We start from the raw sequence: 144179 nt of genomic DNA on the forward strand, positions 1-144179 counted from the left end.
CGATTTTGGCTTATCAAACAGAATTTATTGCGAGGTTCCCTCTCTTTATTGTTTCCAGAGCCCTCAGACTCCTGTATTGATTATCTTGCATAGCAGCTAGTCTCTGTTCCTGTTCTCTCCTGGATCTTTGCAACCTGTTTGCTCTGTACCATTGATACAGCCTCACTAATCCCCACAATATGAGTATGCAGATTACAATTATGAGGATAGGTTTTAATATGTACCAAACAAAACTCCTCCCTATGTTGGCAAACCAACCTCCAACTTTACCCATTCCATGACCCACTTTTTCCCACGCATTCATCTTTGTCAGATCTTCAATTTCTTGATGTATCTCAGTAATATTCTGTATACCTTTCTCGAGAGGTCTTGAATTGTCTGGAATGTAAATGCAACATTCCTGGACCTTCAAAGCCTTACAGACTCCGCCCTCTTTGGCTAACAGAACGTCTAAAGCAAGACGGTTCTGAAGAACCATTGCCCTTATCGATTGCATCTCTCCTTCCACCAGCATTAATGATCTTGCAGTACTTGCAGACAATCTGTCTACAACTGTTGCCAATCTCCTGATCTTAACATCATTAAGTATCAATCCTAAAAGAGGGAACATAGCGCCAAATACATCTCCAACTACCTCAGCATCACCTACATCTCTTCTCCCTCTTGCTGAGGCTTTTCCCTCTATCATCTCTAAATCTTTTGCATGATATATTTTGGGGAAGACAATTGCCAAATAACATGAACCGTACCAGTTGTCAGGTAGCTTCACATAGGCATTTCTTCCACATACAAAATATACATTAGGAATCACTTGCATTCCCTTTAAGAAATCCTTCGTGTAGTATTCTAATCGAAAGGCATGTTCACAACTGACTTCACCTACAAACACATTCTCATTGTAAGTTTTACTCCTGTGTAGACATAACTTCCCTTTCTGTGTTCGATCTAAAGCTATTGGACCATTACTACCCTTCTTTTTGTGTGCCTTCTCCTCCTCGGTCCAATCTGTTTTCCACTGTCCTGACATTTTCAGAATCTTTTGCCTTCTGTAATGGTCATCAACTTGCCCTATAAACTTTTTCTCAATCTCTGACACCTTGCAAGTCAGATTGTTTCTACGTGCATATGAAGTATCTAGAGTATCCCAAGGAATGAAGAATTTCGCCAATCTATCTTCCTTCTTGTAATAGTCCCATTTGTTCATTTGCTTGTACTTCGAGACTTCTGGTAATACTGAATCATAATTTGAAAAGTAATATTCAAAGCTATCTCGTCCGTAAAATATGCTAAGCAATAAACTACATGTAATGCCATAAGTCAATGGAAGATGATGATATCTAATGCCTTCATCCACAGACGCAGCAAGTTGCATGCAGACGTAGCAATCCTTAGCCTCCATGACATCGATGTACTCATATAACAGTTTGGCATAAGCGTTGGTTTTAAAGTTGCCCTGCGACTCGTCTACATGTAACCTACGGGCCTCTGCTGCTAGCAACGCTTTCTCCTGAATTGCATTGTCCTCCTTTTTACTAGCAGCAGCAGGTTTCAATGTCACTACAGGCTTTGCATCTGCTGCTTTTGTAACACTCACATGTCCCACTATATATGATACGGTAGCTACTATAACTATAAGAAGAATCACTCCTGCTAACAATGTGCCTACTATGCATTTTGCTTTGCGGTTCGGGTTACCGGCCTCCATGTTCTCAAATAGTATTGTTTCTTCTGAAAAGTCTCTTTTCGTTTATTTTCAATCAGTTCTCTTTGCTCACTCAGTCAGTTCTTACGCTTGGAAGCTGATAAACCCCATTTGCAACATAGTCTTTTATTTTTCAGCAACAGGCAGCCCTAGCCCTTCTCCGTCAGCTAAATGAAACGTCCCTAAGTTTTTTCTTCTTCCACTAGGCGCTAGGTTATCTTCTCTCTCTGGCTTATTTACAAAGTCTTTAGCAGTCCACTACAATACGCGTTCCAGCGGCTCTAATGGCGTACTCTAGTATTTCCATGCGAAGTATGAACTCTTCGTGTTCTGTTACTACTGTGCCAAACGTTGGAAATTCCACTTCATTTAAGACCATGTCCTTTATTCTGCTTAGGTAGGGAGGGTTGGGAATATTGAGTGTCAGTAACCCTTCGGCTTCGACTCCAGGCACCAACAACTGTACTTCCACTTTGATGATGGGGTCAGTGCTGACCACTATCACTGCCCTCACCCTCCCGGATCTCTGTCCCCAAGACATCTGCTGCCAGGTAGGTCCACTCAGGAGTAGCGTATCTTCTGCAGGGCACACGCACCCTCCTAGACCTTCTTAGACTCTCTGCTTCTGAGTCCAATGTACCTTCGTCCAAGTCTGAGTCTTCGGATATCGGAGCGAGGGTACTCTCTGAAGCTGATCTTAGGCTTGGCCTCCTCCTTCTCTCCGGCCAGCTAGCCTCTCCACGCCTTTCCCTCCTGCTCCTTGTCCTTGCGCTTGACTCTTAATCACTTACAGCTTGATCAGTGTCTGTTTCGTATTCACAGCTATTTTCTCCTTCTGTGGCGACGTCAGTTTCCCTGGTGTACTGTCCGTCTTCGGCTTGTTCAGACACACTCCCAGTTTCCTCTGGCACCCCCACAGCTTGGCTAGTCCCCTCTATGGCTTCTTCGTCCACAGCTGGATTCTCGTCCGAGAGAGGAGCTGTTTCTTCCAGGGGTGCTGGAACCCTCCGAGTGTGTGAGGCGTGTATCCAATTGGGCAGACCTCCACACTTGACTGCAGTGTTAGTTACCAGTATGACCTGGTAGGGTCCACGCCAGCGCACGTCTAAGCAATTCTTCCTGACGTGCTTCTTCACCACGACCCAATCCCGAGGGCACAGGTCGTGGCACAAGTCTTGAGACAATGGAATTTCCGCAGCCTGCACCTGAAGAGACACAGAATGAATGGCGTCAGATAGTCCTTTACAATAGTCCAGGATCAGATCATCTGTGATATTTAACAGTGCGGCAGTAGGAACTGATGGCAGTCTCATTGCCCTCCCCATTAGTACTTCGTGCGGGGAGAGTCCTGTCCTTCTGTCTGGTGTACTACGTATGCTCATCAGGACTAGTGGCAAGGCATCAGGCCAACTCAAGGATGTTGATGAACAAACTTTAGCAATCCGGGATTTTATTGTGCCATTGATCTGTTCCACAATTCCCGAAGCTTGTGGTCGATAGCTACAGTGCAACTTCTGGTCTATATCCAGAGCTGAGCAAAGCATTTTCACAATTTCGCTGTTGAAATGTGTTCCCCTATCTGATTCCAAAGAGGTCGGTACCCCGAAACGCGGTATTAACTCCCTAAGCAATAACTTTGCTACTGTGAGTGTGTCACACCTGAGTGTAGGGTAAGCCTCGACCCATCTGGAAAATATGCAAACAACCACTAAAACATATCAAAGCCGATTGCATCTTGGCATCTCAATGAAGTCTAACTGCATCCTATTGAAAGGGCCACCGGACCTTCCGATGTGACTCAGTGTAACTGGTGTTCTCTTCCCTATGTTCAAATGCTGACAGGTGATGCATCGTTGGCACACTGCTTCTGCGGCCACTCTAAACTTAGGGTTATACCACGTTTGTCTGAATATCCGCAACATAGCTTCTCTACCTAGATGTGCTGGACTGTGTATTCTCCTTGCCATTGGACTAACTAATTCATTTGGCAGCACTGCTCTCCCATCTGCGGAAACCCAAAAACCCATTTCACTTTTCACACAACCTGCAGCTTCCCATGTCTGTCTCTCAATCTCTGGTGCGTTTTCTTGCATGCCTTTTAGCTCATCCCAGGTGTCTACAGTTTCTAATACCATAGTTAATTCTGTCCTTTCCTGTATCCCACTCACTTCCACCTCTGTGAAGGAATATCCTTGCTCTGCACAGTAGCCTGCAACTTCGTCAGCATACCTATTACCATGTGACACAAAATCCGTATTTTTGGTATGAGCTGTACATTTGACAACGGCAATTGCTGCCGGACCCTGTAATGCTTCCAACAACAAACGTACAAATTCCCCATTTCGGATTGGTGAGCCTGAAGAAGTCATATAACCTCTTTGAGACCACAATTGCCCGTAGTCGTGAACTACCCCGAAACCATATTGGCTATCGGTGTAAATGGTGACTCGAATTTTGCTACCTGCTAAACAGGCGCGTGTCAATGCAATTATTTCGGCTACCTGAGCGGAGTGTACTCCTTCCAGGCAAGCGGCTTCCACAACTCCAGTAATTGTACAGACAGCATAAGCTGCTCTCAACTGACCAACATCGTCCCTTACACATGAGCCATCAACAAAGAAAATTTCATCGGGTCAGTCAATGGCTCATCCACGATAGCTGGTCTTGGTTTGGTGCATAGTTCAGTCACATCAAGGCAATCGTGATCTTCACATCCATTATCTTCTATATCATTTGGAAGTGGCATCAAAGTGGCAGGATTCAAAACAGAGCATCTCTTAAGGGTCACGTTCTCTGCAGCAAGAATGACTTGCTCATAGCGCGTGAGCCTGCTATTCGTCAGATGCTGTGTCTTGGTCCTGGTCATTAACAATTCAACAGAATGCGGTACATACACCACTAATTGGTGTCCCATTACAATATTCTCGCACCTCTCAATGCTGACACCCGTTGCAGCAACGGATTTGAGACATCCGGGCAACGCTGCGGCTACTGGGTCTAAAGTAGCCGAAAAGTATGCGACTGGTCTACGGGCATTTCCATGTATTTGGACCAGAACTGACGAAGCACAACCTTCTCTTTCACAACAGTACAGTAAGAATGGCTTTTCGTAATCCGGCATTCCTAGAGCAGGGGCACGACATAAGTCCTCCCTCAACTGCAAGAATGCCATCAAACAATCCTTGTCCCATGGTACCGGATCACTCACCTCCTTGTGCGTCAGTTTTTGTAACGGGTTTGCTTTCAGTGAAAAGTTAGCTATCCACTGTCGGCAATAACCAACCATTCCTAAAAACATCCTAAATTCTCTCTGTGTCGTGGGCGGATTCATTTTCATGATCGCCTCTATCCTGTCTGGCGACACCTTCCGCTTCCCTTTTTCAATTCGGTGACCCAAGTACTGCACTTCTGTCAAACAGTACTGTAACTTGCTCGGGGACACCTTGTGCCCGTTCTCGGCTAAGTGATTCAATAAGGTGATGGTGTCTATTTTGCAATCTTCTTCAGTTTCTGACGCAACAAGTAGGTCGTCTATATACTGGACTAGAACCGAGTTCCGTGGCAGTACTAGACTTTCGAGATTTTTCTTCAACAGCTGGTTAAAAATCGATGGGCTTTCTGTATACCCCTGTGGGATACGACACCATGTTAATACGCGATTTTCTATTTTAAAAGCGAAAAGAAATTGGCTCTCCTCATCTAATGGGATCGAAAAGAAGGCCTGGCAAAGGTCTATCACTGTGAACCACTCGGCTTGGAATGGTATCTGAAACAATATCACGGATGGATTCGGTACCACTGGACAACATGAAACAACTATGTTATTAATCTTTCGAAGGTCCTGCACTATTCTGAATTTCCCACTAGGTTTCTGCAAACCCATAATCGGGGAGTTACATGGACTACCCACGATTTCTTTCAGTATTCCCTGCTTAATCATGGATTCGATCACAGGTTTAATTCCTGCAATGGTCTCCGGGGTCAATTTGTATTGTGGCGTTCTTGGATATTCGACATTTGGTTTCACCATGATTTTCACTGGTTCTACTCCTTTGATCAGTCCTATCTCTTCCCCAGTGAAATCCCACACTTCAGATGACACCGCACCTCTCAAGTCCCATGGAAGCTCCTCCACCGTCAAGGTAGGATACAGCTCCACGCATACTTGTGAGTTTGCAACCTTAAAATCGGCATCATCATCGTTAGTCTGCACTTCCACTCCCTGAGGCGTGCAATATTTAGTACAATTCAGTTTGCATAACAAGTCTCTTCCCAACAGACACACAGGGCTGGAGTCACAGACCACAAACTGATGCTCATCTCTGTATTTCCCTATTTTCACTGATACTGGCTCTGTCAAAGAACTGGTAATTCTTCTGTTTGCGACTCCTACCACTTGAATGGTTTCCCCTGACATGGGCAAATCCGGGACTACTGCTGATCTTATAGTGGATCGAGTGGCTCCTGTGTCTACCAGGAAGGTCGTAGGACACCCTGCAACTTCAGCCTCTACATACGGTCCCCTTTGGTCCACCTCCAGAACTGCCCCAAGGGTACAGTCCTCCATGTTACTCACACGCCGTCCAGTCAATGGATCAACGTAATAGCATTCCTCTCCTCCTACGAAAAGTGGCATTTGTCTATAGGTTTTTCCTCCTGTCGCTATTCTGGGTGGTTGAGGGAACTGGGCTCGAGGAGCTGGGGTCCCCCCTTTGACCACCTTTCCATTTTGCATCGCTGTCCCCTTTACCAAACTGCTCTGGTCTTCTTCCCCCGGTCCTAGTTCTCCAATTTCAATATTATAGGGACACTTGCGTTTCCAATGCCCCACCTCGTTACACTGGTGGCACCTGGTCGTCTTTTTCAATGTCGCAATGTCTACCCTAGGTCTCGAATTAGGATTTTCCTCACTGCCTTTATTCTGGTTATTTTGTCTCTGACCCACAGTCCCTGTTCCCTGTTGCTGCTGTCCACCCTTCCCAGCTGTCTGCATCTGTACCAACATTAGCTTCTCCTTAAGCTTTTTTGCTTTGGAATCTTTCTCATCACTACAATACCTTGCATATCTCAAAATCTCATCTAATGGTTTGTTTTTGCCAACAAATCAAATGTTGCTGAATCATCATGCAAATATCAGGTCTCAATCCCAAGACAAATTTCGATACAAACTGTCCTATGTCTTTTGGATCCATTACATCTAATCCGCTGTACTGTTTGAACGCTTTCAGCAATCTCTCATAATATTCATGAACTGTCTCTTTAGGTTCCTGTCTGGTCCGATCTATTTTGACCCAATCTATATCCTGCAATGGCTCCTTCGCTTTCAGCCATGTCATTACCCTTTCGTACTTTTCCATAACCTTTGGTGATGGTCCGTTTGTATGAGTATCCCTCTCTGGTTCAGACGTGGGCCATTCGACACTAACCTTACATGCTGTCCACAAGTCCCCTGGTACTACAATGTCAAACAGGGTGTTCAGGTCAACCCACAGTACCTTAGAGATCTTTACGAACCTTTCTACCTGCTTGTACCACTCCACTGGATTCTCCCTCAGTTTAGGAAAAGAATTGGTAAATGCTGCTAAGTCTCCCCTACTCTAGGGTATGTGTACATAGCTCCCATTCGCGATTTCTTGCAAAGGGTATGCTTCCATCCTCTGTAGCCTTCCCTCAGGGGACATCCCTATTGTGCTCCGCCTGACGGTCCCTTTCTTGGACCATCTTTCTTCCCACTTATCCAGATCTCTCCATGTCCTTATCCCTGTTATCAGTTCTCTGATGTGCGTTTTTAATCCTATTGTTCTCCTCTCTTCGAGGTCCTGATCTGAATAATGCAACCTATGGTTCCCCTGTAATGCCTTTGTTCTCGACAGGTCTACCATGTACTTGTCTGCTAATTCCGATAGTTTCTCATGTACTGCTCTCGCTTTCCGAGTAATATCCTTAGCTATAAACAGTACCTCATCTTGTTCATACATGTCAATCCTCTCTAATGGCAGAGTACCATCTATTATTTCATCTAAATCCGATTTTAGACTGGTCACATCAAGTCTCCTTGCTTTTATGTCAGCTCTCAATGCATCATTCCTAAAGGGTCCATTGACCTCTCTCCCGTCCCAGCTCCGAGTCCTACGCCTCGGCTCGGGTGAGTTATGGGGAGTCTTCCCATGTTCCCATCTTTCTAGGTCCCATGCCTTTCCATCTTCCCTCGGCGTGTGGTGAAACAATGCTCTATTTCCCACCGTCTCGTACTGTCTATTCTGTTTGATTTCTCTAGACACATGGTAGGGCCCTTCACCATTTCCCATGATTTCACGGTTCCCTTGCTGTCTGGAGTCGCTCAGCACATGATAAGATCCTTCACAGCTCCCCATGTTCCCGCGATCCCGTTCCTGTCCGTGATCACTGGACACATGGCGAGACACCTCGCGGCTCTCCATACTCCCACGACTCCAGTGTGGCCTACTGTCGCCAGGTGCATGGTGAGTGCACTTAAAGCTATCCCTGTACTCCTGCGTTCTTCGATCTCCTTCGCTGTGAATGGGGCGAGGCACCCCTCCACATCCTGTATTCCTATCTTCCTGCACTCGTCTACTTCTACCACTGGTATGGCGGGTATCTCCTTTACCTTCCTAACTCTTCCCGTCCCACTCTGGACCACTTTCGCCAGCCCCACAGTGAGACAAGGTTCTGCTGTCTTGGCTTCCCCATTCGGCTTCCGCTCCTATCCTGTTATTCTGAATCTCTACGGCAGCATCCCATTCCTTCAAATATTCTCTTAACTCTTTAAAGGATTTCGGTCGTGGTCCTCTTAGATCCGTCAGCCCTCTCTGGCCCTCTTGGTCTATTATGGGATCCCCTGCTTGGTTTAACGGAGTGCTCCACTCTCTTGGACCTGACAACTGCCTTTGGGAATTAATCGTGTTGTTCCTATTCTCCATTTCTGCTCTCTCCCTGTCTAATCGCACCTGTTCCTCCTCTCGTGCTCTCTCTGGGTTGTAAATCGATACTACAGGACCTATGGTAAAAGGTACTTGGAGAGCGTCCGGCAGTTGGTAGGACTTGGCACGCTCTGTTTCTGGCACTTTTTGTACCACAAACCTTCCGACCACTGTCTGTACTGGACTAGGCTGAGGTATTTCCTCACTGTTGGCGCATCCTTTTTCTATTATAGGAGGTGGTCTATTTTCTCCTGTACCAGTCCCGCCCCCCTTTTGGAGCTCGGGACCTTCCATCTCTCTATTGTACGGAGGGGGTCTATCCAGCAATAACCTATTTATCAGGCTGTCCTCTGTGTCACTCTCCTCGTCCTCCACTAGTGGTTTCTTTTCTCCTGTGACTTCTATTACTGGGTACAGTTTATCTACTTCAATTCTCTGTATTCTCCACCTATGTGCTTCTTCATCCCATTTAGCATCCTGCACTGCTCTTACCGATCGTTTTACTCTTTCCTGGCGCCTGTTCAAGCTCCGGTCGTACGCCGCCCTAAACCATGCATTAAGGGCTTCAAACTGTGTTGGTCTGGGTAGAGGTCTCGTCGCGAGCATTACTGCTTTCAACTGGTTCAATGCTTCTAACTTAAATGTTCCGTATTTCGGAAACGCCAATTCCTCGTTCCCTTCTGTCCTTTTACTCCACTCAGAGATCCACAGTATAGTATGCAACCCAACATTTGTAGCCATGTAATGAGCTGGTGTACCCTCCGGCGGGGCCTCTTCCCCGTCTACCGATTCTCTATCGTCTCTCTTACAGGCCGCTCTCAAGCGCCTAAAGCATTTCATGATCAATTCACAATTTCTCCTACTTCGTTACGTTTGTTTACTTCCTGATGACAATCTATCAATCCTAGCGCGGTTCTTGCTAGCTGACCTATCACAGCGCGGCTCTTGACAACCGGCCTATCCCAGCCCGGTCTTACACCAACCGGCCAATCCCAGCGCGGCTCTCGTCGTCACTCGTCTCCCTTTCGCAGCGGTTCCCCTCCTTTCTCAGCTCGTATCCCGGTCATGCATGCGTCCCATTCATACTCTGAAAAATGATCACTTCCGACCAAGCGATCACTTTCCTTGACTGTACGCCCACAGTCTAACTGTAATTGTCACCTCAACTGACGAAACGTCTTCCGTAAAACGTTCAGACGATCGCCTTAACTGATAGGTTACTTACACACAGTAAACGTCCGTCCAGCGTCCGTTACTCATACACTCACTCTTACGTTCCCCCTATCACGGTCCTGCGGGCGATCAATGGTACCTCATGACCCCCTTGACAACGGTTGACAATTACTCTGGATGTCCGATACACCCGAACCACTTAAGCTCTTCTCTGAACTTAAGATTTTCACCAGGTTGCGCGCGCTCACAACCGTCTCACAATCACACTACAGGCATTCAACTCCGCTTGACATTACAACACAGGTACAACACAAAACACCGCAATCTGACAACGCATGACCCTTTATACTCACTCTCGACCGTCTCTGCTGCTTTTTCTCTCTTGCACCGTCAGCACCTTCTTCGGCAGGCGATTCTTCTGATGGTCATCTCTCGATCTCTAGGGGCCTCGGGGTAATCTTAACCTAGTCTAGATCACCTTCCTCAAGAAGGCAACCATCCGATATTGCTACCAACTGGGAAGGCGGGATTTTTGATCTCTTATCTAATCACTCTAGATCTAAATCCCTGATCAGGTCGACTGAATCTTTGATGCCTGTCATTGAGTAAAACAGGTAATCTACTACTAGGTTAATCAAACCAATAATTGGCACGACTCAGAAGAACCACTTACCACAGATCAGTTCTAAAGTTTTATTGTAAAGCCAAGGTTAACTGAAGATACAAACATCTCAATATCAGATTCATAAGGTACACCGGTATCAACAGAAACATGAATTCTCTGAATGATCTTAAACAACAGAAAAATACTACAATGGCCAATTCAAAAATTAATAGATTTGCCAATATAGACACAAGCTGGAGCTTGCGAGACATTTACAGAATGAAGAAAATATCAGGTTAGACTGTCCCTACACTAGACTAAGTGACATCCCTACTTAGCAGAATCTTAACCTAAAAAGGTGTCAGCCGTGGTGACTTCCAAAGAAGTTCACGCACTTCTCTTAGTCTTAGATGAAAACCTATGCATTGTAGTCATGCCCTCTCTGCCTACCCATCCGCTCTCTTAGGGTCCTCAGGCCATCTGCTCTAACTCCACCCCAGGGTGCTGTCCCTAATACAAAATCACAATCGAAATTCGGAACGCCCCTCTGAGACGCCCCTCACGTGGTTTCAGTTCTGGTTTCTTCCATGATGGCACTCCTCTGGGCCTCTCGTTAGCGTTGACCTTGCTTCCCAGGCTCTTTCTCCAGCTCGCCGGTACCCCCCAGAACATTCCAATACCCTCCTCCAGGCCTGTGCCTGGCTCCCCAGACAGAGCTCCATTCATCACCCTCTTGATTGGGACCCCCTCGCACCTGCAAACAGACACCCATGAATAGGGCCCCAAATTCCACTCTTCGGTTATCTATCTCCGGCCATAAACTTTACAAAGGAATGACAATTTATGCTCTAACGAGACTCGATTCTAACTAACACGTGCAGATCAAAGAAGTCACTTTATCTTTCCAGGCCTACTAAATTATCTTGCAAGCGGCCTGTACTCTACGAACCTTTATTTCTAAAACTAAAACAATTCTTGTTAATACACTCTGATTATATAAGACACTTCTATGAAACATGAATATAAAAACACTTCTATAAAACATGATTCTTAACATGTGGGCATCAATTACTGAATAATGGTAAATCCATGTCATGTCAAAATGTAAGTACACGTTGTCGATCTTCATACCTTGCCATGAGGCCTGCACATTTCTACGTTTTGCAGCATTACATATACTTCAGTAGCAGCTACTTAACATGGATTTCGATGAACACTTCTAATCAATTTAATAATTACACACATCTCTACATTAGTTTCACACTCTATATATGATTCTCTATATTAACCAAACATTCAGATACATATATGAATATATGATTTAATACTTTTAAATGCTTTAGATGAGTTCGTGCAGCAGGGTTGTGAATATGGTGCACTTATACGTTTTCTCAGATTTACGCTCTCTCAAAGCCAATAGCAAGCCACAGGCGAAATGCATTCCCAGATTAACTTTATGAAAGTCCCCAATATGTCTTTTGCATAGCCACACAGCTTTGCTGTCTGGTAGGCTGCGATCTAAAAATGAGAATACAGACTGAGGCCAGGATCTTATAGGCTGTAATCAGTAGGGTGATAACTTGTTTAGGTAACTCTGGAGAAAACAAAAAACAATCCAGAAAAAACGTTAACAGAAACCATAAATACAAAACAAAAATGTCTTTCAAAAGACGAACAAAATTAAGGCCGCCACAAAATCAATATGCAAAACATAGCAATATGAAAGCAAAGGTGTATGGTTGTACACATCCGATGCTGACATTCATTACAGACGCATTTCTATACAAGATAAAGGGGCAGATTTAAAAGACCCTTGCACCAATTTTGCGCTACTTTTAACATGCGAAAAGTTACGCAAAAGTGGCGCAAGGGGCTCGTAAATCTGCCCCTAAGTGTCCTTTAGAGTCGTATGCATGGTTCATAGAGCTCTGCACAGGCTCCCACCCAACCCTTGTGCAGACGTGTCTATTCTTTGCAATCCTAATAGATTTTGTAAACAAGCTGGTGATCCATCTATTTAAGAAACTCAGACCTAAAGAAAAATCAATTTTCATTCTTAGGCCTTTCATGTGGAATTTGCTTCCCGTGAAACCAAGAATGATTTCCATCCTATCCCTTTTCTAAAACAAAATAACTCGTCTGAGGCAGAAATTTTGGATTAATTCTTCCTGAATTTCGTTGGTGACCTTTTCGTTCTTTAGCTGAGAGACGCTAGGAGCATGTTGTATTCTTTCTACATGTGCTTTAATGTCTGAATTAAAAAATGTACAGGTGACACACATCTGCCAGGTAAATCAAGATATATAAGCGGAAACCTTCGAGGTGTCAATGCCTTCTCAAGCAACATCAGTGGACAGAGACAGACGCCACCATCAAGATATCCCTAGGGACGCCTAGCATCAGGAGAAGAGAGATGGGTAAAAATAAATACATTGAACGACCCACAAAAACCTATTCATATAACATCCAACCTCCTACACAAAGTGCTCAGAGCATCGGGTGAGTGGTCGTCGTGACAAAATACACCCGTATGCAGCCAAGCAAGGTGCAGCGAGAGGTCATCTTATTTATAGAATCGAAAGTGCATCTTCCCATGACCGGCTATGACTTCACCACTTTTAGTTCTATACATGAGGAATCTTGTCTACAGAGTCCCAAATCTCAATAAGGATTGCCAGCCATGAACGAGTCCTAGTTCTCAAAGACCTCAACAGGTTTCAGCAGAGGGCTAATGGGTCACCAACTGGTCTAGAGGAAATAGGCAGACCTACTCAACAACCAAAGCTGAGACCTCAACCCACATTCGTACCAGATGACTGGATGAGCCAGGTGCATATCAATGGCAAGAGTGATACCCTGGCAGTCAGGCGATACCTAAAACAGACCCAGCGCAGTAACTGTGCCTAATGCAGACAACAAGCAGCTATGCAATCACACAGAAACCAAATCTTACTGAGAGAAAAACCATACATGAAGCAATGTATACAACATAACTAAAGTCAAGAGGCTTGGCCTGAAGCTTCCATAATAGTATCAGGTGAAAGGGGAACACTCCAGTGTGCTGATAAAAGACATGTGATGCCAAGATGGTATCCACATCAAGGAAAACGTTTTAAAAGCCAAACCTAGACAACCTGATGACAGTGTTGAACCTATCACATAGTAGACTTGGAAAAATATTGACAATTGATTTCATACCTGATATTCCCACTCAATTTCTCCTTGAGCAACATTCATTTATCTAGCAAATATCTCTACAATACCCATGATTTGATTATTGGGATTGTTGGGTGCCACATGCTGGGCCGAATAGAAATATGGTTCAGCGGATATTATAGCTCTTTCATTGGTTAGCAGGTCCTGAAAAGATACAAATTCATCTGCAGATAGAGAAGTAGGAAGATAAGATGGAGCAGTAGTAGTATTGGATAATGATTTGTCATGTGCTGAGATTCAGGCCTTACTTTTTAGTTGTTTGAATGTGTGGTTGTGCAGTGCATTGTCATCTATAACTCATTCAAACTGATGATTGTGTTACATGACACACTAAGAGACAGGTCATTTGTGAATAGTAACCCAATGTATCCTAGTATTACTGGACGTCTGTTTGTGGGTGGCCATACCATGAATAAACAAGCACTTGGAATTCACAGGGGAGATGGCAGCACTAGAGATGAGCTGGCTTTTGAAATGCCCTGTTCCCAAGGCTGGCTACCTACTGGACCTGGCTGCGGCACACAACATTGTTAATAATATGTCAGTACAAACTTAGCTATGTTCAGTCAGCTAATCACGGATCACAATCCACCTTCTGGACATGCTGCTCTGCCACCACCCCATTACAACACACTAGGCAGCTATGTCAGGAAGACAGACCATGAATGAAAACTAAAGAAGTACACAGCAGTTCAGCAAATTTCCAATAGCACAGACAGACCCGATAGTCTCCCTAGAAGCACTCCATAGCAATGTCATGATGGCATTTGCCGTCATCATCCCTACCAAAACAAGGCTGGAAAGCCACCAACAAGGGGAGAAACCTGGAGTGGCAAATGCTGAAAAGGGCAAATAGGAAACTGTAATGCTTGTGGTGGCAATCTAAGGGTAAGGTGGAGAAAGTGCTATAGAATATCCACATTCATAACAAAAGCTACTAATAAAAAGCAACAATGAGAGCGAAAACAGCGTCCTATACTAACTGCATCAACATAGCTAGTGATCAATCTAATATGTATTGCAAATGCCCCATGAAATAAGGAAAGAGAAACTATGGAAAAACATCCATTCTTCACTTTACAGCACTGCAAAGACCGTCTTACCTTTTGATAGTAAAAATCATAAAAAAGTAAGAGACTATAGCAACCAACCTTGGCCAATCTCCCTCTCATTCATTGGACCGACTCACAGCTGCTTTTATCTATTCTACCTTCAAGCGCACGAAAAAGAAAGAGAGTAGTAAGCTGGCCAACATCGAAGCCTCCACTGTGATTCGTGCTACGCGACCAGACCCAAAGAGGTCATATCACTTTTTGCATGAAATAATGAAATAAATGAAAATGAAATGCCGGCATTTATAAAGCGCACAGCTACCTCCGGAGAGGTGTTCCGGTGCTGGGGGCCGTCGCGAAGATTAAGCCAGCTATTACCCAGAGTCACATGGTGCTGGGCTAACCTGCCACCGGCAATTGAACGGTGAACCCTGTTGTCCGGAGTCAGGCACCCTGGCCGATGCGCCACACCACTTCCATGAACATTCTTTTCAATTCTCTATAAAGAAATAGGCCCCACATGTAAGAAAGAAACAGTAATCACTACACTCCTGAGAAGAACACAGCTGACTCATGGAATCTAGCTAAATACAGATGCGGTGTCAACCGTTGCCCACCTGAGACGAATTGTGGAGCAACAACTTACAAAACACTGTAAAATCATGGCCAACTAAAGGTGTAGCACGTTGTAACAGAAACTGTATATGGATAAGTATTATCATCAATATCTAACAAATGGCAAGCTTCAACATAAAGCAGTACCAAAAAGCAGCAACTTATCCAACTCACAGCATGCCATGCAGCTGCTGAAGCAGTAGTTGTGTGCGATACCAAAGTAAATGCAATCAAAACAGAAAGTTTGACATTCTCTACCTTGCACCACAGCTGTAGCAAAAGAACCTACTCAACACCTGCACTACTGAAACACTGTTAGACAAAAAACGAAATTATCCCTTACTGACCTCAACAGCTTCCAGTGAGGTAAGTCAAACGCACTATGTTTTATTTCATATTTGCTCAAGTGAAGAAAGTTACCTAAGTGATAGAATTGGAGCACACCTGCTTCGTCATCCAACACACCGCCATATTGTAGAAGTCATCTTCACTGATGATTTTTGTGGGTGGTTCTTCACTTGAAATCAAAGCAGCTCTACCAGCTTCTCAGTAATGTAACGCGAAATGAGGGGACGCCCCTGCAGAATGTGACCAAGGGCCCTTCAGTCTCCCACTTATCACAAATATTCATTGACCTAGGGCTGATTGGGACCCCCGAAGGGTTGCTACCCCCTCCCCCCTCTCTCTCTTGCACTGCCGCAGCTGCAGGGGCCTTGGTTGCGCTCCTGTGAATACCATGACTTATTTTTTATTGGTAGAAGGAAGTATTCGCCATTAGGGAGCATCATTGCGCGCTGACAGAAACATTTGCTTCAAGTGCTGCTTAACCAAAATGTTTGCCCCAATAGAGTCTGCTGCAACGTATAACTTTTTGCCAGTTTACTCTTAACTGTAGTCTGAAGGTGAGACACTGGCCTGGATCATGAGGGATGCGCAGCATCGCCCCCAGCTCCCAGCTACTGCTGTCACTGATCCGCTCTGACTGCGAGATGGGACGCCCTACAATGCGTTACTGTCATAGAGGTACACAACAGCTGGCGACCATTGTCACGGGAACGGAATTTGACTAGACAAATACCATGGCAACTGTGATCCAGAGATATACACGAGGATGAGCGTTTCGATACCTCTTGTGTTTTGATCGTTTGTTGCATTTTACATTCCACGTTGCCAGTGCTTAAAATGGGCCTGTACTCACCTGTACTGAGTACCGGCACTTCTTAAATTTATCGCTCTGAGTACCGGCACTTCTCCACTGCCGGTACTCACGAAAAGTTAGGCTTAGTGGCTGTGAGTGCCGGCGCAGTGGCGAGCAGGAGTGGGACGTGTCTCTGGGACCAAAGGCGCCGCTTCTGTCTCCCGATCTGAGCGCCTGCTGAGCTATTCAGCAGGGCTCATCTGAATAATGTCCGGTGCTCGCCGTCACGCTGTGCTGGACAGAGCAGGGTTGAGATTTGTTTTACAGTGTGCGCGTGTGATTTTCAAAGCGTAGCACTTCAGGTAGGGAAAATTCTGTGCAGGGTAACACTTTATACATAGTTAGACATGTTATCAGGAGCGGATTCTCACACTTCCCGTACTGTCTCTGGATCAGAGGGTTAATGCCCAGAGGATGCCCAGAGGTGACCTTTTCATAGGACACCCCCACGCCGCACGGCCACCAGCTGTCGCGTGTGCCCCCGCCTGCCGCTCTCTCAGCCTCGCTGAGCCTCCCGCCTTGGGGCCACGACCCCGCCGCCGATCTTCGCACCAGCATCCCTGCTTTGCGCTCCTTCCATTAGACTGTGCTGTAATTGTACTTTGCTTAATTTAAGTTGCTCTGTAATTTCATTTTTGTATTTACTTTCCTGTCTGCCTGTGTTTGCCTCTCTGTCCCCCCCCCTGTGCTGCTGTCCCCTTCGCGCCTGCTCTCCGCCTCCCGCTTCCCGCCGCCGGAAGTACTGACACGCCCCCTTCCTCCCCGCTCCCGCCTCCCAGCTGCTCCGCTCTCCCTGCACTTGGCCATAAATGGCGACCGTGCGACGCAGGTGAGTGTGACCTTTTCATAGGACACCCCCGTGCCACACGGCCACCAGCTGTCGAGTGTGCCCCTGCCTGCCGCTCTCTCAGCCTCGCTGAGCCTCCCACCTTGGGGCCACGCCCCCCGCTGCCGATCTTCGCACCCACATCCCTGCTTTGAGCTACTTCCATTAGACTGTGCTGTAATTGTACTTTGCTTAATTTAAGTTGCTCTGTAATTTCATTTTTGTATTTACTTTCCTGTCTGCCTGTGTTTGCCTCTCTGTCCCCCCCTGTGCTGCTGTCCCCTTCGCGCCTGCTCCCCGCCTTCCGCTTCCCGCCGCCGGAAGTACTGACACGCCCCCTTCCTCCCTGCTCCCGCCTCCCAGCTGCTCCGCCCTCCCTGCACTTCGCCATAAATGGTGACCGTGCGTACGCGCAGCGGGCGCGCCGAAGGCGCGCCAAAGGTAAGCCCGTCTACGCCCGTCCGTGCCTGGACCGTGCCCAGTGCCAGGACCCCTGGCCCCCGCAGACTCCGGCCCACCCGCCGGACGTACGATGCCGCCACCCTCAACGCACTCAACGCCGGCCGAATCCCGGGATGCTATTGAGCCACCCCGAGACGCACTCACGGACCCTTCTGCTGCCACTCCTGCAAGTTCACCTGCATCCGGACCAGCACCACTCCAGCACCAACCAAGAACATGACGAGCAACAGCAGCAGCCACCTGAAATGCATCCTGCTCAACACCCGCTCCGTCCACAGACACGCCATCGCGCTCTGGAGTCACCAGACGTCGCCTTCCTCGCGGAAACCTGGATGAACGCCTCTTCAGCGCCCGACATCGCCATCGCCATCCCAGACGGCTACAAGATCATCCGGAGGGACCGCATCAACCAGACCGGAGGAGGCATCGCCATCATCCACAGGAACACCATCCGCATCACGACCAACACCGACGACACCCTCCTACCCGCCGAACACCTGCACTTCCAGGTCCACATCAACCCCAAGACAACCCTCAGAGGCACCCTCATCTACAGACCCCCGGGACCACGCACACAATTCAGCGATGACATCGCCGACTTCATCAGCCCGCACGCCCTCCTCTCCGCTGACTACATCCTCCTCGGGGACCTCAACCTCCACCTGGAGAACAACAACGACCGCAACACCACCACCCTGCTGGACAACCTCGCAAACCTGGGACTCAAGCAGATGGTCACCACCCCCACCCACTACGCCGGACACACACTTGACCCCGTCTTCTCATCCAGCAAGGACATCACCTTCAGCCACGCCACCAGACTCCACTGGATGGACCACAGCTGCGTCCACTTCAGCTTCAGAAGGACCACAATCCACCACCACCAGTAACAGGTCGCACGCAGAAGCTGGAACAAGATCACAGCCGACCAGCTCGCGACCTCCCTGAGCATGAACCCTCCCACCAGCGCAACGAACCCAAGCCAGGCAGCCACCAACCTCGCGAAGTGAATCAGCAACTGCGCAGAGGACCTCGCCCCTCTGAAGACCCCGCCTAGCAGACCCGGCAGCAAGAAAGCCCCATGGTTCACCGACGAACTCAAGAGCTCCAAGAAGAACTGCCGAGCCCTCAAGAGAACATGGCGCAGAGACCCAACACGGACAACATGACTGCCCTCAAGCTCGCCACTCGAAAACACCACCAACTCATCCGCGCCACCAAGAAAACCGCATTCAAGGAACGACTGGACAACAACGCACAAAACAGCAAGGAACTCTTCCACATCGTCAAAGAGCTCTCCAACCCCAACGCCGGAAACAACGACATCACCCCTTCGCAAGACCTCTGCAACTCCCTCGCCTCCTACTTCCACAACAAGATCGCGGACATACACAACAGCTTCAGCACTCAACCGACGCACGCCACGACTGAACCACCACCCCCACCACCACCCTCCGCGCCTGGACCCCGATCAGCACCGAAGACACCGTCCGCACGATGAACTCCATCCACTCCGGATCTCCTACCGACCCCTGCCCTCAACACGTCTTCAACAAGGCCGACGTTGTCATCGCACCCCACCTGCGGGACATCATCAACACCTCCTTCGACACCGCTACCTTCCCGGAGAGCTGGAAGCACGCCGAACTCAGCGCTCTACTAAAGAAGCCATCAGCTGACCCCACCGACCTCAAGAACTACCGCCCCATCTCGCTGCTCCCGTTTCCTGCTAAAGTCATCGAGAAGACCGTCAACAAGCAGCTGGCCGCCTTCCTCGAGACGAACGGATCCCTCGACCTCTCGCAGTCTGGCTTCCGGGCCAACCACAGCACCGAGACCGCCCTGATCGCAGCCACCGATGACATCCGAGCACTGCTCGACAACGGAGAAACAGAAGCCCTCATCCTCCTAGACCTCTCCGCGGCCTTCGACACTGTCTGCCACCGTACACTAGTGCAGCGACTCAGCAACGTCGGAATCCAGGAGAAGGCACTGGAGTGGATCATCTCCTTCCTCGCCGGAAGGACACAGAGAGTCCGCCTCCCCCTGTTCAGATCTGAAGCTACCGAAGTCATCTGCGGCGTTCCTCAAGGCTCCTCGCTCAGCCCAACCCTCTTCAACGTCTACATGAGCCCCCTCGCAAACATCGCACGCCAGCACAACCTCAACATCATTTCCTACGCCGACGACACCCAGCTGATCCTCTCCCTCACCAACGACCCCGCCACCGCCAGAGCCAACCTTCACGAAGGGATGAAAGAGGTAGCCGAATGGATGAAGAACAGCCGCCTGAAACTGAACTCGGACAAGACGGAAGTCCTCCTCCTGGGATCCTCACCCTCCGCCTGGGACAACTCCTGGTGGCCCTCGGCCCTGGGCACCGCTCCCAAACCAACAGACCACGCACGCAACCTGGGCTTCATCCTGGACTCCTCCCTCTCCATGACCAGACAAGTCAACGCCGTCTCTTCGTCGTGCTTCAACATCCTGCGCATGCTACGTAAGATCTTCCGGTGGATCCCCACCGAGACCAGGAAGACGGTCACCCAGGCCCTCGTCACCAGCCGGCTGGACTACGGCAACTCCCTCTACGCCGGAACCACCGCCAAACTCCAGAAGAGACTCCAGCGGATCCAGAACGCCTCAGCACGACTCATCCTGGACATCCCCCGCCGCAGCCACATCTCCGGACACCTGAGAGACCTGAACTGGCTCCCGGTCAACAAGAGAATCGCCTTCCGACTCCTCACCCACGCACACAAAGCCCTACACAACCAAGGCCCAGGATACCTCAACAGCCGCCTCAACTTCTACGCTCCCAAACGCCAGCTTCGATCGACCGGCCACGCCCTCGCCGCCGTCCCCCGCATCCGCAGAGCCACCACAGGGGGACGTTCCTTCTCCTACCTCGCCGCCAAGACATGGAACTCCCTCCCGACCTACCTCCGCCTGACCCAGGACCACCTCGCCTTCAGGAAGCAACTCAAGACCTGGCTGTTCGAGCAGTAGCGGACCCCCCTCCCCCAGCGCCTTGAGACCCTCTGGGTGAGTAGTGCGCTATATAAATGCTTTGATTGATTGATTGATTGATTGATTGATTGATTGATTGATGCGATCGAAGTGGCCCCTCGAGCGCTAATCTAACTGCTTTCTGCACTGAGGCACCTACCTTCCTAACGCCACATGCCTCAATTACCCGGTCTGTTCATAGAAGGCTTTCTTATATGCCAAGCAAGCTCAAAACTAGTGCCGCCAGCCCATTGTTTCCACACATTCCTAACACTCTCTTAAATCTCTCAGATGTGCCTGGTTCCCTTCTTGCTCTGTCACACTGTGGTCGCCGCCCATGCAGGGTGTTTCATTTTCTGCCTGCCAGCCGGGCCCCAGAGCACCCAGGAATCCCCCTGCTACATGGACTTGAAGGAGGAAGCCTGTGTTCGAGACTCGATCACCTGCTCACTGTGGAAAAAGGTAGGGCTGATGACCTTTTTCAGAGTTGCCCGGCGTTAACCGCCTCTATACCCACTCAAGTTACCAAATAAAGAGGCAGGCGCTGGGGACTGGAAGGCAGGAAACAGAAGTTTTATTCCGACGGAGCAGAACACATCAAATCAGACAACAGGGTATCTTCTCGGGGTGCTCTAACTGCATCTCTGAGGCCTGGCCTCTTATACACAAGTTTATTGCTTTATTGTGTGAAACACATCTCTGTCAATACTTTGATGTACGGAAAGACATCCTCGGAATCCCCCCTTCAGGCCCGTTCCCACACACATTTACAGTTGGAGTCCCCACCCCGGTCACAACAGGTGATGATTATCGCGCAGCTGGAAATTCCGCCGATTCACGGAATGTATGAGGTTGATTGGATCTCATAGGGTGGGGGCTTTGATCAACTCGAGGATCCTTTGATGGGGGAAGCTTCCTACTGTACAGGGGGGCAATAAACAGTATCCGCAGGGCCAGGTGGTGGCCTGGGAACGAGTAAGACAAACGGGCACACAGGAAAGGGGGGTTTTATCAAAGGACCCGGGACCATGAAAGGAATGAAGGGAGGTGTCGCGCTGGGAACAGGATGGGGTTCCGAGGCAGAGCTGCGCTGAAGAGGGGTTTATGACCCAAGGCATGTGAGAGCGGGGGCTGTCAGCGTGCGGGGGATGCTTGCGAGGTCAGGAGAGAGAGAGAGAGACGCGCTGGCTATCAGCGATGGGCAGAGAGGCCATGGTACTCAAAATGGCTGCCGCTTACGCGCACGAATGGGCTCGAAAAGGGGGCAAGATGGCGCCGATAATGTTGACGCTGCAGCCTAAGTTTTAACAGTCCTCCCTTTTCAACATATCTAGCCAGCTTGTCTACTCAATGTCGATCTTCATTAAATTCCTAACCTCAGCATCATATAATGCTCCCATGCGTTCATTTCCAAAGTCCACAATGTTAGGGCAAATACAATTCGTACATAATGAACACAGAGGCGGCAGGCATTGAATTCCTAAGCATAATCCACATATTACAACTACAGGAATCAGGATAATGGTAAACAGTCTCCAGCCACAGTTCTTAACAGTATTCCAGAACCATCCACCAAGCGACCATTCTTCCTGCTCCTGGTGGACTTCTGAAGAGAGTCTGTGGAGGTGTTCGATGGCCTTGTACACTGAGGGTGAATTGTCCGGTATATATGTACAGCAGCTGGACCCAATAATGCGGCATGCTCCACCACGGTCCGCAAGAACCACATCTAGAACAAGGCGGTTCTGGAGAGCCACCAGGCGGACCGCTTGAAGCTCGGCTGTGTTGTTAGCAAGGATACCAGCTGTGATGTTCATTGTTGTCTCGACTGCCTGAGTCAGATGTCGGATGGCACGGCTGTTTGCCATCGGGCCCCAGAGTGGAACAAGTCCCTTCATAGCGTCGAGGAACTGTGCTCCTGTTGAGTCGGCTTGTTCAATGTCCTTGGCTCGCTTTTGTCTATGGTGATTTGCTGGGGCCACATAGGTCGGAGGAAGGGTGAAGGAGATGAAACACGTGCCCCCCCAGCCTTTGGGGAGCCAGGTGTAAGCCTTTGTACCGCAAATGAAGTACATGTTTGGAGAGGATACAAAGGAAGGTGGATCGGTAGAGTCCAAAGTTCTGGTGAAACGGCAAGCACTGCGGCCTACCAGCTGTGTCCCAAGCCCTTCTATGCACATGTGGCCTGTGACGTTGATGACAGATAGAGCCACAGTCAGAGTGGCAGCTGTTCGTTTCCGTAGGTAGGAGAAGGTGGGTCTGGTTGGATTGTTGAACACCTGCATCTCAATTCGTTCTTTAGCAGGGATGTCCATGTGGATAGAGTCGTTGGAGGTCTGCGGGTAGAAATATGTCTTTGTTTTGTTTCGCCAGACCTCATGAAAGAAATGCGTCATAGTTTTGCTGGAGGTGGCATTGTCCTTATAGCTCTCTTGCAAGAGGATCAGCCAAGCAAGGCAGGAGCCGTGGATTGAGAAGGGTGAAGGGATGAAAGGTATCGAATGTCCAGTGGCGTGGGGTAGCAACCCACAGATCCAGCAGTTGGTGGCATTGGTGGCGAGATTGTGCTGGTACAGTAGCTGCACAAAGGAGTTGTTCCAGAACTCCTTTCGCCTTTCTCTGAGTTGAGGAGAGAGCGAGATAAAATAATGTTCCTTCACCGTAGTAGGCTGCGCAGTGGTTAGCAATATCTGATGAGCAGGTGTGCTTTCCTCCAAGATCCAGAAGGAAGTCATGAGGAGGAGGCAAAAGAGGAAGACAATGAAGAAGGCGATTGTCTTTGATTTGTGCATATTGTCAGTCTTTGGGTTCCTGTAGTGGGTATTTCCAGTTGCTTCCATCATCTTCTTATTTGGCGCTTCCATCACCTTCTTATCTGGTGCTTCCATCATCTTCAAGGTGCTCGGTAGCGGGCAGAACCACAGACTTCGTTTAGCTTCTCTCCGGGTAACCCTTGGTGGTGTTTAGGTCACCGTTCTGAGATTTAACTTAGTCCGTGGTCTACTTAGCCGAAGCTCCCTCCTTTCGACGCAGGAAATACCCTTCTCTGGATGGCACAGTGGGATCAGAGAATTTTGCAAGTTCAAGTGCCTCGGTATCAGGATAGCAGTTTAGTGATGGTCGATCCTTGTTCAGGAGCTCTTCCTGGTTGTTGATGTTTTCTGTTGTGGCCAGGGTCGAGGAGACCTTCTTACAGTGGTGCACGTGCAGCCAGTCCCGTTTCCCCTCCACTCGAAGCGCCGTCCGGGTGGTGATCAGTACTTGCCAGGGGCCCGTCCACCGGGGTTCCAAACTCTTCGCCCGTTGAAAATTCCGGACTAACACATAGTCCCCCGGTTGGATGTCGTGGCCCGGACCCCTGGAAGCATCGGGGATGGCCTGCTGCACCTGCTGATGAATGACAGACAGAGTTTCAGTCAACTTATACAAATAATCAGACATTAGGACGTCCGGGACGTCATTAATAGAGGTCGGTTTTGGTGCAGACCAGACGCTCATGGGTCGGCCGAAAACGACCTCGTAAGGTGTCAAGTGGTGTTTGGTGGGAGTGGAACGCATCGATAGCAATGCCAGTGGGAGAGCGTCTGGCCATTTCAGTCCTGTGGTAGCCACTATCTTGGCTAGTTTTAGCTTTAGTGTGGCATTGTGTCGCTCGACAAGTCCAGCAGACTGGGGGTGGAAGACTGCGTGGAACTTTTGCTTGATATCCAGCCCCTTTAAGATGAGCTGGATGACTTCGGCTATGAAGTGGGGGCCATTGTCGCTCCATAAAATTCGACAAAGGCCGTAGCGAGGGAAGAATTCTTTTAACAGTACTTTTGCAGTGGCCATAGCAGTGTTATCACGGGTTGGGTATGCTTCCACCCACTTGCTAAATGCACACACCACTACAAGCACATATTTCAGGCCTTGGCATCTGTCTAGTTGGATGTAGTCCATCTGCAGGACTTCAAACGGGTGATTGGGAACCCCAAACCCGCCCCGGGGGTACCACAGTTCCTTTCTCAGGGTTATGCTGCAGGCATATCAAGCATTGTTGAACCAGACGTTTGGCGGAGTCTGTGATTTTGTCATTGTGCCAAACTCTGGAGACAAGTTCAATCATGGGGGCTGATCCTATGTGAGCAGGGGAGTGGGCCATAGTCAGTATGGGAATCAGGTATGAGTCAGGTAGCAACCATTTGTTCGTGTCTTTGGTCCGCCAGCAGCCTTCGTCGTCTTTCAATCCCACCCGTGCCCATTCAGTCAATTCGTGTTGTGTGCTAGCCATTTGAATGTCCCTAATAGTGTCCCTAGCGTCGGTCCATTTCTCTGCTTGTGACCTGGTCACGTACATGCGTGTCGTCGTCCTATTTTCAGCTGTGGTTCGAGCAGTGATGTCGGCTAGTGCATTTCCCTGTCCAATAATGTCTGTCACTTTCTTGTGTGCCTGGCATTTGATGACCGCAAGTCTTTTGGGGAGAAGGACAGCTTCGATCAAGGCGGAGACTAAATCTCCATGTAAGATAGGGGTGCCGTGCGAGGTCAAGAATCCCCTTTCCTTCCAAAGGAGCCCAAAATGGTGAACCACCCCGAAGGCATACTGGCTGTCGGTGTAAATGTTCGCTGTGGTTCCTGCTGCTAGGATGCATGCTCGTGTCAGGGCAATCAGTTCCGCTTCCTGAGCAGATCGTTGTGTGATGCGGGCTGTCTCGACTACAGTTCGAGCCGTGGTGACTGCATAGGCAGCTGAAGTGGTGCCATCGGGGAGTTTGATGCAAGAGCCGTCCACCCACAGCTCTCCGTCAGGGTCAGGAAAAGCCGTGTCTCTGAGGTCAACCCTACTTCTAGTCTGTTCGTCCGTGAGGGTCACACAGTCGTGTACAGGGGGCACATTGGGATCGTTCTCTGGTAGGGGTAACAAAGTTGCCGGGTTCAGTGTGGTGCATCTTTTCAGGGTGATATGGGGTGCAAGCAGAGTCAGTTCGTATCCAGTCAGTCGTGCACTCGTCAGGTGTTGCGTCTTGGTTTGGTTCAGGAGGGTGTCAACTGCATGGGGTACTAGTACCGTGAGGGAATTCGAGAGCACGATCCCCTCACTCTGTCGGATAGAGATAGCAGCGGCAGCTACAGCTCGAAGGCAGGCAGGCAAGGCTCTGGCTACGGGGTCAAGAGTGGCAGAGAAGTAAGCGCACGGTCTTTGCTTTGGGCCAATGGACTGGGTCAGGACAGATAAAGCGCACCCCTCCCTTTCGTGAGTGTAGAGGGAGAAGGGCTTTGTGTAATCGGGGGTACCTAGGACAGGGGCCGAACAAAGGGCATCTCGTAGTTCCGTGAAGGAGGATTGGCATTCAGTGGTCCAAGGGAGGGGGAAAGGGACATCTTTAGCTAGCAGAGAAAGCAGCGGTTTCACAATGAGGCTGAAGTTTGGTAACGACTGTCGGCAGAAGGAGGTGAGGCCTAGTAGGGAGCGGACCTGTTTCTGAGTCTTAGGGACAGGGGTGTCAAGAATGGTTTGGATCCGGTCGGGAGTAAGTTTCCTTCCGTCTTTGGACAGGAGGTGGCCTAAGTAAGTGACCTGGGGTTGGCAGAATTGCAACTTCTTTTTGGAGACCTTGTGGCCATTTTCCGCAAGGAAGTGCAGGAGTTGAATGGTGGCGGTGACTGCTAGTGGAGTGGTGTCGGCCGCCAAAAGGATGTCATCGACGTATTGTACTAACACCACTCCATCGGGTAACTAGACTTGATCCAGCTGTCTCTTGAGGGCCTGACTGTAGATACTGGGGCTTTCTGTGTAGCCTTGGGGTGCTCGGCAGAACCTATATGAGCGGGCCTTTAGAGTGAAGCCTAAGAGATATCGGCTGTCTGGGTGGATGGGGATAGAGAAAAATGCGTTTTTAAGGTCAATGACAGTGAAGGTGGTGGCAGTAGAAGGAATCAAAGTCAGGATAGTGGTGATGTCTGAGACCACGGGGTACTGGGGTACAACCACTTTGTTGATCTCTCGAAGGTCAATGATGAAGCAGTATGCTTTCTCATCTCCCTCTCCTTGTTTCTTGATGATGGGCAAGATAGGGCTGTTGCAAACGTTGCTAACCACTTCCTCTACCACTCCTGCGTCTATCAGTGACTGAATAATCTTTACCAATGCCTTCTCGCCCTCGGGCGATATCCGATATTGTGGGAGTTTTGGGAGTATTGCGTCCGGTCGAACAGTAATGTGCACTGGGTCAATCATCATGCGCCCTACGTCTGAATCTGTCTTGGCCCACAGATACGGAGGCAGAGTGTCGAGCAGGGACGTGTCAGCGTCATTGATAGAAAACATGCGTTGGGAAGGGCAATGTCTAAGCAGAATGGGGTTGTCGTACAGGAAAACTCGAACTCCGTCTTGGGAACATCTAATAGTCGCTCGGAAATGCTTCAGTAAGTCAAGTCCCATAATGGCGTCAGTAGTATTGACAGAAAGCAAAAACGTCGTGTCAGTGGTATTGTTCTCTAAGTCGAAGGGGATCGGAGTGGACAAAGGGTTAGTGGAGGGCGTTCCATCGAAACCTATCGATGTCACGAGTGAGCCAGACAAGGGTGCCCTTGGAATCAGTCGTTTAGATAACGCACTACGTGTTGCGCCAGTGTCTACCAGAAATGGAGACTTTGTACCCAGGACCTTAGCAGTGACATAAGGGCCTTGTTGGTCCACATAGAGCTCGACTGGATCCCTCCCTTGCCCTTGGCAATCCTATGCGAAGTTGTGGGCATCGTCACAGTCAGACTGTTGGTACTGATTCTGTCTGGGTTTTGGTAAAATGTATTTGGTCTGTTTGATCTATCGTTAGTCATGTCATTTGTGGGCCCCCGTTGCTGTCCTCTATTTCTTGGTCCACCCGCTACGTCCTTGGGGTCCCTATTTCTGTTCATCTCCAAAAGAACCGGGCACTGGGATTTCCAATGGCCGAATCCTTTACAGAAGGCGCACTGATCCTCTCTAATGTCTGTACGTCCAATGTGGGGTGTCGAGGTGCGGTCTTTAGGAGGTGCGTTCTTAGGGACATTCGTCTGATAGTTTCCTTTGTATTGCTCTCGTCCTATAGTCACCCCTTGCAATTGTGCAATCATCACCCTTTCTTTTAAGTCTTTCTTCTTTTTCTCTGTTGCCCTGTCATTTTCATTTTTCTGGTGTTCGTAATATTGGGCCATCTGAAGGATAGCCGCAGGTTTGGAGGCCGCCCAACTACTCTCGATGGCCTGTAGTTTCTGGGAGACCTCCGGTGACAAACCCTTAACATAATTCTGGACAAACAGATGGTGTCCGGTTGCAGTGGTCATGTCCTGGCCGCTGTAATCGGAGAACACCGTTTCAAACCGGGAGAAGTATTCCGATACGTCTTCCTGGGGTTTCTGACGACAAGCTGTTACAATCGACCAGTCCACTTTCTTTTCTGGAATCAGGGTTTTCAGTTTCTGTACGATTTTATCTGGGAGGTCTAAAATGGATTTCAAAGGCTTCTGTCCAGGTTCTCGTTGCCTATCTATGCCATCGAGTTGTGACCAGGTATGTCCAAACAGCTCAAGGTGGTCGACTTTCCGGATTTGCTTCCACACATCAGCTGGCAGACATAACCCGAAAAACAAGTCGATGTCGGCCAGGGTCATAATCGTTGAACCTAGGGCTGTACCTAATTCAGTATAGAAGGCAGTGGGGTTTTTACGTAAATCAGGCAGAGATTTCTGGAACTTCAGAATATCTTGCCGATCCCATGGCTGGTAGACCCAGTTGTACACTACCCTCCCTCTTGCATCTTTGTTGACGTCATCGTGAGTTCCTAGACCTCGTGGAGGAACCCAGTAAGGGGCAGCCTCTCTTATTGGCATCATGGCGCTAGCTCGCTCAGTTTGGGGTTCGGTTGCTACAGGTGTCGTGGGTTTAGCTTCCGATTCCTGTTCAGTGAGGTGGCGGAAAACCTCAAGCGTACGCGTAAGGAGGTCTGTCACGTCACACTCGCCCTCATCCCCGATATCGACCTTCCTATACAGAGTCGTTAGGCTCTCAGGACCTTTGTCTCGATATCGGTCCTCGTACGCATTCAAGACATGGTAACACAGTCGTACGGCAAAATGTCGTCTGTGGCTCCCTGTATACGTGTTGAACATGTCCGTGACGTGCTCTTCACTTTCCTTTCTTTCTACCAATGTTCTCACTACCTTGTCAATCCCTGCTCGCTCATCCTTGCTTAATCTGTTCGTTCTTATGGAATCTGCCTTCCGGGTCTCTGGGTTATCTAACACGGTCGCTTGTGCTGTATCTAATACAAGGGGTTCTGCCGGTACAGAGGCCACGGGGCCGATGCTCTGGTACTACTCTTGTCTGTGCTTGGGGGTGGTGGGTGCTGTGCTAAGGGTTGGGAAGGGGCATATGGAGGGGGCATGTAGATGATCGGAGGACCTAACAACAGATCATCGTTGGCTCGCTGTTTCAAGGGCAATTCAGGATAGAGCGTAGAGGGCGTTCTAACCGGACACTGGCTTGATGGTTCTACCTCTAGTTTCTGTTTGGCTTCCTCTCTTTCCTTAATCTCTTCTTCTAGTTTCTTAGCAGCTAGGTGGGCTGCCTTTTGCAGCTCTTTTCCCAACCTACTCTCATTTCTCTTTTTACGCTGTTCGGTTTCTTTGCGCCACATGCCGAGACTATCAAGCATAGTGGGCGTTGTCTTGTGTTTACCAAGGGCTGTTTCTAGCACGCTTATTTTATCCTCATCGAAGGACCCTATCAGTGGCCACTGACTTTCTCGATCCTTTTTCGTATAATTATGCCACAGCTTGCTATAAGCTATAGCGATCACTCCATGCTTCATGAACATGTCCTTATTAGGGGTGCCTTCCAGTGGAGCCAGATGGTTCGTCTCTAATAAGCGGTCCGGGCTAAACAGGCTACCAATAAGTGGGGAGAAGACAGGCATGATGGATTACAACGGGGACAAAGGTCTGCACTACCTATCTTATCACTGCGTGCAAAGACTAGACAGAATATTTCTATTCTTCGTTGTTTGCAGGCGGTGAATACCTCAAAAGAACCAATATCGAACAGTCAATGTTCGGTCAATCAAACAATCAATGGGGAGAATAAGTAGGCACGACGGGTTACAACGGGGACAAAAGTCTGCGTTACCTACCCTTTCACTACCTGCAAAGAGAGAACCTGTTCTTCCCTGTTTGCAGACAGAGAATCTCCAGAGAACAATCCGCAAACAACAGTTCGGGCCAAACAATCAATCAGTGGGGGAGGAAGATAGGCACGACGGATAACAACGGGGACAAAAGTCTGCGTTACCTATCCTTCACTGCTTGAAAAGAGAGAGCCTGTTGTTTCTCTGTTTGCAGACAGTGAATCTCCAAACAAATCAACAAAAGAGTAATACTAGTATTTTCCAAACAATCAAACAACCATTTCGCAATTCGTCGTGTTTACACGACCATACCCGGACCGCATGGACAGTTTCTTGTCTTCCGAATCCAGCGCCCGATCGTCCTCTATTCTTCGTGATCCTCGCGGCACTCCTGATGGTTCCCAGTCAGGACCGTAGATCACTCGAGAGAGGTCTGTTAAGAACCAGTGAAGTTCGGATGATCGGCTGTCAGACGAGGGTCTATCGGACAGGAGCTCTCCCGATCGTTGCAGTCGTTCACTCTGTCGTCGGGACCTCTCCCACTGGATCCACAGGTCGCTGATGGGCCCCACGTTTGGGACGCCAATTGTGGAAAAAGGTAGGGCCGATGACCTTTTTCAGAGTTGCCCGGCGTTAACCGCCTCTATACCCACTCAAGTTACCAAATAAAGAGGCAGGCGCTGGAGACTGGAAGGCAGGAAACAGAAGTTTTATTCCGACGGAGCAGAACACATCAAATCAGACAAAAGGGTATCTTCTCGAGGTGCTCTAACTGCATCTCTGAGGCCTAGCCTCTTATACACAAGTTTATTGCTTTATTGTGTGAAACAAATCTCTGTCAATACTTTGATGTACGGAAAGACATCCTCGGAATCCCCCCTTCAGGCCCGTTCCCACACACATTTACAGTTGGAGTCCCCACCCCGGTCACAACAGGTGATGATTATCGCGCAGCTGGACATTCTGCCGATTCACGGAATGTATGAGGTTGATTGGATCTCATAGGGTGGGGGCTTTGATCAACTCGAGGATCCTTTGATGGGGGAAGCTTCCTACTGTACAGGGGGCAATAAACAGTATCCCCAGGGCCAGGTGGTGGCCTGGGAACGAGTAAGACAAACGGGCACACAGGAAAGGGGGGTTTTATCAAAGGACCCGGGACCATGAAAGGAATGAAGGGAGGTGTCACGCTGGGAACAGGATGGGGTTCCGAGGCAGAGCTGCGCTGAAGAGGGGTTTATGACCCAAGGCATGTGAGAGCGGGGGCTGTCAGCGTGCGGGGGATGCTTGCGAGGTCAGGAGAGAGAGAGAGAGAGACGCACTGGCTATCAGCGATGGGCAGAGAGGCCATGGTACTCAAAATGGCTGCCGCTTACGCGCACGAATGGGCTCGAAAAGGGGGCAAGATGGCGCCGATAATGTTGACGCTGCAGCCTAAGTTTTAACACACCTCCTCCTGACCTCGATATGATGGGCTATTGCTGTGCCCAGCCCCAAGCCCAACTTCTGCCCCACACTCACCACGCCAGCCCAGTGCTACCTTTTCTCTAAACTAGCAGCTTTGCTGATTTATTAGTAGTGCCAAGTGTTTAACATCCCTGCTTGACAGTGACACTACGAAGCAGCACCCTTTATTTTCTCAGCATAGTTAGACTTGATAAGTCAGGTGATTATTGTTCCTGCTGGAGTGAGATCAGAGTTTTCTCCACTGGCACTTTTCACTCTGACCATTAAGAAGCGTAGAGGGTTAATATGCCTCCTTCAAAAAAAAGCATATTGTATTGTACTTGATTGTATGTGGATAGCTCAGTGGGTTGCAGCTTTTGTCACAGAGATCCCTTTGTTACATGTGGTTTGGCCACACCTGAAGCTGAAGTTGGGGTGGAGGGTGCTGATTTTTTTTAGAATTTGAATAGCTTCAAAAGCACCTACTGCAGAGTTTGACTTCCTTGTTGCTTAAACGAGTGTGATTGCTGATATTTGTCTATTTCTATTGACTTCAGACCATGATTATGCTCGCAAGAAAGTGGCACTCTAAATGTTGCACATCTAGTTGTTGCCTGACTCTCGTAAATCCACTGAAACTATGAAAATGTCACACATAAGCAATCTGAAACATTAGCAGCTATACTCAAATGGATGTTTTTTTTTATATTTATATGATTCCCTCGTCTTCCTTGCTTAATTTTGCTAGCGAGAAAGTGTCACTCATAGTCGTTGAAATGGCACTCACAATTACAATGAAAATATGAAAATGTCACACATAGCAATCTGAAACCTTGGCAGCTACTGGGTCCATTCAGGCCCTGTGCTGTCCCCCACATTCACACTATCCTCTTCATTTGCACAAACATAGGAATCATGGCAGTCCCCTGGTAGTGGCAATTAAAAAAGCCATGATGAAGAGTATGACATGGCTTTTAACATTCCGAAGTCTTTAGTGTGTCTGCTTATGTTTGTGTATTTGCCTGCATTTGTATGCTTGTTTTTTGTAAGAAAAATGGGTGGCACTTTGTGTGTACATGTCTGCTCGGTGACAAAGGTTCATAAATAACGTAGTAGGGAGGGTTGGTGGGTGAGTGAGTGGTTGAGTGAGTGGATAGATGAGTAAGCAAGGGTGGATGTATGAATGGATGGATGGATGAGTGGATAGATGGGTGAAAGAGGGTGGATGATTGGATAAAAGGGTGGATATAGGTGGATAAGAGAAAGATTGGATGGGTGAATGAAAGGGAGGGGGATGGATGAAAAGGTGGATGATGGATGAATAAAAGGAGGGATTGGGTGAAAGGGTGGATGGAATGAAAGGGTGGATAGAATGAAAGGGTGGATGGTATAATGGAGTGAAAGGGTTGATGGATAGATGAGAGAAAGGATTGATGGATGAGTGAAAGGGTGGATAAAGAGATGGAAGAGTGAAAGGATGAATGGATAGGTTTAAAGATGGATGGATAGGTTTGGATATGAAGGGTGGACAGACAGAATGGTGAAAAACTGAATGATGGATGAAAAACTGAAAAGACGACAGAATGTAAAGGGTAAATGGTGGACATCAGCAGGTAAATGGTAGGATGAATGGATAGATCGATGGAAGAGACAAGAAATATCTTCTGGGGAGGGTCATGATGATTTGCTTCATTTGCTTGGTGCCATAAGAGCTTTGGTTCGTAGTGGAGGTATTTTCAGTTTCTTCCTACTCACATGCTCAAAAATATATACTATTGTGCCAAACAACAGCATTTAACAGTATGGCATTAAGAAGGTGTAACTTTTGCAAAAAAGGAAATGTTAACATATTATCGCATTTCTCTTTCATTTTGTGTAATGTTAACCTGCTTTGTTTATATACACACATTTATCATGTGTTTTGTTATGTGGTGCAACTGTTATAGAAGTCGTTAAGTATCATCATGTCTTGCCCTTAGCCCCGCCCACTAACTACACCGCTAGCTCATGTTAATGAGTACCTGCACTTATTTTTTCCCATTTAAAGCACTGCACATTGCAAGTTATGTTTCTGATTCTCGTACTACTTGTAGTTTTTTTTAAAAACGTTAACAACAATACAGGCTATATATAGTAAATGGTAGTGTAGTCCTTGTATTGGTCAATTAAAATAATATTAAATATGATCATAGAAAGTAAGCATCACTGATAGGCTGTTTTTTATTTAGATACCTAGGGGGTTCAACATCAAAAGGTACTGAATGCCCTTTTCCCAGCGCGGTTTGTTGCATTCCTAACTAATAGGGACAACAGCAAGGACCCTAAACCCTGACGTAGGGATTAAAGATAGTAACTCAGACTGGGGTAGTGGACCCCAAACAAAGTAGCCCTCAAGGCTTGATGAAGATGAAATGACATTTTTCATCTTGAATGACTTTACAAATGGAGCCATGTCTGCCCTGATTAATCAGGGTCCCACCCACACGTACCAGTAGCTCTTGGGGTGAGCCTTGCGTTGTTCAGGTTCAGCATTTGGGTAGGGTGTAATCAGGAATGTGGAAACATTAGGAAAAAGAACCGAAGTGAAAGAACAGAACAATACAGATCTGGAAATCTGTCTGGAAATCTGGTACTCAAATGTCTTGGGCGCTGAGTATACCTGTAAAGCAGAGAGCTACCAGGAAGCTTTTCATGTTGAGAGAAGTCTTTAAGAGATCCTCTCTGGGTGAAATATAAATGTCACTCACACACTCATCCACATAAAACAAAAGCATGAGGGATTTGCAGGGGGATATGGCCTTTACAGCATGGGCTGAGCCTTGCGTGCCATTTCCCCGCAAGTGGAACCATGCTTGCCTTTAACCCCGCTTATGCCTTAACCACGTATATGCACTGTGCAGTCTAGATGTGCGGATGGGCGGGCGCAGGAAAGGGAATGATCGGGAGGCATGGACGTGGAGGTGGCCTTGTAAGTGGGGCTGGGTTTTGGGATTTGAGGGTGTAGATTTTAAGGGTGGGGTAGTTGTGAGGGCCTAGGGGGTATGTTTTTTTAAGGGCTCAGAGGGGTTGGGCTGTTTTAGGGTTTGGTGGGTTGGGTTATTTTTAGGGCTCGCGAGGTCGGACTTGTTTTTAGGGTTTGGGGTTATTTTGTAGGGCTCGTGGGGGGCCAGAGTTGATTTTAGGGGTAGGCGTTGTTTTTAGGGCTCGAGGGGAGGGGTCAGGTTTGTTTTTAGGGCTCACGTTTTTAGAGCTCGGGGCAGGGGGCTGGAGTGTGATCTTTACCACGCGTACCCCTTTACCAGTCCTTCCTTTACTGCGAAATTGCATGGTAATGGTAAGCATGGTAAAGGAATGCGTTCTTATGACTCAATCGTTGTTTGGGCAGCGTTTTAGAGGCGTACATGGGTTAGCCATGCATGCCTCTGTCATACAACTATTCGCAGGTACTCTCCTCAATCACATATATCACCAGCCAATCCTCATGCTTCATAACATCAAACCGAAGATGATGGCACTTTCAGATTCCTTTTCTGGTAGTGTCAAACTCCCTACACATGCATGCATCTTCCACCATGTTGTGCTCAAGGGCTGTTTCCCTAAATACCAGGAATTTACTAGCTTTTTCCCTTTGACAATTTAACCAAATGTGCCCCCTCCCCTCCCCCGGAAACTACGTAAAAGAACCTCCCGAATGGATGACACACCATTGAAACTTACCTGAAAAGCAAAAATATATTCCTTCACATTCACTATCTCGTAGCTAGGTTAAAAAACAGACAGAAGAAAATAAACACAAGCAATCTCGCATCTTGTGAGGCAACTCACGTCCCACGAAAGTCACAATACAGTGTAAACTTCTTTATAATACAATTTAAATTAATATAACTAATTGACCGACCATTGTAACAACCCTATAACGACTTCAGACACGATATTTGGGCTAATGTGAAATCCAAGGTATGTAATTTGTAAAGTGCATCTTCAAATACCACAAACAATTTGCTGTTTATCTGCCCAACAGAAAATATAATTTTTGAAATTCAATCTAAATATGTATTCATAAGCAGGGAGATAAGTGCCAGCAGTGCATTAGGTATTTGAATCCAGATATAAAAAAGAGTTGCATACATTTTAAATGTGGACATATGAAACATGACAGTGGCCATGGACCGATTGACTGCATGTTAAAAAAAAATACTCCATGCTTTGGATTAATTTCAGTTTGTTTATTGCACACGTTATATACTACTCTAGCCTTAGCTTAAAATAAAATTAATAATCAGTCTGAAATACATTACAAGATGTGCAAGACGAATTAAATTACAATAAAAAAAGCCTGCCTTGCAAAATCTTTCCATTATTTACACAGCTCAATTAAAATAATTTTATTAGTGAGACAAAGGTTGTGTAATCGCAAATTGTAATTTGCTGAACTGTGTGCACATGTATCTCCATTGTTTACTTGAAAGTCATTCGCACAAAACTCCCACCAGATCAAACATCTGGATTCTCGCCTTGTTGCAGAAGACTTCTTCCTTTGTAGCCAACGCAGATTTCTCATATTCTTTTGTAAGCAAATAAACTGTATTCACTCCAAATTATGTTGTGTCTTTCATTACTGCAATGAAGGAAACTCGTAGCACAAAGCACCCACTTTTCCCCTCTAACCATATTTTGCAAATAATTCACAGGGAAATCAACAATGAACAGCTGCTCTTCCTTGCACAGTTGAATTCGCGCAGAACATTCATTCATTTCTGTTTATAGAAGAGGCCATATGGAGGTACATTAACCAGAACGAAATTAATCGCACAAACAAAGCCAGATGCTTTTGGGAATCCAAATATGGGGAATGGGGTAAGCAGAACTGCAAAGAGTATCCGAACTAAAACATCAACTGTGTTTAATTGCAGAGTCTTACATGAAAAAATACATTGGCAAGCTTGTCAACCCACCTCCCCGAAATCTCAATCTTAACCATATGAACAATAAGATAAAGTTAATAGCAATAGTAAATAACGTTGGCAGAAGCTTCCCCTTACCTCTCCTCCTCACATAATACATATGAAAGCAAATAAATAAATTCATAGGGCCCGATTCACAGAATGAACTTAAGACTCAATCCTAAATTTACTACTGTTTTGGTATTCACAGAATGCACTTACTACTTTTGGCATTCACAGAAGTTAGGATTTTGTCTTAAATTTGTCTTAAGACAAACTTAAGACAGACTTAAGGCAGACTTAAGACAGACTTAAGACAAAATCCTAACTTCTGTGAATACCAAAAGTAGTAAGTTCATTCTGTGAATACCAAAAGTAGTAAGTGCATTCTGTGAATGCCAAAAGTAGTAAGTGCATTCTGTGAATGCCAAAAGTAGTAAGTGCATTCTGTGAATACCAAAATAGTAGTACGTTTAGGATTGAGTCTTAAATCCATTCTGTGAATCGGGGCCTCTGACTACTTTTCATCGATAATCCGTCACTCCTATTCCCCCTTTCTCAGCACAAGCCTTAGCGTGTGAAAAGGCTCTGCCCTGGACTGCCCATTCTGGAGCATACACAAAATGGGTGGGTGGGAAATATATGGCTGCAAAGAGAACGGAGAGGAATGGGAGTAATTGTATTACTGGTAAGTAATCTAGGCATTACCTCCTCATCGTTCCTTCTTTCCCCCATTTGAAATAAGGAAGAACATACGCAAGTGGCCTAAGTAGCTTTGGCACAGCAAGAGGCCCAGGCACAGCAGACAGTTGTGACCCACTGTACTAAAATAAAACTACATAACACAGAAGAGGAAATGGACCAGCAGAACTGAAGAGCAGAACTGTAGCCCCCACCTACAAATACGCAGTGGTGATTGAGCAGAAGTAAAGCCCATATCCATAAGGTGAACAGCAGCCCCAGCAGCTCCAACTGCTCAACAGAGTCTAACTCAGATCAAAATTGGCATAGCCCAGGCATGAAAAGGGCAGACTCAGACAGAGCACTGCTCAATGATTCAGAGCCCTAAAAAGGACCAGGAATATCAGAGACTAGCGATACATGGTTCCAACCAGGAGCCGAGTACCAGGGAAAAGGTCCAAAATTGCCACAGCCAGGCAACATCCAGCAAGGCACACCGAAGACACAGAAGACCGGAAGAAGAGTCACAAGCATCACCAGAAGAAAACCAAGGCTAGATCAGGGAGTTGAGGGAGCATGAATATCTCCTTTAAAATTTAGCATCACTAACGGAAAACCTGCATTGAGCCTCAGAAATGAAACTGTCTTTGATAGTCACAGGCTTTAGTCAGACGCTTTTCATTAAGCAATTCATGTAAAACATTGCACAATAAATTCGCAGCTTGATTTAAATGTGTTTAGTTTAGATTTTTGTCCTCAATATGAAAATGTGATTTCAACTTGTAAAAATGTTAAATGTGCATTAGTAGAATACAACTTGTATTAGAATTACCACAGCATTTTATAATGTAGAAAAACAGAAACAGCTTGCGATTCAGCTCTTGCTCTGAAAGCTTCTGTTGGCCTTTGAGATAAGCAAAGGACTTTTTCTCTCCATGTGAAGAGAGAATAGTGGCATAATTTACAGCTGTAATCTTGAAGCCTTATCTATGTAGTTGCTAGACATGTTTAAATATTAAACAGAGCCTCATTTCATTCTTTTCTTTAGAGAGAATAGAAAACACAAGTATTTTAAAATTGCATTACCATGGTATGTTTAATGCTTATTGTTAATTAAACAGTTCTTTTTCAGCTCATGTTATGAGTTTAATTAGAAATAAAATGTTCTTTAAAGAAAGGTTAGGAGATGAAGTTGTATTAAATAAGATGCAGAATATGCTGTGGGAAGGATCTTCGCCTGTCTGATAAGATGGCCTATGCAATCTACCGAGGGGCGGAGTTGTCCTTTTGGAAAATGCTGGATTCTAGTTGGATGAAGACAAAGTCCTGCTACATGCTTTGTAACATTATTCTTTGATAAACACTTTCAGAACGCTTGCAGACAGCCCCAGGGACAGAAGGCTGCAGAGGATTTTCAGACTTCGATGCAAAAATGAAGGGGGAGAACAGATGTGATTTGCAGATGCAGGGAAGTAGAGGTCCAGCCTTGATGGATAGCAGAACTGGGGCAGACGTGGGCAGACTAGATACAGGTTTTGTCCATTCTGGCTTTTATTAAAATCCCCAGGCTTTATGCTTTGACTAACTGGCTATGCCAAGGCATATTTGCCCTATGCTTTATTTCTCTTCATGAGAGATTCTGCAATTATTAATTATTGATTTAGCTTCATGCTAAGCTCTCTCTTGCTTATATTCTTGAACTTTTCATGAGTTGTGACTGACATCATTTGTGCCTCATTGTCTTTGATTATGCATTCTTTTTTTATGGAATGTGCGGTATGCAATTTATGATATGCTCTGTAAAAACTTAATTTTTCTATCATCATTTCTGTAACCTGATTGATACCTGACTAATGAATGAAGAGTCAGAAAATCTTAAATAATAATTAGAAAATAAATGCCTTTAAAACTATTCACAACTCTCCTTATTGGCTAAACATCTTTATTTGCATTTGATTATTGCCCATATGTTTGTAGTTCCCAACAAACATGAAAATAGCAAAATCAGTTAGCCCAAGAATACGACTTGCCACCACACAACTTGCCTGAACCAGCTTCTGAGCAGCCACACCAGAGAGCAACAGCTCCGTAATGCACAAAAGCCAGCCCAGGGATAATTAATGGGTGTTTCATTGCCAAGATAGACAACAAAAGGCATTCGCTTTAAGGGAGCAGTAAAGCCCAAATCTCAAATGGCACTTGAAGATGTAGGTGATACATGGTATGCTTCAGTTAATCTCAGCTCATGATTGGATACCTTGCACACTTCAGTGAATTGCTTTTCTCAGTGGTTTAAACAGTAGTTTTCCCCCTAGCTAGGCACAGCCCAGTACAATGAACATCCAACACCTGTGGTAAATGTTACGAGTTTAAACAAGAAGTTCTTCATAATTGAACGGTCACTGAAGGCTTAACACATGATGCTTACTTTGCTGTGATTTTGCTTTGTTTTTCTTTGTTGCTTTCATACTTCCAACCACCATCAGTATCTGTGTTTAGGGCATTGAAGTTTTCAGAAATTTCTTTCTGAAGTCAAGGAAGGAGTACCCTTCCATAATTCTGAGGTACACCACATCTATGCCACTGAATTTATGCAAAATGCAGTGTACAACCGGGATTCTCAACCTCATGGCAAAGCTATTCATTGATTCATTATTCGGCTAAAACACCAGACTGAAAGTATGTCACTCTGTTACCAAGTGGTCCATTAATGCACATCAGCAGCCCTTTACAGTTGACAATCTAATTGTATTTTTTTGATATTTTGTATTTGTTATTCAATACTATACACTTTACAACCGTTATTATCATTATCATGACCCATCTTACAAGAAGTATCAGGATGAATCATCAATAGCTTTGTGTAAACATTTCCCCAACTCCTACCACGCCCCTAGCATCTCAAGTAAAGTTGCAGACAAAGATCTTTACTCCTATTAAATGAGGAGATGTGGCAATGTTAGAATCGTACTTCGTATCATGCGTATAACTTAACATGTTAGTTATGCTCTTATTCATGTCTGCAATAACCCTTTGCAACCAGGTGTCCCAGTATTCAAATCAGTCACATCACCCTCTCTTCATGCATCCCCAATATGGACATCGCACTCAGTCTCATCCCCATGTAGGCTCCTTAGCCTCTGTCTACACACTACCAGATCTTCTTCCAGTCATTCATCCGTTCATATGTGTTTCATCTTGACCCCCTCAGCCACTGCCCACTCAGACATATCTCACAGCCATTTCTTACACCAGATCAGTTGGGCATGCCTCCATTTAATGGCTATCCACCTCTTTGCTCACACCAATCCTAGCTTTAAAAAATGTGAGGCAATATATTTGTTTGCAGGGTTGGGAGCAGTCCCAGTAAAACTTCATGTGGTGTGCCTCAACAATTTCCCATCAAGTTGCCACCTTTAGAGTCTGCAGAACGTCTCTCCAGAAGGGTGCTATAACTGCACATTTCCACACCACATGCAGAAAGTCTGTTTCTAGCACGCCACAGCTCGGGTATCTGTCTGATTGAGAAGGGTAGACAGCATGCAGGGCTTTTGGGGTGAGATACAACTGGTGAGCAAACTTATACTGTATGAGTTGAAAGTGTAAATTTAAACTCACTGGGCACATCTCCACATGTATTTTGCACTAGTCACGTGGCGTCAGCTTCTCTTCCAATCCCTCTTCCCACCTGTTGTGTGCCTTTGGGGTTATTTCCGGTAAAACCTCTTGTAGAGTTGTGCTGTAAGTCTCAGTCCACCAGCTAGATCTAGTAGCCTGCTCAGGGTTTGTGAAGGTATGGGCTTGTCTGGGCCAAATCTTGCATGCTGTAGACAGTATTCTGTTGTACTGTAAGTATTGTCCATGACCTAACGTGAATTAATCTATTGCATTGTCTCATGTAATAAACTGTCCCCAAGGTATAAATCCCCCAGGACATCACCCCCATCGCCATTTCCATATTGACATTACCTTCGCTATGTCCGCATTGTTTAAGAAACCAAATCGGCATGCCTCGTGCATAAGTGGCCTGACCCAGGATCCTTGTAACCACCCACTACTAGATCCGTCTCATCTGTCTGATCAAAAATGGATACTACTTTGGGATCTGTGCACCACACAGGAGGAGCTCTGTAACATTATAACTCCTGCTTGAGTCTCCCAACAACCTCTTCTCCCAATTGTCCTCCTAGTCGAACCAATGGACTGCGTATTAAAAGATGGGGTGCCATGTAATACAGCTCTAGGTTGGGAAGTTTGATGCCCCCGTTCCTCGGTTTGCTTTAACATAGTCACCCCTATTCTCTTCCGTTTCGTGGTCCATAGTAGACCTATTATTATACTAACAAGCAGCGACGGCTCGTGGAGGGAGTTACGGTGGGGCAGGAGGGTGGGGAGGGGGAGGGGCAGGGTGGAGGTTGCTAAAAACCGGCATATGGATAATTGCAGGTAAGTAAACAATTTAATTAATAAAACGAATTTCGTAGCTCGCACTGCATTGCATTTTGCGATGCAAGGCGCACTACGAAATTCGTTTTATTAATTAAATTGTTTACTTACCTGCAATTATCCATATGCCGGTTTTTAGCAACCTCCACCCTGCCCCTCCCCCTCCCCACCCTCCTGCCCCACCGTAACTCCCTCCATGAGCCGTCGCTGCTAACAAGTTCCCTAAAGTAACATCAGGTATCTCATAGAGTGCGCCCTGCAAGGTATAGAGGCATAGAGGTAGCACCACCACCAGGGAGAGGTGTGGCGCCGCGGCCAGGGTGACTGACTCCGGAATCTGGGGATCACGATTCGATCCCCGGGGCCAGTGGCAGATTAGCCCAGCACCATGTGACTCTGGGCAATAGCTTGCTTAATCTTCCCGACGGCCCCCAGCACCTAGAGACCCTAACGGGTGATGGTTCGCGCTTTGCAAATGTGGATTATCATTAATATTTTAATCAGGGCCGTTCTTCCCATCAATGTAGGGGGGATCTCTCCAGAACTGAACCAAGATGCGGAGCTCGGCGATCACTCTGCCAATAGTCATGTCTAGGAATCGCTGTTTCCAGTAGCTATCCTGATCCTCAGATAATTTACAGCCTCTGAACTCCATGGCAGTACAAGCACCAGGAGCGTTGCAGGGTACGGCGCTGCCAGACCGCCAAGTGGCAACAACTGAGACTACTGGGCATTAACTGAGAGTCCAGATGTCCCTGCAAACTCTGATAAGGCCGCCAACAGTACTGGGTCAGCCCCAGATGGGTCACGCAGGTACACCAGGTCATCAGCAGTATATGACAAGATCTTATGTGTGGTATCTCCCACCTGGATCCCCCAGGGATCTAGTCTCTGTCTCAGCATTGCCAGCGCAAATAGCATCAGTGACAGAGGGAAGCCCTGCCTCGTGCCACAGTGTAATGAAAAGGCGGCTGAAACAAAGCCACTGTCCGTACTCTGGCTCTTGGATTGCTGTACTGTAACTTGAGCCACAAAATGTACTTTGGCCCAAAGCCCATTCCTTCTAAGACCTGCCACATATACCCACACGCAATCAAATCAAATGCCCTCTCTATGTCATGGAATGCTAATGCATACGGACCCTCCGAATACGGGGTCTGGAGAACCTGGAGCAGTCTGCGTAGATTATATATGGTTTTCTCTAAGGGCTGAACCGGCGCTGGTCCTCGTGCATGAGGCTGGCTAGGTATGGGAGCAACTGAGAGACCAGCTGGCCACTCAGTATCTTAATATCTATATTTAACATGGAAAGTGGTCTATAAGTCGTTGTTCCTCCATTGCCTTGCCTGGTTTCGGTACTTGTACCATGAGCGCCTCACGCAGGATGTCCGGGAGGTGTCCAAATTGATACGCTTCTTGGTAAACCTCTAGCAGCTTATCAACCACCAGATTAGCTTTTGTTGTCTGAACATTAGTTAGGGGAAAAGGGTATAGCCTGAGAGCGTGCTGTCTTTGTCAGCAGGGGATAGAGCAGGACAAGCTTAGGTATCATTTTGCTCGGGAGACTCAGGGGAACGCTGTAGGGTAGGACATTTGTGCCGGCACGGTGACTCCACACAAAAATATGTGGAAATGTGGGTTTTTCAGCTAAATTTGAGGTTTACAGGGAATTCTGGGTAGGAAAACATTGGGGGATCCACGCAAGCCAAGAATCCCCTGTTTGTCTAGTTCTCAGAAATGTTTGGGTAATTTTGAAGTCTCCACAGTGCGATTTGTGCTATTTCCTGTTGCAGCCACTATGCCTACCCTCACAAGTGAGGTACCATTTTTATTGGGAGAACTGGGGGAATGCTGGGTGGGAAGATCCACGCAGATTCCAGAACTTTCCCACACAGAAATTTGAGAAAAAGTGTTTTTTTCAGCAAAATTTGATTTGAGAAAATATCCTGCCCCACAGCGTTCCCCTCAGTCTCCCAAGTAAAATGATACCTCACTTGTGTGGATGGGGTTAGGGCCTGTGACTGGGTAGAGCCCCAAACATAGGGAATAAGCCTATAGCACAGAGAATTCTAAGCGCTACCTTTTTAAAAAAAATATTTTTAGCCAATTCTGCATTGGACACCCACACAGGTGAGGTATCATTTTACTCGGGACCCTAAGGAGAAAGCTATGTGGTAGGACATTTGTGCCGCCACGGTTATTGCACATAAAAATATGTGGAAAATGTGTTTTTTTCAGCTAAATTTGAGGTTTTCATAGCATTCTGGTTAGGAAAACTTTGGGCATCCACACAAGCCATACCTCATTGGACTCCCCCGGGTGTCTAGTTTTCAGAAATGTTTGGGGTTGGTAGTTTCCCAAGATGGGCCAAAACCCCAGGTGCCCCCCAAAAACCAGGTAGATTTGTTATAGGTAATTTTGAAGTCTCCACAGTGCGATTTGGCCATTTCCTGTTGCAGTCACTATGCCTAACCACACAAGTGAGGTACCATTTTTATCGGGAGACCTTGGGGAACACTGGGTTGGAGGAAATTTGTGGATCCACGCAGATTCCAGAACTTTTACACATAGAAATTTGAGAAAAAAGTGATTTTATTCAGTTAAATTTGAGGTTTGCAGGGGATTCTGGACAGGAGAATGCTGGGGGACCCACGCAACCATACCTCGCTGGACTCACCCGGTTGTCTTATTTTCAGAAATGTGTGGGTTTGGTAGGTTTCCCTAGGTGGTCGCCGAGCCCGGGGCCAAAAACTCATGGGACCCCCCCTTGCAAAACCAAGTTGCCTCAATAGGTTTTTTGACCCTTGCCTGTCGCGGGTACTTGACCCGCCCACACAAGTGTGGTACCATTTTTTTTGGAAGACTTCGGGGAATGGAGGCTGGGTGGAATTTTGTGAATTGACACAGATTTCGGAACTTTCCACCACAGAAATGTGAGGAAAATGTGTTTTTTGGGCAAATTTTGAGGGATTCTGGGTAACAGAACTTGGTGAGAGCCAGACAAGTCACCCCATCCTGGATTCCCCTGGGTGTATAGTTTTCAAAAATGTACAGGTTTGCTAGGTCTCTCTAGGTGCCGACAGAGCTAGGGTTCAAAAACTACAGCTAGGCACTTTGCAAAAGTGTCAGTTTTCACTGTAAAATGTGGTGTGTCCACGTTGGGTTTTGGGCCGTTTCCTGTCATGGGCACTAGGCCTACCCACACAAGTGATATTATATTTTTCTTGGAAGACTTTAGAGAAAGCAGGGTGGCTGGAATTTTGTGGATCCACGCAGATTCCAGAACTTTCCACCACACAAATGTGTGGAAAATGTAGTTTTTGGACACATTTTTAGGTTTGCAAGGGATTCTGTGTAACAGAACCTGTGAGAGCCAGACAAGTCACCCCATCCTTGATTCCCCTGGGTGTCTAGTTTTCAAAAATATATAGGTTTGCTAGGTTTCCTTAGGTGCTGGCAGAGCTAGGGGTCAGAATCTACAGCTAGGCACTTTGCCAGACATACAAAAAACCAGCATAATTGCTGGCGCCTAGTGGGCTTTCTGCCCCCCCCGGGGGACAGATCAGGGGCCACTGCCCTGATCTGACCCCCCAGGGGGCAGAAAGACTGGTATTTCTCTCGGGAGGGTGGGGGTATTGCCATGCCCATTTTGGCCAGCCCCCAACCCTACATGAATAAAAAAGAATCCCTGGTTTATAGTGGGCATCCTGCCACCTGGGGGGCTGATTGGGGCTACTGCCCTCATATGCCCCCCAGGTGGGGCAGAAAGACTGGATTTTTTGCAGGCAGGGGTGGGGGCATTGGCATGTCTGTTTTGGGCAGACCCCGCCCCTGATTCAAATTGACAATAAAAATCGCTGGCATCTGGGGACCTTTTGCCCCTTGGGGGACAGATTGGGGGCTACCACCCTAATTAGAATTGCTTCATAAAAATCTGTGGTGTCTAGGGAGCTTTCTGCCCCCCCAAGGGGGCAGATTGTTGGCTACTGCCCCATCTGCCCTCCTGGGGGCAGAAAGGCTGTAATTGTGGCAAGGGGGGTGGGGGCATTGGCTTGCCTGTTTTGGGCAGCCCCCACCCAATTAAAATTACCCCTCAAAAAATCCCTGGTGTCTAGTGAGCTTTCTTACCCCCGGGGGGGGGGGCAGAAAGGCTGTAGTTGTGGTGGAGGTGGGGGCATTGGCATGGACTTTTTGGGTAGCCCCCACCCTCATTGAAAGTGCCCAAAATAATCCCTGGGGTCCATTGGGCTTTCCTGCCCCCCCGGGTGGTCAGATTGGGGGCTACTGCCCCATCTGCCCCCCAGGGGTGGGGCAGAAAGACTGAATTTGGCCAATTTTTGTTTTGGGGGAGCAAAGGCCCTTGCCCATGGGGCTGCTCCCCCCTGCTTGGGGATCGCCCTCCTGGGGCTCATTACAGTTTCTATGGCATGACATCACTGTGACATGCGCGCTGAGCGTCATTTCATGGAAACTACGGGGCCTCAGGAGCTGGGAAAGCTCTCTCCCAGCTCCTGAGGCTATGGGGATGAAAAAGAAATCCCTCTGGTGTCTGCACCAGAGGGGTTTCTGTTGCCATGTGCCAGGATGGCCGGGAGCCGTCCTGCGCACTCGAGCACCGTTGCACACGACTGCTCCCGGCTGTCATGCGCACTGAAAGGGTTAACCATTCTGTGTGCCTCTGCTGTTTGTGTATTGAGTGTATTGAGTGTCTGGTTTTGAGGTGACTTTAGCTGGGGGTGTGCATTCACTGTAGACAGTCACAGGGGCTTTGAGGTGTGTCTTGCCTTTCCTGGGTGACATATGGCTGGGCTGCATTTAGAGTGGTGGGAGGAGTTTCACTTGTACCTGAATAGACTGTTTCTCCTTTGCGCAAAGCTGTGTCCATCTGCTTTGGTCATGCTGCACCAGGGAGGACAGAACTTGTTTGGACTGGGCTCTGATACCCTTGCCACAAAAAGAACAAAGAGAAAATGAGGTATAAGTGTTGGACCTTAAACCCAGAGATTTAGATCACTTCTGAACTCAAGAGGAACCTCCGCCAAGGAAAATAGCTGAAGAGCTGTAAGGAGGAAAACATCCTCTCTGCTGTATTGATTTGCTGAGCTGGGCTGGCCTCCCGTTGCTGCTTCTGCCAAAGAGAGGACACAGACTGGAACTTTGCTGTGAACCTGCTTGAAGAAGACTCTCCAAGTGCTTGTGAGCATACAGTTAATGAAAATAATTTGAAGCTCCTCACAATTACCTTAAAATAGTGTAGTTTACTTCAGTGGGATTTGATGTAACTGTTCTTTGTACTGCACGATGATTGTTGTCAGTAAAATCTTGTGTAAAGGTTATTGTAATATAACCATGCATAACTATGAGCTCCAGCTGGTATCTGTCTAAGAAACAGTCATGTTTATATTTTTATTTGAAAAGATAAGAACATTCACTTTCATCATAGAGTTTGTAGATGTTTGCCTAACAATACAATATCAACTTGTCTACTATTTGTCCTCTTTCCTATTGATGGCAGCATGATAATTGCCAATCAGAATATTTGTTGTACACTGCTGAAGGGATATCATTTGTGGTTTATTATGTTGTGGTATTAACCTCTTTGTTTCTAATGCCATCATTATGAGTGGGCTTTTAAAATCCATCATGTGTGGCAACTCCTGTTACTGCACATAGTAATTATGAGTTTAGCGCTTAACACTACACCCTCGCTATTTTCCAGGATACATTTTTGAAGGTCAAAGCAGCAGCAATTTAATGGGGAAACAGGTGGTGGTGGTGGGACCTTATAATGCCAGGTAATGAATGGAACATGTGGGTCTTGGTGCAGTAAGCACAAAAAATTGCATAATATTTTCCAAAAGATCATATTAATTAAAGGTGTTACATATCGCATCTAATAAATTCTGAAAACGCTGGTGTTATGCTTTATTGGGTGTGATAATTATCGCATCCAATAATGGGTCACTCGTAATGAGAGTCTCAGAGATGTACACCCACACTGCTAATCCTTTTTTTTTTTACATTTGTGCATGTTTAGATACTCTTTACTTTATAAAATATGCTAAGAGCCATAACATTGACATTGCACAATCGGTATTTGAAGACTGTTTTCTCTATATCTTGTCAATTTAGTATTACGAAAGGAGGCAAAGATGGATGTAAAGCTTTGCATGTGCAAAGTTAGCAGTCACAATGAAAGTAGGTTCCTTAATCAGCATAGCACTATGCAAAAGAGTTAGTACCTATGGTTGGGGCCTTATTACAGACTCACTTGTAATAATACAAAGGTCATGCAATAACATAGTAAATGTGCATGACCCAAGCGGTGGAGCAGACTTAAACCCCTTTTCCTTAAGGTGATATTGGGAAGCAGAGTGTCCAGACACCATACATGCATTTTGCAGGATGTCGGGAGAGCAATTATTTACCAGACCCCCTGTGGGTACTATCGTGGTCCTCATCCAAGGGAGGTTGAGGGTGTCACTGCAGAAAGAAACTTGACGGTGAAGCAGGGGCAACATTGTCAGTATTTGTGCCTTAGTATACTTTGTAGTTGGTACAGTAAGTGACTACTCACTAACAAAAGAGCCTATACAGCCACAATCATTATTACAAGTATACAGTTATCCATACAGTCACTCACACAATCATTGAGTTCTTATATATACTTATTTATATACAACAATTGACACATACACTGCGTTTTATTTTTCTAGTTTGTTGGACATGTACCATTGAGAAATATATTTGCTCATCACCACTCCCATAAAGAGATTCACTCACCCAAACAACTGTTAAAACATGTAGTTTTAACTTCATATATCTACTGAATCAACTATTCACACATCTTTGGAAACCACATTCACTGGATGATGTCATCAGTGATGTCATTTGAGATGTCATCAGTGATGTCACTGACCATGACATGAATGATGTAATATGTGACATCATCAGCAGTGGATTGCGGGTGTGGGAAATATATTTAGTGCAACTAACTACATATGAGCAATTTCAATGGTTTTGTATGAGTGAAATGTGCAGCTAACCATAACACCCCTAAAACCTATAGTTTTTTGAATGAATTTCAAAGGTTTTTTAAATGCTAATTCCTAACTATATAAGGCCTGAAACGAATGTTTTTTTCAGTGAATATATATACATATATATATATATTCCATCAACTTCCCCCCACAAGGGGAAAAACGGGTCGCACAACCAGTTGTAGTTTTCAGCAATCTCCTTTTATTTCTTTTATTTCACAGGCAATAGCGCAATAGATCTACGTGTTTCGGTGTGTCGCCACCTTGCTCACGATCAACGGGTTTGCCCCACCCTTGTGAATTTTAAAGGTTTTTTTTCTTTTTTTCTCCATTTCCTGTCACATGTTTCCAAGGATTCTGGTCCTTGTAGTTCAATGTTGTTTGACTGCAGTAAAAAAATTTGTGCACAAGATGGTGTCAACCTGACATGTTCTTTTCTATTTTCGACACAATCCTTTCATTTATTTAGTTCGTAATGGTTCTGCCTTCCAATAGGCTTAGGTATTCATAGTTGTTCTGCCTTCCAATAGGCTTTGATCATTGTTTTACTTTTAGGTATAAACTTTATCTCATTTTTGTATGCCTACATTGTCCATGTCAATTGTTGTTTATAAGTGCACATATAATTCCTCCGACTGATTTAGTCCATTCGGATGCAGCGTCCTCAGGTTCAGAATAAATCTCGATTCCACTTGCCTCCGTTTTCTCTCACAGGCACCCCCGCGTTCTCCTTTTGGGATTGTTTGTATGCCATAAAATTTCAGTTTTTGCCAATCTCCTTGATGGAATTGTTCCATATGTTTGGCTATGGCATTGGAGCGGTCCTTGTGAATTGTTGCCCGCATACGTTGCAGGATTCGATTTTTCAATTCCACTGTTGTACTGCCCACATACAACATTGGGCACGGACACTCCACTATATAGACTGTAAATGGAATTTTGCAGGTGATACACTGTCTGATCTGCCACTTCTTTTTATTTGCCAGTGTTATCTCTTTTGTTGGTTTCGCTATTTGCACATTTTACATCCGTGGCACTTTACGAATCCCTTAGTTTTTAGCCAATCATCTTGTCTTTTCTTTTGAAAGTGACTATGAATTAAATGGTCCTTCAGATTTCTTGCACGTCTATATGTTATAATTGAATGATTTCCCACAATTTCCTTCACTGTATTATCCAATTGTAACAATTTCCAATTCTTTCTTAGGATTTTTTCATTTTTTTCACTTTCTTGAGAGAAATCCATGATCAACCGGATTTTTCCCTTTTCTATGTCCTCTTAAGGATTTTTTCTTTTTAGACATTCCTCCCGTGTCTTTTTCCTAGTTCTAGTGAGGCTTTTTCTTACAACTTTTGCTGGATATTTTCTTTTTATAAATCTCTCCATGGTATTTTTGCTGTTTTTATCCCATTGATCTTGTTCACTGCATATCCAACAGACTCTCAAGAATTCTCCGTACGGTATGCTGTTCAATAAAGTTTTTGGGTGGAAACTGGTCGCTTCAAGAGTGGTATTGGTAGAGGTTGATTTTCTGTGGAGAGTTGTATGGATTTGCGGGTCATTAATGTAAATTTCAGTATCCAGGAAGGTGATTCTTTCTTTAATCATGGTATAAGTAAATTTCAAATTTTTGACACTGGTAGGTATTCATTATTTGAAAATACTCCTGGAATTCTGCTTCTGTACCATCCCATATTATTAGTAAATCATCAATGAACCTCTTCCAGCTCACAATTTTGTTGACTGATGATTCATGTGTCGAGTCCCATGCTATTTCTTGCTCCCACTATCCCATTGTGAGACAGGCGTGGGAGGGACTAAAGGAAAATCACATCGCTGTCCCGCTTCATTGTTTAAAGATTTCTCCTCCAAATGTGAAAATGTTCTCTTCCAGACAAGTTGTGATCATTTCCAGTAGCATCATGTTATGGCTACTGAATTCCAGACTTCTCTCCTTTAAGAAAAAATTGCATGCTTTTTTTCCCATATCATTGTCAATGTTAGTATATAACCCGATTACATCCATTGCAATCAGGTAATAAGATTCTTGCCAAGGTGTATCAAGTAGGATTCGCAACAGATCACTCGTATCCTGAATGTATGAATTCAGATTTGCAACAAATGGTCTTAAAAAATGGTCTATATATTCCGCCATCGGTTCCGATAATGATCCTTTGGCGGATACGATAGGTCTACCCCGGGTTTTTTTTTTATCTTTATGTATCTTCAGCAAGAAGTACATGGTTGCCATTATTGGGTGTGTCACAGTAAGAAATTTTCTCTCAGTTTCATCAATGAGTCCTTTTGTTGTTCATACACTTAGTTTGTCATCGATTTTGTTTTTTATTTCCACTACTGGATTTTGTTTGAGTTTTTCATAGTATTTATTGTCTCTTAATTGCCGATGAGCTTCTATCATGTATGCACTTCGATCCATGATTATCACATTTCCGCCCTTGTCGGCAACTTTTATTTCTATCCTGTCATCCTCTGCTAGATTTTTTAATGCCATACGTTCTTCCTTTGTTAAATTGTCCTGATCATAATTCCATTTAAGTTTGTAAAGGTTTTGGATTACAGATTCTTGAAATAGATCCCCTTTGTTTCCCGGACTCAACTGAGGGTAAAATTTTGATTTTGTTTTTTTTCCACTTAGGCCAGCCCCACATTGAGTTACAGCTTGTGATAATGATAATTCATCCGTCGGATCTTGGTCAATGTTCATTAGAGTCAGAAAGCCTTCTGCATCTTTTAGTTGTAGATTTTCTTCAATTGTATCCATTTGAATCGATGATTTTTCCTTTAACGTTCTCTCCTTAAAGGCTTTAGCCAATTTGATTTTCCTGATATACAGGTACAGATCAATCCTGACCTGAGCTAAATTCATGTGACTTTTCGGGCAGAAGTTTATACCTCTTTTGAGTAAGGATGTTTCCGTTTTTGTTAATTGTCTGTTTGATAAGTTTACTACTTGTAACTCATCAGATGTTATTTCCGCCTCTGTCGCATGTTCCTCGTTTCCACCCCTGTTCTCTCTGTTCCACCACTTGCTCCTTTTTCCTCTTCTGTTATATTACTTACTGGCCATTGCCTTCCCCTTCTTCTTCCTCTCCATGGTTGGAATTGTGGGGTTGGGCGATTCTGTTCCCAGTATCGTTGTTGCAACATGAGGCGCATATCCCCTAAAAAAGGAATTCTTCTGTTTACGTCAATTTCATTGCCTTGTATCTGTTCGTTGGATACCAATGAGGATGCCGAGCTAGACATGCTCGACATGCTTGCCCAGGCCATTTGTTCTTTAGGACCATCACATTTTCTCGCAAAAGAGAAGATGCGTCCTTCCGCATAATCATTTGTATCTCTAATGAATTTTGAATGTTTACGATCCATCACAATTTCTTCGTGTTTGTCTATTCCTACCTCCAAATCTTCTTTAAATTTTGTCAGTTCTGATGTTAATTTTAATGTGGCCAGATCTTTCTCCACTTCCTTCAATTCCTCTTTTAACTTCTCAAGTGCTACCTCAATGTGTTTTATTAAGATTTCTATTAATCCAAGTGAGGAGTGTAATATAAACTCACCCCATTCTTGTAACAATTCATTAGATGCATCTTGATTATTTGACATAAGTAGGATCCTAAGTCCTCTAGGAACCATCTTTGCCTCCAGGTATTTTTTTAAGTGATAATCTCCCACGATTTTTTGATTTCTTTTCGGCTCAGTTTTTCCCAAGTTTTCAATTTAGTTCTGGCATCTGATTTTCCTGATGTTGCCGCTGCACCCGTCTTTTCTTGAGGGTTACTTTTGTCAAACAACTCATTCACTCGTGCTGTACGTTTAGCTTCACGTTTCTCCATGTTTGCGCTATTTTTTCAAACTTGCCCTTTAGTTTGGATCGAAGAGGAAGGGGAAGGCAATGGCCAGGAAGAAATATAACAGAAGAGGAAAAAGGAGCAAGTGGTGGAACAGAGAGAACAGGGGTGGAAACGAGGAACATGCGACAGAGGCAGAAATAACATCTGATGAGTTACAAGTAGTAAACTTATCAAACAGACAATTAACAACTACGGAAACATCCTTACTCAAAAGAGGTATAAACTTCTGCCTGAAAAGTCACATGAATTTAGCTCAGGTCAGGATTGATCTGTACCTGTATATCAGGAAAATCAAATTGGCAAAAGCCTTTAAGGAGAGAACGTTAAAGGAAAAATCATCGAATCAAATGGATACAATTGAAGAAAATCTACAACTAAAAGATGCAGAAGGCTTTCTGACTCTAATGAACATTGACCAAGATCTGACTGATGAATTATCATTATCACAAGCTGTAACTCAATGTGGGGCTGGCCTAAGTGGAAAAAAAACAAAATCAAAATTTTGCCCTCTGTTGAGTCCGGGAAACAAAGTGGATCTATTTCAAGAATCTGTAATCCAAGACCTTCACAAACTTAAATGGAATTATGATCAGGACAATTTAACAAAGGAAGAACGTATGGCATTAAAAAATCTAGCAGAGGATGACAGGATAGAAATAAAAGTTGCCGACAAGGGCGGAAATGTGATAATCTTGGATCGAAGTGCATACATGATAAAAGCTCATCGGCAATTAAGAGACAATAAATACTATGAAAAACTCAAACAAAATCCAGTAGTGGAAATAAAAAACAAAATCGATGACAAACTAAGTGTATGGACAACAAAAGGACTCATTGATGAAACCGAGAGAAAATTTCTTACTGTGACACACCCAATAATGGCAACCATGTACTTCTTGCAGAAGACACATAAAGATAAAAAAACCCCGGGTAGACCTATCGTATCTGCCAAAGGATCATTATTGGAAACGATGGCGAAATATATAAACCATTTTTTACGACCATTTGTTGCAAATCTGAATTCATACATTCAGGATACGAGTGATCTGTTACGAATCCTACTTGATACACCTTGGCAAGAATCTTATTACCTGATTGCAATGGATGTAATCGGGTTATATACTAACATTGACAATGATATGGGAAAAAAAGCATGCCATTTTTTCTTAAAGGAGAGAAGTCTGGAATTCAGTAGCCATAACATGATGCTACTGGAAATTATCACAACTTGTCTGGAAGAGAAAATTTTCACATTTGGAGGAGAAATCTTTAAACAACGAAGCGGGACAGCGATGGGATTTTCCTTTAGTCCCTCCCACGCATGTCTCACAATGGGATGGTGGGAGCAAGAAATAGCATAGGACTCGACACATGAATCATCAGTCAACAAAATTGTGAGCTGGAAGAGGTTCATTGACGATTTACTAATAATATGGGATGGTACAGAAGCAGAATTCCAGGAGTATTTTCAAATATTGAATCACCTTCCTGGATGCTGAAATTTACATTAAGGACCAGCAAATCCATACAACTCTCCATAGAAAATCAACCTCTACCAATGCCACTCTTGAAGCGACCAGTTTCCACCCAAAAACTTTATTGAACAGCATACTGTACGGAGAATTCTTGAGAGTCCGTCGGATATGCAGTGAACAAGATCAATGGGATAAAAACAGCAAAAATACCATGGAGAGATTTATAAAAAGAAAATATCCAGCAAAAGTTGTAAGAAAAAGCCTCACTAGAACTAGGAAAAAGACACGGGAGGAATGTCTAAAAAGAAAAAATCCTGAAGAGGACATAGAAAAGGGAAAAATCCGGTTGATCATGGATTTCTCTCAAGAAAGTGAAACAATTGGAAAAATCCTAAGAAAGAATTGGAAATTGTTACAATTGGATAATACAGTGAAGGAAATTGTGGGAAGTCCTTCAATTATAACATATAGACGTGCAAGAAATCTGAAGGACCATTTAATTCATAGTCACTTTCAAAAGAAAAGACAAGATGATTGGCTAAAAACTAAGGGATTCGTAAAGTGCCACGGATGCAAAATGTGCCAAATAGCGAAACCAATAAAAGAGATAACACTGGCAAATAAAAAGAAGTGACAGATCAGACAGTGTATCACCTGCAAAACTCCATTTACAGTCTATATAGTGGAGTGTCCGTGCCCAATGTTGTATGTGGGCAGTACAACAGTGAAATTGAAAAATCGAATCCTGCAACATATGCGGGCAACAATTCACAAGGACCGCTCCAATGCCATAGCCAAACATATGGAACAATTCCATCAAGGAGATTGGCAAAAACTGAAATTTTATGGCATACAAACAATCCCAAAAGGAGAACGCGGGGGTGACCGTGAGAGAAAACTGAGGCAAGTGGAATCGAGATTTATTCTGAACCTGAGGACGCTGCATCCGAATGGACTAAATCAGTCGGAGGAATTATATGTGCACTTATAAAACAACAATTGACATGGACAATGTAGGCATACAAAAATTAGATAAAGTTTATACCTAAAAGTAAAACAATGATCAAAGCCTCTTGGAAGGCAGAACAACTATGAATACCTAAGCCTATTGGAAGGCAGAACCATTACGAACTAAATAAATGAAAGGATTTTGTCGAAAATAGAAAAGGACATGTCAGGTTGACACCATCATGTGCACGAATTTGTTTACTGCAGTCAAACAACATTGAACCACAAGGACCAGAATCCTTGGAAACATGTGACAGGAAATGGAGAAAAAAAGAAAAAAGACCTTTAAAATTCACAAGGGTGGGGCAAACCCGTTGATTGTGAGCAAGGTGGCGACACACCGAAACGCGTAGATCTATTGCGCTATTGCCCTGTGAAATTAAAGAAATAAAAGGAGATTGCTGAAAACTACAACTGGTTGTGCGACCCGTTTTTCCCCTTGTTGGGGGAAGTTGATGGAATATTAAGCGCCGTGGGTTCAGCCGCAGGATAACGCACATGCATGAGCGCTGCAGAATCCCGAATCGTGAACCAAAGTGGAGGTGATATATATATATATATATATATATATATATATATATATATATATATATATATATATATATATCTATACTACTATTATAAAGAGAGAACTGTGTCCTTTGAGCCAGGTAAACTCGAAAAGTACACCACCAATCCAAACACCCAAGACATCTTTGAAAACCTCAGGGCAAACAGAAGGACATAGGCTATATAAAAATAAAAAATATACGTTCTTTAAAAAATTTAGGAATAAAAAAAAGTAGTCCCTTGCAAGTAGCGCTGGCCGCAACGTGCGTGATGACATCGGGAGCGCGGGGAGGAGCGGCGTTCAGGAGCAAGAGAAAGAGCGGCGGACATGAGCGTGGGGAGAAGCTGCCGACAGGCGGGGAGGAGCGGCGAGTGACGGACAAGCGGTGAGGAGCGGCGAGAAGCGGAGAAGCAGTGGAGCGGTAAACTCAGCAGCGCGGGGAGGAGCGGCGGCTGAGGTAAGTGAAGGAGCCGCGGGTGCGCACCGAGGCTCGGGCGGAGGGACGGGCAGGGGCCATGAGTGCTCGGAAGCCTTTTACTCAAAGTCGGGACGTCGGGGGAAACAGCGGACACGAGCGTCGGCAGAAGAGGTCAGGACCAACAAAACCGGAGCAAGGAAACACTGTAAGTATGCTCTGCTGCTCCCGGCCGCTCTGCTGCGCCTCTCCTGCTGCCCCCAGGCCCTTCTGCCGTGGGCAACGCCTGGGCGGGCTGCTAGTATATATATATATGTATATATATTCACTGAAAAAACCATAGGTTTCAAGCAGGTTATAGTTAGGAATTATCATTTAAAAAACCATTGAAATTCACTCAAAAAACCATAGGTTTCAAGCCGGTTATATTTAGGAATTATTATTTAAAAAACCATTGAAATTCAATTTTCATGGACCATGAAAAGGCAGTCTGAAAGGGACATCCTAATCCCTACAGCGGTGCCTGAACAGGCACCTCCTCCATGGTAGAGATAAGCTTCTGATTGCCGCCCCATCCTACCACACTGACCTCTGCGGTCCGACTGGCTGCATCAAAATAAGCGGTGGTACCTATGCCCTGGATGTCGGATGGACCCCCACCGATGGCCTGCTGGTGGCGGTCCACCCGCCGTCGCAATTTGGGCATTCATGTAGTACAAAGAAACCCATTCGATGCAAAGCTTTGGTGGCATCTAACTAGGGGTGTGCAACATTTCACATAATTACTGGAAATGTCAGAAATATTATGGAATATTACACAAAGTGGAAAGTTTGGTGCGCTGTTTTGTTCTATCAAATGAAAAGATCCCTTTTGTTGTCTTCTTTCTTGCCTCCCACGTCTGCAAAGCTAAGTTCTTATGTGATCTCTTGGAGTATTAGGTCTATTGTATGGAGTAGAAAAGGAGCAATTTAGAGTTTCATTCAAAATTATATTCAAGTACTCACTAAAATACCAAGGTATAGAAAATGTCTCAGTTTGATGTAAAATCTATGGAAGGATTTCAGATCATCCTGAGCAATGGCTCAACTCCCATATTGACCCATTATCAAACAACCTTGGTCCGAAAAGCTGCTGTGGTCCCTTACCATTGCAGAATTTGGTGGAACAAATAAACTACTTGATTTATCTGCCAGATATAGATTTCTGACTCTTGAGGGAAGATTATATCTAGACTTTCAAATTACAAGTATCCTAGTTGTAATTAATTTTTTGATCGTACCTGCAACCCATTAGCAGTCACAGACCTACAAATAGCATGCATGACTCATAAGGCCTTACACCTCAAAGCACCCAGCTACCTCGCACAGAAGTTGAAGATCTTGGGTGGGACAAGAGCCTCAAGAAACTCTGAAAACCTGCTACTGAAACCCCAAAGATTCAACCGGAAGAAAACATATAACCAAACCTTCTCTGGGATGGTGCCCAGGATTTGGAACTCACTTGCCACAGAAACCAGACTAAATGCCTCTACCGTTTCATTCTAAAAGGAAGTGAAAGCGTTCTTCATGGCAAAACTCCCCTACCCATAGTCCAAGATATTGCTGGGACCAAGCACCCCCTTACCATTAAGACCTACATCGATAAGGGGCCTTTCAGACTTTCTAGATATGCACGCTGACCGTGACCTAACTCAACGATTTTATGTTGTTCCTGTACCCTAATGCCTCACTTTGCATTATGTGTTTTGTATTCTTGATGTGCCTTCAGTTATTCGTTTGTATACCCAGCCTGATTGAATGTAAAGCGCTCTGATATACGCAAGGATCTTGTTCGCGCTATATAAGACCTTCAAAATAAATAAATAAATATACATATTAAAGCTATTAATGATCTACCCCCATGGACCTATCTCTAATGCTAACAATGCATTGCCTTCTCGTAACTTTCCCTCGCATACCCTAACTCTTCTTGTCGGCCCAGAATCTTCTTCTACTGCTTCATGTGCCACTCATTCTGACTGATCAGTCCATCATACTGGAATCGACTCCGCCCCCTCGTTTCCCGCCTTCAAGACTCACACACTTGTGCGTGGAAGTAGCCACCATTAACTATTTCTAACCCATACTAGCAGTCACTTGTAAATGTAAAATGTAAATTGATACTTGTATAGTGCACTACTCACCCACAAGGGTCTCAAGGCGCTTGTACGAATACCGCTGTGGAACCCATCCTGGCTTTCCCTGTGAGGCGACCACTCCTGGGCACCCCCAAGGTGGAGGCCAGGCATCCTTAGCGTTGTGCACCATGTACCTTTTAATGTCAAATGTTGGTATGTTTATATACCAAGTGGTCTAGACAGGGTATTGCTAATTTTTGTCTTGTCAGGATTTCGCCCCTACTCAACGACCATCATGGATCTAACACAAAATAAACGCACACATTGTTACCACCTAAACTTTGTGTACACTGGTACTGTTGTTTGTTGAAATGCGTATCGATTGCAAAATAAGTAAATATATGCCATGCATAAATAAATAACAACGTTTCTCAAAGGAGGTTATTTTACCACTGCTGATTGACTCCAAGCTGACATTTTTTTATGTCATTAGGACTATTGCCATGGTGGCGCTGAACACACACAACAATTGCATTGCTACTGTCATATTATCTTCACTTCAAAGCGGGCCTTCGTTTCCACTGACTGCGCACTGGTAACCACCCCTGCAAGATTTATTAAAACCCTGCAGGCCTCTCAGGTTGCTGGCAGTGAAGGCCAAAATGTGTGATCCAGTGCATTATTAGTGAGACATGTGTAGACTCCTTTTAACCGTAAATGTTTGTACTGAACCGCACTCTGTCATCCCCAGATGACTAGCAATGCAACTCCGTGGAGACACAGAGCTCATCAGCTGAGAAAAGTCCTTTTGATGAGAGCCTGACAAGCCTGCTTGCCTTTTTCAAACAACCAACTATGCTATAATTTCTTCTTTCCTGTCATTGCTTTGACATCTGCTTTATCTCTTAAGCTCTAAAAAAACACACTAAAGAAGGCTATTGTAATTTCCTTCAATTACTTTCTTTCCGATCTTGCAAATAAACGCCACCCGGATGACTTCTATTATTATTGCCATTAACCAACTGCTCCCTTCAAGGTATTAAGTAAAATGTGCTTTTAGATGTGTCCTTCAGTACCTCCTATGTATGGGAAATACAGAGCCTTTGTTATCTGCATTTGTAGAGCATATTGTCTAGAGCCTCAAACCTGTCCAGACTGGTTGCCTCAGACATTTGTGTTCAATAGGTAAATGTTTTATTTATTTATCTGTTTCATGCAGCGCTCCTGTCTGAAGAAGTATTAGGGTGCTGCACATGAAAACAACAGATACATACATGTACTCACCAGTGAGCTAGGATATAACAAGCATTTGCAATGCAATAGAGTTAGAGCTATTGGCGTTGTAAATGACAATGCTTCTATTATTTATCGGTAATTGCATTACTCTGAGTCCTTCTCTCGCTCATTTCCATTACACAGTGAGGCTCCTGTGCCTCGCAGACAAAACCCCTACCCATATAAAATGTGCACACCCCCCTCAAATCTCCTGTTCGTCCTAAGCCACCATAGACACAGTTGGCCTGACAACCGGGAGGGAGGGAGGACTGTAATGGAAATGAGCAAGAGTAGGACTCAGAGTAATGCAATTACCAGTAAGTAATAGAAGCATTACATCCTCGTCCCTCTCGCTCATTTCCATTACACAGTGAGACATACCAAGCCAAACAAACACCAGGACAACTGCACCAGTTTCTGCACAGCTAGAGCCAAAAAAGGCACATTGTATTGTCAAATAAACAAGCAAAGATAGCCCAGCTATAATCACAGGACAAAACCTCCGAGCCAAAAACCTCCCCCACCTCCGGACCCTGAACCAGCCGATAGTGAGAAATAAAGGTGTTAGGTGTGGCCCAAGTGGCTGCCCTGCAAATCTCAGATAAAGAAGCACCCTGAATCTCAGCCAAGGATGCCAACCTGTTTGTAGGTTAAAGTCACCAAAGACTAGATCCACCTGGACAAAGTTTGTAAAGAAGGCTTCAAACCCTATTTAGCCAGACCAAAATGAACCAACAGAGAGGACACCAGCCGGAAATCCGGAACTCTAGATAAACGAATCAGAACAGCATGCCCAACATCTAGAACATGCCACTCAATCTCCTCCGGAGATTGAGGATCACGAAAGAACGCTAGGAGGATGACCTTCTGCTGCAAATGAAAAGCGGGATTGACCTTAGGCACAAGCCTAGGCCCCGACCGCAGAACCAACCGATCCTCAAAAATTCTAAGAAAAGGAGCCCTGCAGGACAAAGAACCAACTCACCTAGGCATCTAGCCGAGGTAATCGCCACCAAGAAAAAAACCTTGAGAGTCAAATCTGGAGAATCACCGACTCCAGGGGCTCAAAGGGAGGATACTTCAATGCCTGCAGCACAATCAGAAAATCCCAGGAAGGACAAATTTGTACAGGAGGAACCCGTAATTTCCCAAACCCCTTGAAGAGTTTAACCACCAACCCCAAAGAGTCATTCAGATTATTCCAGGGACCCCGGAAAGCACGAATGGCAGCCCATTGAAACTTTAAAGTGGAAACACTTAAACCTAGAGCAAATCCATCCTACAGGAACTCTAGAACCAGAGCAAGAGGAGCATGTAAAGGCCCACAATCACACCCTTCACACCACTTTCCAAACGTAGCCGAAAGACAAGCATAGGAAGTCCAGGTAGACAGTCTCCTACAGGCCTGAATAGAGAGCACCACAGAATCCGGCACTCCATGTGCCCTTAAATCTTCCCGTTCAAGTGCCAGGCCACCGACCGGAGCCTGCCCAGGGATTCAAAGGGAAGAACCGGGAACCTGAGAGGACAAGGGACTAGCGGGAACACCCAGTCCTGGCACACCCTCATCTCAACTAGCAGAGGAAACCAAGAGGAGTGGACCCATAGCAAAGCAACCAGGATCACCCAAGCCCTCTCCCACTGAACCTGAAGAAGAAAACACTGTACGAGAGGGAACAGGGGTAAAGCATACAGCAACCTCCTTGGCCATGGACAGGAGATCGCCTCTACGGCCTAAGCCCCCAACTCCCTGCCCTTTGAACAGAACCACGGAAGAAGAGAATTCTGAGCTGAAGCAAAAAAGATCCAGAAAAGGGTCTTCCCACCGAATGCAAATCTGGTTAAAGACCTGAGGAGCCAGACAATAATCCTGGGATGACAGAATCAACGTGCTCAACAGATCTGCTTGCACATTGAGACACCCCAGAATGTACAGATACAAGATCACTGATAAAGACAAGGCTCTTGTCCCCCCCGTCGATTGAGATAGGCGTTGGCGGTCATGTTGTATGTACGTACCAACACTGACCTACCCCATACAAGAAAATGCAGAAGAGCCGGCCACACCTCCTGAAGCTCCCTCCAATTGGGAGAGCGACAAACCTGGACTAGAGACCAGAACCCCAGGACTTATTGGGACCCCATCCAAGCTCCTCAACCTGTCTCGCTGGCATCTGTAGTTATGACTACAGGATCTACCTGACTCAGAGAAACCGCTTTCTCCTAGTTCCTCAGCTGCAGCCACCATCCCAGTTTTTGACAAATGTTTTGGGGCAATGGCACCACCTGAGTCAAATCCTGAGACTGCGGATTCCAATGAGCTAAGAGAAAATGCATCAGGATTTTTAAATGCCACCTTGCCCAAGGAACCACAAACAGAGAAGCAGCCAAATCCCCTTGAACCCTCATCCAGAGAGATAGAGGAGGATGAGACATTGACATGAGCTCCAAGATATGGGACTGAAGGGTCAACACCCGGGGGCTGGGCAACAGCACTTTCCCCTCCGAAGTCCAGAAATGAATATCTGATCTAGGGCCGAAACCAGCTTGGACTTCATCCAATTGATCAGAAACCCATGATCCTGAAACAACTGCAGAACCATCTGAACATGAGTTTCCGCTTGCTGAAAGCAAGGTGTAACCACAATCCAATCGTCCAGATAAGGCTGAGCTGCTATGCCCCGGACATGAAGAACGCCTACCAAGGGAGCGAGAACCTTGGTCAACAACAGAGGAGCCGAATTTAGTCCATAGGGAATCACCCGGAACTGGAAGTGCTGGCCCCCTACAGCAAAGCGAAAGAACCTCTGTTAGTCCTTGTGTACTGGAACATGTAGGTACGCATCCTGCAAGTCTATGGTTGCGATGAAATCCCCTGGGTCAACCAGAAGTATTAGTTGTTGAAGGGACAGCATACTGAAATGAATGGTCTTGACCCACCCATTGAGTGTCTTCAAGTTCAGCACTGGTCGATAATATCCTGAAGGTTTCAGAAACAGGGCATAATATACTCCTAGTCCCTGCTCCCGAGGAGGACCTGGAATAATCGCCCCTCTGGAAAGTAAAGCTGCTACACCGTTGAGCAGTGCCTTCCTCTTTTCCGGCCTTCGACGGACGTGTGTATGGATGCACCCTGAGTCTGGTGGCCAAGAACTGAACTCTATACAATAACCATTCTGCACAATGTTCACTACCCAGAGATCTGAAATAGAATTTGCCCAGACCTGGGAAAAATGCATAATACGAACACCCACGGATAGTCAGGACCGCTGCTTAGAAGATCCAGCCTTGGCAGGAAAGGCCTGACATTTCCCCTTCCTTGGTTGATATTTCCTCTTCCTCGCCACATAGAATTTTGACTCCTTCTGACTGTCCTAAGCAGACCTACTCCAGGACCCAAAAGATTTAGAAGCTGAGGATTTAAAGGACCATGTACGCTTCTTATCCTTAGAGGCTTTCTTAATAATATCATCAAGTACGTCATCGAACAGCTTGCACCCATCAACGGCCAACTTTAAGAAAGCACTCTCATCAGCAAAATCAGCTTTCCAATCCCGCAACTACAAATGCCTCTGAGCCAAAACCGTAGCACTGGATGCCACAGATGCTGCTTTAATCACACCTGCCGAAATATCCGACAACAGCTTAGCCTCAAGCTCCATGCTCACCAAGTGATCAGAAATGTCAGTGCCCTCTTGCACTGCATCAGACAAAATTTCAGAATCCTTAACCAAAGACTGGGAAGTCAGGGCTGCATAAGACGCTGCTCTCAAGGCCAGATTAGCAGCTGAAAACGATTTCCTTAAGCTCCCATCAATCTTCCTGTCCACTTGATCAGACTGGGAGCAGTCCTCCACACTCAAGGAAGAACGCCCAATCAGCGGAGCCAGGATAGTATCCACCTTCACCGAAGGTGCCTATTCCTACCCAGTTCCAGGACATAAGCCTTCATTATGAATGTAGGGATCTGGAAAGGGTCAGGATCCTTGCATCCACGAAAAATAGACTCCTTAAACAGACGGGGAAGAGGCAAAGCTACCCCAGCAGGATAGGAATACGGGCAAAACAATTCCCCCTGCTCAGAAACTGCAGCTGGCTCTAAACTAAGATTCGCCCTTATGTGGTCCAATATAAGAAACAATTCTGCACGGGAAACATACTTTCCACATGCAGCCTTAGTCATAGAGGAAGACGAATCCGAGTCCGAGTCAGACTCTCCAGCTTTGTCCAAATGCTTAGCTTTAAACTTTTTCTTAATTGCCAGCGCCTTGGCCACTGCCTCATAGATCCTGCACCTCTATAACTTTCAGGACGGCACAGAACCGTCTTTGAGCAACCAGCGACAAAGTTCCAGTTTGAAGCAGTGCCAACTGTGGTATTCTGATTATTATTATTTTTTTAAAGATACACAGCTCCTTAGATAGAGCTTCTTGTTGGTGTACTCATGATATGTTTTAGAAAATGTGAGAAGAATAATGTTTGAAACAAGAAGCACGCATCATATGTTCTGTTTTATAGCAAGACTAGAGGCTAATACTGCCACGGGCTGTTGTCTCAGATTGACCCCAATCTTCATTGCCACTTCCACCAATTTCTGCCTCAAAGTGGCACATATTTTAAAAGTGAATATTTATAACCCCTAGGGAGGATCTCTTGAAGCTCAGGCCAAACTGAAAACGATCTTTTTCAAGAACCAAGATAAAAAATGTTGCAGAATCCGACACCTCACTGTTTATGCCGTGCTGCTGGGGAGATACAATTAATTTTTATTTATATATCTTTATTGACTTTTGAGACAAACATTTCAAAAACGGCATGGACAATCAAAAAATTATGCAAGAAGACACATCAAATATTCATGAGCATTATGTTGATTGGGGCAGTTAGATTCCATGCATATATATACGACCACTTAGTGAGAACCAATACCCCCCCCGCCCCCTTTACGAAGTTTCATTACGGATCCCAGTCCCCATTAAAGCTTTATGTCCTAGTCCATGTCTTCACAATGTCCAAACGCAATCTTGTATGCTGCTGCGGAGATACTAGCCACATATAAGTTCCTGCTAGCCTTCTCTGGTTGAGCCCCCCTCTCTTTCGTCCATAAAACAAGGTGGTTCTGTGCTGTTCGTCAAATCCTAAAAGACGTTTGCAAGCGCAGCGTAAAACTCAGGAGCGGAACTCTTTTCTGATGCAAGCTTGCCACAACAGCAACTCAGCACCCACTGACAGAAGCGCAGCTTCACAGCGCTATAAGCAACAGTGATAACACTATCCCAACCTATCCTTCTCGGAGGACAGAAAACTGCAAGGAATCGAACTGCCACTGTAACGGGACACTTGATGGTAGAGCCTAGAGGCGGGTGGTTCTGTAACCTCCTCGACCAACAATGCCTGGAGCACACTTCATGCATGACCATGCGAACAAACTCTTTGGCCCCTTTATCTTGATCTCCCTCGCTGTTGCTGGGCTGCGCTTGTGGATGATAAAACAGATAATCTGCTGGATTGTTCACTTCAGGGCGATATACGCTCGATGTGGGAAGGGCATGTCGAGACAGACGTTCCCGTGAAGAGCAGGACGATTGGCTTGCGTTATGAACCTGAATTGCTGTCTGCACAAAGATGGAAATGGTGGCAAGCCCATCTGATTGTCAGTGCCTCTCACATTCTGAGTGCATCGCACCTCAGTATCTAACAACGTTCTACTGGCATAAGCGATCGGCACCCACGACCCTTTGATCTTCTCCTGCAAGAGAACTGTCCTCAGTCCTATGGGGCTAGCATCCACCGCAAGCTCCATCTTGCGCCTCGGGTTGCAATAGGTCATGGTGGCGTCTGCCAGAAGTGTATGCTTCACTTGGTTAAACACCATGTTAGTACCTGCATTCCACTCTCATGATGAGTCAGCTTTCGTCAAGGCTCTCAGGGGTTCAGACAGAGTGGGCAGGTTGAGAATGGAATGTCCACAATAGGTTGATATCCCGAAGAAGCTCCTCACCTCTGTGACATCCGGAGGGATTGATGCATTCTGTATTGTCTCCACCTTTCTCTGGTCAATCAATCAATCAGGTGTTTGTTAAGCGTGACTACTCACCCGTAAGGGTCTCAAGCTGCTCGGGGTGGGGGGGGGGGGGTCGCAGGTTCCAGTCCATCAAGGAGGGGGGCTGTCAAAGAGCCAGGTTTTGAGGTTTCTTGCGAAGATGGGGAGCGATGTTATCTGTCTGGGGTGGAGCGGAAGGTAGTTCCAGGCTCTGGCTGTGCGGAAGGAGATGGAGAGGCCTCCCGATCTGGTCTTTCTGGTGCGAGGGACCACGGCATAGGAGTTTTGGGCTGATCGTAGGGTCCTTTGAGGTGCGTGGCATTCGAGTCGGCTGTTCAGGTATGCTGGTCCGGTGTCATGGAGGGCCTTGTGAGTGTGGGTTAGCATATTGAAGGTGACTCTAGCTTTGATGGAGAGCCAATGAAGTGTGTACAGGTACTGGGAAATGTGGCAGTGTCTTGGCAGGTTGAGGACCAGTCTTGCGGCGGCGTTTTGGATGTTCTGTAGCTTGTGGGTGAGGTTTTTGTTTATTCTGGCATAGAGTGCGTTGCCGAGGTCGAGCCTGCTGGTGACCAGGGCATGAGTGATGGTCTTTCTGTGTTCGTGGGAGATTCATTTAAAGGTCTTACATAGGAGGTGGAGGGTGTGGAAGCAGGAGAATGAGCTCTGAGTCCAGAATGATACCCAGGTTGCGTGCGTGTCCGTTGGGATGGGCGGGCTTCCGAGGGGGGGGCACAGGTATCGTTCTAGGCATCAGGGTTTGGGCCCATGATGAGTATTTCCGTTTTGTTGGTATTTAGTTGTAGGCAGCTGTTTTTCATCCATTTGGCGCTGGCTTCCATGCCTTCTCGAAAGTTTTGTCTGGAGATGTTGGATTTGTTAGATAGGGAGAGGATGAGTTGGGTGTCGTCTGCGTATGACACAATATAGAGTCCGTTCGTTCTGACGATGGGGGCGAGCGGAGCCATGTAGACGTTGAAGAGCATAGGGCCTAGGGAGGACCCCTGGGGGACTCTGCAGGTGGTAGGTGTAGGGTCCGAGAGGAAAAGGGGGAGTATGACCCGCTGCGTTCTGCAGGAGAGGAAGGAGCGGATCCAGTTGAGGGCCTTTTCTTGGATCCCTGCATCGTGGAGTCTGCGTATTAAGGTGCAGTGAGAGACTGTGTCAAACGCCACTGAGCAGTCGAGGAGGATGAGGGCTGCTGTGTTTCATTTGTCCAGTAAGGTATGGATGTCATCTGTTACGGCGAGGAAGGAGGTTTCGGTACGGTGATTTTTTCTGAAGCTGGATTGGGAGGAGTTGAGGATGTTGTCCTCTTCGATGAATGTGGCAAGTTGGCTGTTGATGGCTTTCTTAATGACTTTCACTGGGAATGGGAGCAGGGAAATGGGACTGTAGTTTTTGAGGCTGGTGGGGTCCGCCTAGGGTGTCTTCAGGAGGGGGTTGATCTCAGCGTGTTTCCAGTCATCAGGGAATGAGGCGGTTGCCAGGGAGCGGTTGATGGTGTGGCAGAGCATGGGTGCGATGGTGTCAGCGGCTCTGTTGAAAATGTGGTGGGAGCAGGGGTCCTTGGGGGCCCTGGAGAGGATTAACTTCATCGTCTTCAGTGTGTCTTCGGTGGTGAGGGCTGACCAGTTGTTGATCGCTGGCTTCAGGGTGTCTGGGGTGGTTGGTGAGGGTTCAGTGGGTTGGTTGTCTTCGTCGAAGTTGTTATAGATGCTCTTGATATTGTGGTGGAAAAGGGTGCTGAGTTTGTCGCAGAGGTCTTGTGAGTGAGGGATGATGGTGGGCTCGCTGGTGGATTGGGCAAACTCCTGGTCCACCCATAGTTCTTCTCTTGAGAATGCGTACCGAAAGAATTCTATTGAATCCTTGTAGAATGAGCATTTCTGTTTGTGTAGTGTCAACCCACAGTCCGCCAAACTCTTTAGCATAGCTATAAGCCTCATGTAATGTTCCTCGAGAGTGTCAGAGAAGATCAGGATGTTATCACTGTTATTTAGCAGACCTACCAGGCCAGAGAGAATTTCACGGATGGTGTTTTGAAACAACTCCACTGCCAATGAAATGCCAAAGATTAGCCTCTGGTACCTGCGGAGTCCCATGTCAGTTGAAAATGTAATTATGTAGCAACTAGCTGGTTTCAGCTCCAGCTGGTGGTAGTCACAATGAGGTTGAGTTTATAAAACCATTGTGTCACATTCAGGTCCGCTACAATGTCATTCGTAGTAGGGGTGATATGTTGTTTGCATTTAATGGCCTTATTTGGAAGTCACATATCTACACAGAGTCGGAAAGTCCCAGGTTGCCTGGGCTTTGGGACAATAACTAGGGGTGAGAACCCGGGTGTGGGGCCAATGACCTTTTCAATCACATCTTGCTGATCCAGACTCTGCTACTCCTTCGCTACCTTGGGTTGCAGATGGAAAGGCACCCTCCAGTAGCAGAGTGCCATGGGCCTCACAGTGTCATCAATGTGCAGCTGCACCTTGGTGTTTTTTTTAGCTGCCCTAGACCTTGAAGAGCTGCGGAAACTCCTGCATGATCCGGAAGTGTGCGACTTATGGATTTGCCTTGCTTCCAAGACAAGCCCCGGGTCCTCCATCATGTGGCAACCCAGGAGAGAGACAGTGTCACCTTTCATGATATGGAAGAGGGCCCGTGTCAACCTTCATTTGCTCACCACTACCATGACTCCTACCAGAGGCAGTGATTCTGTGCCTCCATAGGTGTATATCCCTGCTCTGGTGGGATCCAGCTTGTGACATTATTCTGTCAAGTTGGGTGGTGCCCATAATATTGACCGAGGCTCCTGTGTCTGGTGGGGCCTTCACAAATGTGCCTCCGATCTCCATGTTGAACATGGATGGCGGGCATTTCTGGGTGCCTTCTGTGCCCACAAAGAAGATAGTGAACACTTCATTGTCATCATCGAGCTCAGTCAGAGAATCAGCATGTCCCTTGAGGCAGGTCTATGGAGTTCCTCTTCAGCGATAGACAGCTATCGCAGGGCTGCCCTCACCTTGCTTTTGTACCCCCATTCTAGGGGCCTCATTTATGAGAAATTACGCATCGCTGCGTGAAAGCAGCGATGCGTCACTTCTCAGTGCGCACTCCTTGAGACATTCCTGATGCGTCATATTTACAGTATGACGCATCATGTCTCAAGGAGTTACAGATACGTCAGTATTTCTGACGTATCTGTAAGCGCAAAAGTGACGCATTGCTGAAGTGTGTCACAAAAGTGACGCAACTCCAGCAATGCGTCCTTTCACATGGGGCAAGCCCCATGTGAAAGGGCCTGCATCAGTCTTACGCCTGCTGTGAGGCAGGCGCAAGATTTTGACGCAACGACGTCCTAAAAGTGACGCAGTGAAATCTCATAGATTTCACTGCTTCACTTCTACGACCCTTCCTTGCGTCAATACGCCCCCCTTGCATACATAATACCTGGCGCAGGTATAATGTGGCGCAGGGGTTTACAAAGTGACGCATCTATCTAGATGCGTCACTTTGTAAATATGGCGCAACAAGGCACATTTTTTACGCCACTGGTGCGTCACAAAAAGTGACGCACCAGCAGCGTAAAAGTGACGCCCGGCCTCATAAATGAGGCCCCTTGCCTCTTCCCTTTGCTTTTGCACACTTTGGCAAAATAGTTTATTTACCCACAGTGAGATCATGCTTTCCTTTATACAGGAAAGACATCTGACGTTCGGTGCTCAAGGTCGCAGTTGCAGCATTTTGCCCTCCAGCCGTTGTGGAGCATTGGAGGTACATGTCTCTGGATGGCATCCACCTGCTCCTCCACCTCCACAATGCGAGCTGCCCAAGGTGGGATCTCCCCCATCGTCAGAGCCACCTCCATGTCATCAGCTCTCCCAGTTGCCAGTTCATGTGATCATACCTGGACCAGGATGGCATCCAGGGAGATCCCTGGCTGGCGTATGATGAGTCACCGCAGGACTGCTGAGCTGCAACACCGTATTACCTGCACCCTTGAAGTCTTGTGACTGGTCAGTGTTGACGCACAAGCTTGTCAACTACCTGAGGCATGCGTAGAATGCATCCACGGACTCCTCCTCGGCTTGTTAAACCTGTCACAGCATGAACTGCTTATATTTTGGGGTGAGCTGAGGGTTGAAATGTTGGTTTAAAGCAACAATACCAGCAGCAAAGTTCATATCATCTCCCGTGTCCACATCATACAGATCCTGCTCTCCAAAATGAAGCAACAGCACCCTCTTCACTGCACCATCCATTTTGCAAGTGGCGTGGCAGTAATGTTGCAGTCGCTCAACCCAGGACCACCATCATGGTGCAGCTGTCGCCAGGTCCAATAGCACCTTGTACTGCAGTAGCGCCGTGACCGTTGAGTGTGCGTGCGGGGCAGGGTGATGTGGGGCAGGGTCTTGCTGCAGTTAGGACATCATGCAAACATTGCTCTTTGTTCAGATGGTCTTCACAAGCTCCTGGTGCCTGGGCTACCGTGCAGAGAGTCACCACGCTGAGGTAAATAGTGTTGTCACTTCTGATGGACCATTTATTTGATTTTTTTCCTTCTATCACTCCACATGTGGGACGTCCATGGAGCTGCTTTCCAGCCCACTGGTCAAACCCTCTCTAGGCAGTCACCACAACGGTGTCCCAGGCAGGAAAAACAGAGAGGGGGCTCTTCTCCACACCCTGCACTCTCAGGAAAACACGTCACAGGCCTGCCCCCAACCACGCTCCTGGAATACGAGCTGACCTGGAGATTTGATGAGGCAGCACAGTGCACTCATGCACCTGCAGGTGGTGCTGCTTCCTGCTTCACAGCAGTGCAGGGGCCCACAGGAGTGCTGACCTCGTGGTAGTTGGGAGGCAGCAGGTAGCGGGGGAATCTCTCAATAAGCCTCTTGGAAGCGCCCAGCAGGGACACAGTAGAGTCCAATCGCAGGGCTGATGATGCCACCCACTGGTGCCTTGGTGGTAATATGGTGCCCCCTCCAGCGCCGACACACAGGCGGCAGGTGTGGCACTCAACAAAATGGGACGCAGAGTCAGGTCATGGGTACAATCAGAGTGGCCTTGAGCGGCAAATCAGCCCATTTATTATCGGTAGAGGCCGGGTGGCATTCTACACAATGGTTTGGAAAATTGGTGGCTCTTGTGATGTTTTAACCCCTTGCATGCTGATGACGGAGCGGTTCCGTCATCAGCTACGGGTGAGCTGTGCTGATGACGGAACCGTTCCGTCATGACTCCGCCCGCGCAAGGCGGAGTCAGCATGGGCGGGGAATTCCCGCCGCACGCAAGGGGTTAATGGGAGAAACCAATAAAAGATAGGAGTCCAGAAAAGGTTTACACATTTCATTATTGAAGAGAGCAAAGGATGGGAGTCTGTTTTTGAAGATAAATGAACTATGCTGTAAAAAGTCTAGGCCTGGGCAGAGCTAGTGGAGTTTCATTTCCACGGAATAAATCTTTAAAAGCATTGAGGAATCACCTGGAACAGGATTAATTGCTTCAAAACAAGCCTTTCTCTTTGAAGAGACATGAAGATTTAAGTAACTCTGGATAATCCAGTACAATGTATATTGCCCACCCCAACACCTTTCTGAATTACCTATGCCAGCAAGTCGCAGGTTTGCAAGGAAATGATGTTGTCAAGCCATGAAAAAGAATTAAAAAATCAGTGAGTATATAAGCGTTCAGTAGTAGGCAATACATGCAATATCTTGCACTTACTCTCAGCCACGGCCCTTGGAGGGAGTTATGGTGGGGCGGAGAGGCGGAGCGGGGGAGGAACACAGTGGGGGGTGCTAAAAACCGGAGTATGGATAGTAGAAGGTAAGTAAACAATTTAATAAATAAAACGAATTTCTTAGCGCACCCTGTATCGCATTTTGCGATGCAGGGCGCGCTATGAAATTCGTTTTATTAATGAAATTGTTTACTTACCTTCAATTATCCATACGCCGGTTTTTAGCACCCCTCACCCTGCCCCTCACCCCACCCCGCCTCTCTGCCCCACCAAAACTCCCTCCACGGGCCACGGCTGCTTACTCGGAAGAACGCAGGTTAAAACCCATAAAGGAAGTTCAGTCGAGACTCTGGGAGTCGCTTTGTTTACTGGTTCATCAGCCTACGAATCCTGCAGCCATCAAATTTGCTGTGCTGTGAAGAAGTGTTTGCGGAATCATATTCTTCTGAGGCTGCGCAGCGCCACTTTGATTGCAGGTGCCGAGCTGGTTATCTTTGTATGCGGTAACCAAGCACCCTGGTCAAGGAATGGCATTGAAGTTCAGCTATTTGGCGTTTTTGCCTTTTTTCACGTAACCAGGAATCCTAGGCTGCTGGTGGCTCGATGGAGGTCCAGCCGAAGGCTTCTCTTGCTTTTTCCCCACAAAATGTCATCATTGTGCACCTACCGTTAGCAGAGAGCACTGTTATATTCCATATAGGTACCATAATATTGGCCCAAGTAACTTCATAACCCTTCGCCTATATTCTTCCCCACATTACACTTAAAACAGTTTACAGGGACTGACCTTTTACCTGGATACAACACTGGATTCAGAACCCGGGTATTCCCTAGTTCGAAATCTCATACAATATGCATGTGGATTCTTGGAAGCACAGCAGGGCTACCATTTCCTGTATAAAATCGATGTATAAAGTTCATGCCCAATGTAATCCTTAACCTGACACTGTAATACAGTGAGGTAGGATCCCTGGGGAGACCTATGGGTATATATACATCACATCTTGCTAAGATAGCCTGGGAAGATCAGGACTTCCCGGCCGACACTCTGACCAGAGATGCTGAGGTTCCTGCATGCAGACACTCCAGCTCACATTGTTCTAACATCCCTCGCGGGGTGTCAAAATCAAGACCAAGACGGGGTCCCACAGTCTTCACTTCAGGTAATGTAGTTGACTTTAACCTAGAGGAATTCTTGGCTTAACACCTACACACATGCTAGACACACTTGGGTACATTTAGTTCGGGAGACATCGTAGGAGTACACATCTTTTTATTATCATGTATTTTATGTACCTGTATGTATTCATGATTACTTCAAGATGGTAGAGCTTTACCATCCGTTTACTTTCATAGTGCTTCTAATCCTATATATCTGCTGCTGTTGAAGGGTTATTGCAGCTCATCTATTTTACACCAGACAAACAACTGTTCAATAAATACTTATTGAAAACACCCAGCCTGTTTATTCTGTGTACCGCTCTAAGACAGACTAAGTAAGCATGAATGACTGAGCGAAAAGTAGTATATTGTTTCCACGGTCCTGAGGGATCAGGGTTGTCATGTTCGATGGTTGCCAAGAACTATTCTCCTCGTGCTAAGAGGAGATTCTAGTGGCTCTGTGACCTAACTGGTACAAAAGGCCAACATACCCAGTGAGGGTGTTCAGAATCTCTGCTGCATTTCCCATGGCAAGTTGGCAACACACTTATGTTGGACTTGGCCCTTTTTGCAGGGTCATCCCTGAACTTTTTGCCTTCCTCCTAGCATCTTTTTTTTACCTGGTGTTGGTGGTTTTAGGGCTCCAGGCACGTAAAGTGCATGTGCTCTCTATAGTAAAATGTGGTGAGATTGGGCTACATCAGTTTGGCTAATTTAATTTACCTATCAGTCCCCAGTAATGTGGTATCTCATATAGTAAGTAAGTAAGTAAATTCCTTTATTCGGTATTATTTACAACACCATAAAAGTACATGTATATTTTAAAAAATCAAAAGGAAGAAAGGGACGACACTTCAGTAATTCATTACAAAATCCATGACAATTACATTCAATAGCTTAAAAACACAACAGTAAAATTCATTTCGTATGGGTTAGGGTAGACGCATCTCCTTCCCGCCTCAGTTATCCTGTGAGCATCTTGTCTCTATTAATTTCAGTGCTAACCTAAGAAAGCTAGTAATGGCATTTGAAGGTGCTCACAGTGAAAAAGGAGAAAAAAGTGTTTTGGGATAGGCTGGGAGTGATAAGGTAAGTGTGGGGACTGGATAAAGGGGATGTAACAGTAACACAATCACAAATGTGGTTGGTCTGATCAACCACATTATTACCTCATAGTGTAGGATCCAGATACATTGAGAAACCTAACCTATATGTGAAGGGACATAGGGAACTATGGATCGTATTAGACTGTAAAGGTCTTCTGTCAAATCAGTTTGTGATTGTGTTACTGTCACATCACCTTTACCCAGTCCCCACACTTACCTTATCACTCCCACCCTATCCCAAAACACTTTTTTCTCCTTTTTCACTGTGAGCACTTCAAATTTGATTATGAGATAGATAACTTTGATATACAAGAGTTACCGATGAACTTTGGCATTTATCTATTCGAAACTGTTTTGATTCATTGATTTATTCTTTTTGAAATGATAAAAATTTTGCGACTGATTTTCTAGAATTGTTCATTAAAAATGAAATGTGATATATCATTGTGGTGAACTGTTGCTCTTTTAAATTCTGTATACATTTATGATGATCCACATTCAACGCATTTCTAGCTGTAGGCAGCCAGGGCTCTTCTACGTGGGCCGAGCTGCGAAGACACGCCAAAGCCCGCAGGAATCCCTGGCCGGGACCGTTTGGCGACATGAGAAGGCGGTGGGTGCCTACCTCGCACTTCTGCACTGAGGAAGCCCCAGCCGTAAGGAACTGCAGCTTGAGGGCGGCTGCCCGTTTCAAGTTTGCCGGCTAGCAACCAGCCCTGCGGTGGACACACAGGAAGAAGGCGGAAGTCAGGCGAAGCCTGGTTGTGGGCGAGGCCCAGGGAACCCACCCCGCCACCCAGCAACACCGACATCCTGAGGAGTCGGCGCCAAAAGGAGAGAAGTCAGAAGAGACTTTGCTCCAAGTCCTGAACGGGCTGTTTATTTCCTCGTGTTGGTCGCTGCCCAAGAAGGGTCCAGGTGGGAGGACCTGGCCCGTGCAGAATTCTGCCTACAATCGTGGAGATCCCTGGCCCCAACTGAGGCTTTCCACTGGTAGGAGAGGGTGGATGGGGGTGTCCTCGCTGCCTGCCATAGCGGGAATGGGATCCCTCAAGGTCGCATCGCCGGCCCAGGAAGTGCCAGAACCTGTGCAGCCATTGTCCCTCATTGCATCAAAGGCAGCTGCCAGTCCCAGAGTTAAACCTTTGCGAGGACCCAGTGAGGTCTCCCCGCCCCCTGGGGCATTCTTGTGAAGGGAATACATCTTTGCCTGAGCACTCACTGGTGGAAAGGGCATTGCGGTGCGCGCCCAAGATGGGCCCTGAGGATTTAACTGCCCTATATGGTGTAGGCAGGCCTGTGGCCTAAAGAGCCTATGAGGGGTGCCATCCTTACGGTTGCCTGACCAACGATAAATCTGTACCTTACCAAGCATGGTCCTATGGTGTCGGGCTGATTATATGTATGCTGATATTGTACCATGCTCTGCTTATGAGGTATAGGCCTATGGTGGGCCTAATGTGACTATCATGCTGGCATAATGTGCTTAGGCTATGGTGGGCAGGTTGGGTTGTGGTGATATACTGCACTACTGTTGGTTATGTATTGGCATTATATGCTATAGCTTGTCATGTTGTGAGGTGCATGCCGAATGCTTTGCGCTAGTTCCAATTATGTTTATGCCTATGAGGGGCAGGATGTGTTATGGGTCTGATGCACTGCTAATAATATTTTACATCCAATGCATTTGTTCTAAGTGCACCCCCACCAGTAGTTAATGGGTGTTTTTACTAACTGTGATATGATGGTTGTAACAGTGGCCCGATTGGCCCTTAAATGTATATAATCCCCTGTAAAGTCATACCTAGTGCCAGGTGGCACAGTGTATATTTGTGATTGCGTTCTAATGTGTTTTATGAGTAATACAAAGGCTATTTTCTATATAACCTTGTGTGGAGTTTCTTTTGTGGTGTGCCTCATGTGTCGCATGTGAGTATGTTGCGCAAACGCTATTGCCTCTGGGATAAGCCTTACAGCTCTGCCAAGGGGGTGTGCCGGGATTATCTTTGGTGTGTGTAATCCTTGCCCTGACAAGAGTGGTGGTTTCTGCTTTGGCGCTTGCCCTAGCCAACCAGAAATCCCATTTCTAACAGCTTCCCATTGGATGGCTGGAATATTCCCCTCACTCAATCATAGCCGAGCTTAATGGTGAAGCAAGTTGCAAATAGCAACGCTTCAAGTCAGTCACTCTATCAGTCATGTTCTATCATGAAAAAGATGGCTTTGCACTTTCCATACTTGCACAGAAGCTTGCAGGACTCCTGCATCAGCTTGCATCCCTTTCAGGAGTGTTGGAACCCGGTTGCTGTATTCTTCCAAGATGTCAACAATTCTTTGAGGAAGTTTGTCTGTTTACAGACGTTTGTATTGCAATAGAACAAAGTGAAGGAATTGTGACTGGTATATTTTAATTGTTTATGTCTCACACTCTGTTGAAATCCTTTTTTTACAAGGACAAAAACACAGCATATAACAAACAGTAGACTGATCTGTTACGAACAAATGATACTTGGAGAAGAGAACATTTTGATTCAGTGGTGTAATATTCTAAATCCCAAAACACTGCTTCCATTTCAGACAAATATGAAGAGAGGGGAAATATTGTGGATGACAAATTGTATCATAACTGCATCAATGTGACCGAGTTATGCACAAAGCCAAGATGAGATCTTAAGGAAGTCCCACTTGAGGAAAAAGATTTAACATTATTTGTTGATGTTTCCTGTCTGATGGATCCATATGGAGGATTGGGAGCTGCTTGTGCAGTATGCTCTATTTCAGAAACAATAAAATACATCTTCCTTACCAAATTTGACATCAGCACAAGTAGTAGAATTGATTGCTCTAACGAGGGCTTGGTGCTTGTGAGAAGAACCCAAATGTGACAATCTATACAGATACCGGCTGGATGAGGAGTAGGTTGGCCGCTAGACGCGCACACCGTCATTCGGCCTTTGTCACATCAGTGAGATTCTGTTCTACCAATAGGCTTTCTCGCTCTCTCCTATTTTTTGAATCCCCTTTTCCCCCTGAAGGTATACTGCATATTAATGTGATCTATCTAGGGTATGGTATAATTTACATGCACTTTTTTCCAACCCTACACTAGCAGATTAGAATTTTGGTCCTAACGAAATGCCAAGATCTTTATGGCAGTAATAGGGCTTGAAACATGTTGAACTTTTTTTTTAAACACACCTAGTGCTGGATTAGATCATTATGTCCATCTCTAGCCTGACCTTACGGTTTTTAACCATAAAAAAGGAACCCAGTCATTAAATAGTATTTATGGTTCTTTTAGTTATTTTTACTGCACATTCTTTTGACCAATCTACTCATATTTTTCACACACATCCTCACACCTCAACCTTCACATCGGCAAAAACAAAAGAACTCCGGCAAAGAGCCCCCCTGCAGCCTGACGAGGATTTGTATGATGAGGAAGCATGACACCCCTCGAGGTGTGTGAGGGCCCTTGATCCTAAGGGAGCTGATCATTCCACCTGTCTCCGGGCAGCCTTTTACCTTCTCTCTTGACAGGACCTGCATTCCCTTTGTTGGCACAATATCTTTGGGAGCTTGCATGCTGGGCCTTTATCTACCCTTGTCTCTCCTCTTTCAGTTTAATCTATACAGATAGCCAGAATGGATTTGGTGTTGTGCATGACTATTGTCAGCGCTGGTCGTAAAGAGGATACATGACATCTTCAGGTGCTACTATTAAGAATAGTTAGGCTGTGGGGTTTTAGGTTTAAACCTATAATAACTGATAAAACCCCACTGAAAGAAAAATAGCCCTCACTGGTGTAAACATATAAACACTGAAAAAACACCTGGACAACCACAAACTAAATGCCATTCAAAGAAAGGAAAAAGAGAGTGAAAGAGTAATTTTTTTCTTACTGAAGGGGTCAATACAATATAACTTTGTTATACAAGCTAGCAGTAAGTAACATTATTCTGCTTGAGTTTTGTTCTTTAGAGATGCCACTAAAATATTGTTTCTTCTTCCTTTTACTTTTTCAGTTTTGTGGCCTTTGGTCTAAAGATGCAGGGTTTAGTTTTATGCTTTAGGTCTAGTTTAATTATTTTATAAACTATAGAGAATCAGGAAATATCAAACTCATATTTGATATTTTGGCTGCATTTGATTCTTTCACTGATAGGTAAAATGGCTGGTTTCATAAAAATCTTTCCTAATATGTGTCATCACATTTACCCACAGAGAATGGGTAAAAACCCTTAATACATCAGGCCATAGTTTCTAGTGGGTCAGTGTTGATAGTAGGTGAATTGCCAACACCTCAGGCTTTAAACATTCAATGCAAAGTATAGTGACAATTATATATATCACCAAGCATCTGGGATAGTGGTAAAAACATGACACCAGACTTTGGGAAAACATGGAACACAGTCTCACTTGTAATGCTCTTCAAAAAGGTTCTTTCCAGGTTCAGCAAAGATTGGATTGATATTGTTTGTATTTGTAGTGATTCAGCTACGTATGTAAAAAAGTTGTGTGATGACCTGTCAAAATTGATAACCGAGCTGAAGTGATTCTCTGTAGGAGATCCTTGCCACTTGTTAGATGGTATGCTGAAAGCATCTTTACAATCTTCAGAGTTAATGAGGGATACTATTGACTTTTTAGTCCATTCTGGTGCACTGTTTTCTTATGCACAGGAACTAAAATGCAAATATTTATAATTGTGTCCTTTATGTGGCATCAAAGTGAGAGTCATCCCAACTGTGTCCCTTAGCTGATGGTTCTCAGCCCAAAGGGCTTTGAATGCTGAGAGGGCCTTTTCACAGAAGTTTACATGGGAAGGAAAGAGCAAGCGCACATGACCCAAAGACTCTGAAGAAGTATTGTATGGTGTACTACAATAAGTTTAATTTGCAAAAATCTATTTGGACCTCATATACACTATAAGTACACTGTCTCTATATCATGTTCTTTCAGTGCAGAAAGCAAGCAATAATAAAAGCAAAATGTTGCATAAACACCGGAAAAACACTATTTCTGTTGTTTTTAGTGGTGCGAAAATATGTAACCACTGATAACAACTGTTTCTTAATATATTGAAAACACTGGAAAAAACCCCACCAGAATTTACCAAAAATAAAAACTGAAAACAGGAAAGCCTAAGAATAGTACATGCATATTGGATTTGTTAGATGCATTGCAAAAACAAAAAGAAGTTGGAGCTGGCTGGCAAAGATTTGGTCACGTGAAGAAACAAGTATGCTGACCATTTAGCGAGGTATTGTGCCTTGCTGGAAGGGACAGTTGTTCAAGACAATAATGAGAATTTTGTAAATAATGAGGTTATACAATTGCCATATTCTGAAATTAAAGCCAGAGTTTGAAACACTAGAGTTTTAGCATCCAACAATGAATGCCAGAGGTCGCGTGTATCAAGTTGACATTTCGACCCCTTGGTTGGATGAACCCTTTTGGGTCTTCATCCAGACATGACAACGGTAGTCACCAAGCCCGAACTAATCAGTGGCAAGTATCCATGAAAGGGATCCCACTCACTTTTCTTTCTGTTTCCAATGGCACCACAACGACTTTGAACTTGTCCGCGGTAGCCACACGTCTAGTCTGCATCAAAAGTAAAGAAGGGTTCAACAAGAAGTGCTACCTTCGTAGCGGTTCTGAATCAAATACTGTATTTGAAACTCCAATGTTTCAAAACCTGGGTTTCAATTGCTTAACCAAACAATTCAAAGAGTTGGGTGATTTTCAAATAATGTGTATATCTTGCTCATTTTGTAAATATCGATTCTCTAATGTTACATTTTTTGGCATGGCTCACTGAATCACTTTTCACTGTGCTGTCACTTGGAGCACTTTGTTGGAGTTCTTTATACATTACAAGATGATCAATCTTTTTCATGTATGATTCACAATACAATTGTCATATTATGGAATTAAAACCAGAGTTTGAAATGCTAGGGGGCATATTACCAAAGGCTAGTATCGCCGCTTTCTCTGCGAATTGTGCCGAGAAAGCGGCGATACAGCTAGAGCCCTATTACCAAGGGCACTTTAAAGCCTGGGTCGAGCCCACTTTGCATGTCGGCGATAAACATCGCTAATGACATGCAAAGTGGGTGTTCCCACGTCCAACCACATGTAAAATGTGGTTGGACGTGGGAACACTCTATTACCAAGGCAGGCGTTGGGAGACAAAAACATGCGATAAACTCATTTATCGCAGGTCTCCCAATGCCTGCTCCGACCAGGCGTTAGGCATTGTTAACATGGGGGTGTGGATCATAAAGCTGAATACACCACCCCATATTATCAAGGCCCACATTAGCGCATGAAAACAACGTTTGTTTTCATGCGCTAATGTGCCATATCGCCAACTATCGCCAGATTTCTAATCGCCTGCCTGATGCGCATTCATAATTGCGCGCTAATTAGGCGATGAAATCGAGCGATAGCCGGCGATATGGAGATGTGCGTTGTGCGTTTTGCAACTCACACCTCGTTAATATGCCCCTAGAGTTTTAGCATCAAACAATGAATGCCTGAGGTGGCGTGTATCAAGTTGACCTTTCAACCCAGTGGTTAGATTAATCCTTTTGGGTCTTCATCAAGACATGACTACGGTAGTCACCAAGGCCAAACTAATCAGTGGCAAGTATCCATGAAAGAGATCCCACTCACTTTTCTTTCTGTTTCCAAATGCACCAGAAAGACTTTGAACTTCTCTGTGGTAGCCACGCGTCTCATCCGCATCAAAAGTGAAGAAGTAAGGATTCAACAAGAAGTTCTGCCTTCGTAGTGGCTCTGAATCAAATACTGTATGTGAAACTCCAATGTTTTAAAACCTGCGCTTCAATTACTTATCCAAACAATTCAAAAAGTTGGGCAATTTGTGAATAATGTGTATATTTTGCACATTTTGTAAATATTGATTCTCTAATGTCACATTTTTTGGCATGGCTCACTGAATCACTTTTGCACTGTGCTGTCACTTGGAGCACTTTGTTGGAGTTCTTTGTACATTACAAGATGATCAGTCTTTTTCATGTATGATTCACAATATAGTATGAAAATATCTGCAATGTGGCTGTTTGAAACGCTTATTCTACTAACAAGGAATTTGACTTTGACTACAGACAATAGAATATCCATGTGTTTATGTAAAAAGAGAATCTGTTTTGATTTTTTTCCTCCCGGTAGAATACTTGTTTGGATTTCTGAAACTCAAGGCAAAAATCTCTAAACTGGGCCTATTGGTTTCATTCCCCTTTTTCTGCCCTCAAGCGCATCCATTCAGAAGAGCATGCAGTGGCCAAGATATATAATACGAGAGGGATGTGCCAAAACCAAATTCAGCCTGTGTAGTAAATGGTCCAATTATTTCAATGATAAAATCCACACTCAGAAGAAGCTTGGAGTAAAATCGGGTCCACTCTCCCTCATGGTAATCCTGTTCCTTCGTTATTACAAACAAAATTATTTCTTGTGCACTCCCTCTACTGGACCTGAGTAAACTTTTAAAATTGAAACTGTGGGACACTGACACTTGTTGGTCTTGCAAGACAATGAGAGGTAACCCTGAATACATGTTCTTTTCATATCCTTATCTTACCACTTACTGGAGTGATATGGCTGCTCAATTAAGTAAAATATTTAACCCCTTTGCTGCTAGGCCTCCCCCCCCCCCCGTGCTAAGCCTTTTTTTTAGATGTATGGCATAGTTCGTGCTTATACCTCTGTAAAATTGTGTCCACATAAGGCATCCACGCCAAATTTGCATCATTTTCTTCCAACATCCTACGGATTCTAAAGGTACCCAGAGTTTGTGGATTCCCATGGAGGGGACTGAGAAATTAGCCAAAATGGAGCTAAAATTTGTTTCTGGGGGACAATAATTGGGAAAAAGTGCTGCAAAAGAAAGCATCTGGTTTTTCCCTTCAAATTGTATCAATGAAGTGTTTATGGTGCTAAAATCACCATCTTCCCAACTTACAAGAACAGGCAGACTTTGTCAGAAAAACAAAATTTGTAGAAATGGGTATGAAAGCAATAATGGAAAGCTATACATCTGTAAAGAGTAGACAGCATTTTAAATTCAGCAAAAGGTCACTTGTGTAGATCCTTCAAGGTTTTCCTACAAAAACTAAGAGTTGAAATAAAATAATAGTTCAATTAAGTTGAAAAAACAGACATTTGTGCCTACGTTTTCACCTGTAAATTCTTCTAAGTATGGCAGATTTTTTAAAGCAATATACTGTTACATCTGCTGGATTCATCTGGCTGTGGGGATATATAGGACTTGTTGGCTTACCAAGAACCTGAGGTACCCAGAGCCAATAACTGAGATGCCCCTTGCAATGCTTCTTCTTTATGTACGAATATACAGCAATTCATTTGGTAAAATATAAAGAGTGGAAAATAGGTATTAAAGAAACCTATGTTTTTTATGAAATGGGAACAATATATAAAGTTTAGAAGCAGTGGTTATTTGGGCACCTTCAAATTTGTGGGTACCAATACTAGCATGTAAATTAGAGGGCATTTTTCGAAATGGCATATTTTTTCCACACTGCCTTACATTTGGGAGGCCAAAATGTATTGAAAGTCAATAAGTATTCTACTATTTTGTGTTTCCCTAAGTCTCCCAATAAAAATGGTACCTCACTTGTGTGGGCAGGTCTAGTGCCCGCAACAGGAAATAACCTAAAATGCAATGTGTACACATCACATTTTTCCACTGAAAATTGACCCCTTTTAGCAATGCCTATCTGTGGATTTTGGACCCCTGCTCAGCTGGCACCTAGGGAAACCTAGAAAATCTGTACATTTATGTAAAAATTTATACTCCAAGGGAAATCCAGGATGAGGTGTGGCTCTCACCAGGTTCTTTTACCCAGAATCCCTTGAACACCTCAAACCTTTCACACAAATACACATTTGCCTTATATTTCTGTGATGGAAAGTTCTGAAATCTGTGGGGAGCCACAAACTTCTACCCACCCAGCATTCCCCAAATCTCCCAAAAAAATGGTGCCTCACTTGTGTGGGTAGACCTAGTGCCAGTGACAGTAAATGGCTCAAAACACATCGTGGACACATCATATTTTTTCCAAACAAAATAGATTCTTTTTTTGCAATATGCCTAGCTGTGGATCTTAGACTCTAGCTCAGTCGGCACCTAGGAAAACCTAGCAAACTTGTACATTTTTTCTAACTAGAAACCCAGGCAAATCCCGGATGGGGTGACTTGTGTGGCTCTCACCAGGTTCTGCTACCCAGAATCTCTTGCAACCTCAAACTTTGTCCTGAACATTTCTGTGATGGAAAGTTCTGGAATCTCTGGGGAGCCACAAACTTCCACCCGCCGAGCATTTCCCCAAGTCTCCTGATAAAAATGGTACCTCACTTGTGTGGATAGGCCTAGTGCCCGCAACAGGAAACTGGCCAAAATGCAACATGGACACATCACATTTTTCTACTGAAAATTGACCCTTTTTTTTAAAATGTGCCTATTTGGGAATTTTTGGACCCTAGCTCAACCGGCACCTAGAACTTGGCAAACCTGCACAATTTTAAAAACTAAACAGCCAGGGGAATCCAGGATGGTGACTTGTGTGCATCTCACCAGGTTCTGTTACCTAAAATCCTTTGCAAACTTCAAACTCTATCTAAAAACACATTTTCCTCACATTTCTGTGATGGAAAGCTCCGGAATATGCTGGGATCCACAAACTTCCACCCACTATGAAATTCCCCAAGCCTTACAATAAAAATGGTCCCTCACTTTTGTGGGTAGGCCGAGTAGCCGCAATGGGAAATGCCCAAAACACAAAGTGGACAGATCACATTTTTCCAGTGAAAACTGACCCTTTTTTTGCAATGTGCCTAGCTGTGGATATTGGACCCTAGCTCAGCTGGCACTTCGGGAAACTTAGCAAGCTTGTACATTTTTGGGAAGGTAGACACCCAGGGGAATCCAAGATGGAGTGACTTGTGTAGCTCTCATTAGGTTCTGTTTCCCAGAATTGCTTGCAAATCTCAAACTTTGTCAAAAATAACATATTTTCCTCATATTCCTGTGATAGAAAGTTCTAGAATCTGCGGCTAGCTACAAACTTCCACCCACCCATGATTCTTCCAAGTCTCCCAATAAAAATGGTACCTTGCTTGTATGGGTAGGCCTAGTGCCTGTAAAGGGAAATTTCCCTAAACCTACTGTGGAGACTTCAAAATTATCAATCTTAAAAAGACCTGTTTTTGCGAGGTAGTCAGCTGCGTTTTTGGCCCCAGGCTCAGCAGACATCTAGCAAACCTACCAAATCCAGACAGTCCTGAAAACTAGTGGTACAAAAGGGGGTGGTGATGGACGGAGTATCTGAATCAATCAAACACTCCCACCCAGTCAAAAGATCTGGGTTTAATCCATCACCGTTCTTTAGCCCACTCTGCCACCCCAGTTCAGACATGTCTATATGCAAATCAGTCTGACCCTGTGCCTCATGGGAACAGTCCCGGCCGAACGGCCAATCCATGTCTTCCCTGGACCGGAAACAAGCTTCCTAGGACCGGTTTCTGGCATTACTGCCGTCTCCAGCCAGGCTTGCTTGAATCCAGTGGCAAAGTAACCCAGATCTTTTGACTGGGTTTGAGTGTTTGATTGATTCAGATACTCCGTCCATCACCACCCCCTTTTGTACCAGTCCTGAAAACTAGACACCCGGGGGAGTCCAGGGAGTTGTGGCTTGCATGGATCCCCCCATGGTTTCCTACCAAGAATCCTCTGCAAACCTCAAACTTAGCTAAAAAATCAAATCCCCCCCCCCCATTTCTGTGTGAGAAAGTTGTGGTATCAATGGGATGACACAAATGTCCTACCATCCAGCATTCCACTAGGTCTTCTGATACGATTGCTACCTCACTGGTGTGGGTGGGCAAAGTAGCTGCTACAGGTGAGGGCCCAACACATATTGTGGAGACATCAAAATTACCTATCACAAAACAACCTGCTTTTGCAAGGGGGGCACCTACGGTTTTGGTACCAGGCTCGGCGGCCATCTGGGGAAACCTACCAAACCCAGGCATTTCTGAAAACTAGGCGCCGGGGTTAGTCCATGGAAGTGTGTCTTCCATGGATCCCCCTATGCTTTCCTACCCAAAATCCCTTGCAAACATCACATTTAGCTGAACAAAAATCTAGTTTTCCTTACATTTCTGTGTGGGATCACAGCCCCGGCAAACATTTCTTACCACCCTGCATACCCTTCGGTCTCCTGAGTAAAATGATACTACACAAATGATCTCATTGTACATTCCAATCATCACACTTGTCCGCATGTGGCTAGGAAGTCACTTTTGCTTGCAATGATTTTATTTTCATTGACTTGATTACCACCATTGCACTCAAAATGATCCTACTTTATTGGAAAGACTGCAAGTATGTCTCTTATCACACTTGGTGGGCGTGAGTCACATAGAATCTACAGTAGGGGCCCTCTAGTCTCTCCCTACGTCCATTGCTAGTTATCTAGGTCAGGCACTGTCCTGACCACTCACTTGGTTCTCTCCTCTGTGTCCTTGTGCGGCCTCTTGGCTCCCCCTCTCAAATACTCCTTCCTACTCCACACTACTCTTGCTTTATATCTTACAGCCCTCAAACCTGACTCTTATTCTTCCTTTAATTTACCTTTAAGTCAGGAATGGTGTTTCAAGAATACTTACCAGACAATTAAGTGGCAGGTGGCTTAAAGCAGATGCATTTATTCTTTACTATTAGCATAACCTGAGAGAATTATTTGATTATATTTTATTAAGTCCATCGCCTAGCTCTGTTATGCATTACTTGTTCGATGACCAACTACTAATAATGCGATTGCCTTACTTATGTACATTCTTAATCATCAGACAATAAATACCCTATCCTATCATTGACTGTTTGGTGAGCATCAATTTTTTTGTTTGTATTAAAAACCAATAAAAAGATTTAGAACAAAAAAAGGAATTTATATTAAAATGGCAAGAAAGGATCTGAGCTTATTACTGAAGGAATTGCCTGAGATAATGCTGATCCAGTAAGGCAACTAATCAGGTAATTAAACTGAACTTTTAGGGCCTGATTAAGACCCTGGCGGTCACACCGCCAGCCCGCCGTGGCTGCGGTCAGGAACATCCCACCAAGCCGGCAACATTCCGAACACCACATTATGAGATCATGGCAGGGTTGGTGGTGTGTCGGTGGTGCAGCAACAGCATGCTTCAGCTTCAGGAGAGAGCCTAAAGCCATTGCCAGCCACACTGCTGCACCTCCTGCAAGTTGGGCGCACTGTTTCCATGCAACATGTTGTGTATGGTAAACAGTGCGTGCACGGACAGTGCTGGCATAGGGGGCTCAGTATGGGCCCCAGCCTGAGTCCATATGGGCTTATTTGCCCTGGGGCTCTTTTTGTGGCCCTTTACCTACCTTTCTGCCAACGGTTTTATGGCGGTGTCCCCACCATGAAAACAACAGCTACAATTCAGGTCATAATTCCCACCGCGGTGTCCATGCTGGCACTGCCAACATTAACCGCCGCTGTGGGAGATCGGATCTTAGCGGTGGTTTCGGTCAGAAGGTGGTCTGGAAGTGGTCTTACTGCCCGCATTGTATTCCGGTGGTCAGACCACCAAATATGTGGGCAGTCGGACCACAGAAGGCTGCAATGATTCCCACACAATCAGGGTCATAATCAAGCCCTTAGTCTTTACCAAAGTGTGGAGGGCAAAAGCAAAATGGACGTGTGGCAAAACAAGTAAACAAACTAAAGACTTAACTGTAACCCAAGTTGTCCTCGCACTCTCACCATGACCTGGAATGAAAAGAGCAGGAGGGAGAGCAAAAAGATGCCTGGAGAAGAAGAAGCAAAAGAAAACACCAAAAACAAAAAAACCGACAGATTACTTCTTCAGGAGCTGGACCTGGAAGTGGAGATGGAGTCGGCATTCTCCTGAGTTGCAGAGAGAGAGAGAGATGCTGGGAGACAGCAGTTCATTGCAGCTTTGGCCGTGGAATGGAGAGCCCAGAGTACCCAACCTAAGGAAGTTTACAGAGAGCAAAGAGACAAGTTCCACTGAAGTTGCGTCGCCTTAGTTCCACGGAGAAGCATGGTTAGCACAGGTGTGTGATGTTGCATAGTTGGAGGAGGGGTGGGGAGAAAGGGTTCCAAGGGGGGCTTGTGTAGGAAATTTGACAGAGGGCAAGGCAGTCTTGGCAAAACCAAAGTAGTCAAGAAGGGATTTCACAGTTAGGAAACAATTTTAATACCCTAGCCTAGGGGTAACACAAACAACGAAAGGAGAAAGAAAGTTATTACATTGAAAGGTAGTTCTTCTATTTGTGTTTTGTTGCAACATTTCTTTTCTCACTTTGTTTCTGACAAAATAAGTCATTTTTTATTAGCCAAAGCGATAGCTTGATGCTGGTAAAGAGAAGAGACTAAGAGGCAATCCTAATAAAAGGAAACATAATGGAAAGAAGGTTGAGGATAAGAATAGAAACCCAGGACCTACAACAGGAGAACCAAATAGGACACTAGAATTTAGTGCACTCTCCCTCCCTTAAGGGAGAGAAGGAGTGTGAGCCTAAGGGTTTGCAAAAAAAAGGAGAGGAGGTTGCAGAAAATCGAGAGAATAAGAGGGGGACCTTGAGAGAGGAAAAGGGAGAGGTCTAATAGAAAGGAGGCTAGAAAGAGAGAACTAGCTACTAGCCTGTGTTCATTCTTTCCAAAACGGTCTTGGGTCCAGTGCCACTCCTCATCCATGCATGAAGAAAACAATAGAGAAACCATCAAGGCCTGAGAAAAGAAACAGGATGAAAATTTCAGGACTCAAATGTTTCAAAAGACTAGTGACAAAGAGAAGCTATAATAAAAGGGGAAACAAGATACCCTCCATATTGTGTCTGGTTTGTGCAAAACTAGCAGGGATCAAAGTCTTCATCAGCACAATTCCATGCTTTTACAACAGCATGAATGAGAGTCCAAGAATTCTTTTAACTTCTCTGGACCTCAGAAAAACATGGGATATTTAAAGAGACTTTTATTGACACCAAGGTGGGCTTTAGTGCCAATTTCTAAAGGAGCAATTGTTATAACTCTTGTGCTAGGTCCTGAGGTAAATCAGTAGCCTTATCACATCTAAGGAGTAATTTTCAGGTTTTGCCTTCACAGCTCTTGTGCTGTGCCTTTGACATATTTTGTATTTAATATATCTTAAAAGGGGTTCTTATCAGTTCCCATGGCCAAATTACTGTGCTCATTCGCTTTTGTTTGGAACTTTTTTTTATAACTTCCTCTGGCTGCACGCATTTACGATACCTCTACTAAAGCTGTTCACACTGTTTGAGCGCATTCACTGTCAAGATAAGGTTTCTTTCCACGGAAAAGGCAGACTGCTTCTAACAGTATGCTGTAATGTTTGCTTTTTACTACTTAGTTGTGTAAGCAGATGCTTTAGAATGTTTTTGGCATTTCCTGCTCATGCCTCAGTACCTTTCTTTGCACTTTGTAGGCATTATCAGACTGATTTTTTCAACTTAATCTATTTGGTCATTATGATCAAATTCTAAATGTTGTAATAAACATTGCACATTAAACATAAGGTTAATATACAAGAGCTATTCTATATTTTACTACTAAACAGGCAGCCACAAGTGCATTTACCTTGCAGACAACAGGGTCATGCTTTGAATGGTGCAGCAGGTGCAGTAACACTGGGCCCAAAAGTTGTCAAAACTCCTCTAAACACATAATATTGCTATTTTTGACTGCTACACAGGCAGTCACAATTGCAGTTAAAATGGACTTAATTTGAATGGTGCAGCAGGTGCAGTGACACTGGGGCTAAAAGCTCGAGGGACACCACTAAACACAGATTATTGCTAAAATGTTAATTTGAACAGGCAGTCAAAAGTGTAGTTATCTTGCAGACAACAGGGTCACAATTTCAATGGTGTGGCAAATGCTGTGACACAAGGACCAACAGCTGTAGGCACCCCACTAAACACCTAACATTGCTATATTTTACCACTAAACAGGAAGTCACAAGTGCAGTTACTTTGCAGACAACAGGGTCATGATTTGAATGGTGCAGCAGGTGCAGTGACACAGGGCCTAATATTTTCAAGCATTCCTCTAAACACCTGATATTGCTATATTGTACTGCTATACAGGCAGTCACAATTGCAGTTACCTTGCATTTGAAAGGGGCTTGATTTAAATGGTGCAGCAGGTGCAGTGGCACCCGGGCCAAAAGCTCTAGGGACCCCACTAAGTGCTGAATATTGCTAAACTTTACTACTAAACAGGCAGTCACAAATGCAGTTATCTAGCAGGAACTATGGCCATGAGTTCAATGGGGTTGCAGGTGCAGTGGCACTGGGGCCAGAAGTCGTGAGAACTCCTCTAAACACTAGGTATTGCTATATTTAACTACTAAATAAGCAGTCACAGTTGTAGTTATCTTGCAGGCACTAGGATTAAGATTTGAATGGTGCAGCAGGCACTGGGGCCAAAGGGTACTAGAAACCCACTGAATACCAATTATTGGTATATCTAACTACTAAATAAGAAGTCACAAGTGTAGTTTACTTGCAAGCACTAGAGTCATGATTTAATTGGGGCAGCAGGTGCAGTGACACCAGGACTCAAAGCTCTAGTACCGCCTCTGAACACACAATATTGCAATATTTTACTACTAACAGGCAATCACAAGAGCAGTTACCTTACAGGCAATAGGATCATGATTTGAATGGCGCATATATATTTTTGAAACGCACTTACCTTTTCTCCGCCGGCTGCATCGCTCTTCCGCTTCTCTGCTCTTCCTGACTCCAGTCTGGAAAAAGCTGCAGTAGCTCTCAGGGACACAGGCTCCCCTGAGCCAATCGCAATGCAGTGTTGTGATTGGTCTGAGTGCCGTGGATCGGCGTGCAGATCAGGACAGCGTGATAGGGAATATGCAAAGTGTGCATGACTGCTTTACAGGTAAAAATGGCTGGCCAAGCAGCCATGCACACATAGTGTGCATAGTCCACTCCTCCTCCCACTCTGAGCCACCAGCCCTGCCCTGCCATAACCCAGCTCGCAGAATCCAAAAATAAAATGATCATAACCTAGTTATTATCATTTTCATGTAGCCCTTTTCACTGCTCTAAAAGCATTGTGGCGACGCTCCTCCAACTTAGCGGAGGAGCCGCCACTGCCGAGAAAGTCTGTTAAGTCCCCTTCTTGATTCTACCAGGACGTACAGTATCACCCTGTACAGAATAGCCTATATGAAAGGTGTCAATTGTCTTCTTTTTTTTTTTGTAAAACAATTTTTATTGCAGAGTTCAATGCAAGTAATACAATAGATTTGCAAGTAATTTTGTGCGGGACCTTAGATTCCTTTGCTCCTTCCGGTTATCACGTACACAGCCTTATAACCCGCATCCCGGAGGCCGGGTGGCGTCTCTCACATTGATTACATCCTCCTAACCGCTTAGCGCAGTCATTCCCAGTGGTCTACCGCTTTCTGCTTTTAACTTTTATCATCATTCTCCCCCCCAGCATCCGACAGATGTTTGCTGTGTCGTCTGTTACAACTGGGATGCTGCTCCCACCCCCCCCCCTGGTGTCCTATGCCTGCGTCTGGTGTCAGTATACTTAATTATGTTGGTAGTCTCAGGAGTCTGAAGTCTATCATTGGGTGTGTGTGTCCGGGGTTAGTGCTGGGATTGGAATCGCCTCCCCTGGGGCCCCTGGATCTATAGCTTCCCCCTCCTCTTCACTCTCCACTGCACTATCCCTGAGAGCCTGAACCAGGATTTCCCACGCTAGCGCTGTTTCCTGAGCTTTCTCATCCGATCTACGTCGGGCCAGTTGGTATCTAACTGTGCTCTCTGCCGCAGCCCATTTCAGAAATTCGTTCAGCCATTTCTGGTGTGTCCGTGCTGCCTTCGATTTCCACCCCCTGGTGAGCTCCCTCTTTGCAATAAGTAGGCCCATGTCTATAAATTTGCTTGATAGTTTGTTTTTGCGTGTGTGCGGAAACCAGTGTAAGAGTGCAACCGCACCATCATATTGCAGTTCCCTGTCTGTTACCTCGTTCAGGGTGTCGCCCACTTCCCTCCAGTAGTCTTTCAAATGAGGACAGCCCCTCAGCATGTGTAATAAGTCCGCACCTAGTAGCGCACACCTGGGGCATGCTGCGTCCTCTGCGCCAAAGTATTGCGCTATTTTATTCGGGGTAAGGTAGGCCCTATGGAGAATGTAAAGATGTGTCAATTGGAAGCGGGCGTTCCTGGTGCCCTTCCTGGTTCTCTGAACTAATTGGGACCACGTTGTATCCGGGATTTCTCTCTGTAGGTCAACCTCCCACTGGGTTTTGAGGCGCGTAAGAGGCTGCAGATTCTCTGTGTGCAATCTGGAGTAAATGCACGTAACTGCCTTGAACGTCCCTGCCGCCATTATCGTGTATTGGCACGCCGGCGATGTTTTGGGTTCAATTAGTCCCTCCCCCCAGTGTGCCTGTATGGCCCTCACCACGGCCGCGTGCAGTAAATAGTCTCCTCTTGGGAGGTCGTATTGCTCCTGCAGGGTCTGGTACGGTGTTAGCACCCCGTCGGTATAGAGGTCTCCCACCATCTGTAGACCAGCCTCCTCCCAAATTTGGAGGTTCGACCAGTCTCCACCATGTGGTAGCACTGTTATCATACCTATTGGGATTTCGGGCGCATACGGGTGCCCAGGACCGGCTCGTTTTTGCATGCGGTTCCAACATAGTCTCAGCGCCTGTTCTTCATGGGACAGCCCTGTGAGTGTTAGCCTCTGTTGTAAGGCTATATAAGCCAGCACATGGCGGGGGGTGCCGATGTCCCTCTCTTGTTCCGGACCCCGATACACCCTTGCCACCTCCTGCGTGAAAAACTGTAGTTGGGCTGCCAGGTAATAGAGCTCGAAGTCAGGGACCGCTAGTCCTCCCTCGTTCTTCGGGCGGGTCAGGGTCGCCAGTGCTATTCTCCGCCTGCCTGTCCCCCACAGGAAGGACACTATTTGGGATTTTAGGCGTTTAAAGATGTCTCCTGGTATCCATATAGGAAGGGTCCTAAAAAAGTACAATAATCGTGGCAGGGCAATCATTTTGAGCAGGGATACCCGGCCTGTCATGGACAAAGGGAGGGTGGCCCAGAAGTCCATGTTGCCTTGCAACGCTCGGAGACAGCGGCCTATATTGCCATCTAATAGGTCAGCGGGCTCGTGGTAGATATGCACCCCGAGATAGTGTAGACAGTCAGGCTCCCAGCGCAGGTCGGGCGGGCCAAGGGGCACCTCTCCGCCTTCCGGAGCGGAAAGAGGTAAGTTTTCGCCCAGTTCACTTTTAAGCCAGAGACACCCTGAACCGCGCCAGGAGATCCTCCGCACCATCTACTGCCTCTTCGGCGTTATCCAAGAATAGCAGGAGGTCATCCACGTACAATGATATATAGTGGTGGGCCCCTCCAACCTCCAACCCGCGGTAAGAATCACCTCTTCTAGCCAGTGTCGCTAACGGCTCCATCGCAAGAGCAAATAATAGGGGAGAAAGTGCACACCCTTGTCTAGTTCCCCTATTCACCTTATATCGATCCGATATCAAAGCCCCCACTCTCACCCTAACGCCTGCCGATGCATAGAGCACCTTTGTCCATTGCACGTAACCTTCGCCCAGGCCAAAACTATGCATCACCATGTACAAGTAACCCCACTCCAGGCTATCGAAAGCCTTCTCTATGTCGATCGCCAACACCACAGGGGCTCTTGCGGTCGGCGGAGGGTCCGCTATTAGCCTAAGCAGCCTGCGAATGTTGTGTGACGTGTTTCTGGTAGGGATGAAGCCCGACTGGTCCCTATGGATCAGATCCTGCATATGGGCTACCAGTCTAGTGGCTAGGATCGTGCTTAAAATTTTATAGTCTGTCGTCAGCATTGACAACGGTCGGTACGAAGCCGGATCCGTGCTGTCTCTACGTGGTTTTATCAGGGGAATCATGATCGCCTCGCGCATCGAGTGGGGTAACTCGCCCTTCTCTTTGGCTTCATTATATATTATTTGAAGTCTTGGGGCTAAATCTATGTATTTCCCGTAAAACTCGATGGGCAGTCCGTCCTGGCCTGGTGTTTTATTGCGCGCCATTCTCTTTATGGCCCCTCTAATTTCTGCTAAGTCGATCGGGCCCCCGATGGCTTCAGCTTGTTCCTGCTCTAGGTGAGGCAGCTGGACCTCGGTTAACAAGGCCTCTATCGCCTCGCTCCGATTCTCCAGGCCCCTCCTATACAGCCTTTCATAATATGCTCTAAAGCAATTCAATATGTCCGGCTGGGTGTTGTAGACATCGCCACCCGCTCCTTTCAGGGATAGTATCGGGGTACTGCCCCTACTGGGGTTGGCCAGCCAGGCTAGGAGTGTCCCTGTCTTATCCCCCTCAGCGAGAGTTTTAGTCAAATACGTTTTGTAATCGAAGCTACGTAGGCGCTCCACCTCCACTGCCACCGCCTCTCGCGCTGCACATACCCTTTCCTGCAGTTCGGGGCGGTTGGGTCGTTTTTTCTCTACATCCCTCAATTCCCGTTCAACCTTGTCTAAATCGTCCACTAGTGTCCGCCGTGCACCCGCAAATTTCCCTATACAGTGCCCCCTCACCACTAACTTGAGCGCATCCCATTCTGTAGCCCTGGAGGAGGCATTCCCTTCATTCTCCTCAAAGTATTGGGAGATTCTGTCTTCTAATGCTGCGCTGAACGGCGGGTCATCCAATGTATCCGGTCGAAGCCGCCTCGTCGGGATCAGCGGAACTTCGTTCATCCAAGCCAGTGTGAGGAGTAAGGGGTTGTGATCTGACACCGTGCGTGTTAAATATTCAGTCCGGGCAACCATCGGTAATACCGGCTGGGAGCACAGGAAAGCATCTATGCGAACGTGGAGGTCGTGTATGCTGGAGTAGAAGGAATAGTCCCTCTCTGTCGGATGTTGCACTCGCCATACGTCCGTCAGGTCCCACTTCCCCTGCCAGTTTGATCTGTGTTTCGCTAATCTGTGTACTGGGGATGCATGCAGTGGCGGGTGCGATCTATCTAAGGTGGTGTCCTCAATAGAGTTGAAGTCCCCCCCCATCAGTACTGGTCCAGTAAAATAGGTAGCTAACAGCCTGGATAGCCTAGTGAAATATGATGCTTGCTCCACGTTCGGCGCATAAGTGCTGCAGAGTGCTATATGGCGACCTCTGAGCAAGCCCTCGACTGCTACAAATCTCCCATCCGGGTCTACAGTGTGCCTAGTGACCTGGAAGGGAACCCCCGCACGAATCCAAATTAGTACTCCCCTGGCAAACGCTGAATACGTGGTGTAGAACAGGTGACCCCTCCATCTCCTTTGCAGTGCGACACCCTCTTTTTTAGTTAAATGGGTCTCTTGCAGAAAGGGAATGTGAACCCCTCTGCGGACAAGGTAGGAATGTATCTTGTGTCTCTTTGTCATTGAATTCAGACCCCGCACATTCCAGGACACACATTTTAATGACCCCACACTATCCATTATCTTGGTGTAGTCGGACTAGGTCCATTTCCAGTAGTAACCAGACGTTAGGTATGACACCAGCCCCGCCTACCCCCAACAATCCTACCCCCACCCCTCTCTGAGCTCCGTTCCCTCCCAGCTCAGTCCCTCCCCCCTCTATCCACATCATGCCCTGAGTCACCCCAACTTCTCCGGCCTCCCCACCCCCAGAACAGGACCTAACTGCAAAAGAGTTACCCCCATCCAAACAAGTGAACAACTTGCTCTCAAAACGTCTTACTCCGCAGTCTATACTGCGGTGGCCTTATGGGCCTCTGGGTGTGCGTACTAGCTTCTGCTACGTTCAGTTGCCTTCCCTGTTCCCCCGCCCCTCAATATGCATCTAGACTCATGTTCGTCCAGTCTCACAGCTGCCTGCTCAAGTGTGCGTGCGCGCCATACTAGCTAGACTGTCGCAGCCAGTCCCCCATGTCCCAGTTGTATGTTCGTGGCTCAGTTGCCAATGATTTCCTCTGCCGTCTGCGGTGTGACTCTCGGGCCCCTCGCATTCCCCAGTTCCGATAACTCAGTCTCTGAGCCCGTGCCCTGGGCCTCCAAGCCCGACTCCCTCGCCGATTGGGTCAGTGCTGTGCCCGAAACCTCCTTGACCGCCTGCAGTGCTGCTCTCCGTTCTTCACCTGTTTGGGATTCCGTTGGTTTTCTGGAGCCCTGTCTCCGCCCCCGAAGCCTCCTCGACTTTCTCACTGTCTGCCTCTTACGCTCCTCCTCGGCCCTGTATCGTGCTCCATCCGTGCCTGCTTTGTAAGAGTCCCACCAGGTCCATGCCTCTGCCGCTGTTTCAAAGAACTGAGCTTTCTCATCCACTACAACTCGGAGCCTAGCTGGGAACAACAGGGAATATTGTATACCTTCCGTGCATAGCTCCTTTTTGAGTGAGAGAAAAGAGGCACGCATTTTCTGAGTTTCGAAGGTATAGTCCGGGAATAGGGTCACGTTGCTGTTGTCCACCTGAAAGGGACCCGCATCTCTGGCCCGTTGCAATAGCCAGTCCCTGTCTTTGTAGTGTAGCAGCTTGATGACCACAGGGCGGGGCGGCAGACCCGGCTTCGGGGGCTTGGACGGGACTCGTTGTGCTCGCTCCAGCGTGAAAAAGGGGGCAAGGCCCTCAGGGGTCACCACAGTCCTTAGCCAATCATCCAGGAATCCCACCATGTCCGTACCCTCTTTTTTCTCCGGAAGGCCTACTAGGCGTACGTTGTTCCGCCGGCTGCGGTTTTCTGCATCCTCAGCTCGCCTTTCTAGCACTTGTATGCGGTCTAGCGCCTCCGTGAGCCGCCCCTCCATTGATTTGTGAGCTGGTACCATGTCTTTTATGGCGCCCTCCGCCTCCTTGACTCTGTCCGCCAGTTTCGCGTGATCAGCCCGTAGAAGCCCCAATCCCGTCGATACCTGCACAATGTCCTGATGCAAGGTGTCTTTTGTGGCTGCAATAGCTTGCAGGATCCGGTCTTGCATTTGTTGCAGGTCTTTTGTGGATTGAGGGATGTCCTCAGGTGTCTCCGTAACGGGGCTGCCATCTCCCCGCGCCCCTTTCCGGCTTCCCCATTGTGCACCAGTTGCCGCAAGCTGGGGTCCCGGGGCAGGTCGGGGCGTCCGGGGCAGTCTCCGCAGGCCGTCAGTGGCTGATTAGTCAGGGTGCACCCAGAGCGTTGTTTCACGCTCCCTTTCCCCACAGGGTAGTTAGCTCTTAGATCTTGCCGCCGAGATCGGGACTGGTCCAGGCGGGCCCACGGCCTCGCTGGTGCCTATGTGTCACACTTGTCTCTCCGCAGATCCACATCCGCACTGCCGCTGGGCGTCGGTGCAAGTGTCGCGGCCCACTTCTGTTCTCAGGCACGGTAGGTGCCAACCACGCAGGGTGTAGTTTCACCGGGCCACCCTCCCCAGAACCCGCTCCCCACAATAATGTACCTGGTTCGCCTGTTAGAGCAGGGCAATTCTGGACGAGCGTCCTAGGTTTACTCTGGTGGAGGCGGGGGTCCGTGTTCACCGGCTTCTTCAGGAAAGACAGGCCCGGCCAGGGCCTCCTCGTACTGGGCTCCGTGGCCTGGGCACCCACCGGGCAGCTGGGGGGGGCTTGACCGTCCCGCACGGGCTGGCCGCCCTGCAGGGGAAGCAGCTGTCGGGTGGGCCAGAGGTGCGCAATGTAGCGTGGTTCCGTGGGCCCTGTGTCACTGATGCCAGGCCGCCTCCCGGTACCAGCAGCGGCCGCGGGCTCCAGAGCAGGTGGAGTGCAGGTCGGGCACAGCTCCTGTACGTCATGGGTCAGGGCACCCTCTCGCCACTGCAGTCCTCGGGGCTTCGGTCCAGAAATCCCCCTGCCTGGGGAAATGGGGCACGTTGCAGAAGGCGTTCCACTCCAGTCGGGTCCAGGCCTCGGTGAAGCCGGGGTCTCGATTTACGACCCCCCGGGAGGGCCAGAGCTGCATACGGGCCGCCGGGCGCCCCGCTGGAACGGCCGGGGGCCCTACCATCCCCGGAGCCCCTGTAGGCAATCTGGGCTCCGCAGACTGGATCAGCGCTGTGGCCGCTAGTGTCCAAGGAGGTATTGCTGCCCTACCCCTCAGGTCTCCCGGGTGTCTCCTCCCGGTCGCTCCCCTCCGGCGCAGCCCCCTTGCACAAGAGCCGGGGGCTCCGGCAGATTTACCCCCTCCTGGCCGGGTCTCGTGGCGCCGGTCCGGCGGACCTCGTCCAGTTCTGGGGGCCGGTCCAGCAGGCGCGGCCCCCCCGGTCCCGGCCTGGGCGGATCAGGTCTTCTCCCTCGTCGGGGCGCCAGGCCCAGACAACGCCGGGGCCTCGATTTCTGTGCACTGGACAGGGAGGCGCTGCACTGGGGTCATCAGGGCACCGCGAGCAGCTCCTCAGCGTCTGACGCGAAGAGGGGGGTCGCGGACCGCACCCGCCGGGCTCGCACCCCTCAAGCTCACCGGGCAGCACTCTGGTCTCCGCAGTCGGGCCACCGGGTCCGCGCCACAGGGTCCGTCAATCCGCCGACGGCGAGGACGCCGCCATCTTGTGCCTCAGGTCTGCGAATGTTCGCCAGCCTTTCGCGCCTCTCCCGGTCCGGCAATCGGCACTCTCGCAGCACCGGAGCAGGCGTCAGTAGAACACATGGGGTTGCCCGTCCTTCCACGGGGTTCCCAAGCTGCTTGAAGGATAATTTGACGGATAACGGGCGGTGGGGTCGGGAGCCTCACTAGGCTGCGACCATTCTTGTTGGCAGCTAGCCACGCCCCCAGGTGTCAATTGTCTTCTTAATAATGTCTCAGTTAGGAGGAAAGCCTACGAAAGAAAAAACAATCTGTAACAACCTTGTGGCTCTTGATTGAATATGAAGAATAATACTGGAGACATTAGCAAAACACTTAACTAGGCAAAGGAGAAAAAAGAAGAAGGGAGGTCGAGGCAGAAGTTGAAAGAGGATTAAACATCCAGACAATGCCATATTTACCTATATTTATACTGATTCTCTCTCAGGACTCCATATGGGAAAAAAACAACCTGGGGAAGAAAGAAACAGAGGGGTATATTTACAAGCCTCTAACACCATGGGAGCATTACATTTTCTGACGTTCCGATGGAGTTGCTCTATTCTCGATATTTACAAATTGGCACTAAGCCTCTTAAAGTGACTTAATGCCACCTTGTAAATATGCCCCTTCCAACTCAGTCTGCTGCGGCAGAGGGACGGGTAATGGGTGTAGCTACGGGCATTCCAACGCAACACCCATTGTTTTTTGACTTTTCCACAGATTTACCTGCCTGGGGCAGTGCCAAAAACGAAGGCCAGGTAATACCTGTTTTTAGGATGGCGATACAAGGAGAAATTATTAATTTCTCCTAGTTTTTTTCTCTTTCAACGTGTGCTGGATTTTGCAGCACACATAGGAAGGGCAAATCAACATTATTGAATATTTATGTGAAGAAGGGTGTTCCTTCCGTCACATAAACAACCACACATGCAGGCAGGCTCCCTTGCAATATGGCGGCAGGGTGCCTGCGCTTGCGCTAGACAGCTTTTTTAGCGCCAGTGATATGGGAAATATGACGCATCCCTGCGTTTTGAAAATGTTGGAGCTTGGTGTTGCCAAATTTAGTGACATTGCACTCTGGCATTTTCTTGTAAATATCCCACAGAGTTTTCAGTGAGAAAGTGCCCTGAAAGAAGAGAGAGGCAAACCAAGGGGGATATGTACAAGTACTGCAACGAGCTAATGCTAATGCCAGTTAGCAGCTGTTTTCTTAACTCAGCCTGTCACCAAAAACTATTACCCTGTTAGCGAGGTATTTACAATACGTTTCTACATAATGATAGTTCCAGGTAGCTGCGGTGAAAACTTCTGATAACACTAGCGAGGCGGTGATACAAATTCTGGCGTTAGCGGGTGAAAACTGACAAAAGGCCAATTTGAGGGCAAAAAACTCACATTAGTCAACCTAACCTGAGTTGTTTTGAGGCAACAATAGCCTATATGCCCACCCCCAGTGAATTATAGGAAAGAAAACAAACCACTGGAATGCATATTGGAGCAGCCAGTGCCAAGTGCAGCACAGATCAACAACTCCCCCAAACTGCCCAACAGCCAGGATGACCAGCCAGAGTCCCAGGGGGAGAGGAAATCCAGGGCTACAAGCATAAAAAGAGCTGCATCGCTGGGCAAAACCAGTGATGCATCACTTATCATTGCGCACTTCTTGCAACACCATGGCATCCAAAACCTTGAAAGCACGGACAGTCCCTGGGGCCCAAAGGCCTGGCTGGGCCTGCGTCTGGTCCCCGGATTGGGATATGGAGGTGGTGTGGAGTTGATGGCATGTGGTGGTAGACATTGAGGGGTTGGGGATCACCCTTACCTGGTGGTGCAGTCTGCCAGGTCGCATGGAGAACATTGCTGACCTGTGTGAGAAGATCTCCTGGTTTTCCTTGGAGCTGTGAACAGTAGAGGAGCTCCTGCAGACCAATGTTGGGAGGTCTGTATTGCATACCACACACCACCACTACATTGGGGTGCACGGAGGAGATAACCAATGGTGCGCCACACTTCTCTGTATCACAGGCCGTAGGATGTTGCGCTGGCCGGACATTGTGGAGGGTGAGGCCCCTGAGCTGCATTGAACTTGTGTGGCAGGAGTGCTGCAACTTCACACCCAAGGGGGCCCTGTTGCATCACCTGCATCCGGAGGTTCTCCAGCGGAATGACGTTGACTGTTGTACCCTGGCTTGTGAAATCACACCTGCTTGAAGATCCTGCTGGCTGAGTCACTGATTTGGAGAGAGTGCAGCGGATTGCACCACAGTGTCAATGCCCAGGTGAGGAGAAGGTGGGATGCGTAGCCGAGGTGGCCTGGGGGTAGAGTCGAGCCCAGGCATAGCACCTGTGTGTGACTCACCCCCAGTGGCAGCTCATCTGCTGTGGCTGTGAAGTGTCACCCCACTGCTATCAAGCAGCGCAAGAAGAGGAAAGATAATAACATGATGATAACTTTCTGATGTACTCATGCTACTTTTCCTATGTGAGCGGGAGGCTAGGAGGGGCTGCTCTACCCATGGAGCAGAGCCGGGCGGAGTGTTATGCCCACTCAAATGATCAATGACTGTTTGGTAGGCCCTCCCAGGCAGCCAAAAGCAGTCATGCGCACTTCCCTGTTCACAATGTTTCCCGCATCCCAGCTGTCCTGTCCCCCCCTCAGCACCACTCAATGGCGGCCGCTGTGCGACCTAATGCAGCAGGTATACCACTTTTGTGCCAAAGGCAAGCCATAGGCAAGTCTGTCTGCATCCGTCCGCCCTTGGACCATGCCCAGCACCAAGGACTCTTCCTCTCTGACACTACACTGCTTTGATCCTCCTCAGCATCAACCCTGGATGCCACACCACCTGCCATCTAGCAACACCGTATTCTCTTGAACCCTAAGCCTGCCGAAACTACAAACGCACCTTCTGCCACATCAGCACAACAGTGCCTCCTGCCGCCCAGCCGAACAACAGCGCACTCTCCTGTACCGACCATCATTGTATACATCATGTCTTCACCATGCCCACGGTACACCACCGCCTGCATCGCCCCCCTTCGTAGCTGGATCAAGACCACTTCTCATCAACTCCCTCAGCACCACCAGTCCACCAACGCTGACAGACAACAACACTGCAGTGAGAAGCCTCCACCGATGGATCTCTAACTGCGCAGACACCCTGGCACCCCTCAAGAAAAGACCAGGCAAACAACACTCCAAGAAGGCCAACTGGTTCACTCCCACTCTCCACTACTCCAGGCACCCTGGAGACGTCTTGAGAAGTGATGGAGCCACAACATCAATCAACTTAGCAACACAGTCACTCTTGCACAATGGCACAAGGCTGCCTGCTTTGGCGCATGGCAGCCATTGTGCACCAAGGTAGGGGAAAAAGACAGGGGGGCTTATTCATGAGCCCCTTCTGACAGTTTTGCCCCGCCAGTGCATCATTTTCTTGAAGTACTTTCAGCGTGATTCTTGCATCACATTGCACCGTATTTGCACAGTGGCGCATTTAGGCATATGTATGACCTTGTGAAGCCCTGTGCCATATTATACCTGCATAAGGTATGATGTATGCAAAGTGGGCATTCCCATGCAACACAGCCTCAAAAGAGTGGCACAGTGATATCCATAAGATTTCACTGCGACAATTCTAGGACGCCACTGAGTCAATAACTTCTGCATGCTTCATGGCAGGCGTAAGGGTGACGCAGTGCCACAGGGATAGGCTGGCCCCATGCATAGCTGGAGTTGCGTCATGCTTGTGACACAACTGCAGCAATGCATGACTTTAGCGCTGATAGATACGTCAGGATTCCAGACATATCTGTGATTAATTGCAACATGGATCGCTGTACAGTGAATACAGCGCATCCATGGTGTCACAAGAAAGGCGTAGTGAAAAGTGCTGCAGTGCTGTTTAGTCGCAGCGATGCAACACTTTTCATGAATGAGGCCCAGGAATGCTCACTATCTTATTATTGGTGTGCATTCCTGCCCTGTAGTTTTGTCCGAGGGCAGCGCAGCAACATTTCTTGCAGCGCTGTCCAGCACCAAAACCTTCTGAAATGAGGCCCCAAGTGTTTGCACCAATTTTAACACCAGCTATTTTCTGGTAAAAAATCTGCCTCTAACTGCAGTAAGAGGTAGTTTTTTTTGTTATGCACCATACAAGGAATTCTTTGCAAATATCTCAAAGTGGGGTTGGCAGCAGTTTTTGCACAGAAACGCCTATCTTGCATCTCATTTTCGTTAACTCCCGCTAACAGAAGTGGCGATCTTAAAACTGCTGTTAACTGAGGTTAGGGACAACTTGTAAATAAGGCGATAAAAAAATAGCTGCCGTAATGTCAAAAAATTGCCCCGACGTCGGTGTTGAGTCCTTGTACATATGACCCCAAGACTCTATGAACATTCTGATTTATTTTGTTGTGTTTTATTGTTTTGGCTTTCCTTGGATCTCGGGGAAAAGTGCCATAGGAAAAGTCCAATAAATGGATTTGCAAATATCCTCAGTGTACCAAATCCTATATATTGCTTGACCTTGTCTACCAGGGCATTGCATCTTCCACTTTTTTACTATCTCTTACATATATACATTTATATATGATTTAATCAGGGACTGATATCACAGGAAAAGACTTTACTTCATCTTAGAATGGGACCCTCAAATACCATCCTACAGGTTGACCATCTTCTTGGGAAGGGCTAATCAGTCCATGGTCAAGAGGCCTTGACATACACCCATTTACGGAAAGAAAAGTCGTTTGGCTAATAAGTGAAGAAGAAGCTCAATGTTGACGTCATTCATTCTGAGCTGAATTCAAGAATACTGCTGCTGCCATTTACGGCAATGATTCAGAAAAGGGGGTGGTGAAGAACAGAGTGTCTGAATTAAGCAGACCACTCTTACCCAGTCCAAAGATCAGGGCTTGATCCATCACCGTTTTTTAGCTCACTGCACCATCCCAGCTCAGAACTTGGCTATATGCAAATTAGTCTGACCCTGGCCCAGTGCATCATGGGAACAGGGCAGACCAAACTACTAAGCCAATTCTTATACTGGGAAGGAAACAAGCTACCGGGGACCGGTTTCTGGCATTTCAGCCGTCTTCGGCCCGGCTTGCTTGAATCCTGATGGTGCAATGAGCTAGGGACTCACATCTGAGTATACCCTTCCACGCTTATGGTGGACAAAAATGATTCAGAAAAGGGGGTGGTGATGAACAGAGTGTCTGAATTAAGCAGACCACTCTTACCCAGTCCAAAGATCAGGGCTTGATCCATCACCGTTTTTTAGCTCACTGCACCATCCCAGCTCAGAACTTGGCTATATGCAAATTAGTCTGACCCTGGCCCAGTGCATCATGGGAACAGGGCAGACCAAACTACTAAGCCAATTCTTATACTGGGAAGGAAACAAGCTACCGGGGACCGGTTTCTGGCATTTCAGCCGTCTTCGGCCCGGCTTGCTTGAATCCTGATGGTGCAATGAGCTAGGGACTCACATCTGAGTATACCCTTCCACGCTTATGGTGGACAAAAATGCTTCAGAAAAGGGGGTGGTGATGAACAGAGTGTCTGAATTAAGCAGACCACTCTTACCCAGTCCAAAGATCAGGGCTTGATCCATCACCGTTTTTTAGCTCACTGCACCATCCCAGCTCAGAACTTGGCTATATGCAAATTAGTCTGACCCTGGCCCAGTGCATCATGGGAACAGGGCAGACCAAACTACTAAGCCAATTCTTATACTGGGAAGGAAACAAGCTACCGGGGACCGGTTTCTGGCATTTCAGCCATCTTCGGCCCGGCTTGCTTGAATCCTGATGGCGCAATGAGCTAGGGACTCACATCTGAGTATACCCTTCCACGCTTATGGTGGACAAAAATTATTCAGAAAAGGGGGTGGTGATGAACAGAGTGTCTGAATTAAGCAGACCACTCTTACCCAGTCCAAAGATCAGGGCTTGATCCATCACCGTTTTTTAGCTTACTGCACCATCCCAGCTCAGAACTTGGCTCTATGCAAATTAGTCTGACCCTGGCCCAGTGCATCATGGGAACAGGGCAGACCAAACTACTAAGCCAATTCTTATACTGGGAAGGAAACAAGCTACCGGGGACCGGTTTCTGGCATTTCAGCCGTCTTCGGCCCGGCTTGCTTGAATCCTGATGGTGCAATGAGCTAGGGCCTCACATCTGAGTATACCCTTCCACGCTTATGGTGGACAAAAATGATTCAGAAAAGGGGGTGGTACGGCAGGCACTCCAGGCAGCTTACACAATATCCCTCAGGCTCACCTCGAGCCCAGAGACACCAGAGCGGTTCAGGCCATGTGTATGATCAGCCATGTGCTGAGCACATTGCCTTGCAATGCCCTGCCCGCCTATGTGTTGTTGATCACTTTTTCTGTTCTGTAACATACATGGTCTTCAGTAAGGGCCCGATGCACAGAACTAACTTAAGACAAAATCCTAAACTTACTACCATTTTCGTAGTCAAAGAAGGCACTTACTCATTTTGGTATTCACAGAAGACACTTACTCATTTCTGTATTCACAGAAGTTAGGAGTCCTAACTTTAGGACTCCTAAATGCCTTCTGTGAATACTGAAAGTCTTAAAATTAGGATTTTTCTCAATTTAGTAATGGTAAAGTTAGGACTCCTAACTTTAGGACTCCTAAATGCCTTCTGTGAATACCAAAAGTCTTAAAATTAGGACTCCTAACTTCTATGAATACCGAAATGAGTACGTGCCTTCTGTGAATACCAAAATGGTAGTAAGGTTAGGATTTTGTCTTAAGTTAGTTCTGTGAATAGGGCCCTAAGTTCTTGGCACTGCTTTCGGAACAGACACAGAAAGAAACAGACAAATGGAGTCATGATCCTTGCAGTCACAGACACTGGGAGATGCAAACATTTAGAAGCAATTATTAAGACTCCACAGCATGCACAGCTACACATCTCTTACAATCATCAGAATCATTAGCACAAGGTATCTGTTTACAAATAAAAACATCAAATGTAGGTTTCTTCTCTTACTTTTTGCTTATTTACAAGATATTTTTCAGTTTGCTTAATTATTAATGTACAGGAAACTGCGCATAGCCGTTCACTGCAATCCCTAGCAATGAACCCATGGGGAGTTGTGATACCTAAACATAGACCCTTTAAAGAATGGGCCTCGTTAGCTCTGCCTCTCTAATGAGCTTCTATCCCATCGAGATCTGGGAGCTATATTGTAGCAGACGTGAAAAGTTCAGCTGCTGCATCAATTACTAGAAATGGCGGCATTATTTCCCGGGATGTACAAAAAGTGAGCGTAGACGGTTTGCCATTATAAATCATGGGTCAAGGGTGACATGTCAGTGAGTGCCAGTGAACCATGTCTCAGAACGCTGGTTTCTGAACACGTGGCCCAATTTGTTCAGCACATTATCTGGCTTATTGTATCTTACCTGACCTTTACCCTGACATCTACAAGATCTGCAAAATAATGAACCAACTAGTCGTTTGAAACATGCCATGCGCTCGAACATGAAGGCACACATGTGCCATTAAGCTGAAATTTGAACATTTCGTATTCGTTTTTACCTTAATCATGACACTGAACTGTATTGTCTCTTTTTTATATCACCCTTAATATTAGTCTATTTTGTCTGGATCACAAGGAACTGGCGAATAGGGGAAAAGAGATATTTCCAAATGAGCACAGGAGCACCACCTGAAACTAAATGCATGTATCTTTGTACACAGTGAAAAATTAATCCCCAGACTCCATCTTTCTCCACATCATAAAAGCATTCCGCAGTGCAAAATGCTAAAAGGCGACAGAAAATCAAAAGCAATATTTTACATACCCCATTAAAAATAGCTCCGTTGAATTATAATGATACAAATATGTATTTCATTTAATTAGGCAACATTTTACAGTCAACGTCACCGCATGAAAAGATGACGTTCAACGATCAAACCTAGAGGGGTGATGACTAGTAATGTTCAAACGATCAGCATGCATCAAACTCATTATCCTTTTAAATTAGTCTGGGTTATTGAGCGGTAACATTTTATTGACTCACATTTTTCTTCTGTGATGAGCACATTAGGTTGTGTTTCAGTATCAAACATTCGCAACAGCGGTTGAGCCCCTGCTCAGAAGAAGGGTGAAGTGTTTGGCACATAGCGGTGAATTTCCGAAGAGGGAAATATACTTGGAAATTAAATCTATTGGGATCTATTCACAAGCTTCATTTTGTAGTATGTGAAGTAGTACTTTTGACATACTACAAAATGGTACGGACTGACCTATGAGTGGAGACCTCCTGCTCCGCCTCTCCTCTGCTCAGTAGTGTAACAAAACACAGCCGGAGTGGGGGCCCCGGCAAGATATGCTGAAGGGGCCCCTCACACTACCATCAGTAGGGGCTGAGGGGCCCCCTTTATTATGGGTAAGCCTGCCCCCCCCCCTGCACCGCAAGGGCTGCAGGGTCTTTTTTACGCCTCTCCACTCTGTTCCGTGAAAAGAGCCTATGCTTTACCAGTGGATGAGCAAGGGGTAAGAGGGAGTGGCTGGAAAGGGGGACACTTACTGCAAAGTAGGAGGGGTTTACGATAAAGTAAGTAGGGGGTTAGGGAGGGACAGGCTACTACAAACATACACCCACAAAAGAGTAAGCCCTTTGCTATTCAAAACTACACTTCTAAAGTTCCTACAAACTTAGAGGTGACAACACAGTAGTAAATGTGAAATTTTATTAAATATATAAAACGATTAAAAAAAAAAAAAAAAAAAAAAAAAATATATATATATATATATATATATATATATATTTATATATATATATATATATATCTCAATGAACAATGTGCACTTGAACATTCAATTGATTGGGTCACTGGGGCTGTATGGAATTGGGCATGAAGTGTGGACAGAAAGAATTTTATCCAATATAATATGCATGTATGCAATTATTAGAGAATAGTAGGACTCAGATCCGGGAAGACATAAAACAACGGATAAAAGCAAAACTATTGTAATGATGGGGGTAAGAGAACATACACATTGGTTAACATGGAAAGTGGAACGTAAAGTGACACGCTCCATGGCATTTTGGAATCTTGGAGTACTGTTTCATATAGAATTACAATTAATGAGTTCTGGGAAAGATTTATGGACTCAATCAAGGGAGGCGGTGACTTTGATGGAGCAAGGATTCGCATGTTACGCGACTTACTTGTATTCATGAACCTCGAATAACATTAACGTCATAATCAACATGTTTGTCTTATTAATATTGCACCTTTACACTACACGGGGGTGTCCTAGTGATGCTTGCCTATGTGTTCACTAACTACGCTTGCATATAAAATGGTCGCTGCTTTGCGGGATTCTAGTCTGCGCATGCGTCGGTCATACCCATGTGATGTGACGCACTCGCAGTTCTGGAGGGAACTTGTCGCTCCTTAGCAGTACTGCTAAAGATGGCTGCTTTGTTTCTCACATGCTCTTCGCTTGCACTGCTGCTTTAGCTCAGCTATTTCGCTCTGCTTAACTCCTAATGCTATAGTTATTATAAAGTAAGGGATGTAGTATAGCCAATCATGGTATACAGTGTATTAAATTTTTCCTGTGTTTCTAAATTGTTTTCGCTTACTTTTCATGTAACATTCTTCGGGGGCCTGGGAGAGAGGTGCTACTCCATCTTGGAAGCCCGTGCGGTACCAATCACCTGATGGGGGACAAGAGAGTAATACAGCAGTGGAACCCAGCCAGCTGGCTGCCGAAGCTAAGATGCTCATGGGAACCTGAACTGCGCCCCAGCGCGAAGATACTAACCTGTACCTGCATCTGTTACATTGTAATGTTTTCCTGTATACACCATTGTTTTCTTAAACTCACATGCCATGGGAACTGGAATGTAGAGGGTGGGTTCAATTATTGAATATTAATTATGAGAATGTCTTAAAATCAGGAGGTACAATGACCTAACCACCTCCCGTGTCCAATCAGAAGTTGGGGATCCTTACACTTGCAAGATTGGTGGGTGGTACACTGACCCGAAAACAGTATAACTAGCCTAGGTTTAGCTAGAGAAATTGTCAGACTTGTCTGAATAGCTGACCTGTCACTGACCCAGCGAAGTCTATAGGTGATTGATACAGAGAGCTGCGGAGCATTCTGTCCGTAATTTCCACAAACTCAGTCGGAGTTTGGAAACCTTAAGTGCTGGCGAAGCACTTTTGCTGGGAGATTTGAGAACCCAATCAGGGTTATTGGCAGATTCCTTGCAGAGAAGGAGTAGCGCAGGCGTTGCATCCGAAGCTTCAGGTGTTGGTCGTACCCTTTGGTGAGCCCAGTCCTGATCCAAATTCTGGGGTTATCCTATCCTGACTGTCCATGAGCTGTACCTGCTCACCTACTGGCATCCTAAGTCCTTGAGGGTCCTTTCCCGCCTTTCCCAACTGACCTGTGGCCATGGTTAGTCTCCATCCTGTTCTAGGTAAATATATTCCGTGTGGGTGTTTGTCCATCTAAATCTTTCTCTCTCCCGTCTTAAATAAAGCAAACTTGCCTATGTCAATTTCTCTGTCATTAGACTCTCACGTAAAGTATTTTACTAGCATGTTCCATTTCTTCTCCCTACCTATAGTCAAATACTGAACTGTTTATATATATAGTATGTTCCATTCTTACCCTCCCTATAGAAAATAAGCACTTGTTGGTATAGAGATTTTCATGCGATTCGTTTTTCCTCTTAACTGTCAGAATATTTGAAAAGCTTACTTTGATTAGTATGTTCTCTTTCTTTACCCGCCTTTAGTAACGTTGTGAAAGTCTGATAAACTATATTAGCGTGTTCCTTATTTTCCCCTCCTTTTATTCTTCGATTTATAGATGATTCATAGCTACACTATATTTCTGATCTTAGTTATTGATAGTCTGATCTGTGTAAATTTCATTCTCATGGCATATGATGACTAAAATTTATTAGATAAAGGTGTTGAAAATCTCTTGCGCTTTTGGTTATTACAAAATACAAACAATTTCAAATGTACATGGCATTTTGTGTGTTCTACTTAATCCCACAGCTAGCTCCTGATCCATTGTGATCTTAAGTACCTGTTTCGAGGATTGGTAAGTCAGGTACACGGAAATAAATAGGAAGGAATAAGGATTGCTGATAGTGGTGTGTAGGTTACCTGATTAATGAAAATATAGTGATAAATACGTTATGGGCCCAGGTGTGCATATCTGATAAAATAAGAGTCGGGTGACCTGCGCGCTCTATCAGTAATTTTCTGGTAGCAGAATGATGGTTAGGACTAGTTAAGATATGTAGATAAATTACTTGCTGATAAACTGTGAAAAATTCAAAGTGCTGCTAAAAATAATTGCTGCTAATATTTTTTCCCCAAAACCGATCGGATGTATAAATACTGCTTTGAAATGTTATAAAATGTTTTTATAATGTATGAAATGCTGCTATAGTAAGTGTTTATTAACAAATTGTTAGTGATTGTTATATGTTGTCTGGAAATTCCCCGGGGATAGAATAGCGGGTGGTGAGTAGAATCCATCTCGCGGTGAGCTCAGTGGCTCGAGGAAAATTAGTGCATGGTTAGGCAGAACTGGAAGCGCTAATTAGGGTTTTCTGAATGAGTAGTTGAATAAATGATAGTAACGAGATCGCTAATGAAACTTCAGTTGTGATATAACCTAGTAAGGGTCACACGAGGATGGAATAGTAGGTTCATCGAAGCTTGAGTGATAGCAAAGGAGTTCGCTGATGAAACTTTAGACTTAGTATATATCCCGGAAAGAGTGGATGAGTCAAAGAAGTAACAGGTTCTCTAATGCTTGTGTGATGGGTAGGCAGAAGTGTCTATCCGTTGTGTATGAAAAGTAGACAGAAGAGGTTTACTTGCAGTGAAACAAAGCGTTCTTTTTAGACACTCGGTTACAGTGATGAAAGTTATACGTTGTAAACTAAACTGAGCACTTGCACTTTAAGAAAATTCAAAGTTTCCGTTACCTTGTAAAGGAGGGAGTCGGTCGCGGAGCTGCACTGACGTCACTCTGTGCCGCGCTGGTATTGGTCGGAACAGCGGGTGTGTAACGAAGCTGGTATTGTAAAGGGGGGAGAGTGCCGGAGCGTGAGAACGCGTCTCGCGAAAAAGGCCACGCACCCATTGCTCGAAAAACATTTATAAACACAGTATTGATTGGTTGTTGAAAAATTGAAAGACGCGCTAGCATTAAAAAAAGGATTGTAAACAAAATACGTAGTTTCACACCCAAACTAAGGGTACGAAGTATATGTGGGATCCCAAATTTTTACCTAATCCGCAACACTTAGGTTTTTGTAAGGATCAGATGCTAAGAGGCAGACCTTACAATATGTATGGAAGCAAGAGAAAAATGTCTTTCGCAGACAAGGTCAAAAATTATTTTAAGAAAGATAAGTCCATTAAAACTAGAGAAGGTGTAATCATTCCACCACCTAATACTCCCGCATCATTTATGATGTTTGACAAACGATATCATACCTGTGTATGGTTGGAAAATTGGGTAAAGTATACCAAAGACGACGGAATCTTAGCATTTCCCTTAGATGGTACCTTTAATAGTAGAATCTTGTTTAATTTGAGGACCCGAATGAATGACCTACACCCCAGACCAAGGTTGACGCAATATGAGGCTTTAGAAGAATGGGAGATTGAGGCCTTGGAGCGAGACAGACCCAGAATGGATAAGGGAATAAGTAAATGGTACCCGAAAATGCAGAGAGAAACTAAAGAGAAAAAGATGAAACAATGGAGACAGAATATGATGGTTGAGGGATTATTTCCAGTATTTGGTGTAGACGAACCATTAGGAGGAAAAAGCACAGAGAAAATCCGACACCAAATGGCTGCGGGAGATTCAGAAGACGAATACCGGGAGGATTTATTTATGAAAAATCCACCACCATATGATGAGGAGTCTAGGTCGCTGAGTTCGAAAAACCCATTTTTCAGACATCCTAGGGATAGAAGGGCCAGTACCACTGAAGCGACGGGACTAGGCTGCAGACCTAGTGGCAATGAGGGATCAAGCATGTCTGATCCGACTATTCCTTGTTATAGACCGATCTGTGGTGAGGGATCAAGTAGGACAGTTCCAACTGCCCCGAGTCTTTACCCTCCTTTAGTTCTGCACGTGATACCTGAAACCTCTATGGAAAAGATTTTACGGGAACGAGAAAAGGAAGCCTTAGAGAAACAGAGAATTGAACTCATTCAGAAAATAATCCAGCTAAATACCAGTCCTGAAGCTCTGACCATTCCAGTAACTATTGGCCCAGTTGTTCTCCTCTATGGTGATAGACAGGCTTGTCCAAAAACTCCAGTTATTACTCCAGCTGTAGTACAGCCCAGAAAAGAGCCTTTAATAGTTGATGACCAGACAAGTGAATGCGAGTCTGTAATTTCCCTAATGGATTTGCCCATAAGAGAACCAGAAGGCAGTGCACAGAGAACCAGAGCCCAGACTAGTGCAAGAGAAGTCCTGATAGAGTCATCTGCAGGTACTCGGAGTGCCACAGTAGTGACTCCGGAAGAGATAGATCGATGGACCCGAGAATTAGAAAAATTGAATCCTCAGCCAAAACCATTAGATATTTACAAATTAAGAATAGAACTGGAAGAAGTAATGGCTGGGAACGTGGGACTAGACAGGTTGAACACCCTTAGTGAGGAAGAGTTATTATTCATCTGTAAAAGCATTACCAGAAACACCAGAGTGTTCCATGAGAAATTAATGGACACAGCAGCTAATATGGGAATAGATGTTAGCAGATCCAGAGTATTGCAGAAGCCCTACAGAGCAGAATTCTCTGACAAAGATTTAGAAAACATGAATGTGTCAGGGAAAAAGGTACAGATAAGAGAATTGTTGAATCTATTACAGAAATGGGGAGATTTAGAGAAATGGAAAGCCAGGTGGGCAAAGAAAAAAAAAGACAGTAAGTCCAGACAAATGACTTCTGAATATGTCCTAAAAGAAGTTAACAAGGCAGAGACTTTGTATCCTATGAGAGAAGTGCCTGGTGGGAAATATGTACATGCTTCATGGTACCGACAAGATATTGTGTCATTTACAAATGATTTCCCGAAATTACCAGAAAAGCCTGTAGAGTGGTACAGACAGGTTGAGAGATTGTAAAGGTTAAAAAATGTCTTCTGAAGGACCTAGATGGGTTCTTCGACATTGTAGTTCCTATAGATTTATGGACAGAATGTAAAATTGCAGTTGATTGGCCCAGTGAGGAGTATGACAGGGACCCAAGAACCGGAGCCCCCTCCATGGAGGTGATGAGACAGTATGACAAAGTAATACTGTATTTAAAAGGAAAAGTGCTAGCTAAAGAAACTGATTGGACCCGCATAGATAGAACTACCCAGAATCGTGATGAAACTGTTCACTCATATTATGAACGACTGTTACAAGTGTTCAAAACTTACAGTGGAATAGATAACATTGAGATGAAGGATATGACCCATTTTATTTATCGATTCATGTTAGGGCTAAGACCTGAGATCTCACAGTGGATTAGAGATTATAAAATCTGTTGACAAGGAAAACCTATAGATGAAGTCCTGAAATACGCCAAGTATTGTGAAGATGAGATGGAAAATAAACAGAAAGCATTAAAAGAAAAGGTCATGTGGGCACAAGTGAAATTAGCAGAGCAACAAGAAAAGCAGTTAGGTAAAATGAATAATAATGCCCCGAATCCAGGCCCTGGGGGTGGAGGGAAACCCCGAGTAAAAATGAGCCGAGAGGAAGCCCGGAAGAAATTCCCCTGTCACAGGTGCAGTCAGATAGGGCACTGGAGAGACGAGTGTCCCATGCTACAGAATGGTAATGTGCCCAATAATGATTTAAATCCACAGGTGCAGAAAGAGGGGCCACGAAAGACACAGCAGCAGGTAAAGCAGACACAGTTGCCTTGCGCACCTAGGCCAAACTATAAGAATAGAGCACAGCAGAATGAGGAAATCGAGGTATGGGAGGATAGAAATGCAGCAACTTCGCAATTCCTGTTGAATGATACGTTTCTCTGTGATGAACCTTACTGACGGGGCCTGAGGGGGGAGGACGAGGAGTGCGTGCTTGGCGCCTCCTTACCGGTAGACCAGACAGGGCCATACATTGAAGGAAAGGTTGAAGGAAATGACGTCACCTTTCTTTTGGATACTGGTGCTACCCGTTCTACTCTAAGAACAGTAGACGTTCCAAACCTACCCCTCTCGGGAGAAGCAATCCAAGTAGTGGGTGTGTCTAATCAGATAATTAGTACCCCAGTAACTGAGCCCATGGAAATCTCAATAGGGAATTTCAAAGAGATGCACAGATTTGTCGTCTGTGATTCCAGTCCTGTGAACTTACTGGGACGTGATTTACTGTGCAAAATGAACTGTACCATCTTTTGCACACCAAAATGCGCTGAAATTCAGACCCCAGATGAAGATGGACTTTACAAATTAATGTTAATAAAGCCTGACTCAAAAATTAGGAAACTGACAATACAAGACTAACCTGAAGAGCTGCAACAGACAGTGAAACCAGAGGTGTGGGATTTCACTGGAAAAGATGTAGGATTGATGGCAAATGTAGACCCGATTCAAATAGCCTTAAAAACAAATGCAGTTTACCCGAATACCAAGCAGTATAAAATGAGTGCAGAAGTGAAAGCAGGGGTTGCCATTGAAATAAAAAGATTGCTAGAAGCAAACATCATACAAGAAGTGATGAGCAGTCCTTGTAATTCGCCCATAATTGGAATTAAAAAGCCTAGTGGGAAGTACAGGGTAGTGCAAGACCTGCGCAAGGTAAACAAAATTGTTGTCCCTTGCTGTCCTATTGTGCCAAACCCTGAAGTGATTTTGTACCAAATTCCATGGAATGCTGGATGGTTTACCGTCATTGGCTTATGTCATGCATTCTTTTCGATCCCATTGCATCCAGACAGCAAATTTCTTTTCTAATTTGAATTTGACAGTCATATCTATGTCTGGAATCGTGTTCCTCAAGGGTACACAGAGAGTCCTTCGATTTTCAATCAGATTTTGAAAAGATGCCTTGAATCATTAGTCCTACCTGGAGAATCAGTTTTGGTCCAATACATAGACGACCTCTTGGTGGCGTCTAAAAGTCGGAAAGACTGTGTTACTGATACCATTGCTTTATTGAATCATTTAGGTAAAGGTGGACATAAAGTATCACCAGACAAATTACAGTTCTGTACAAATTCAGTGAAATATCTGGGGCACCAGATAGAAAAAGGTATCTGGAAAGTTACTTCAGAACGAATTAGGATAATTCGAAACATTGAATTACCAAATACTCAGAAAGAAATCAGAATGTTTCTTGGAGTGGTAGGATACTGTAGACAGTGGATTGTGGGATTTGCAGTCCTAGCAAAGCCATTAATAAAAATGACAAAGAAAGGAGCAAAAGATCCAGTGGAATGGGATGATGAAAGCATGACATCTTTTGTGAAATTGCGAGACTGTCTATGCACAGCTCCCGCATTGGGAATGCCTGACTATTCAAAAGACTTTGCCCTGTTTTGTGATACACGAGACAATTGTGCACTCTCAGTCCTAACTCAAATTCATGGTCTGACTAGACGTCCAGTGGCATATTTTTCTGCTACCTTGGATCCAGTGGCTGCTGGATTGCCTGGATGTCTGAAAGCAGTAGCTGCAACTTGCATGAGTCTTCAACAAAGTGAATCCATTGTCATGGGACATCCTGTAACTGTATATGTCCCACATGCAGTTGTAATCCTACTGACCCGAACCAAGACTCAGTACCTCACACCAAGTCGGCTGACTAGGTATGAAAGAATCCTGGTAGGTGCAGCAAATGTAACTATCACTAGATGTAATATACTGAATCCAGCAACTCTATTACCAGATACACTGGTTGCAGAAGTCAAAGAAGAGGTCGAGCATAACTGCATTGACCTGACTGAATTTCGCACAAAACCACGCCCAGATATCAAGGAAACGCCCCTGCCTATAGAAGATTTTGAGTTTTTTGTGGATGGCTCATGTTTAAGACATAGGGATGGAGGTCTAAGTGCTGCCTATGCCGTGTGCACTCTAGAAAAGACAGTAGAAGCATCCTACCTATTTGGAGTAAAGTCTGCACAGGTAGCTGAATTGGTTGCATTGGCAAGAGCCTGTAAAAATGGGAAAAACAAGAGAATAACCATATACACTGATAGCCAGTATGGTTATGGGGTTGTGCATGACTTCGGCCAGTTGTGGCTGCAAAGAGAATTTATGACTTCCTCGGGTACTCCTATCAGAAATGGGAAAGTGGTGCAGAACCTACTGGAAGCAATTCAGTTACCAAAAGAATTGGCAGTGGTCAAGTGTGCTGCTTACAAATCTGGCAATGACGATGTGACAGCCGGAAATAGATATGCTGACCAAGTAGCCCAACATTGTGCAAGACATAGAATGTCAGTCAATATCAAATTGGGGGGAATCGGAAACAGCTGCCAACGTATGGTGTTTGAGGATGTATCCACTTGGGAAGAGTTGAAAGAATTGCAAAGGGCAGCAGAACCAGAAGAAAAGGAGAGATGGAAAAGGTCTGGCTGTCAGCCAAGGAACGAAGATGGTGTTATTGTCTGTAGTGATGGTATGCCTGCGTTGCCAGACACCTTGCTTGCTCCTATGGCCAGACTAATACATGGAGATACACACATAGGAAGAGACGCAATGGTCCGTGTTTTCAAACAGGAATGGTACAATTTGAAGTTCAGGAACATTGCAGAGGCACTCTGCCAGAGGTGCTTAACTTGTCAGCAGTTTAATCCTGGGAAGAAAACAGTGGTGTTGCCAAGTACAATTGGAAAAGCAGAGGGCCCTTTTGTCAGACTACAAATTGACTTTATACAGTTACCCCGCTGTAAAGGAATGAAGTACGTCCTTGTCATAGTCTGCCTATTCTTAAAATGGGTGGAAGCTTACCCAGCTAAGAAAAATGATGCTATTACTGTAGCCAAATTGTTACTAAGGGAACTGATACCTAGGTTCGGTTTTCCGGTCACAATTGAATCAGACAGAGGTGGGCATTTTTCAAATGATGTACTAGGTCAGCTCTGTGAAGCATTCAAAATTACACAAAAACTGCAATGTGCATATCATCCAGAGGCTTCTGGAGTAGTAGAACAGCTGAATGGCACTATAAAGTCAAGATTGGGGAAAATGTGTGACTCTACTGGAATGAATTGGATAGACGCTTTACCCCTTGTCCTGATGGGACTAAGAAGTATTCCAGACCGAAAAACAGGCCTGAGTCCCCATGAGATACTGATGGGAAGAGTGATGCGGCAAGCATGGGTACCAGGACACAAACTGCAAAGTATTTTTGATGATTTGGTACTAGAGTACTGCAAGCAACTGGGTGACCAAGTGCGTTCTATCTCTCACCAGATTGGGGAAGACGCCGTCGCCAGGCCAACAACTCCAGTCCATAATCTGAACCCAGGCGATTGGGTTGTACTAAAGAAACACACCCGGTCGAGTTGCCTTGCACCGAAGTGGGGAAAACCAAGACAAGTGATTCTTGTCACCACAACCGCAGTGAAGTGCGCAGGTGTGCCAAAGTGGATCCATGCCAGTCATACCAAGAGGGTGACAGAAGAAGAAGCAACTGAGGCTGAAGGTTGTGCAGCTGAAGGGTCTCCAGACGTTGGTCCTGAAATAGCTGATGACGAACAACCGAGCACCAGTCGAGACGAGTGGGTCCCAGTAATCGATCTGACTCTCGATCCAATAAGAAGCCGAAAATACACCTACTTAGATAGAGAGTGGGAGAGTGAGGACGAGACAGGACTAGAGGGAGATAATCAGATAATCGAAATCCATGTCAAATCTGATGAGGAGGAAGGTCAGATAGGTTCAGGGCAGGTTATCGACACACCTCCAAGAACTCCTGAGACTGAAAAGGGACAGTTAGAAATTAGGGCTGAAGTTCATGCCGAAGAAAACCAAGGGTTCGAAGTGCATGAACAGGATCAGATAGAAATAGACGAATGTGTTCAGGAAACAGAGTTTGAAACAAACAAAAGTCAAAGTCAGATTACACCTGAACAAGGCCAGCTTAGTAACCAGGCAGAAGAGACTAAAATAAGACCTGGAACTAGTCAGACAGGAAGGGAAGAAGACAGCGTTGAAATAAATGTGCCACAACTGAATGAAAATAAACAACCGTTAGAAGAAAGCAAAACAACAGTGCCAGTTAAAAGACTCAAAAATAAGAAAAGTGAACCAAGATTCATAAAAAGACTAAGACTAAGATTGAAAACTGTAGAGGAAAAGCTAGAGGACAGAAAAAAGGCCTCCAGTGAAAAGGAGAAAGCTGGAGCCAAGCCTAAAAGAAGAAGTAACAGAATAAAAAGACAAAACGAAAAGTATCAGAGTCCGGAGTGGACTTACCTAGTGTTAGAGGAATTTGAAGACCTCGAGATAAGTGATGAGAGTGATGAAGAACTGATCGCTGACCAAGTTTTCAAAGAAGAAGATCCTACTTGAAAGTTACCCTGCGTAAGCAACCTGTGTAAAGTTACAAAGAGGGGTTGGAAAACTTCTTTTGAGCCACAATGTCTGATTCTAATGTGAATGGAAGACCTAGACGAAATTGTTGTAAAACATGCTGCAAAGTATGTTTGTGTAGTGTAGCAATGGTACTGATATTATGGATAGGAATAACAATTACTATTCCGTTCATGATGAGTAAAGACACTAACCTGTATCCTACTAAACAAGTGACAAAAGACACAGAAGTTCTGCAAACAGAAGAGACACCACGAAGTGTAGAAAGACGTGAGAAAACACTTAGTCTTAGACAGACTAAAATGGACTTAGATGCATCAGATGAGGGAAGACTACATTATCACAGAATCAAAAACAGAACAAATTTAAATGTATTTGCAAAACTTTTAGTACACTACGTAGAAGCCATGGAAATAGAGGACTGCTATGTTTGTATGAAGCTACCCACGTCTGTAGCTGAAGGTGTAACCTATCACCATTTACCCCATACCTATGGAATTTCCTGTAGTATTTTAGCTAGCTTATTTTATAGAGGAACATTACAGTATTATTATTCTAACTCTAACGTAATCTTTTCTGAACTTCCTATACGTGGAAACCTGAATATTGTACATACTAAAAGTGACGTGACACGTTATATGGGAGAATACTTTCTTACAATAGGTACTATAGATTTAGGTGAAGCACACAGAGATAACTTGACCTGTTCATTACATGAACAAGAGAAAATGTTTCTAAACATGGCCGAGAAAAGAAGGGAAAGTTTCCAAAGAAAGGCAAATGATAAAAGACAGAAAACTCCTAAATGGGCAGAAAACATGGAAAGCACCTTAAATGGTGAAGCTAACCCTGCTTTGTTGCTGGATTTCGAAAGAAAAGGGAAACTTTGTCTTCATAGAGAAAAGACTAGTTATTATAATAATATATTCATCGGTTCCAGTGAATGCGAACAAAATTACAAGGTAATTGGAGGTTGGGGTTTCAAAAATGGGTCAGAACCTGTGTTTCCCGGAATTTATTATATATGTGGAATCAAGGCTTATTTCAAATTGCCGGATCACCGGTATGGAAGCTGCTATTTTGGAATTGTCTTCCCGAAAATATACCATGTGAATGACGCCGCTGGAAGCAATGAAAATACTAATGGTTTAGTGCGTAGTAAAAGAGAAAGTATAGGAGAAATTTTAGGTGATATATTTAGTGCATTGATACCTGGAGTGGGAGTGGTTCTGAATACACACCGAATTTGCAAATTGTCTACAGTGGTGGATCGGTAATCAACCGACACTGCTGCTGGTTTCCTGCTGGTCAATACTGAAATGGTTGTGATCAGATCAATGGTTTTACAAAATAGACTTGCTCTTGATACCTTATTGGCAAAAGAGGGCGGAGTCTGTAGAATGTTGAAAGCGCAACATTGTTGCACTTACATTCCTGACAAAAGTGTTGAAATTAAGAAATATGTGAGAAACATAACTAATTTGGAAAAAGAGCTCAAACCACTGGAGGTTGACAGTGCCTGGAAGTGACTAACTGATGGTCTCTTCTCTGTAGGTACTTGGTTTTCTAACATAGGTAAAAGTCTTGTGAGTAAAATACTGATACCAATAGCAGGAATAAGTTTAATTGTGCTAATAATAATAATTTGCTGTAAATGTCAAAAATGCAAAAAGAAGTATGCTGTGAATAAGAGAGGAGTGAAACGGAATGTTGATGAGCTTGAATTGGAAGAACTGAATAATCAAATTTATAAGAGAATGAAGAATTACCATCCTAATAAGGATGTAGAGAAAAGGCTCAACAAAAATTTCGTAGAAATTGAAATGGGCGAGCTGTGAAAGGGAAAAGTTGGCATCTGGTTCCATTAATAGTGATGATAGTGAATATCATCAAAGAGGGGATTGATGGAGCAAGGATTCGCATGTTAGGCGACTTGCTTGTATTCATGAACCTTGAATAACGTTAACATCATAATCAACATGTTTGTCTTATTAATATTGCACCTTTACACTACACGGGGGTGTCCCAGTGATGCTTGCCTATGTGTTTACTAATCCTAACTACGCTTGCATATAAAATGGTCGCTGCTTTGCGGGATTCTAGTCCGCGCATGCGTTGGTCATACCCATGTGATGTGACGCACTCGCAGTTCTGGAGGGAACTTGTCGCTCATGCGCAGTTCTGCTAAAAATGGCTGCTTTGTTTCTCACATGCTCTTCGCTTGCACTGCGGCTTTAGCTCAGCTGTTTCGTTCTGCTTAACTCCTAATGCTATAGTTATTATAAAGTAAGGGATGTAGTATAGCCAATCATGGTATACAGTGTATTCAATTTTTCCCGTGTTTCTAAATTGTTTTCGCTTACTTTTCATGTAACATTCTTCGGGGGCCTGGGAGAGAGGTGCTACTCCATCTTGGAAGCCCGTGCGGTAACAATCACGTGATGGGGGACAATAGAGTAATACAGCAGTGGAACCCAGCCAGCTGGCTGCCAAAGCTAAGATGCTCATGGGAACCTGAACTGCGCCCCAGCGCGAAGATACTAACCCGTACCTGCATCTGTTACATTGTAATGTTTTCCTGTATACACCATTGTTTTCTTAAACTCACATGCCATGGGAACTGGAATGTAGAGGGTGGGTTCAATTATTGAATATTAATTATGAGAATGTCTTAAAATCAGGAGGTACAATGACCTAACCACCTCCCGTGTCCAATCAGAAGTTGGGGATCCTTACACTAGCAACATTGGTGGGTGGTACACTGACCCGAAAACAGTATAACTAGCCTAGGTTTAGCTAGAGAAATTGTCTGACTTGTCCGAATAGCTGACCTGTCACTGACCCAACAAACTCTATAGGTGATTGATACAGAGAGCTGCGGACCATTCTGTCCGTAATTTCCACAAACTCAGTCGGAGTTTGGAAACCTTAAGTGCTGGCGAAGCACTTTTGCTGGGAGATTTGAGAACCCAATCGGGGTTATTGGCAGATTCCTTTCGGAGAAGGAGTAGCGCAGGCGTTGCATCCGAAGCTGCAGGTGTTGGTCGTACCCTTTGGTGAGCCCAGTCCTGATCCAAATTCTGGGGTTATCCTGTCCTGACTGTCCATGAGCTGTACCTGCTCGCCTACTGGCATCCTAAGTCCTTGAGGGTCCTTCCCCGCCTTTCCCAACTGACCTGTGGCCAGGGTTAGTCTCCATCCTGTTCTAGGTAAATATATTTCGTGTGGGTGTTTGTCCATCTAAATCTTTCTCTCTCCCGTCTTAAATAAAGCAAACTTGCCTATGTCAATTTCTCTGTCATTTGACTCTCACGTAAAGTATTTTACTAGCATGTTCCATTTCTTCTCCCTACCTATAGTCAAATACTGAACTGTTTATATATATAGTATGTTCCATTCTTACCCTCCCTATAGAAAATAAGCACTTGTTTGTATAGAGATTTTCATGCGTTTCGTTTTTCCTCTTAACTGTCAGAATATTTGAAAAGCTTACTTTGATTAGTATGTTCTCTGTCTTTACCCGCCTTTAGTAAAGTTGTGAAAGTCTGATAAACTATATTAGCGTGTTCCTTATTTTCCCCTCCTTTTATTCTTCGATTTATAGATGATTCTTACTTTGATTCATAGTTACACTATATTTCTGATCTTAGTTATTGATAGTCTGATCTGTGTAAATTTCATTCTCATGGCATATGATGACTAAAATTTATTAGATAAAGGTGTTGAAAATCTCTTGCGCTTTTGGTTATTACAAAATACAAACAATTTCAAATGTACATGGTATTTTGTGTTTTCTACTTAATCCCACAGCTAGCTCCTGATCCATTGTGATCTTAAGTACCTGTTTCGAGGATTGGTAAGTCAGGTACACGGAAATAAATAGGAAGGAATAAGGATTGCTGATAGTGGTGTGTAGGTTACCTGATTAATGAAAATATAGTGATAAATACGTTATGGGCCCAGGTGTATATATCTGATCAAATAAGAGTCGGGTGACCTGCGCGCTCTATCAACTTCATATATGACTAATACATGTTGTTATATAGATATCAACTAACATTGGACATGTGAATCTTGCAATTTGATGAACTGCATTTGTAAAACATTGTAGCAACTCCAGGAAGTTATTATAATGTTTTATGTTTTAGTTAGCATTCCTCCAAAATCGTGACTGCTTTCATCAACAGGTTCCTCAGTCCTCGCCCCATTCATTACAAATGGAGATGACCCATCTCCTAGACAGAAAAAAGAACACAAGGAATGTATTCCCCCCACTCCACCCCCTCTCATTGGGCGTACTTAACCAGTACTTACACAGCATTCGTTCTGTTCTTTTTTCTGTCTGCCGATAGAATGGGACGAGAAATGTGGTGCGCTGCCCCTGCTAGGCAGGAGTAGCGGTGTTCCTGTCATGGCCGTACTGCCTGCCGTGCAGCGGTTGTTTTCGTGTATCCCAGTCTGCTGGGCTTGCTGGGAAGCATGGTTGGCGGCGACCAGCTCTGAGTGGCTGCTTGGCTTCCGGGTCAAAGGGCGTGCCTTCCCGTGAGCTGGGCCAGGTAAACGATGCGCCGCTCCTGAAGCGCAAGTATTGGCCAGGAAGACCAGGGTCCTGGGATTGCTCCTGCGGTGCCTGGCTTCCTGTTGCGATGGAAGGCTGAGGCCCAGGCACGCCAAGAGATGAGTGCGCAACTGGGCTTTCCTTGGGGATGTTTCCTTGGTGGGAGTGCAGTAGGGGGCATTTATTTCTGCCGGCCCTGGGGGTAAGTACCACATAGCCGTTTATTGTGCAAACGCTGGGGGAGTATTGTGCTGTTAGTGCAATGCCTTTCTTACAGGTGGGCTGGTGTGTTTTGGGGGTGCAAAATGAGGAAACACTCTCGGAAGAGGAAGCATATGGCTGAGTCTTCCTCTTCCTCACCGAGTTCTTCCACCTATTATCCTTCACCCTCTAACTCCAAACATTGCAGCAAAGGTGAGGATGCTCTACTAAAACACTTGATAAAAGAAACCTTGCTGGAGTTGGGGGACCCTGGTAAACCGAAAGAGGAAGTGTCAGTCCATTCTTCACCATCTTCGAGGTCAGAGGAGGAGGGTCCGGAGGAGCAGAAGGGCAATTATATTACCAAGGAGATCTTGGCTGATGTGATTAGGCATGTGAAGACTAACATAGGTTTTCCAGATGGGATATTCTTCTGGTGGCCTCCTGTGACAGTTTCTGAGACCGTTTCTGCACCTGTTTCAGTGACAGCCTGCCTGTCCCTTTCTTGTTACTCCTGTTGGGGTTTATGGCAGAGGCTGTGTTTACGGTCTCATGGACCTGGTTTCACCTCGGTCCTCTGTGGCTGTATCTGCTGTCTGTGTGGGAGCCTCGCTCCACCATCTTTGACCTGATGGTGCCAGTTTCTCCAGAGGTGCTCCCGCAGCAGGAGTGGCGGACAGTGCTGGACAATCTGTTGGTAAGAATGCCTTTGCAGTCGGACCCTCTGCTGGTTTGACGACAGATGCCAGTGCATTTGGTTGGGGGGCAACTCTGTGGGGACAAGTCCCTGCAGACCAGTTGGCCTCTTCCGTAGGGGAGACGTTTTTCCAATTGGAGGGAACTGACAGCAGTCTCCAGGGCTGTTGTGGGTTTTCAGCATCTTCTGGAACGGTGCAACCGGGTAGTACAGTCGACAACCAGGTGACTGTGACTTATTTGAATAATTGCGGGGATTCTGTCCAGATTCTTCAATGCTATGGTGCTGCCCTTGAGGAGTAGAGACATATTCAGTCTCTGATGACTTTGCATATCTGAGTGGGGGACAATGGGGTAACGGATGCCCTCAGTCATCTTTTTCCTCCCTCTCACAAGCTTACTCTTAACCAGGGGGGTCTTTAGTCAGGTGGGCGAGAGGTCTGGTGCGTCTTTCCAGGACCTACTTGCTTCCTGGTTTTATTCTTGTTCCCCTCAGGAGGAGGCCAAGGAGGGTGGATGCTCTGATGGTTCCTTGGCCAAACTGCCTTTTGTATGCTTTCCCGCAGATTGCTCCTGTTCCCATGTTTCTGGCTCATATGTGGAGGGAGTCCAGAGTGGTGGAGTTGGTGGTGCCGTTTTGGCCCCTTTGATCGTGGTTTCCCAGTCGCAAGATGATGGTGGTCCAGGGTCCCTGGTTGCTTCCTTGCTTCCCCTCTCCTCCATGGTTTGTCCCATCTTCGGCTCTGCCAAGGCTTCAGCTGTGGATTTGGAAGTTGAAAGGAGAAGGTTGCAAAACAGAGGGCTTCCACATTATCTAGCTGTTGATATCCAGCAGTCCAGTCGGCCTACCACTTTGAAATCCTATGAAAGGTATTGGGGTCATTTTCAGCATGGGGGACAGATGTGTTGCATTTCTTGTGGGATGGGTTTGAGCAGCGCTTAGCAGTTTCTACCTTACAGGGCCAGTGGGTCCCTTGAGGTAATCTGGCTAACGAGGATATCTGGTGTCTTGGCTGCTGCGCAGCTTCTCTATTTCCTGTCCTTTGCTGAAGTCTCTGTTTCCTTAATGGGATTTGCCTTTGGTGTTGAATGCTCTGGTGCCTGCTCCCTTCAAAATTCTGGAGTTGGTGGACATTAATTTTGCACCTATACAGTGTTTTTTGGTGGCCATTACTTGCACCCAAAGGATTGGTGAATTGGAGGTTTAATGGCCAGGGAGTCCTACTTGTCATTTTCAGTGGATGGGGTGGGCTGAGGGTGTAAGCCTCCTTTGTGCCCAAAGTGGCTTCTCAGTTTCATAAATATCAGAAGCTTGTTTTACCTGCTTTGGTGGTTGACTGTGGCTCAGAGGCTGATTTGGATTAGTCCCTTAGATGTGAAAAGGGTGTAACACATCTATTTGGAACTGGTCTTTTCAGAAGTCTGAGATCTTGATTGTTTCCTTTGGGTCTTCCTCTAAGGGGGATAAAGCTTTCTTACTGTCCATCAGTAGGTGGCTCAAGCAGGTGATTGAGTTAGCTTATTCGCTGGCTGGGGTGCAGGGACACTCGATAGGGGGATGGCAGCTTCTGGGCTGAGTTCAGTGGGGTGTCTATTGCTGAGGACTGTTGGGCGGCCACTTGGGCATTGTCTAATACCTTTGTTCGCCATTATCATCTCCATAATGTCTTGAGGGATGATGTTCATTTTGGGTTGGGAGTGTTGCAAGCTGTGTGCTACTAACTGTGGTCTCATGTACTGTTTTAAATAAATCACTTTGGGTGCTGCTGTATGTTGTGGTGTCCTTAGTGTTGTCATTTTGTATATGAAGGCCGGGTATCTGGCTTGGGTAGTCTCCATTTGTAATGAATGCAACGAAGACTAAGGGACCTGGGAATAATGTCCTATTACTTACTAGTAAACTTCATTACTCCTGGTCCTGCTGGCCTCATCCCATTCATTCCGCTCCTCCCTACCGAACGGCCTTCATATGGGCTTGGTAGTTCAGAAAGAATATTGGGTAAGTACTGGTCACACATTCGACACATGGCTGTTAAACAAAACACAAACTAAACAGGAATAACCTGAAGAAGAACCCTGGGAAAACCAATAATTTACATCATAAAATACATTTATACAACATAATTTATTGCACTTAAATAGAGAGAGAGTGAAGAACTTCTGTCTGAAACAAAAATGATCTGTCTTTAGGCACACATATGTCTACCTGGTGTATCACTAGGCATTTACGAAATTCATTAATCATGTGCAAGTGTCCAATGTAGATGAACTGCATTTTACTCAATCATTGTAGTGTTTCAGTGCATTACATATATAATTTTCACTTTCTTCGGGACTACAAGTAATGTATTCTCTTCCAATAATACAACTGATTATTTCAAACAACAACAACAAAAAAGGATATCAATGATCACTATATTGTAAACACTTTTTCTTCTGTTATATAAATATACCAAAGAGTACAATAGCTGTGGACAGCGAAGAAAGCACTACACAATATATCATAAACATTTTCCTTCTATTACATTTGTATTTTATACCGGACAACATTTACTGACGTCCCTCAAAGATTACACTCAATGATATGCTGGACAAGGTGCTTGTAGATGTAATTTTGCAAAAACACAACCACTATATAGATTTGAACATTAAACAACGTTCTCTTTAAAAAAAATCTTTTTGAGGACTTTCTATAAACATTCTATTAATTAAAACATAAATTATTCCCTTTTCCAGACTTCCAAGTTATTCAAATGATTCATTTGTTCTATATTACACTTCGTCATCCACACCTTTCTGGAGAAAACTCCATTACACATTATCTCACACTACCTATGACACAAACAAAATAAAATCTTCTTCCTTATGTAAGCCAGCCATATATTCTCTCATATCCACTATTTGCAAACAGAGTTTCTCTATTCAAACAATACATACACACCACTGATAGTATACCGGCGTAACCCAGCTCGCATCCATAAGATACTGGCTTCAGATGATCTCTAAGCAAACAGTATTTTTTTATTTTAACATCTATATAGATGCCAAAACCTTCTATACTCCAGGCTCTTTAATTCTTTTTTCCTCCTTATGTTGAGTCGAAAAACTTTCTTCTACACAGCCTATTCCCTCTCACCTCATGAAGCCAGACTTCATTTTAGGATCCAATCCTGCATATTGTAGCTATATCTTATAAATAAAAGCCTCCTTCAGTCAGAATCCTGTAGGACGTTTTGGCTAATAGATCCTTAAAAATAAGCATATTTATAATCATAATATATCCTTCCTTGTATACTTATCTCTTAATTATATGCAGCATACACTCCCCAGGTTATTTTACCGGTTGGGTGATCCTGTCTCGTTTCACTCTGTCCAGCTCCACTTCTTAGCCAAATATATTGCCTGTATAAGCAAGTCCAGAGAATACTAGACATTTCCACGGGGATCATCCTTTACAACGCGGATGTTACCCCGCAGTGCTGTTACGACGCGTCTTTTACAACGCAGGTCATTACTACGACTTGCGCTGGATGGCGCTGTGGGATAAGGAATCTTGTAATTTTATATTCCAACACTTTCCCTACTGTTACGGGGACTGGTGTTGGAATATAAAATTATAAGATTCCGAAATCCGCACCCTCCAACGCAATTCATTGTAACGACTTGCGTTGTAAAATCTGCGATGTAAAGTACCGCGTTGAAAACAACCGCGTTGTACTGACATACATCCCATTTCCACAATATATTATCTTCCCAACAATACCTCAGAAATAGAAATAATCTGTGTCTCATATTAAAACCATCACCTTCCTTTCTCCTAAATCTCAACACATTGTGGTTGTTACCAACATTTTAGGTGCTACAAGCACTGCTAAAATATCTCCATTATTTCACCGAAATTGCAGTACTTCAATTGTGTCAATTTGTCAAATCCCACATGATAAATGTCCTCCGCGCACTACCACTATTCCTTCTCTTTATACATAGCACAGTGTGATTCACAATACTACTATCACAGACATAGTCTACACACCTGTCTTGTGTGCTTCTCCTTACCACAGCTATACTCTTTCTTTTTCTCACAGCACATCCTCTTGCATGTGGCGTGTCCAAGTAACTGACACCAGCACATTGACCATGCTCTCTGTTTGAACTTGTTTCCATACACTCTTATTTTCCATTAACTTCTCAAGCCTAAAGGCCCCTTACCGGTCCAGCCGGCATAGACTGGTGTCTTTATGTAACAACTGTACGAAACAGAGGCGGCCATATTGGAATTGTATACTTCTTCCGTTATCGTTTCTCAAACTTCTCACTGTATTCAGTTTCTAACTCTCCTAATACCAGTTGGACACCACATACAAACTACCTGTGCTTTTCATAATGAACTATAAGAATCTTTTATTCGTTTTCGCATAATTTCTATTTTTAAGCATGCCAACACCAAAGTTAGATGACAAAATACAAGCCAGCTGTTCGAAACAAAACAAGCTATTCTATTTCTATATTCTTTACCACCCTACGCTCTCACATTAAATCCTATTCTACAATAATGAGTTCCCGCATTCGTTCTGCACTGTTGAGACCCAACCTATATGTATTAAACTTAGACATAAAAAACAGTTGACAGATCTTTTTCTTAATATTAATATTACCAGCACTGCAACTGCATTCCACCTTGGTTGGAGGGATGTACGTGGTGGAAATTGTTGTGGTATGGGGTCACCAGCCAGATAGGTGGACTCACAGCTTTGATACTTGGTGTGAGAATACCACACAAGACACAACACACACGTCTTGAAGTGGCAATGTGCTATTGAAGCGCCCTTTCCCAGAAAATTTTCTGACATCCATTATGAACTCCAGCATTCCCGCTGGTGGCTTCCAACCCCAGGGAGGGGGCAGCTTTCAATGAACATGATGCATGCACAATTGGTGGTCGACCGATATTAAGTCTGTTGGAGATTGGTACTTGAGGGCATCTTTCGGGATTTACCCTCATTGATGGAGGAAAACGGTCTCTCTGGAGCCCAATTCTTGACATATCACTGAGTGGTGCCCGTGCCGTCACTGCAATGTCTAAGGGGTGGCATTAGGCTGAAACTGAGTACTAATGAATTCTTCCAGGTAATATTGATGCTTGACAATGGATAACAACTAGTTTCCTGGCTCTATAAGTCAATTCTTGATATTGTATCTGATATGCTCCTGTCACTACAGGACATGAAGGAGGATGTGATTGCCAGGCAATTCCAAGGGAAGGATTGGGAGCAGGCATTGGAAAATGCCCATACGGTCTCGAGGAACACTTGTTAAAATATACTTAGTTGTTGTATTTACTTTATTCGATGGAAAATTCATCATAAAAGTATACAGTTTATACAATACATAAAAAAAATAAAAGAGTAGGGACATAACACTCGTGTATATATAAACATCCTCCTATACTACTCAGTTTAAATTATCTAAAATCAAGCTCAAGGCTTGTTACATAAAAACCATAAAAAACAATTCATGTCATAATACTGTCGGTCAGTTAGGTTAAATGGGTGGAACGCTTGGCCCTCCTAGTGCGGGCCTGCCATGCACTACCCAGGAATTTGGCTACCCCACACACCACAGCAGTAGAAGATGTGTCAGTACGAAGGACCCGTAGGGCCATTTTGTGACATCTAAGGCCCAGCCCCATGCATAAAGGTGTTAACCATATTTTCCTAGCAACCCTATAAGCCGGGCAGGCAAACAAAAAGTGCGCTACTCACTCATTAGGGGCTGCACAGCCCGGGCATGATTTAGGGAGAACACCATTACTTTTCCACCCAGAAGAAAAGTCATTCACCGGCAAAGTCCCGTGCCTGAGTTTGAGGTAAAGTGCTCTGTCCAAGGGTTTCTCAATAAAATAACTTAGTTAAAGTATTACATCATCACATCTTTATTCAGTTATAAGAACCATAAAAACAACAAATGTATTGAAACATAAAAAACATTCAATCATAAGCAATGACTTTCTCTTCCACCCATGATAAAAAGGTAGCAATGAAATTGAGTAGTAACAGCGGGGATCTCCTCTGTTCCCTTTATTAAGTACAGGCATAGGATTGATTGGGACCATGAGACCGGGATCCTGGTCTTACAAGATGTATTGTGATGCCTGGTAACAATGACGACCCATGAATCAAGTGTAATTATTTATACAGCACATACCTTCACAGTTTGAATGTGATGCTGCACACTTGAGTTACGAGAAACCCTCAGTGTGGGCTGGTGGATGCAGGCTTCATGGGGTTGCCCATTTTTCAACCTCTTCTCGACCCAAGTCATTAATGATTTGGAACGAACCTTGGGTAGAAGGGAATTGCGTAGAATGGAAGCATGTTTGCTGGAGCTATGCGCTAGACCTCAGGAGTGGTGCATGGGTAATTAGTTCCTGGACCTGGCCCTGGTTCTTCATCCCAGAGACATTGTGATGCATTGGCGATCCCCTGAGGATCAACCCCACTAAAGGGGAAGAAAGAGGGTCAAAAGCTGGGCCACAGTGGAAGGGGCTGCAGTGCACATTGAAGAGCGGTGTAGGGTGCAACAGAAACCATTGTTTGTGGCTGAGGCTTTTTTATTTCCAAAATTCAGGAACCTAGTAGCCAAGTTGAGACAGATAGATGAGTGAGTCACCCCCCACCCTCTTTGCCTGAGAGGACTGACATTTGAGATTGCAGGTGGCTCTTTGTAACTGGGTTGGACCTGTAGGGGCAAACAATGGTATACACGTCCAGAGATGGGACACTGCACCGTAGTTCTTGTGCTGTTTACTTCTATTAACGGTTTGATATACAACATATATCTTGTATGTTTGCTGAATATTAGTCGACTCGAAGATGCTGGATAACCTATACTTTTATTTTCATATTATGTGCAGTATTGTCTATGACAACCGAAATGATCAATAAAACACATATTTATTTTTAAAAGGATGTTAAAAGCAAGTTATTTCAATCAATTTTGATAATTGTAATAGATTGCACACCTTTCTATGCTGTTGAAATCCTGTGTACCTGCTTTCATGTTGAAAAACACCTTCTAAGAAAGGAAAGAAAAGCAAAAAGAGTACATTTTTTAAATGAAATTTAGAAGGTTTTTAATACTATTTATTTGCATCATTTTTTACTTGAATTTTGTATTTATTATTTGTACAAAACTGTTAATGATGTAGAATAAAATAAAAACATTGCTTGAGTGACCTGGTTGGCGATATTTAGTAAGTCCTTTACAGTTTGTTTATGTGTCAACTCCAGGGCACAAGTCCTAAAAAAAGAAGTGGGGGGACGCTGACGTCACGACAGGAAGTGATGTCATGAAAGGTGGCTTGCACCATCAAACTCATTGCCTCCCCTCGCTCATCCCTTAGATGCAATTGCATCAGAAAAGCCAGCGCGTGAGCAGCGTTCTGAATGGGCTCCGATCTTGCCCCAGAGAGGCCAAAGACAAGAGTGAATGTGTGGCTCCATTTGCTCCAGTTATGGAGCTGCCGATAAAATAAGCGGAGGGGCGCCGTCCACCCGCGTGGTACCCCGACTCGAGCCCTGGTCAACTCACATGGTATTTGACTTAATGTGATATTCACGTGAGGGCATAGGAGGAAACTGCCACAACCCACCCAGATCCTCGTACATCAAAACACATTAAAGCCATTACATGAGGCGCACGTCGAGGATGAATAAAATGTACCACGCAGTAGGAAATCCACATGTTGGATTTCCTACTGCCGACAACGAGATGGGGCATCTACCATCCCCAACCTTATGCTCCCAAATGAGTATCACCTGGCCACCATAAACCGCGAAACTCGAGGCGGTGGCATCGCAGTCATTTATAAGAAGCCCTTCACCTGCTCTTTTACTAAAGAAACTCTCCCTGACTGTGAATGCGCCCAATTTAAAATTAGCACTAGCCCTCAATTCACAATGTCGGGTTTATATATCTACCGCCCACCTGGCCCTGCTTCCAGGTTAATTGACGCCCTTCTCGAGACGTCTACGGCGCTCATTACCAAATCCGCCAACTTCACTATCCTGGGCGACCTCAACCTGCATTTTGATCTAACTAATGATCACACTATTGCTAATCTCCTCACCGATCTCTCGGCTTTGCTGCTTAATTCTCTCATTCACGCTCCCACCCATTTAGCCGGCCATACTCTAGACCCGGTTTTCACCAACATCCAAGAGGCAGTCACAGAGGTCCCCACCCCTATGGGATGGACGGACCACTACCTCATCAAGCTAACTGTCCCAGCTCCAAGACGGCAGTATAAAACTGAATCCAACCGTCGCCTTAAAAGACCATGGCACAAACTCTCCACCCCTATTCTTCATGAAACCCTAGGAGGATTCCATTGGGAAGCCAATCAGGATATAGATACGACCTATACCTCCTTCACTACCTGGATCACAGGTGGGCTTGATACTCTCATTCCAGCCAAACTAACCAAAGGACGAACCACACCTTCTAATCCCTGGTACGACGACACCCTTAAAGCCATGCGCAAGGACTGCAAAAGAGCCGAGCGTCAATGGAGAAAAAACTTTGACGGTCAGGAGAAGGCTAACTACCTATCTAAGCTTAAAAATGATCACAAAGCCATCAGCACTGCCCGCGCAGCTTTCTATGCTGACCAAATCAGTTCCAACCCGAACCCATCTAAATTGATCTTCAAACTCGTCAAAGAACTACAAAATCCCAGGTCACCCTCTCCCAAAATTGCATCCAATCAACAATGCGAGCAGCTGGCCGCATACTTTGTAGAGAAAGCCCAGAACATCTACAGAACTTTTCCGCAGAACTCTCCTCACTCTGGGGAACCCAAGAACCCAACCTCCACCATCACCCCTCTTACCCAAATCCCTGCTATCACGGCTATCGACCTGATTAAACTTTGCAAGAAAGTGAAATCTGGTTCCCCGGCGGACCCTATGAGCCCCTCTCACTTCCTGGATTCGCTTGACTTCCTCCTGCCCCCCATGATGGACATCCTCAATCTTTCTTTCACTTCTGCTACTGTACCCATAGCTTGGAAGCAAGCTTGGGTATCACCTATAATCAAAAAACCCACCCTGGACCCTTCGAAGCCTGAAAACTTCCGGCCAATATCCCTCCTCCCGTGGATATCCAAAATAGCAGAAGCGCACGTCAACGGCATTCTCTCCAAACATGTGGACCTAAATGGAATTCTGGACCCATCTCAAAATGGCTTCAGACCGGGCCACAGCACCGAATCTGCCCTATTGGCCACCACCGAATATCTCCGGACGATTTTAGACTCCGGTCAAAGTGCTGCGCTGATTCTTTTAGATCTCAGCGCAGCCTTTGATACGGTATCTCATGACACTCTTCTGAAACGTCTGGAGATGGCCGGTGTGTCTGGCCTCGCCCTAGCCTGGTTCCACTCCTTTCTTAAGGACAGATCCTTCAGGGTATCAGCCCCCCCCGTTTCTCTCAAAACCTCATCCGATAGCACAGGGAGTTCCCCAGGGTTCAGCGCTGAGCCCCTCCCTCTTCAACCTATATGTCCAACCTCTTGCGGAATTGGCCAAAGAGTGGGGGCTCACGCTGGTATCGTACGCTGACGACACCCAGCTGGTCGTCACCCTCACTGAAAGCCCGTCCATCGCGGCATCCAAGTTCAGAGAAGGCCTAGCAGCAGTGGCACAATGGATGACGGACAACTATCTCCAACTGAACGCCGGAAAAACCGAGGTGCTCCTCCTTGGCAGAAACACCAGCCTTTGGAACGAGCACTGGTGGCCGTCATCCCTTGGTACCACCCCACTCCCCAAAAACAGTGTAAAAAACTTGGGAGTTTGGATGGATGCCAATCTCAGCTTCCAGACACACACCAAAAAGGTGGCAGCCACCTGTATAGGTCTTCTAAGAAATCTCAGGCCTATACTCGGATTCTTTGACTCAAAGGTTCGCCAGCTGATTGTCCAGGCAACCATCTTATCACGCCTAGACTATGCGAACGTCCTCCTCCTAGGCGCAAACAAAGCAGAAACTGCTGGGCTCCAACGAGTCCAGAATGCGGCGGCTAGAACGCTGGTCGGTCTCCCCCGCAGATGCTCAGCCAGAGCCACCATCCGCAAACTCCACTGGCTGCCCGTGGAACACAGAGTTAAATTTAAAGCTCTCATTACGATCTTTAAAATTGTCAAACAGGGAAACCCCCCTCTGCTACGAAACCTGGCCTGCCCCTATGTCCCAAGCCGTGAGCTACGCTCGTCCAACCAACTTCTTCTGAAAGTACCCAGAATAAAGCTCTGTCGTACTGGAGGCCGCTCCTTCAAGGTTCTTGGTCCCAAGCTATGGAACGATCTTCCTCTCCGCATACGTTCCATAGAATGCCTCTCTGTCTTCCGTAAGGCAATCAAGACCCTCCTCTTCCCTGCCCCCTAGTGTACTTCTCTAAACCCCCCCCTCCCCCGTCTGGTAGGGTGTGTGTTTGTCTCTTAGCACCGGGACGCCCCATTGCTGGGGTAGCTGTTGCGCTTTACCAAACCCAGAATAGAATAGAATGTTCTGCGTTTATCACCCCAGATGTTTCACCTTTTGCTGAGTCCTCTATTTTTTCTGGCTGAAGATCCCTGTCCCCTTTGCCCTGTTAACCAGTATTAAAGTGCTAATGCCCTCACTTTTAACATGGTTGATATTTAACATGTCTATAAGTCCCTAGTGTATGGCACAGAGTACCAGGGCCTGTAAGATAAATGTCACTAGTGGACTTCAGGACAATTTTTTTTTTTTGTATTGGTCTTGCAGTTTCACAAAATACTGGTAAATGCTGATGACACTTTGCACTGGTTCCCTGTTGTTCTGATAGCCTCATTGTTTTTGTAATCATTTTTAATCTGACATTAATCGTTTGCTTCTGGGTATGACAATAACAAAATTCTGCTAGAATTCTCCTAAATTATTGAATAAAGGTAGTGAACATTGCTGTTCTGTTCATCATGTAATGAATTGTCTTGGTCAGGATTGAATATGAGCCCAAGGAACTATCACTCAAAGATCGTCTTTGAGATCTGTAATTTCACTATACCATTGATAAGTTAATTCAACTTGCGGATCTTCTTTATGCTGCGTTATCTTATTATGAAGTTGGTATAAAACACTTAAGTATATTCAGCATTGCAAATCATTTTTAATAGAGGTTGCTTATATTTGGATACGTGAGTATGTAATTTTGCTAATTTTACATTTGAAGATATTGCAAGTGACTTAATTTGTTACTAGTTTGTCATCTTGATATATCAAAAGCTTTGAATTTTTCTTGTGCATCTGCAAGGTATGACAAAAGTGCTATAAATTAGAACTGACCGAGCTAGTAAAAGGTAGGATTTTTTTATTGTCCCCTTGAACTGTATACTTAGTGTACTTTGGTATCTTATACTTATTCTGGATGTCCTATCGTGTGTGTATATAGTCTTAAATAAAAAAATGTATTACTTTAAGAATCCTGAAGGGGTAGATGAATAAATTAGATCTGATAATTGTTGACATTTACAGCTATTTCATCTTTCAAGTATATTCTGCAATCTGGCAGCAAAGTAGTTTTTATGAAAATCTGGGTTGGTCAGACCAGCCCTCTCTAGCTTACGAGTTTTTTTTTTAAAGATTTTGTGAACTAAGGTGTTTTAAATGAATCAAGTAACATGAGCTTATAGTTTGTCAAAAACATTTAGATAAATAAATAGTAAGTTGTTGAGAAGAGAATAATATTTAGGTAGGCTTGTCATTTTTATGTAGTTCACTCTCCCGAATAGTGATGTAGGAATGTGTTATCTATAGTCCACCTGTCCTCTATGTAGATATTCCACACCATTATTCTAGTGTTGGCTAAATTTATCTTGTACCTTGAAATGAATTCATTCATAGTCCTTTAACATTTTCATCACCTCCACGACAGAATATGTGTCAGAATACAAGACCAAAAGATTGTGTAGGGTTTAACTTTGAGTTGTTACTCTGAGCAGAAAACTTAGGGGTATATGCACAAGAACATATGATAACTACTACATTCAACATCGCAGCCTATCGCGGAAAAATAACCCCGTGTCAAGGTGGAATTCACAATGCGGCGGTAGCATGCGATAGACACCAGATAACGCAGCAAATGTCCGCGTGAAAATCAACGCCATGCCGCAAAAATGCCGTACGCGAACGCAAAAAAACATGCGATGAGGCCAACCGCGGTACTAAAAGTAGCAAAAACCAGCCACAGGCCTACAAATCCCACGCGTCTGGCCGGACAATGCACCATAAAAACCACAGAAAACATACACCAGAAACAAGCCAAAGTACGTAGCAACATTGATGCACCCTGACCCAGCGCAGAGGCCAACTCGAACCCCACAACCCCCACAGAATACCAGCAAGGAACAATGGGGTCAGGGAAGGCCAAGGAGAAGAGAGAGAGGAAGACGGGGTGCAGACCGCTGGAAAACAAGACCAGCGTCACGGAGATGACAGAACACTACTAGCAACTGACCCACTAGCAGGACACCTGGATTGCAGTCGGAGTGCCGAGGAGGCCAAACCAGGAGGCCAATAGGCGCCAGCATGACGTGACTACCTAAACCAGGAACCAACCCGCTACCAACAGGAAGGTAGCAACGGCGACAGGAGGTGACAGTCAGGCACCACCGGAGCAGCTGGAGGTAACCCAGGCCATAGTCATCAGTGTGGAGATGGTGCAATGAGTAGAGAGTACGGACACAGCTCGGGAAGACCTGACACAACCTCAACAGGGAGTGCAACGAACAGGGACTCAGGTGACGGGGGAGATGGGCACAATGGCATACATGCACAAAGAGGTGTGGCACACTACACACCCACAATCACCCAGGGTCATGTCCCAGATCTCCTTGGCACATTGGAGCATACACACATAGCACGAACAGCAAACCCACATTGAAGACAGTGTGGAACAATGAGCATAGCCAACACTGCAGAACAGAGGACACAACTGGCTCCTCACATGCACAGAAACATGCCTACTACATCTGACAGAGCCGGAAACTGTGAAATGGAAATATACGCGTGCAAACTCACATCCGTCATGTAGTCCAAATGTACACTGTCCCGCAGAAGAAACCAGCACCCCCAAACAGTCACAATCTACATTACCATAATGCGCCAACATACATGTCAACACAAAGTCAACATGCACCTCCCCTTCACATCGCAGAGGGGTATACAACACCTTCAGCAGAGCACAGAATACAACACATCAGTGATGCCAGAGAGGACCCCCACACCGTAGACACAGACGCCCTACACCAGCCCATGGATTTCTCATGCAACCCCCCACCAGGACCCGGCCAGCCAAGCTACCCGGGGGGAACACCGAGCCTGCAACAGACCACACAGCAGGAAGTACACGCAAGCACAGCTGGCTCACGACACTTCACCCACCGACACATGGCACCCCAATGCCATGTGTCAGCACGCCAAAAGGAGGTGGCCCAACAGGTGTGGGTGGGGGCCGAACCCATGGAATGCGAACCAGGACACATACGTAGGTGTCTATCACCCTTCAGGGCCCACCCACACCCCACTAAGGAGACCTACACTGCCATAGAGTCACATGCAGATGCACATTCACAGTACAGAACCACGCGTAGGGGCGCTCAAATAGCAGTCACACACCCATGTTGGCTCTGTGTACGATGGCCCTGCCCACTCCCCTCATGAATTGAGTGGGAGACCACAAAGCTACATGTCCAAGCTCCAACCCGCTGCCTGCGGTGACATGTCTGCATCCGATGTACACAGCAAAATGTAATGCCGTAGGTCCCAGAGCCCTCATGCATACAACAAGACCCCAAGGACACACGCAGATATCATGTTGAACTGGCTATGGGCACATGCGCCCGGCCCCTTCATTGGAAATGCCACATGTACAGTGACACCTGTGTTGGATGTGTGTGGGGTGAGTGTAAGCCATTCCGCACAGAATGTCTTGTGCTGGCAAACACTTTAACATTGGACACCAGTGCAACGGAAACAGAAAACACATGCATAACGGAGTCAACTGGTGAGCAATATGGAGTGAGCCGGAGAAAGTCCAGAGGACAGCCAACATCCAAACAGAAGCGTCAGTGAGTTGCAGTGCATGGGGGTTGGGACACTAGATATTAGCGCGCTCATGTGAAGAAAAAGTCTCAGATTGTGCCCCTTCGATATGTTCCGGATACAGATGCAGTGTTATGTTATGTTATGTTATTAAAATATTTCTAGAGCGCACTATCACCGATTGGTTGCTTGGCGCTGTGATCAGCAATAACATGAACATAGAGGGTAGAGGGTTATGAAAATGCTTGTCTGAATAGCCAGGTCTTCAAGGCTTTCCGGAAGGAGAGGAGATCTTGACAGTTCCGGGTCTCCATCGGGAGAGAGTTCCACAAGCAGGGAGCGAGGGTGGCAAACCTGCGACCTCCTGCACGCTTTAAGTTGAAGGAAGGCGACTGCAGGAGGTTCTGATGGAGTGAGCGTAGGTTGCGGGACGGGGTGTATTTGGAAATCAGGTTGTTGATGAATAATGGGCTTTTACAGTATAGGGACTTGAAGATTATGCAGCCAGTTTTGAAGGCACATCGCTGGGCCACAGGGAGCCAGTGTAGTTTCCTAAGGAGGGGGGTGGCTGCCTGGCGCCTAGGTTGGTTCAGAATTAACCTTGCGGCATAGTGGGGTGTGTTAGACCTGTATCATCTTCCCCATCAATGTCTTAGGGCCCCCACACTATTTGAGGTGACATAGCTGCGCAACCGCTTCACAGCACAAAACACAATCAGCAACGGACAATGGCCTGCGGTGCACTGAGTCACTGTCACCTGGTGTGCTGAGCAGGGTATCAGGCCAATGATGGCATCCATGACAGGCCTGAGCCACTCCGTAAGCCTGTCAGGACCACCATTTGAACTCTCGCAGATAGTGGTTGGAGGTGGTCCTTGCGGTGGTGGCGTGTGCATTCTGCAGTGATGCGACGTCCGGGCCGGTCAGGTCTCCCTTTGGTGTTTAAGCCCTGGTGGGACGCATTTGGTCCGGGAGGCTGCGTACAGCGCAAGGCCACAGAGAAATGGTGTTAATGACCCCAAGGCCTACGTTTCAGGGGTCATCCAATGTCTACAGAGAAGGGGTCCTGGACCTGACCAGCACAGAGTTAGGGGCCCCGGGTGCACTGCGGCCGGCACAGGCACCCAGCCACGGGACGGTGACTTGCGGTGCAGTCAGATGGGCCATGTGACCTGAGAGTGTCAACATCAATGTCCGAGGTGTATGTTGCGGAGGGTTGCGGGGGACAGTGGAAGGTGTCCTCAAGGCCATGGCACTGAAACATTCGATTTTATCCGGAAGCAGCAAATGGAGGAGTGGAAAGCGACAGCCTTGTAGCCACCACCAATTCAGTATCAGCTGCATGCTCCTTAGTCTATAGACACCAAAGTTCGACCAGAGAGTGTCCATGAATGTCGGGGAACAGACTTAGTGGCCCCGGGGCCAAGAGGGGATGCAGTCTGCGATGATGCTGGTACACTGATATGAACTCCGCCATTGCTAAATCATGACCCTGTGACCTACTGTATCGACATTTAGGCCAGAGGCAGCGGTCAGCAGTGGCCCTCAGCCACATGTCGTAGTCTTGCGATGCACAGAGTTAGTGACACCAGGGCAGTTGTTGGTAGTGTACGAACACCTCCGTAACAATGATCCTTTTCTCTTTGCCAAGATGCAAGGTGTCATCCTTTGCATACTTGATGTTCAGTCCCAAATCTGTGACCTACTCGATCGCAGCCTAGGCCAAGAGCAGTGTAGGCCGGAGGCAGCGGTCAACACGAGCCATTCACAGAGTTTAGCCGGCATAGGTTGGTGGCCCCACCGGCCTCCGTAGCTCAGGTTCAGTGGCATCACGTGTTCGGTCACCTCCATGACTGTGACCCGGCTTTCGTCCGGACTGAGCCGCATCTTCCTCTTACTCCTCTCCGTGCGACCACTGGTGTGGACTCTGCCATTCACGATTTATGACTAGGTGCTGGATGTGGGACCTACTGGTCTGCAGGGTAGTACGGGTGCCTCATCCACGTGTTGCCGGCTGGCGTTGAACAGGGTTTTTGGCAGCATGTGTCACCGGCTGGCATTGAACTGGGTTTGTGGCAGCATGTGTCGCCGGCTGACATTGAACAGGGCTTGTGCCAGCACGTGTCGCCGGCTGGCGTTGAACAGGGTCTGTGGCAGCACGTGTCGCCGGCTGGCGTGAACAGGGTTTGTGGCAGCATGTGTAGCTGCCTGCCATTGAACAGGGTTTGTGGCACCACGTGTCGCCGGCTGGAGTTGAACAGCGTTTGTGGCAGCAAGTGTCGCCGGCTGCCGTTGAACAGGGTTTGTGGCAGCACGTGTCGCAAGATGCCCATATGGAATTATGCCTCACTGATCGGGGGGTCTGGTGCTGTGGCCGCAGGCCTGGATTTGGGGGTCACTGCCTTTCAGGAGCCAGGACACAGTTTCACATATGGGACCTACTGGGCAGCAGAGGACACCGGTATAATATGTAAATGAGGAAGGAGTAATGTGGGCCAGCGTCGGGGGGCCAGCGATCTGTGAGGCTGGCTGGGATCACAGGCCTCGGGCTTGGAGCTTACACAGGCACATGGCGGGCCCTCCTTAACACACGCCGGTGTCGACCGCTGATCAGTGTGGCCTGGCTGCGCAGGGTCGGGCCTGATGGGTTAGTGGTCCAGCGGGCTGGGGTACGGCAGGCGCACAGGATCGCAGGCAACCCTGCTAACGAGGATGGCATCAGCCTCATGGGAGGGTGGGAGGCACCGCCCTGGCAGAAACGTTGGACTTTCCAGAAGAGGACCAACCCCAGGGCTATGCGCTCTTTATTCACACCCCTACGCTGGCCTGGCGTACGCTGGGCCATCTCAATCTGCTAACGCTTAAGAGGGGGGCGTAACAGGCAACATTTCGCAAGGAGCCCCACTGGCTGGGGTGACATGGTTGCATCCACTGTCCTCTACACTCAATACACCGGAGTTGTATGTCGCCGTGGATATTGGTGTGTTCTGCATACTGCGGTCTGTCCAGCACATCACTGCCACTCTTGGCATTGTGCACTTTCCCAATCATGGTTCTACTGCATCTTTCACACATGCCTGGTTGCCACCCCTCCCCACATTCGGCTATTGTGAGGCTGAGGTGCCATGCTGTTGATTGGTCATGTTCAAGGCTTGCCCAGGTTACCATTGTAAGTTGTTCTATTGTTTCTGGTGGGTGGGCATGTTGTTCTGCATGTTGGTTGTGATTTTGTGACATGTACATTGCCAGAGTTGTGGATTGCATGGTTGTGGAGTTGAGGTGAGTGGGGTGTTAATTTGGCACTTGCCAAGGGGCTGTGCATTTCCCTTGGTGCCATTATGGGAACGCTGGTTGGTGATGGACTGTTGGAGGGTGAAGGGATCATGCACATTGGCTGTGTATTTGGAGGCAACATTGGAGGTCCTCTGTGGTGATGGTCTTTGGGGCTGCTATCGCGGGTAAACTGGTGCCATGGGGCCGTCGCCGTGAGCAGGGTTGCCTACGATCCTGTGCGCCTGCTGCACCCCGGGATGCTAGTCCCTGAACCTGTCTTACCTGCCCCTGCGCACCCAGGTCTCAATGCTCACCTGCTGACACCGGTGTCTGTCGAAGAGGGCCCACCACGTGCTGGTGCATGCTCCAAGCCCGAGGCCCTCGACCCTGGCCACCTGCTACAACCATTACCGCTTCCGCAAGCAAGTCTTGCAGTACTCATTTCTCGTTTACATACTCAACGTGCTGACACAGCGGACTAGTAGGTCACACATTTTGGAACTGAGTCTTGATTACACCATGGCAGAGCACATTAATTATGGCTCCGTTTATGTCACTATACTCACTTCGATGTGGTGCCACCAGGTCTTATTAGTGCATCACAACCGCATGATTCTGTGGGCACACACGGACTACTACTCTCAGCCTACGCCGCACTCAAGTAGGTCACACAATTGGAACTGAACATCGATTATACAAAGGCAGAGTACATATCATTGCAAGCAAGGAGAGGCGAAAGAGGATGACGCGCTACATTTGGGAGGAAAAAAGGATCATTGTTACGGAGGTGATCGAACACTACCAACAACTGCCCTGGTGCCACTAACTCTGTGCATCGCAAGACTACGACATGTGGCTGAGGGCCACTGCTGACCGCTGCCTCTGGCCTAAATGTCGGTCCAGTACGTCACTGAATCTTGATTTCGCAATGGCGAAGTTCATTTCAGTGTACCGGCATCATCGCACACTGTATCCCCTCTCAGCCCCGGTGCCACTAAGTCTGTTCCCCGACATTCATGGACATTCTCTGGTTGAACATTGGTGACGTTTGAGTCTATGGACTAGGGGGTAGTTTCCTCCTCATGTAGCTAATACCAAATTGGTGACGGCAGCGAGACTACTCCACTCCTCCATTTGCTGCTTCTGGATAGCTTCTGCCCTCTGCATCATGCCCTGGAGAACACCTTCCACTGTCCTCCGCAACCCTCTGCCACATTTACCTTCGACATCGACGAGGCCACTAACTCTGTGCTGCTCAAGCCAGGGACCCTGTCCGAATGAGTATTGGATGACCTCTGTGACGGTGGTCTTAGGGTCATCGATGACATGTGTATGTGGCCCTGCGCTGACAACTGCCTCCAGCCTCAACTGCGGTCCACCAGGGCTCACACATCAAACGAGTCCTGAACGGCCTGGGCATCGCATCACCCCAGGAGGCACACGCCACCATTGCCAGGGCCAACACCAATCACCATCTGCCAGAGTCGAACCAGTTGTACTGGCAGACTAACGGTTGCGCACACCTGTCGTGGATGCCATCATCTGCCTGATACCCTGCTCAGCACTCCAGGTGCCACTGACTCAGTGCACCGCAACCCATGGACTGTTGCTGATTGAGTTTTGCGCTGTGGAGAGGTTGCGCAGCATTGTCACCTCAGGAGACCTGGGACGGTGATGAGGAAGATGATGCAGGTCTAGCACACCCCACTGCATCTGCATCAGGAATATCCCGAATGGACACAATCCTAGTCATTTTCATCACATGAGCGCGGTCAGCTCTAGTGCCCCAACCTCAGTGAACTGCAACTCACGGACACTTCTGTTTGAATGTTGGGTGATCTCTGTACTTGCTCCAGCTCCCTCCATGTTGCTCAGCAGTTGACTCTATTATGCAGGTGTTTTCAGTTTCCATTGCACTGGTGTTCACTGTTCAAGTTGTTGTCAGCACCAACCACTCCATGTGGGCTGGCACACATCCAGCACAGGTGTCACTGTACATGTGGCCCTGCCAACAAAGGGACCGGGCGCACGTGCCCGCAGCCACTTCAACATTATATCGGCATATGTCCCTGTGGTCTTGTTGTATGCATGAGGGCCCTGGGCCCTACGACATTACATTGTGCTGTGTACAGCGGACGCATACATGTCACCGCAAGCAGCGGGTTAAAGCTTGGACATGTAGCTTTGCCGTCACCCACTCAGTTCGTAAGGGAAATGGACTGGGCTGTCGTACACAGAGCCAACGTGGGCGTGTGACTGATATTTGTGTACCCCTGGGCGGGGTTCTGTACTGGGAATGTGCATCTGCATGTGTCTCTATGGCAGTGTGGGTCTCCTTTGTGGGGTTTAGGTGGTCCCTGAAGGATATTAGACACCCACCTATGTGATCTAGTTCGCATTCCATGTGTTTGGACCCCACCCGCACCTGTTCAGCCACCTCCGTTTGGCGTTCTGACCCCTGGCATTGGGGTGCCATGTATGGGTCGTTGAAGTGTAGTGAGCCAGCCATGCCTGTGGGTGCTTGCTGCTGTGTGGTCTGTTGCAGGGTCTGTGTTCTCCTCTAATTTTCTTGGCTGCCCTGGTCCTGGTGGTTGGTTGAATGGGAGGACCATGGGCTGTTGTAGGGAGTTGGTGTCGAAGGTGTGGTGGTCCTCTCCAGCATCACTGATGTGTGGTCTTCTGTAGGTGTTGTGTGTCCCTCTGCAATGTGAAGGGGAGATGCATGTTGACATTGTGTTGACATGTATGTAGGTGCATTGTTCTTCTTTACATGCAGACTGTATGACAATGTACATTGCGAATGTTTGGGAGGTGCAGGTTTTGGATGCGGGACCGTGTACATTTGGACTACATGACGGATGTGAGGTGTACACATACATTTCCATTTCACAGTTTCCAGCTCTGGCAGATGTAGTAGGTGTGTTTCTGTGCATGTGCGGAGCTATTTGTGTCCTCTGTTATGCAGTGTCAGGTGTGCGCATTGTACCACATAGTCGTCAATGTGGGTGTGCTGTTCTTGCTATGTGTTTGCTGGAGTATGCCACAGGGATCAGAGACATGGTCCTGGGTCATTGTGCGTGTGCAGTGTGCTACACCTCGTTGTGCATGTGTACCATTGTGCCCATCTCCCACGTCCCCCAGTCCCTGGTCATTACTCACCCTGTTGATGTTGTGTCAGGTCCTCTCAAGCTGTGTCCGGACTCCCAACTCCTTGCACCTTCTCCACACTGAAGACTGTGGTCTCCATTTCCTCCAGCTCCTCCTGTGGCACAGGACTCCCACCTCCAGTCGCCGTTGCTGCCTTCCTGTTGGCAGAGGGTTTGTGCCTGGTTTAGATTATCACAACTGAGCCTCTTGGCCTCCTCCATTGGCCTCCTCGATACTCCGACTGCATTCCTGGTGGTCTACTTGTGGGTCAGTTGATGGTAGTGTTCTGTCACCTCCATGACGCAGATCTTGTTTTGCTGCGGTCTGCACCCTGTCTTCCTTTCTCTCTTCTTCTTGGCCGTCCCCGTCCCGTTGTTCCTTGCTGGTAGTCTGTGGGGGTTGTGGGATTCGCGTTGGACTCAGTGCTCGGTCAGGGTGCATCCATGTTGCTGCATGCTTTTCTGGTGTGTTGTTTCTGTAGATTTATAGTGCATTTCCCACCAGACGCGTGGGATTTTCAGGCCTGTTGCTTCTTGGTTTCGCATTTTTGCGGCGTGGTGTTAATTTTAAAGCGGCCATTTTTGACGCGTTATCTGGTGACTATCACATGGTAAAACCGTGGTGAGAATGCTTCGTTAACACGCCATAATTTTCCCGCAATAGACTGCGGTGATGGAAGTTGTGTTAAGTTACTTTGCAATGGTTATCATACGTTCTTAAGAATATGCCCCTACGTGTGCATGTACACTTTACACTGGCACAGTAATTTCTTGTCTTGGCCTTGTTCCAAGTGCCCAAAACTAATTTGTAATAGGTATAGGAGAGCACGTCAACGCAATATTTGCTTATGAAAATGGTTTCTATGCACATTACTTGCAGGCAAGGTCGATTTTCCTAACCAAATTTAGGTGCACGGCGCATTTGGAGTATAATTGATCATTTGATAATACAAATTGACCAACAAAAGTGCAATCTTGGCATTTATTTTTTAAGAATAGGTACAATTTCAACAGCAACTAAAGTCAAGTCTTTCTATTCAGTGTCTCAGTGTCAAGTAAACATCTGCACAGCTATATTTCAGGCTGGAACGCACCTGATTTGAGCAGCATTGGTTAATTGTGCACGAATATGCTATGTAAAACTCGTAAAACAAGTAAGTAATCTTTTTCCCTAAAGGATGTGTAAAATACCTATAATCAAATTGTTTCCCATGGTTCATGCCACTTTCTGAACATAGGTTTTGATTCCTATCCATTATTTTATTTTTTGGATGGATTAAGTCATGTGATTAATTCATCTAAATGTTAAACGCTATCTGCCTCTTCATACACTGTCAGTAAATTTCAGCCATGATTTTTTTCCCATTTGCATATCTCCTCAGATCGATTGTGTGGCTATTCGGTTAAAACTACCTCACAAATTGCCTCACACTAGGAAGTTTAATTCTGTTTTCTTTCATCCTCGGTGAAGCCATATGTTCTTTATTATCAGCCTCTTACTGGACCGCCACCTGTTATGACACAAGAGCAAATAGGATATGAGGGCCGAGAACTTTGTGATTTGCAAAGTCTTCTTCAGTTTCTTATCTGCTAAAAAGCTTATCCTCTTAGTGAGCACTCTTGGAAAGATGCTTATTCAGTTCATGC

The sequence above is a fragment of the Lissotriton vulgaris genome, chromosome 3_1 (assembly GCF_964263255.1).
Source record: "Lissotriton vulgaris chromosome 3_1, aLisVul1.2, whole genome shotgun sequence".
In the NCBI taxonomy this organism is placed as follows: domain Eukaryota; kingdom Metazoa; phylum Chordata; class Amphibia; order Caudata; family Salamandridae; genus Lissotriton; species Lissotriton vulgaris.